Source organism: Triticum urartu, chromosome 1A, assembly GCF_056163025.1.
Source record: "Triticum urartu cultivar PI428250 chromosome 1A, HENAU_Tu73, whole genome shotgun sequence".
Classification (NCBI taxonomy): Eukaryota; Viridiplantae; Streptophyta; class Magnoliopsida; order Poales; family Poaceae; genus Triticum; species Triticum urartu.
The window spans coordinates 383,237,367-383,381,545 of NC_141873.1; the positions used below are offsets into that span (position 1 = coordinate 383,237,367).

Here is a 144,179-nt window from a genome sequence, read left to right on the forward strand (position 1 = left end):
CCATTCCTGAAGTATTTGCTATGCTGAAATCAGCAGAGGTAGAAGTCAGGAAGGAACATCAAGTGTTGATGATGAATAAAACCACTAAGTTCAAGAAGGGCAAGGGTAAAAAGAACTTCAAGAAGGACGGCAAGGAAGTTGCTGCGCCCGGCAAGCAAGCTGTCGGGAAGAAGTCAAAGAATGGACCCAAGCCTGAGACAGAGTGCTTTTATTGCAAAGGGAAGGGTCACTGGAAGCGGAACTGCCCCAAATACTTAGCGGACAAGAAGGCCGGCAACACCAAAGGTATATTTGATATACATGTAATTGATGTGTACCTTACCAGTACTCGTAGTAACTCCTGGGTATTTGATACCGGTGCCGTTGCTCATATTTGTAACTCACCACAGGAGCTGCGGAATAAACGGAAACTGGAAAGGGACGAGGTGACGATGCGTGTCGGGAATGGTTCCAAGGTCGATGTGATCGCCGTCGGCACGCTACCTCTACATTTACCTACGGGATTAGTTATAAACCTCAATAATTGTTATTTAGTGCCATGTCTGAGCATGAACATTGTATCAGGATCTCGTTTAATACGAGATGGCTACTCATTTAAATCCGAGAATAATGGTTGTTCTATTTATATGAGAGATATGTTTTATGGTCATGCTCCGATAGTCAATGGTTTATTCTTAATGAATCTCGAGCGTATTACTACACATGTTCATAGTGTGAGTACCAAAAGATGTAAGGTTGATAATGATAGTCCCACATACTTGTGGCACTGCTGCCTTGGTCACATAGGTGTCAAACGCATGAAGAAGCTTCATGCAGATGGACTTTTAGAGTCTCTTGATTATGAATCATTTGACACGTGCGAACCATGCCTCATGGGAAAAATGACCAAGACTCCGTTCTCAGGAACAATGGAGCGAGCAACCAACTTATTGGAAATCATACATACTGATGTGTGCGGTCCAATGAGTGTTGAGGCTCGCGGTGGCTATCATTATGTTCTCACCCTCACTGATGACTTGAGTAGATATGGGTATGTCTACTTAATGAAACACAAATCTGAAACCTTTGAAAAGTTCAAAGAATTTCAGAGTGAGGTTGAGAATCAACGTGACAGGAAAATCAAGTTTCTACGATCAGATCGTGGAGGAGAATACTTGAGTCACGAATTTGGCACACACTTAAGAAAATGTGGAATAGTTTCACAACTCACGCCGCCTGGAACACCTCAGCGTAACGGTGTGTCCGAACGTTGTAATCGCACTCTATTAGATATGGTGCGATCTATGATGTCTCTTACCGATTTACCGTTATCTTTTTGGGGCTATGCTTTAGAGACTGCCGCATTCACTTTAAATAGGGCTCCGTCGAAATCCGTTGAGACGACACCGTATGAATTATGGTTTGGGAAGAAACCTAAGCTGTCGTTTCTAAAAGTTTGGGGATGCGATGCTTATGTCAAGAAACTTCAACCTGAAAAGCTCGAACCCAAGTCGGAAAAATGCGTCTTCATAGGATACCCTAAAGAAACTTATGGGTATACCTTCTACCTCAGATCCGAAGGCAAGATCTTTGTTGCCAAGAATGGGTCCTTTCTAGAGAAAGAGTTTCTCTCGAAAGAAGTAAGTGGGAGGAAAGTAGAACTTGATGAAGTATTGCCTCTTGAACCGGTAAATGGCGCAACTCAAGAAAATGTTCCTGAGGTGCCTGCACCGACTAGAGAGGAAGTTATTGATGATGATCAAGATACTTCTGATCAAGCTCCTACTGAAATTCGAAGGTCCACAAGGACACGTTCCACACCAGAGTGGTACGGCAACCCTGTCTTGGAAATCATGTTGTTAGACAACAGTGAACCTACGAACTATGAAGAAGCAATGGCGGGTCCGGATTCCGACAAATGGCTAGAAGCCATGAAATCCGAGATAGGATCCATGTATGAAAACGAAGTATGGACTTTGACTGACTTGCCCGTTGAACGGCGAGCCATAGAAAATAAATGGATCTTCAAGAAGAAGACAGACGCGGATGGTAATGTGACCATCTATAAAGCTCGGCTTGTCGCTAAGGGTTATCGGCAAGTTCAAGGAATTGACTACGATGAGACTTTCTCACCGGTAGCGAAGCTAAAGTCCGTACGAATCATGTTAGCAATTGCCGCATTCTACGATTATGAGATATGGAAAATGGACGTCAAAACGGCATTCCTTAATGGCTTCCTTAAGGAAGAGTTGTATATGATGCAGCCGGAAGGTTTTGTCGATCCTAAGAATGCTGACGAGGTGTGCAAGCTCCAACGCTCGATTTATGGGCTGGTGCAAGCATCTCGGAGTTGGAACATTCGCTTTGATGAGATGATCAAAGTGTTTGGGTTTACGCAGACTTATGGAGAAGCCTGCGTTTACAAGAAAGTGAGTGGGAGCTCTGTAGCATTTCTCATATTATATGTAGATGACATACTATTGATGGGAAATGATATAGAACTCTTGGACAGCATCAAGGCCTACTTGAATAAGAGTTTTTCAATGAAGGACCTTGGAGAAGCTGCTTATATATTAGGCATCAAAATCTATAGGGATAGATCAAGACGCCTCATAGGTCTTTCACAAAGCACATACCTTGATAAGATTTTGAAGAAGTTCAAAATGGATCAGTCCAAGAAAGGGTTCTTGCCTGTTTTGCAAGGTGTGAGATTGAGTTCAGCTCAATGCCCGACCACGGCAGAAGAGATAGAAGAGATGAGTATCATCCCCTATGCCTCAGCCATAGGTTCTATTATGTATGCCATGCTGTGTACCAGACCTGATGTAAACCTTGCCGTAAGTTTGGTAGGAAGGTACCAAAGTAATCCCGGCAAGGAACACTGGACAGCGGTCAAGAATATCCTGAAGTACCTGAAAAGGACAAAGGACATGTTTCTCGTTTATGGAGGTGACGAAGAGCTCGTCGTAAAGGGTTACGTCGACGCTAGCTTCGACACAGATCTGGATGACTCTAAGTCACAAACCGGATACGTGTATATGTTGAATGGTGGAGCAGTGAGCTGGTGCAGCTGCAAACAGAGCGTCGTGGCGGGATCTACCTGTGAAGCGGAGTACATGGCAGCCTCGGAGGCAGCACATGAAGCTATATGGGTGAAGGAGTTCATCACCGACCTAGGAGTCATACCCAATGCGTCGGGGCCAATCAAACTCTTTTGTGACAACACTGGAGCTATTGCACTTGCCAAGGAGCCCAGGTTTCACAAGAAGACAAGGCACATCAAGCGTCGCTTCAACTCCATTCGTGAAAATGTTCAAGATGGAGACATAGAGATTTGTAAAGTACATACGGACCTGAATATAGCAGATCCGTTGACTAAACCTCTCCCTAGGGCAAAACATGATCAACACCAGAATTCCATGGGTGTTCGATTCATCACAATGTAACTAGATTATTGACTCTAGTGCAAGTGGGAGACTGTTGGAAATATGCCCTAGAGGCAATAATAAAAGTATTATTATTATATTTCTTTGTTCATGATAATTGTCTTTATTCATGCTATAATTGTATTATCCGGAAATCGTAATACACGTGTGAATACATAGACCATAATATGTCCCTAGTAAGCCTCTAGTTGACTAGCTCGTTGATCAACAGATAGTCATGATTTCCTGGCTATGGACATTGGATGTCATTGATAACGGGATCACATCATTAGGAGAATGATGTGATGGACAAGACCCAATCCTAAGCATAGCACAAAGATCGTGTAGTTCGTTTGCTAGAGCTTTTCCAATGTCAAGTATCTTTTCCTTTGACCATGAGATCGTGTAACTCCCGGATACCGTAGGAGTGCTTTGGGTGTATCAAACGTCACAACGTAACTGGGTGACTATAAAGGTGCATTACAGGTATTTCCGAAAGTGTCTGTTGGGTTGACACGGATCAAGACTGGGATTTGTCACTCCGGATAACGGAGAGGTATTACTGGGCCCACTCGGTAATACATCATCATTATGAGCTCAAGGTGACCAAGTGGTTGATCACGGGATCATGCATTACGGTACGAGTAAAGTGACTTGCCGGTAACGAGATTGAACAAGGTATTGGGATACCGACGATCGAGTCTCGGGCAAGTAACATACCGATTGACAAAGGGAATTGTATACGGGGTTGATTAATCCTCGACATCGTGGTTCATCCGATGAGATCATCGTGGAGCATGTGGGAGCCATCATGGGTATCCAGATCCCGCTGTTGGTTATTGACCGGAGAGTCGTCTCGGTCATGTCTGCTTGTCTCCCGAACCCGTAGGGTCTACACACTTAAGGTTCGGTGACGCTAGGGTTATGAAGATATGTATATGCAGTAATCCGAATGTTGTTCGGAGTCCCGGATAAGATCCCGGACGTCACGAGGAGTTCCGGAATGGTCCGGAGATAAAGAATTATATATAGGAAGTGCTGTTTCGGCCATCGGGACAAGTTTCGGGGTTATCGGTATTGTACCGGGACCACCGGAGGGGTCCCGGGGGCCCACCGGGTGGGGCCACCTGTCCCGGGGGGCCACATGGGCTGTAGGGGGTGCGCCTTGGCCTATATGGTCCAAGGGCACCAGCCCTACTAGGCCCATGCGCCTAGGGTTTCCACCACGGAGGAGTCCAAGTGGTGGAAGGCACCCCGAGGTGCCTTGGGGGGGAGGGAAACCCTCCCCTGGCCGCCGCACCTAGGAGATTGGATCTCCTAGGCTGCGCACCACCCCCCCTTGGCCCTCCTATATATAGTGGGGGAGAGGAGGGATTTCATACCTCAGCCTTTGGTGCTTCCTCTCTCCCCGTTACGTCTCTCTCTCGTAGTATAGGCGAAGCCCTGCTACTGTGACGCCCTGCATCCACCACCACGCCATCCGTTCCGTACGTGTGTTGAACGCGGAGGCACCGTCCGTTCGGTACTAAGATCATCGGTGATTTGAATCACGTCGTGTTCGACTACATCATCCCCGTTCTTTGAACGCTTCTGCTCGCGATCTACAAGGTACGTAGATGCATCTAATCACTCGTTGCTAGATGAACTCCTAGATGGATCTTGGTGAAACCGTAGGAAAATTTTTGTTTTCTGCAACGTTCCCCAACAACTTAGCTGCAGTCCGGTACTCGCCTAAGTTTAACAAATCCCACCAAGTGAAGAGCAATCCTCCCACTCAGAGGCTTAGCTGCAGTCCAGTACTCGCCTAAGTTCTCTCACTTGGAGACTTAGCTGCAGTCCGGTACTCACCTAAGTTCGAAAAAATCCCACCGAGTGGAGAGCAATCCTCCCACTCGGGGGCTTAGCTGCAGTCCAGTACTCGCCTAAGCTCTCTCACTTGGAGACTTAGCTGCAGTCCGGTACTCGCCTAAGTTTGAAAAAATCCCACCGAGTGGAGAGCAATCCTCCCACTCGGAGGCTTAGCTGGAGTCCAGTACTCGCCTAAGTTCTCTCACTTGGAGACTTAGCTGCAGCCCGGTACTCGCCTAAGTTTAAAAAATCCTACCGAGTGGAGAGCAACTCTCCCACTCGAGAGCTTAGCTGCAGTCCAGTACTCGCCTAAGTTTAAAAAATCCTACCGAGTGGAGAGCAACCCTCCCACTCGGAGGCTTAGCTGCAGTCCAGTACTCGCCTAAGTTCTCTCACTCGGGGACTTAGCTGCAGTCCGGTACTCGCCTAAGTTTGAAAAATCCTACCGAATGGAGAGCAATCCTCCCACTCGAAGGCTTAGCTGCAGTCCAGTACTCACCTAAGTTCTCTCACTCGGAGACTTAGCTGCAGTCCGGTACTCGCCTAAGTTTGAAAAATCCTACCGAGTGGAGAGCAATCCCCTCACTCGGGGGCTTAGCTGCAGTCCAGTACTCGCCTAAGTTCGAAATATATCCCTATCCGCAAGGACGACGAGGTGTAGGTCAACTGCAACCTTCTCCTTCGGAGCTACGACACAAGTACAACATGCGCTCCGTCCCTATCCGCAAGGACGACGAGGTGCAGGTCGACTGCAACCATCTCCTTCGGAGCTACGGCACAAGTACAACATGCGCTCCATCCCTATCCACAAGGACGACGAGGTGCAGGTCGACTGCAACCTTCTCCTTCGGAGCTACGGCACAAATACAACATGCGCTCCATCCCTATCCGCAAGGATGACGAGGTGCAGGTCGACTGCAACCTTCTCCTTCGGAGCTACGCCACAAGTACAACGTGCGCTCCATCCCTATCCACAAGGATGACGAAGCGCGGGTCGACTGGGGTCGCCACCTCAGAGTAGCATCTCCAGCACAAAGACTATTCCGACCAGAGAACAAAGTCCACTTGAAGGCAAAACGCAAGCATAGTCGGAAATAAACCAAATTCAGATAAATCCTAAGGTTCCAAGTAGCAAACCAAAAGTATTCGAGCATCAAGCCCGAAGGAGTTTAACGGATACAGCAACCACTCGGCATTCCGAGGCAAATTTAAAGCAGATTCAAGTCTCATAAGTTTGTTCACTCGGCAGGAGGAGGGCTGGCAGGCTCGACGAATTCGTCCAGGTCGATCCCATCCGCGATCCGAGTAGCAGCAGCGATGAAAGTTTCCATGAAGGACTGGAAGTCATGCTTTTTGGTGTTAGCGACCTTGATCGCAGCCAACTTGTCTTCACGAGCCTCCTTGTAGTGGACTCGCACCAAGGACAGCGCCACGTCAGCACCACACCGGGCGAGGGACTTCTTCCATTCTTGCACTCGGTCAGGGATCTCGTTCAGTCGAGCCATCAAGGATTCCAGGTCATTTTGAAGTGTCGCCCTTGGCCAAAGCGATGAGTCGATTCGGGAGACTACCTCCTTCAGGCGCACGAGGTAGCTTGTGGCGCTGGCGATACGGGACTCCAGTCGGAGCACATTCATTGCAGTTTCGTCGCAAACTGGAGAAGCAATAGGGTCCAGACCAGTCTCGACCTTTCCAGTTTCCTCATCAAAGTCTTGGCAGAATTCTGCAGCCCAAAAATTAGTGAGTCGACCGAGCAGGATCCGTTCGCAAGCATCAACACAGTCGGTTTAAAAGAAATACCTTCCAGCGCGAGATAGAGCTTCTTAGCAAGAGTCCTCAGATAAGCTTCTGTGTCATTCCTCTTGCGGATTGCGGACTCCAGCTTTTCATTCAGGGCAACCTTGTCCTTCTTCAGACTAGTCACTTCACGGTTAGATTCATTGAGGCAAGATTTCAGCCTGTTCACCTCCCCTTCCAGCGCTTCGACTGAAGCCAGCTTCTGGTCTGCGAGATCAGTTTTATCTTGGGCTGCTTTTTGCACGGCGGCGAGGTCCGAGGCCTTCTTCTCTAGAGCCAACTTCATTTTCTCTGCAAAATAAGCAATTGAATCAAACAAGAAATCGAAGAAATATATTGAAAGACGGTCGACAGGCAGTTACCTTCCATACCAGCAGCTTCGTCTTGAGCTTTCTTCAGATTCTGCTGGGCCAATTCCAAGTCGAGGTTGAGTTGCCTCTGCTTCTCCTCAAGTTCAGCAAACTTGGAAATAAGAGTACAAGACTTCTGCAGAAGGCAAAAGATGGGTCAGTCGACAAGATCAAAGGTTGATTACTTCCGAGTGAATAAAACCTAAAGAAGTCACTTGAGACCCCAGCCAACTGCACATAGTCGACTGTAGTCTCAGGGACTACACCCAGCGGGTGCACTTGGCGTGCCCCCGCTGATTAAAACCCAACTCGACTGGTCCGCCTGGATCAAGTCAAAAAAAATTGTTCAGACCCCAGTCGACTGCCAGTAGTCGACCACGGTCTCAGGGACTACACCCAGTGGGTGCACTTAGCGTGCCCCCACCGGTTCAGATCCTACTCGCCCAGACCGAGTGGAAGAACGCAACTACCAAAGACAACAAAACACCCACTGGGTGCTCTGATCCGACGCAAACAACAGGAGATTGTGTAGAAGAAAAATTTTCGGGTAACATATCCTGATAGAACAAGAGCAGTCAAAAAGTCTACTTACCCGGACATTGGCCCGGAGAGCAGCGCTGGCGTCGTAGGCAGCCTGGCTATTCTCATGCACCGTCTTCATCCGCTCCATCATCACGTCAGCCTGTCGGATGGCTTCCGCAGCCGCTTCCGACTGGTTGTCCGGGACGGGGTAGCTGGTGAAGAAGAGAGCAGACGACCCAGGTGTGGCAGCTTGGAGCTCCATGGCGTGGAGTTGGACGACTGAAGGAATCACGGGTGCAGTCGACGGTGCGGGGTGCTCACTCGACAAGGGTGCAGCGAAGGTTACAGAGGCCCTGCCTGCGTCTTCAGGTTGACGGACGGGTGATGTTGTTGTTGGCCCTTGCTGAGACATCTTGCCAGCTGCTACCTTCTTGCTCTTCCTGGGCTTAAGAGCCACATCTTCATTGTCATCTGGAAGATCGATGATGTTGGGTGGAGCTGCAAGACAGATCGTTCGACCCCAAGTGAACCACTAGAAGGCAATCGACCAAGGAATCAAGAACAAGATCATAAGAGTTTCTACCTGGGTTAGAGGTAACCGCGTCTTCCATATCCTCGTCTCGATACTGGAGGGAAGAGGTTCCCGATGTAGCAGCACTGCAAGTGTCCGTACTCAGTCGGTTACGTTCTGTTGCTCGAGTCGACGAAAAGAACAAGTCAGATGATTACCCGGAGATGGTAGGGATGGTCACTTTGATCCTGGGCAAAGCCTTGGGAAGTTTGGAGGAGGTGGCCTTCGGTGCTGTTGGAGTTGGAGGCGGCACAACCTTGGGCTGCTTTGGAGCCTTCTCAATCGGTGCTGGAGAAGACGTCCGGGGGCGCTTCGAAGACTGCCCAGTCGGCGCGGTCGCCAGGTCCAGGGTGCTCGCCGGGTCGTGTGCATGCTTGGATCTCCTCTCTCTGCGAGGAGGCGAGTCGACTTCTTCGTCATCGCTCGAGTCGTCGCTCTCCTCGTCCTCCTCTGCATTCGAGTGCCACTCGCTGCTCTCACCCCCGCTCGCTCCCTCCTCGACGTCTTGCTCCTGCACTCCGTTGGGCATCGAGTACATGTCAATGAGAGCCTGAAAGAACAACGAGCAAAAGGAGTACAATCGACCATCAACAAGGTGTCACACAGTGAATCGGAAAGATATTTGAGAAAAAAGAATCATACCTGCTCCGGCTGGCGTGAGTGGTCGAATGGAATCACCCTCCTAGACCCCCGGGGGTTGTCTTTGTTGCTGGTGATTCCCATCAGCCACTTCTCCAAGATGTCCTCACTGACGTCCTCCGGGTGAATTCGAGTGGAGTCCTCGAGTCCAGAGTACATCCACATCGGATGATCACGGGCCTAGAGCGGTTGGATGCGTCGACCGAGAAAGACCTCCAGCAGGTCCATCCCAGTCACCCCGTCACGAACGAGTTGGACGACCCGCTCGACCAACACCTTGACATGCGCCTTCTCTTCGGGAACCACCTTCAAGGAGGAGGGCTTCTCCACTTGAGCCAGTGAAAAGGGAGGAAATCCGGTCGACTGACCCGGGGTCGGCTGATCCTTGCAGTAAAACCAAGTCGACTGCCAGCCGCGGACCGAGTCAGGAAGGATCATCGCCGAGAAGGTGCTCTTGTTCCTCATCTGGATCCCCAAGGCCCCTCACATCTGGATCACGTGCATCCTCTCATCACTCGGATGGGCCTTTTTGACCAACTGGGAGCGACAGGTGAAGATATGTTTGAAAAGGCCCCAGTGCGGTCGACGGCCCAAGAAATTTTCACACATTGACACAAAAGCGGCCAGATAGACTATGGTGTTTGGAGTGAAGTGGTGGAGCTAAGCCCCAAAGAAGTTCAAAAAGCCCCGACAGAAAGGATGGGGAGGCAGAGAAAATCCGCGATCGACATGGGTGGCGAGGAGAACGCACTCAGCCTCCCTTGGCCGCGGCTCGATCTTGTTCCCCGGGAGCCGCGCCGGTTTGTGGGGGATCAGTCCCCCCTCCACCAGGTCGTCGAGGTCGTCCTGGCTGATCGTCGAGCGGATCCAGTCGCCCTGGATCCAGCCCGGCGGCAGGCCGGATCTCGACGAGGATCCGCCCCGGCTGGTTCGCTTGCCCTTCGCCTTCGCGGCCACCTTCTTCGCGCGCTCCAGCGCCACCGTCTTCTCTTTCCCCATGGCAACGGATCGGGTTCGAGCGAGGGTCCGGCGACGAGAGCAGAGGCGAGCGTGGCGGAGAGGTCGGAGGAAGAAAAAAAGAGAATGGGAGTGCACGGGGCAGAGGCCTGGTCCGGTGCCTTTTATAAGGTCGTCCCCCGAGTGACTGACTGGTGGACCCGGACGATCTAAACAAATCCCGCAACAGTCACGCGCACAGTACGTGGCGAAAAAGGTGTCGCGGAGATCGAGGAGACTTGCCTAATCCGTCCCGATTACCATGGTCTCTCCCGTCTGGCGCGCTTCCCGAAATTCGATCCCGCGAAATCTGCGGAGAGCAGAGCAACTTGCCAGACCGAAAACATCCTCCACATTATCATTCGGAATTCTACCGTGAAAGTTCACTCGACAAAAAACCAAGAAGGACCAAGGCGACTGAAAAAGGAGTTGACGTCGTCTCCTCAGTTCATTGTTCCAGAACAAGGTATACTCATAGCACAAAGAATGAGTCGGAAGTGTTCCCAACTCCTTCCCCACTCAAACCCTGATCCATTCAGGGGCTAATGAGGAAGTTATGTACCTACGGTAGGGTTATGGATCTGTCCAACATACCCTCCCCAAGGACATCTCTACAAAGAACCAGAAGCAGTCGAAGAAAAACCATCATCCACTCGACCATGAAGATGTGTTCACTCGACCACCTTGAAGACACTCGACCATGCTAACAACCACCCGACCACCAGAAGATGTGAAGTCCTTCACTCCGGAATGGTCGGGGTTTAAGTCATAGCTTTATGGACATTTATAGCACTTTACTTCGGACGTTACCAGTAACGCTACTCCTTTATGAACATCAAACCCTGTGTAACGGAGGGGAGCTGGGGTCCTGGCGCACTCTATATAAGCCACCCCCCTCCTCTAGGACAAGGGTTCGCACCTTCTGTAATTCACACGCATATATCCAGTCGACCGCCTCCGGGCTCCGAGACATAGGGTTGTTACTTCCTCCGAGAAGGGCCTGAACTCGTAAAACTCGCGTGTACAACTCCTCCATAGCTAGGATCCTGCCTCTACATTCCTACCCCCCTATTCTACTGTCAGTCCTAGAACCACGACAACCGGCTTGAACTATGTACATGCTTTTGGGTCCTTAGCCATTTTTGATGTGAGCACCCTTTCCTGCCTTTGGCTCCTGCCTATCGGACAGCCGCTCTGCGAGCTACGGCTTAAGCAGGAGAAGGCTTTAAGTGCCAACACATTACTTGTCCGGCTGCTGGAAGCATTACATAGTACAAGGCGGCGAGCCCCCGGGTCGATTGGTCGAACCCGGTGCCAGGCGGACTAACACATTCATAGGCATAATACTTATCATATAAATAAAGGAGGGCAGTCCCCGAGCTCTTGTCGGGGGACCCTGAGTCTTCATACTTAATACAAAAGTTGGCTAGGTACATACTGCATCAACTATAAAACCTTCGGAGGAGGTTTGCATTCCATGGTCGTTCTGTCTCCTTGTCGGAGTCGTCTCTTTTATATGCTCGAGACTTCTGAGCATCGATCAGGTAGTAGGAGTCATTTCCCAACACCTTGCTGATGATGAAGGGGCCTTTCCAAGGTGCGGAGAGCTTGTGCTGGCCGGCTGTTCGCTGGATCAGCCGGAGCACAAGGTCTCCCTCTTGGAAGGATCTTGACTTGACCTTTCGGTTGTAGTATCGGCGTAGACTTTGTTGGTAGATGGTGGACCGGCTGAGTGCCAACAGTCGACCCTCTTCCAGCAGATTGCCGCCGTCTTCTTGTGCTTCTTTTGCCTCCTCTTCGGTGTACATGGTGACTCGAGGGGAGTCTAATTCTATGTCGGTCGAGATGACGGCCTCGGCACCGTAGACGGGGAAAAAGGGCGTGAAGCCGGTTGACTTGTTCGGGGTTGTGCGCAGGCTCCAGAGGACGGCCGACAGCTCGTCGAGCCAACAGTCGGCCAAGCGCTCCAGAGGCTCGACCAGTCGGGGCTTGATGCCGGACAAAATGAGGCCGTTTGCTCGCTCCACTTGGTCGTTTGACCGCGGATGGGCAACGGACGCTAAGTCCAGTCGGATGCCCTGCGTCGCGCAGAAACGGGCCAAGGCGCCTTTGGCAAAGTTTGTGCGGTTGTCGGTGATGATGCTGTGTGGTATGCCATACCGGATGGTGATGTCGGCGATGAAAGTCACAGCAGTTGGACCATTCAACTTCTTGATTGGTTTGGCTTCTATCCATTTGGTGAACTTGTCCACCGTGACAAGCAGATGAGTCATGCCGCCGCGTGCTGTCTTGAATGGTCCCACCATATCCAGCCCCCAGACAGCGAAGGGCCAGGCAATGAGGATGGTCTTGAGTGCAGAAGTCGGCTGATGTGGCTTGGAGCGGAACTTCTGGCACCCTTTGCATTTCTGGACCAAGTCTTTGGCGTCTTCTAGAGCAGTCGGCCAGAAAAAACCCGTGGTGGAAAGCCTTGGCAACAAGTGCTCTTGAAGCCGCGTGGTGGCCACACTCGCCTTGGTGGATATCTTTGAGGATTGCCTGACCTTGCTCTGGCTCCACGCAGCGCTGGTACACACCAGTGGCACTGTGCCTCACAAGTTCTCTGTTGACAATGGTGTACGCTGCTGCCCGGCGTTGAACTTGCCGGGCCGAGATCTCATCAGTCGGCAGCTCTTTGTTTACCAAAAAGTTGAGGATGGGTTGTGCCCATGAAAGTGCTGCTATTTCTTCAACTGCCATAACTACAACTTGAACGAGGGCGGTTGGGCCAGGAGGTGGCGGGTTGGAGTCGGCTGCCGCTTGCTGAGTTGATGAAGTCCTAGGGCCGACTGCTGCAGTCCCCAGGCTGGGTTCTGAAGTCCCTGGGCCGGGTGCGGCTGCTGCAGTCCCTCGGCCGCCTGCCGAACTCCCCGCGCCGGCTGCTGAGGTCCTCAAGTCGGATTCGACTGCTTTAAGAGGAGCCGGCACGAAGATGGAATCTGACTCTGGCGATGGCTTGACATACGGCTTAAGGAGGCGCTGCAGGGCGACGCCGGCTGTATTGCTTGCTGGGTGGAGCCGGTTCGTGCCAAAGCATCTGCTTGCTCATTGTCATTTCTTGGCACATGTAGGAACTCGCACCCCTCAAAGTATCCGCTTCCGGCAAGACCCCACCATCACTAGCTCTACCAAAGAACCTCAAGCACATCGAACGAGAAGGACACAATTCTCCGAGCGAAGCTGAAAACTCCTCACAGCCTATCTAGAAGACTGTTGGAGTTAAACCGGTAGGTGATTTCTTTTGTCGGGAGCATTGTATAGATGAAAATGTCGGTGCCAGAATTAATTTTGTTCTTCAAGAAATTGTGAACGGTCTTATCAATACACAAATGTATAACTCCCTAGGAATTTCAATTGCGCTTATATCCATCACTGTAAGACTTGGGTTTAAGCTTTCCCCAGCCCCTTTTCATCAATGGCCGAATACACGACATGAGATTACTCTCGCAAAATAATGGACCCTAATTTGTTTGCACCGGCGATGATCCAAAGGTTGGCCTCGGTCTCAATGGAGGCAAGCAATATAGTCGGCGGTGCGCTCTTGTGCTTGAAGACTCTTGTGTTTCGCTCGTTCTAGATAGTCCACGAAAGCATAAGGAATGGAAGGAAGACGCGACGTTTTATTCCAGGGAATCCCCAACGAAAAATGCACACTATTCCCTCTTTTCTATCGAATCGGTCATAACCACTACCTACATTCCACAAAATAGTACACCACAAGTAGAAGCTAATGAATAGGCCTGCGATTCCGTAGAAAGACATCACGACCCCCTGCGGAAAAAAAAGAATTTCTTGAGATAGTAGTATAGATATAATATTCTTACCAAGATAACTGAAAATCCCAACCGATAAGAATCCTAGTGAATCTAGAGCGGTGGGATTTCTCTATGCAGTTCCCAAACCAGAAACTAAGTTTTCGGCAACTTTGGAGGGCACGACATGTTTCTTACCTTGAATTTTTGCACCGGATTCAAGGCGAATTGAATCAAATAAATCTGACTAAATCCAATGAAACTAATCTAGAATTGGTTTTGAAATTTCCAAACCCTAGGAGTACCTCTCACCTTGACCAGCACGGCATGCCGCATCGAGAGGAGGAACTCGCGACGGTGGCTGAAAAGGGAAAAAGGAAAATGGTAGTAGCAATACGTCTCTCCTCCTTTCGCGCATCTCGAGACGAGGCACCCCCTGTGCCACGGTCCCTTGCGTGCGCCGAGGCTACAGCGAACGCGGAGCGCACGGAGCGATGCTTTTGAGGCCGGTGCGGTGCCGTGCGTGCCCCCGAATCCAATACTCAACTCGCTGCCTGCCTACCCGCCTGCATTTTCCTGCTTGGGAGCCGGAACACCATCGATGCTGCCGCCTGGGCTTTCTTTTCATTTCCACCGCACCCCTGGCTGCTGCGTGCAGCGCAGAGGAGGAGAAGCCTCCGTCAAACCGACGTTTCTTTCTCCCTCCCCCTCTCTCCCTGTTGTCATGTGGGTGCAGTGCAACGTCTCTTTCCTCTCGGCCCGTACGCCGAAAGCCCACGGCTACAGATAGCTAGATTGATGCCCCCCGCTTGAGGCTTGACCAAACGAACAAATGAGCAGAATAAAAAAGACACGAGAGTCAAGAGAGGCCAGCATCCGATGCCTATAGTACCCGCCGTCGTGGTACTGTTGGGAGTCCTTGCAGTAGATTTACTGACTTGGGCAGAGGACCGAGGAACAGCGTCCAAATGTCCGATTAATACGGCGCGAGAACGACCGGGTTAGTGATTAATCTACGTGCAATGTGCCGATGGCCATCTGATGCGTGTAGATCCATCCAACAGCACAATAACGAAGGAAAGCGGTTAAAACATTTGGTTCGAGCTGGTGGGTTTTGGACGGGGGATCCTTCAAGGCGTGCATGCAGATGCAGCTGTGGGGTGGGGTGGGTGGTGCACGTAGGGAAAGCCGGGCACGACGGCGAGGCTGACGTTGCCATCACGGGAGAGAGCGAGAGAAAAGAGGAGCAAAAGCGGACAGCAGGCAGCCCACGCCCACGCCACCCTGATAAGACGAGAGGGACGGTGGAAGGAACAGTTGAGTCGCGTTGCGTTTGCGTTGCCCACCCCCCGCCGCAACTCTCTCATCCGTCGCATCCCCGCCCGCCCGCCCGCCCGCCTCCTACCGCCATCCCATCCAACTCCTCCTCCCCGCACACGCTCTTCGCGCCTCAAATAGCACGGGCAATGGCAGCGGCGCGGCCCTGTTGCAGCCGCAGCAGCCACCGGCAACCACGCCTCCTCGTCCTCGCCCTCACCGCCTTCGCGTCGCCGGCGCCGCTGCTGCTTTAGCCGTCCTCGACTTCCGCTCCGAGGTGATCGCCGCCCGGATGGGTGATCTGGGCGTCCGGGTTGTGGGCAGGGGCTGCGCCGCGCCCATGGAGCCGCGCAAGGAGATGGCGCCGCCGCCGCTGGAGCAGCAGCAGCATCCTCCCCTCTTCATGGATTTCTCCCGGCGAGATGGAGGTAATTGAAACATCGCGTGCTGCTTGATTACCTTCTCGTTCTCGATGGCGGTTGTGATTGAGGCGATTAACTAACGCACATCTTGGGTCGACGCAGTCGCAGACGGAGGCAACGGGCGGAAGCGGCCGCGCGAGGCCGTGGCGCCGCCGGCACGCCTCTTCTCCCTGCAGGCGCCGCAGGGTTCCCCGGGGCACAAGGTGATACACCTGGCGCAGCTGCACCGGCGGCCTGCGGCGACGGGCCTGCGGCTCGACTTCGACGAGGGAGTCTCGGAGCACGCGGCGTGCACGTCGTCGACGTCGTCCCTTCTCCCCGGCGAGCTCGCCGCTCAGTGCGGGCGGTACAACAACGAGATCGACCGGCTGCTCCAGGAACACGTGAGGATCCGCGCGCTTGCTTGATTGTTTCTGCCCTGCCATCGATCGTCGATCTGCATGCCAATTGTTGTGATTGATGGTGAGTTCGTTTTTTCTCTGTAGACGGAGAGACTCCGGCTTGCGCTGGCCGACACGAGGCGTCGGCAGAACCGGTCGCTGCTGGGCGCCGCAGAGGCGCTGGCCGCGCGGCGGGTCAGGGAGATGGAGGCGGAGGCCTTCAAGGCGGCGCGGCGCGGCGTCGAGCTGGAGGAGCGGCTGGCGCGGCTGAGGGCGGAGGCGGCGTCGTGGCAAGCCAAGGCAATGTCCGACCAGTCCACGGCGGCGGCGCTTCACGCGCAGCTGCAGCAGGCAGCGGCCACAGCGCAGGCGAGGAGCGGCAAGGCCGCCTTGGACGACGACGGCGCGGCAGGCGCGGCGGACGACGCCGAGTCCGGCTTCGTCGACCCGGACAGGGTGGTGGAGGTGGCGGCCCCGCCGCCGGCGGCCAGGCCGTGCCGCGCGTGCCGGCTCCGGCCGGCCACCACCGTGCTGCTCCCGTGCAGGCACCTCTGCGTGTGCGCCGCGTGCGATCCCGGCGCCTCGGCCTCCCTCGCCGCCGCCGCGGCCTGCCCCGCGTGCCGCTGCCCCGTCACCGGCACCGTGCAGGTCTTCTTCGCGTGAAACGGGTCCGCCGCCGGATCATGAAATCAGAGCCGCCATGGAAAAGCTGTAGTAGATCAGATCAGACAGGGTGAATAATTCCTTCCCTCTCTTTTCTCCCGTGCCAGTGGGCTGGACCGATCCCATCCCTCCATGATCGCTTCACCTCTTCTGCTGGTGATCTAGTAAATCTTTTACTACTAATTTGATGATTTGAATCTTGCGTGCGTGACAGTTTTTACTGCTGGCAACGCGTTGATTGGGCGAATTTTGTTACCGCGCACGGCACGGCTAGGCCTGCGGCGCAGTTGGGGCAGTTGCCGCCTCGGGAGCGAAGCGAGGCGGTTAATTGGTTGGAGCAGGGCGTGGGCGTGGGGACGAGGGGTGGGTGGGCGGGCGGGCAGGAGGAAGTGGCGGGAAACGCGGCGGGCGAACACGCGCGCCCGTGGCCGTACGCGCGATCCCGATCCGACGTACCGGAGCGGGGGTCACGGCAGGGCTGTCGGTTGCTCGCACGCCGTGTTCCGGCTTTGATCATCACGGTTCTGCTGCACTGGACACGGACAGGCTAGGTCCTCGCGCGGCCCCAGAGATGGAGGTGAACGCATGTTCACGGATAAAACTACTTGCAGTAAATTTTTATCTTTATTTGCGGGTACACTACTTGCAGTGAAATCTCACTCCAGCTGGACTCACCACACCGGAACGCTATCCGGTACACTTGGCCTTGTGGTGCTACCGGTGCACCAGCCATCCAGATTCACTATACGAGTGTTTAAAAATACACGTAAGATATATCTACCATGTCACAGGGAATTTTAAAAAATGAATTACAGCTTGAGAAAAAAAACTACAAAGTCAGCAGTTGCCATGCTAATGGGCCAAATTTATGGCCCAAATTAACAAAAGTTCTATTCATAAGAATATTTGAATTTTGCCAATGGGCCAAATTTATGGCCAATCTAAAAGGAGTACTATTCATAAGAATATTTGTTTTTTTTGTTTCTAGAGTTGTAGGTCTAATTTATTTTTGGTGAAATGGTAGACGTATGCCCCGCACGTTGTTGCGGGAATATTTTGCAATACATTTCTAAGATATTAATAATTTTATAGAAATAAGAATATCCAGAGAAATAATATGTGAGCTAAAACTAAAAATACATATTGTTCGTTGTGTTTGATTATTGTATTTTTGCAAAATATTTATTAAATATATCATGCATGTTTGCATGTTGAAGTTAATCTTTTCCTATGACTCATTGAATATTGAAGTGGGTCTTTTCTAATGCATGTTGCTTGATGAGGTGTCATGCTTACATGTTGAGAGAAATAGGTTAGTGGGGCTAGCTATTTAGATATAGAAGATATGTGCAAAATTGTTTTCAGATTTTTTAAATACTTAATGTGCGTTTTGTGCGATTGGTGCACCAGTAGCACCGCAAGGCTGGGTGCACCGGATACATTTCCTCACTAGTGCTCACATCCTCTCCATTTTCATCATTGGCACCATTGTCACCCATGCATTCATTGTCGCCATTGGCACCATTGTCACCCGGCATTCATGGTTGCCATTGGCACAATTGTGACCCATGGCTTCCATGCCTCCTCCCATGTCACCTATGCCTTCTCCCATGGCACTGATGAAGCCAACCATAGATCTCATCGGCAACACTTGATCGCGACAAAGCTTCAAGTATGCTCTTGCCTTCACATTAAGACCACTTGTGTCCGTGAACATGTTTTTTGTCATTTTCAATGCTCTTGATTCTTTTTTCCATGCCACCAACCTCTGCCTTCCCCCTTGGCCCCCGTGCTCCTCTCTCGACCACCGTCCTCCTTTCCTTGGCCTCGCTCCTCTCCTCCATTTCTTTGGCCTTCGATATTTTCTTTCTTCGACCATCTCCTTTCTTATAGTCATGATGGTGTCCAATAATTCCTCGTCATTATCTCATCCAGGGGCGGAGCCAGGATTTGGGTATGGGGGGGCCAATCCGGCAAAAAAAAATGTCGAGTGGTAAGCTAATGATGTGGCTCGATGAAATAAAAACCTACTTATATTTGCATTAGTTTTCATTTATATTCTACAACTGTCAGTAAGATCGAGAATGATTTAATCGCAAACTAAAAACAATATAAGAACTTGGCATCAAAGATATTTGTAATTCCGTCGGAAGAAAACTTGGCATCACAAATCTCACAATCAGAATAATTAAATTAAAATAAAAGGAACAATTTTAATAACATCTATAAGATGAGAACTGAGAGATTAATTTCAATAGCCATTGGTGCTAACCGTCGAGACACACATGAGCTGCCTACATGATTTCCCCTCGAGACACGGCTTTGCGTGATTTAATATGAATCGAATCCAATCGAGAGAGGATGCGTCACGCCGTCGCCACCATTAGAGCAGAGGCGAGCGAACGGCAATGGCATGGAACATCGGCGAATAATTTTCTGCGCACTAATCCCACGTATCCGCTAATTAGGGTAGAACGCAGCGCACAGGTCAGGGACTAGAGCCAACCGGCTGGGCCGTTCCTAGTGGGTTGTTCACATGGGCTTGTTCTTTGTTTTTCCCAATACTCATGTTGAGAGGTAGCCACATAAGGGGGGCAAATACATGTGTATGTTCGTTTTATCGCTAATTGCATGCTAGCTGTTCCATGTTCGCTCGATTGTTAGGGGGGGCCAGGCCCCTGCGCCCCCTTGGCTTCGCCACTGATCTCCTCCCTTCTTCAATTTCTCCTTACCGTCTTTTCTTTCACCTGACCTCTTCTTAGGAGCAACCGAGTTGGGAGTGAGCCTTCTTTCCCCATCCTCGCCACTTGATGCATCGCCGCCGTCGTCGTCATCATCATCATATTCACCTTGTGTTGCCTCTCCAACCAAACTCTTCTTCTTGGAAGGAACATCATTGTTCTCGCGGCTCTTCCACTTCTCATTTTGAATCTCCATGCAACAGTGGTGCAAAATGAATGCTTTGCCTTTCCCCCTCGATCCTTGAACAATTATTAAGCAATGTTGAGCTACATACCACAAGTGATAAAAGAAGTTAGCCACCAATCCGCAAAAGGCTATCATCTCCTACTAGATAAATCCCTAAGAGTTGAGGAAAATAATTGATGTATTTGAACAAATAATCACCCTATCTTTGGCATTTGTAGCACTTGGGTTCGTGTTGAATTGTGCCAAGCAAGACGACCACTTTTGACACTCCCACGATACAGTTGCCCGTCGATGTCGGTGGCGAAGCTTGCGATCGATAGATGGCACTAGTGTTGCACGCTCGAAGTACTCATAGATATTGTTCCAATTAGTTGGCATTGGTTGCTCAACACTGGTGACCGGATCAAGACCAATTTTCTTCCATGCTTCACATGACAACATGTCTTCTTCGCAAGTGTAGTTTGCACTTCTTCCCATGGAGTTGCATCAAGAAAACCCCCTCAGAGCATTGTTTAGTAATGGGCTGGTCCATGGCCCCCTTTAGATTCCAGACGTTTATTATTTTCTATTTACTGGTTTTCTTTTTCTGATCATTTTTAAGTTCATCCGACCTTTTTGAAATCTATTAACGTTTTTGTCAATTTGTGATCATTTTTATGTTTCATGAATATGTCTTAAATATGTAATTTTCTTCATAAATTTGTGAATGTTTTTTGCAAATTATTTACGTGTTTTGAAATTATTATTTTTAAAATTTGTAAACCTTTAAAAATTCATGTTTTTCTCAAAATTCACAATCATTTTTAGAATTGTAATATTTTAAGAAAATCATGAAAAAAATTAAAAATAACGAAAAAAATTCAACGCCATATTTAAAAATAAAAACCTACCAAAAATATAAAAACATGCAAAACTACAAAAAATAGTTGAAAGCCGAACACGAAAGGGAAAAATCGCATGAACACGAAGAAGCAATGCGCTAAATCAGCGCACATTTTAATAGGGCGAATCTTTATGTCACACTTACTACCTCAAACTGTGGGATGGTCTCCCAACCGGTCGACCGGTCGACCGAGAGATGGGCCGACCCATTAGCACTAGGCATAGGAAATTTTGGTTCCGGTTTTGTGAACTACAAGGTTCCTAGCCGGGTTGGGGAATCTTTTTGAAGGTCTAGATCCGTTATTTGTTGATTTATCGCTTTTTTCTTTGCTGGTTTATTTTGACTTTTCTAACCTTTTTATTAATTTTAAAACCTTTTGCTTCTTCTTCTACATTTTCAACAACTGTTTGAAATTATAGAAAATGTTCAAAATGTTCATGTTTAAAAAAAATCAGAAAATGCAAGTGTTGTAGGAAAATGTTAATTTTTGAAAATGAAACTTTTCTTGCTATTGTGAACATTTTATACATGTTTCACATTTCTGAAATACATGATTAACATTTTTTAAATATACTTTTGAATATTTTTTTAATTAAGTGTTAAACAATTTCAAATACACGTTCGGACATTTATATGAATGACACAAAATATTTTCTAAATATGTGCAAAATATTTTACGTTTTTTTTAATTTCACAATTTTTTTGAAACGCTGGAACATTCTAAAAAATGTAAAGTACATTTTTTGAATGGTACCAAACATAATAATGAAATAAATGAGCTTTTCTTTTTACATTACATAAATTTGTTCAAAAGAGTTAAGTACATTCTTTTTGCAATGCGTGAACATTTTCAAAACGCATGGACACTTTTTAAATTACGAGAACAAAACTTCTACACACTGTTAACCGTTTCTAAACTAACAGGAGAACATTTAAAAACCCGAAGATAATGAGTGCACATTGAGAGAGCATGATGGAGCTAGCATAAACTAAAAATCTGATTTGCCTCCATGCACGGTTCCACATATGTTGTTACTAATCATGGAACAAATCATATATTTCAGAGAGAGCATCAAGGTCAGTGTGAGATGGATGATTAATCAGCCTAGGTCAAGAAGGGTCCATCAACGCACTGCGAAACTGTCGACCATAAAAATATTTCAGAGTGGCGTCTTATGAAATCAAGTCGTGATAATATCGTCAAGTATTCGGTATTCCACATTGGCCTTTTAAAAATCAATATCTCTTCAGGGCATATGTTCACATAAGTTGCGACGTCGGTAGGAATTTTCATGAAAGCCAGACCGAGTTAAGGATCACATCGTCTAGGTGTGCAAGGCAATATGACGGTTTCGCGCTGGAAAACAGTCCAACGAACGACAACTCAAGAATTTTCCAAAGTTGTCTTTTATCACTTTATTTGAAATAGGCTTCTACCCCGCTTGATAGACAAAACACTGTTCTTTTATCACCAGATGTGCACAACCTGGTAATCATGCCCTGCATATTGGACTAGTATCAGGAGACATTTTATTTCCCCTATCGCAACGCATGGACATGTTTATAGTATAAACAAAAAAAAACTTAAAAAAACAAAAACAACGAACAAAACCTGCTGTGCGTGTACCTGCGTGATTATGGGCTGGCCCATGTAGGGCGTCCTCGAGGCAAGACGTGCTCGTGTCTCGCTGCAGCGAGACACAACCGCTCCCAAGTTACAGCGTGGGAGCTATATATCTCACTTATAGCAAATACTTCCTTTGTTCGAAAATATTTGTCATCAAAATGGACAAAAAAGAATGTATCTAAAACTAAAATACATCTAAATACATTTCCTTTTATCCATTTTGATGACAAGTATTTTCGGACGGAGGTACCTCTCGTCTCGCTTGAAGGTTTTTCTTTCCCCGTCGATTCTCAACCGATCTGTTTCAGTCTTTTTTTTTCCATTCGCTGGCTTTAGTTCCCTTGATCGATTGTGTGTTGTTCGTTGATTGGTCCAGTTTATTTTTCTTTTTTGTTTCTTTCTTTTTCTTTGTCCTTCCTTTTTGTTTCTTTTTTGTTTCGTTACGATTTCCTTTGATTTATTTGTTTTCTTTACTTTTCTAAATATACTTTTGAATATTTTTTTAATTAAGTGTTAAACAATTTCAAATACACGTTCGGACATTTATATGAATGACACAAAATATTTTCTAAATATGTGCAAAATATTTTACGTTTTTTTTAATGTCACAATTTTTTTGAAACGCTGGAACATTCTAAAAAATGTAAAGTACATTTTTTGAATGGTACCAAACATAATAATGAAATAAATGAGCTTTTCTTTTTACATTACATAAATTTGTTCAAAAGAGTTAAGTACATTCTTTTTGCAATGCGTGAACATTTTCAAAACGCATGGACACTTTTTAAATTACGAGAACAAAACTTCTACACACTGTTAACCGTTTCTAAACTAACAGGAGAACATTTAAAAACCCGAAGATAATGAGTGCACATTGAGAGAGCATGATGGAGCTAGCATAAACTAAAAATCTGATTTGCCTCCATGCACGGTTCCACATATGTTGTTACTAATCATGGAACAAATCATATATATATATATATATATATATATATATATATATATATATATATATATATATATATATATATATATAGCAAGGTCAGTGTGAGATGGATGATTAATCAGCCTAGGTCAAGAAGGGTCCATCAACGCACTACGAAACTGTCGACCATAAAAATATTTCAGAGTGGCGTCTTATGAAATCAAGTCGTGATAATATCGTCAAGTATTCGGTATTCCACATTGGCCTTTTAAAAATCAATATCTCTTCAGGGCATATGTTCACATAAGTTGCGACGTCGGTAGGAATTTTCATGAAAGCCAGACCGAGTTAAGGATCACATCGTCTAGGTGTGCAAGGCAATATGACGGTTTCGCGCTGGAAAACAGTCCAACGAACGACAACTCAAGAATTTTCCAAAGTTGTCTTTTATCACTTTATTTGAAATAGGCTTCTGCCCCGCTTGATAGACAAAACACTGTTCTTTTATCACCGGATGTGCACAACCTGGTAATCATGCCCTGCATATTGGACTAGTATCAGGAGACATTTTATTTCCCCTATCGCAACGCATGGACATGTTTATAGTATAAACAAAAAACAACTTAAAAAAACAAAAACAACGAACAAAACCTGCTGTGCGTGTACCTGCGTGATTATGGGCTGGCCCATGTAGGGCGTCCTCGAGGCAAGACGTGCTCGTGTCTCGCTGCAGCGAGACACAACCGCTCCCAAGTTACAGCGTGGGAGCTATATATCTCACTTATAGCAAGTACTTTTTTTGTTCGAAAATATTTGTCATCAAAATGGACAAAAAAGAATGTATCTAAAACTAAAATACATCTAAATACATTTTCTTTTATCTATTTTGATGACAAGTATTTTCGGATGGAGGTACCTCTCGTCTCGCTTGAAGGTTTTTCTTTCCCCGTCGATTCTCAACCGATCTGTTTCAGTCTTTTTTTTTCCATTCGCTGGCTTTAGTTCCCTTGATCGATTGTGTGTTGTTCGTTGATTGGTCCGGTTTATTTTTCTTTTTTGTTTCTTTCTTTTTCTTTGTCCTTCCTTTTTGTTTCTTTTTTGTTTCGTTACGATTTCCTTTGATTTTTTTGTTTTCTTTACTTTTTCACCACTTTCCTTGTTTCTTTCTCTGTTTTCATCATTTTCTGTATTTTTCCATGATTTCTTCATTTCCTCAATTTCTTTCTCGGTTTTCATTGTTCTTGAGTTTTTTTGTTTCTTTTTCGGTGTTCATTGCTTTTCTTCATATTGCTCTATTCTTTTGTAGGTTTTCATCAGTTACTTTTTTTTTATTAAACACATGTCACTTTTTTTAGTACACAATGTAACTTTTAAGTTACACGTGAAACATTTGTTTATACACATTACATTTTTTAAATACATGATGTGCATCTTTTTCTATGAAATACTTGTTTTTAACACTTTTTGAATAAATTGTCAATTTTTTCCAAATACATGGTGAACTTTTTTTAAGTAAACATTTTTCTTCACACACAATGTACACTTTTTTGTACATCAGAAAACATTTTTATACATATTTTTATTTTTTATAATATATTTTTGGTGTCAATTTTATTTAATGTACACTATACATTCTCCACGTACAGCAGGAATAATTTTCATAAATTTTTATCATTTTTAAAATACATGATTAACTTTTAAAAAATATGTTTAAATGTCTGCTCTTTTACATGTTATAGATCTTTTTATTCAGTAGGACCATTTTTTTATACTCGCCAGACATTTTTTAAATACAGGATTAACATTTTTTTCAGATATATGTTTTGCTGTCCACGTCTTTCATACAGATTGTACATTTTTCATAAACATAAGAACCATTTTTATTATACAGGTTTAATATTTTTTTAATATATGATTAACATTTTTTCAAATATATATTTTGATGTCTACTTTTTGGTACATATTGTAGTTTTTTGTGTACATAAGAAATATTTTTATTATATACATTTAACTTTTTGCAAGCACATTATTAACATTATTTATTTAGTTTAAATTTTAAATATATATTCTCTTAAAATAAAATTAAATTTAAAAATGGAAAAGAAGAAATAATTTTTTGAGGGGTAAAACCAAGTTTATTAATCAAAAACCACGTATAGTAGAATACATCTCGAATCATGGGGCTGACCAAGGCACGGGTGGCGCCCTTGACCTAAAGAATGTGCAAACTTGGCTAGACTATGAGCATATCTATTCGACTCTCTACTTTCAAAAATAAAATTACAATTAAACATGGTAGCTCTCTAAGTAATTTCACTAATAATTGTGCCATATCTCCCTTGATTGCCTCTACAATGTTATATAAAAGCAAGTCTTCTGCCAATGACAATGCCTCCATACAGGCGATCGCCCCCCTATCCAGCACGCGCCGGACAGGCTTGTGGCGCCCCTGTAAGGTGGTTGGGACTCCTCTTCTTCTGTTTCCGCGCCCAGCCGCCGTTCCTCGTCGGTTCCGGCCGCTGGTTCTGAGCATCCCAGATCGAGACGCCCGCTACTGACCTATTTTGGCCGCCGTGCCGCCTTCTGCTGTTTGCCGCCGGCTTCCACTTCCGTCCTCTGCCGGGATTTGGTTCGGGCCGCCGCCGCTGCCTCGTCTCTGACTGCCGCTCAAGGTCAAGCCGCCGCGCGCCGGCCTTCAGCTCTCCCTGGTCTGGCCGCTGCCGCCGGAGGCCGGCTCTCGCAAGTCCCGCTGCTCTCCATCGGCCGGCCCCGTCCGCCTGTCTCCGCCCTCGTCGTCGATCCGGCGGCTCCCTTGTCCTCCCGCCGCGACTCCTCCTGGCCGTGGCCCTCGTCTGGCCGCTGCCGCCCCGCCGTGGCCCCTTGTGTGGCGTTAGTCGCCCCGAGCCCCCGAGCGGTCTGCTTCCTCGCTAGGTCGATCCCATCGGGAGTTGACCGATCGGTTCCTTAGCTCGTGAGTAAAAAAATGAGAGAGATAAAAAAGGGAGAGATAAAGACATCATGTTGTCATCGGGCATAATCTCTCCTCACTCTCCGGTGATCGGTGTTCCCTACACTGATCCCATTTCGCGCATGTGCCATCCGTCGGTATTTGGTGCTTGTCCGCCTGCTTCATCGGTTTTCGCGCGCAGAGGTTACCGCTCTATGGTGACTCCTCACGCGGCTTCTGCGCGTGGCAATGATCGCTCTATGTCGACTCCCCAGTGGTTTCTATATGCGACTCTACGCCGACTTGTTCTTCATCGACCCCCTTTGCGGCTTTTATGCGTCGTGGTGGCTGCTCATCATCGACTCTTGTAGCTTCCGCGCGCCACGGTGATCGCTCTATGCTGACTCCTCTCGCAGCTTCCGCGGGCGGCGGCGGTCGCTCTACATCGACTCGCTACTCTCAGTCGACTCTACAAGCGGCTGGTGTTCCTACCTCGATCTCTTTCGCTGTGTCCCTGTCTGCGCGCGAAATTGTGCAGCTCCGAAGTCTGCTTGCTGCTTCAGAGTCTTCAACGACTGATTCTGTAGGTTCTGTGACTGACTCTTCTGGCATTGAGAAACTACCTTCTACTCATTCAGGTACATCCCCATGGATTCTTGATACTGGAGCATCTTTTCATATGACTTATGATTCTTCTACTTTGACCTTCGTTCGATCCGTCGAGTCTCCTATTCGTGTTCTTACAGCTGATGGCACTCCCCTCCCTGTAGCTAGTCGAGGCACTCTTAACACTTCTTCATTTCATGTTCCTTCTGTCGCTCATGTTCCTCGACTTACTATGCAGCTCATATCTGGTGGTCAGATAGTTGACTCTAGTTGTAGGGTCATTCTCGACTTTGATTCCTGTTCTGTTCAGGATCGTCACATGGGCGCTTTGCTTGGTGTTGGCCCTCGACGCTCTAATGGTCTATGGAAGCTTGACTGGCTTTGTCTTCCCTCCGATGCCACCGTCGCCAGTTTCACAGCCCCCGTTGCTGCATCTACCAGCTCTTTTCAGCAGTGGCATCATCGTCTCGGCCATTTATGTGGTTCTCGTCTCTCGTCTTTGGTTCATCGTGGTGTTCTAGGGCCTGTCTCCGGTAACGCTTCATTGGATTATCTGGGTTGTAGGCTTGGTAAGCAGATTCAGCTACCTTATCCTCATAGTGAGTCAGTGTCCGAGCGTCCTTTTGATCTCGTTCACTCTGATGTTTGGGGTCTGACTCCCTTCGCTTCGAAAGGGGGTCATCGCTACTATATTATCTTTATAGATGATTTTTCTCGGTACACTTGGATCTATTTCATGTCTTCTCGTAGTGAAGTCTTATCTATATACAAAAAATTTGCTGCCATGGTTCATACTCAGTTTTCTACTCCTATTCGTGTTTTTCACGCAGATTCGGCTGGTGAGTATATCTCCCATGCGCTGCGAGGATTCCTTGCTGAGCAGGGTACTCTTGCTCAGTTCTCTTGTCCTGGTGCTCATGCTCAAAATGGTGTGTTGAGCGCAAGCATCGTCACCTTCTTGAGACGACACGTGCGATGATGATCGTTGCCTCTCTCCCGCCTCACTTCTGGGCTGAGGCTATTACCACTTCGACTTATCTCATCAACATTCAACCATCTACTGCTCTACAGGGTGGTATTCCTCTTGAGCATCTTTCTGGTTGCTCTCCTGATTATTCGGCGCTTCGCTCGTTTGGTTGTGTTTATTATGTTTTGCTTGCCCCTCGTGAACGCACCAAACTGACCGCTCAATCTGTTGAGTGTGTTTTTCTCGGATACAGTGATGAGCATAAGGGCTATCGGTGTTGGGATCCTGTCGGTCGCCGGATGCGTATTTCCCGGGATGTCACCTTTGATGAGTCTCGTCCTTACTACCCTCGTCCATCCTCCTTGGCCTTTTCCACGGAGGACATCTATTTTCTTACCTTTCCGGATACACCTCCCTTTGTGCCCAGTAGTATTCCTACTCCTCGTCCCACTATTGCAGATCCGACGCAGTCCTCTCCCATGGTTTTTTCTCCTCCCTCATCGCATGACTCACCACCTTCATCACTGATACCTTCATCTTCTCCATCTTCATCACTGATACATTCCCGTCTCCACCTCTAGTGATTCCACCTCTCCCCTCCTTTCCATTCCATTATACTCGTCGTCGACGTTGTAACGCCCCATATGTAACATGCCATATTTGTATTCCAACTCTTGCCATTTTCAGCACTAAGTTATGATATTCCTCGTTGTTGGGTTTTTGTCTTCGTGTTGCTTTTGTCCATGTCATGCATCTCATATCATGCCATCATGTGCATCGCATTTGCATACGTGTTCGTTTCATGCATCCGAGCATTTTCCCCGTTGTCCGTTTTGCATTCCGGCACTCCTACGTCCTCCGGCGTCCCCTTTTGCCTCTTTTCGTGTGCAGGTGTTAAACATTCTCGGATTGGACTGAGACTTGCCAAGCGTCCTTGGTTCACTACCGGTAGACCGCCTGTCAAGTTTCGTACCATTTGGACTTCGTTTGTTACTCCAACGGTTAACCGAGGAACTGTAAAGGCCTCGTGTGTGTTGCAGCCCAACACCTCTCCAAAGTGGCTCAAAACCCACCTAGACCCCCTCCATCATCTCGGTCGTTCAATCACGATCGCGTGGCCGAAAACCACACCTCATTTGGAGCCTCCTAACTCCTTCTATGCATAAATAGGTGCAACCCCCCGAAATTTGCGGATGAAACCCCAACCTACTTCCCCTCTCCGCCGCCGGACTATTTTTCCCACCGACGGACATGTCCGCCGCCCTCGCCGCCGCCACGTGTCGCCTCCTGATTCGTTGAGACGCCGCACCCACTTCGCCGTCCGACCCGCGCGCCGGCTCGCCGGGGCCCAGGCGGGGCCCTCCCGCCCCGCGCGCAGCCGCCGCCCTCCCGGCTCGTCCACGCCGCTGCGCGCCTCGGCCGGCGCCTCTCCGTGCCGCTCGTCGGCCTCCGCCGACATTGCCGCGCCGCCGCGCCGCTCGGCCGCCGCCCCGCCGCCCCGCCATCGACACCGGCCGCCGCCATCGGATCCGACCTCGTCCGACCCCGCCTTGGCCTGCCCTCGTCGCCGGCGAGCCCCGGCGACCCCGCTCCTCCTCCGCCGCCCCTCACCGGATCCGGCAAGTCCCCACGCCGACGAGCTTCTTCCCCATCCCCTCCGGCCACCTCGAGCGACTCCGGCGAGCTACTGTTCCGACGAACCTCGTGAAGCGTGCCCCGATCCAGATCTGCTATAGTGAAACCCTAGGGTTGACCTCGTTTTCCCCCTAAGTCCCTAACATTTTTAGCTATCTTCGTCATGTCATATCTCATCACCCGTAACTCCGTTTTGGGCGTGTAGCATATCAAATTGTTCGTCTGGATGTGCACTTCATTTCATTCCATTGCACCATGTTCATTTGAGTTCATCCTGATGCCCTAAATGTTGTTGCAAGAGTGCTATGTAATGTTAGTTTATGTTTCTTAACAGATTATGGACATTTGTCATTTTTGCCATGATTAATGTGTGCCTCCTATGAACTTGAGCCCTACATGTGTTTTGGGCTATGCCATGCCATCTTTACAGGGGTGTATGCCATGTATTTTTGTGATCATTGTGGTGACTAGCACAAGCATGCAAAGTAGCTCTCGTGATGTTGCTGATTTCAGGGACTTAGAATTCTTCTAAGTCATTTTCCCTGATGATATTTTTATGCCATGTATTCATGTTGCTACAGAGTGATCCATGCCTCTGTTGAGCATGTTCAGTAAGGATGCTTTTGAGGTATTGTCATGCTCTATCCATCCATGTCTTTGTTTACAATTATGGAGTACCATAGCATGACTCAATCGTGCTCTACTTTTGCTATAAAATGTTCCTGCCAAATTGTTTACGTGTTAATCAATTTTGCCAAGGTTGTTGTAGCTGATTCATGCATGCTATGAGTTGGTTCTTGCCATGGTTAGCTACTTGATCATGTCTTCTTGATGGGTGTATGCTTAGTATGTCATGCAATGCCTTGTGGTGAGTGCATTGAGCTCGCAAACATGCCTACGTAACTCTGTTTTTGACATGCCCAGTTTTCTGCTAAGTCTGAATCTGTTAACGAAACTTGCTATGTTTATATGGTTGCCATTGTATTTTCTGATCCTTTTTGGCTTATGGTCAATAAGGGACTTTTGTTATATGCTTTGAGTAGTTTCATGTCGTGCCTTACTTTGCCATTATATGTTCCTGTAGCATGTTGTTATCTTGCTCTAAACATTGCTTCCTGATGTTAAATCCTGGCATGTTGTTATTTTCACTAAGTCTGAAAACCTGATATCTTTTGCATTTTTGCCATGCTTGTTTGAACCTGCTATTGTGTGATTTAGCCGTAGCTCAGTGTTCATTTTTGTCAAGCATCTTGAGTGGATCACTGCCATGTGCTTTGTTGCTATGTTAGAGTGCAGTAGCTTATTTTTCTTGATGCATTTAGATGGCATCGTGCTGTTAATCGCAGCTTTGTGCCATTATTGTTTTGCTTGCCATTTGCAAACCGTGCATCCGATTCCGGTGATCTTGTAACGCCCTTGATGCGGCTATATCTCCTACGTGTCGAAGCACGACTTAGAGGCATAACCGCATTGAAAGCAATGTCGCAAGTAAGGTAATCATCACAACAACCCATGTAAATAAGTAAAGGGCAAAGGTACATAGTTGGCTTACACTCGCCACGTCACACAAATACATAAATAAGTCATTACATCATCCAATACACTCATGGTCCGACTATGGTACCAACATAAAGATCAACCTCCAAATGCGACAAAGTCCCCGATCGCCCCAACTGGGCACCACTACTGATCGTCTGGGAAAGACACATAGTAACGATGAGAGTCCTCATCGAACTCCCACTTGAGCTCAAGCGCATCGTCTGGAGCGGTATCATCGGTCCCTACATCTGGTTTAGGAAGGAATCTGTGAGTCACGGGGACTCAACAATCTCACACCCTCGCGATCAAGACTATTTAAGCTTATAGGTAAGGCAAAGGTATGATGTGGAGCTGCAGCAAGCGACTAGCATATATGGTGGCTAACCTATTCGCAAAAGAGAGCGAGAAGAGAAGGCAAAAGCACGGTCGAACAACTATGATCAAGAAGTGATCCTAGCAACCTACGTCAAGCATTACTCCAACACCGTGTTCACTTTCCGGACTCCGCCGAGAAGAGACCATCACGGTTACACACGCAGTTGGTGCATTTTAATTAAGTTAAGTTTCATGTTATCTACAATCGGACATTAACAAATTCCCATCTGCCCATAACCGCGGGCACGGCTTTCGAAAGTTCAAATCCCTGTAGGAGAGTCCCAACTTAGCCCATCACAAGCTCTCACGGTCAACGAAGAATATTCCTTCTCCCAAGACAATCCGATCAGACTCGGCATCCCGGTTACAAGACATCCTTGACAATGGTAAAACAAGTCCAGCAACACCGCCCGAATGTGCCGACAAATCCCGATAGGAGCTGCACATATCTCGTTCTTAGGGCACACTCAGATAAGCAATCCGTACAACTAAACCCAGCCCTCGAGTTTCCCCGAGGTGGCGCTGCAAGGGGCTCTAGTTTGGACCAACACTCAGAGGAGCACTGGCCCAGGGGGGTTTTAATAAAGATGACCCTTGGGCTCCGGAAACCCAAGGGAAAAAGAGGTTAGGTGGCAAATGGTAAAACCAAGGTTGGGCATTGCTGGAGGAGTTTTATTCAAGGCAAACTGTCAAGGGGTTCCCATTATAACCCAACCGTATAAGGAACGCAAAATCTGAAGGAAATATGCCCTAGAGGCAATAATAAAGTTATTATTTATTTCCTTATAATCATGATAAATGTTTATTATTCATGCTAGAATTGTATTATCCGGAAACATAATACTTGTGTGAATACATAGACAAACTAAACATCACTAGTATGCCTCTACTTGACTAGCTCATTAATCAAAGATGGTTATGTTTCCTAACCATAGACATGTGTTGTCATTTGATTAACGGGATCACATTATTAGGAGAATGATGTGATTGACATGACCCATTCCATTAGCTTAGCACCCAATCGTTTAGTATGTTGCTATTGCTTTCTTCATGACTTATACATGTTCCTATGACTATGAGATTATGCAACTCCCATTTGCCGGAGGAACACTTTGTGTGCTACCAAATGTCACAATGTAACTAGGTGATTATAAAGGAGCTCTACAGGTGTCTCCAATGGTACATGTTGGGTTGGCGTATTTCGAGATTAGGTTTTGTCACTCCGATTGTCGGAGAGGTATCTCTGGGCCCTCTCGGTAATGCACATCACATAAGCCTTGCAAGCATTACAACTAATATGGTAGTTGTGAGATGATGTATTACGGAACGAGTAAAGAGACTTGCCAGTAACGAGATTGAACTAGGTATTGGATACCGACGATCGAATCTCGGGCAAGTAACATACCGATGACAAAGGGAACAACGTATGTTGTTATGCGGTCTGACCGATAAAGATCTTTGTAGAATATGTAGGAGCCAATATGGGCATCCAGGTCCCGCTATTGGTTATTGACCGGAGACGTGTCTCGGTCATGTCTACATTGTTCTCGAACCGTAGGGTCCGCACGCTTAACGTTACGATGACAGTTATTATGAGTTTATGCATTTTGATGTACCGAAGGTTGTTAGGAGTCCCAGATGTGATCACAGACATGACAAGGAGTCTCGAAATGGTTGAGACATAAAGATTGATATATTGGAAGCCTATGTTTGGACATCGGAAGTGTTCCGGGTGAAATCGGGATTTTACCGGAGTACCGGGAGGTTACCGGAACCCCCCGGGAATCATATGGGCCTTAGTGGGCCTTGGTGGAAAGGTGAAAGGGCTGCCCATAAGGGCTGCGCGCCTCCCCCCCTCCCTCTTTCCCCCTTGGGAATCCTAGTTGGAATAGGATTGGAGGGGGGAGTCCTACTCCCGGTAGGAGTAGGACTCCTCCTGCGCCTCCATAGGGCTGGCCGCACCCCTCCCCCTTGGCTCCTTTATATACGGAGGCAGGGGACACCTCTAGACACACAAGTTGATCATTGAGATCGTTCCTTAGCCGTGTGCGGTGCCCCCTGCCACCATATTCCACCTCGATCATATCGTTGTAGTGCTTAGGCGAAGCCCTGCGTCGGTAATACATCAAGATCGTCACCACGCCGTCGTGCTGACGGAACTCCTCCCCGAAGCTTTGCTGGATTGGAGCCCGGGGATCGTCATTGAGCTGTACGTGTGCTAAGAACTCGGAGGTGCCGGAGTAACGGTGCTTGGATCGGTCGGATCGGGAAGAAGACGTACGACTACTTCCTCTACGTTGTGTCAACGCTTCCGTTGCGATCTACAAAGGGTACGTAGATCATACTCTCCCCTCGTTGCTATGCATCACCATGATCTTGTGTGTGCGTAGGAAATTTTTTGAAATTACTACGTTCCCCAACAAAATCCGGGAACGTAACACCGATATGACGGAAACTAGGGCGGCAAGAGTGGAACAAAACACTAGGCATAAGGCCAAGCCTTCCACCCTTTATCAAGTATATAGATGCATTAAGATAAACAAGATAATATTGTGATATCCCAACAATAAGCAATGTTCCAATAAGGAACGAACTCCAATCTTCACCTACAACTAGCAACGCTATAAGAGGGGCTGAGTAAAGCGGCAGCATAGCCAAACAACGGTTTGCTAGGACATGGTGGGTTAGAGGTTTGACATGGCAATTTGGGAGGCATGATAAGCATGTGGTAGACATCGTAGCATAGGCATAGCAAAAGAGCGAGCATATAGCAAGCAAAGATAGAAGTGATTTCGAGGGTATGGTCATCTTGCCTTCAAAGTTCTCAGAGTTGCCTTGATCCTCGTAAGCGAACTCAACGGGCTCCTCATTCACGAACTCGTCTCCCGGATCTACCCAAACAAGAACAACAAGCAAAAGGAGCACAATCAACCACGTGCAATGCTCAAGCAACATGATGCAAACATGGTATGATATGCGGGATGCGATATATGATGCATAGGCATGATTTGGAAAGGAATGATTGAACCTGGCCTCAAATTGGAATTCCAAGAGTGCCACTGGAAAAGTGAGGTGATTTCGGTTGAAATCGATATAAAGATCACCGGAATCGGATGCACGGTTTGGAAATGGCAAGCGAAACAAATATGGCACCGGTCTACGATAAACAGCAAGTGACCAACTAAATGCATCAAGTTAAATATACTAAAACACTCAAACATGGCAACAAAATACATTGCAGGGATCCACTCATGATGCTTGACAAAAGATGAACACTGAGCTACGGCTAATTCATCTATTAACAGGTTCAAACAAGCATGGCAAAAGTGCAAATGATAACAGGTTTCAGACTTAGTGAAATTAACACAAGTCTGGAATTTATCATCAGGAAGCACACTTTAGAGCATGAAAACTACATGCTACAGGAACTTAACATGGCAAAGCAAGGCATGGCATGAAGCTACTGAAAGCACTTAACAAAAGTCCCTTAGTGACCTTGAGCCAAAAGGGATCAGAAAATACAATAGCAAGCATGTGAACATAGCAAAAACACAAACAGATTCAGACTTAGTGAAAAACTGGAGCATGCAAATCAGTCAACGAGTAGGCATGTTTACGAGCTCGATGCACTCACTACAGAGCATGGCATGACAAACTAAGCATACACCCATCAAGAAGACATAGCATAGAAGCTAGACATGGCAAGAACAATAACATAGCATCCATGGATCAATAACAACATCCTCGGCAAAATCGCTAAACATGTCAATAATCTGCCAGGATCATTTTATAGCAAAAGTAGAGCTCGATTAACTCAATCTAGGGTGCCCCATAAATGCAAACAAAGACATGGATGGATAGAGCACCACAATGTTAGCAAAACATCCTTAATGATCATCCTCAAAAGAGGCACGGATCACTAGGAAACAACATGAACATATGGCCTAAAAACAATATCAGGACAAGGACTTAGTGAAATTCTAAGTCCCTGAAATCAACATCAACGATTACGCTACTTTGCAAGCTTGTGCTAGTCGCCACAAATATAAAAAAAAATACATGGCATACACCCCTGTAAAGATAACATGGCATTCTACAAAACACATGTAGAGCTCAGGATCATAGCATGCACACATTAATCATGGCAAAAATGACACAAGACCATTTGCTGAAACAAATCTGACATATTCCTCACTTAGCCCTCTTCCAACAGCATTTCGGCATCAAGATGAGCTCAAATGAAAATAATGCAATGAGATGAAATGATGTACTCGTCGAGACGAACATTTTGATATGCTACACGCACGAATCGGAGCTACGGATGCAGAGTTATGGCATGTGGAAGAATGCAAAAAACTAGGGTTTTGGGAGGAAAAAGTCAACCCTCGCGGATCTGGATCTGGTTGCATGAGCACTGTAGCAGCGCGGATACCAACGTCGCCAGCGAGTGCAGTGGTCGCCGGAGGAGAGCAGTCCGGCGATGGGGCGGCAGATCCGGCGAGAGGAAAGCGGCGGCGCGGCTCTGCGGGGCGTCGGGATGTCACGGCGACGTCGGCGAGGCAGGGGCGGCGAGGTGGCGATGGAGGCCGCGGTGGCCGGTGATGGCGGACGCGATGGCGCAAGGCAAGTCCGGCGAGGGCAGGCGCCGGCTCGGGGGAAGGAGAGGCGGGCGCGGGCGGCGCTCAGCTCGGGCCGGGGAGGCTGTCCCTCGCGGGCTTCAGCGGGCCGCGGTGGGAGGCGCCGGCGGAGTGGGGACCGGCCCAGGGACAGGTGTCGCGCCTCTATTGGCCCGAGGCGGCGGTGGAGGCTGTCCGGCGGGAAATGGACATGTCCGGCGGCGGCGGGTGCTGATGGACTAGGGTTAGGGGGGAAATGAGATTTTGAGGGGGTGCCCTTTATATAGAGGTAGAGGGAGTTAGGAAGCTCCAAATGAGGTGCGGTTTGCGGCCACGCGATCGTGATCGAACGCTCTAGATGATGGAGATGGTCTAGGTGGGTTTTGGGCCAAATTGGAAGGGTGTTGGGCTGCAACACACGAGGCCTTTTCGGTCCCTCGATTAACCGTTGGAGTATCAAACGAAGTCCAAATGGTACGAAACTTGACAGGCGGTCTACCGGTAGTAAACCAAGGCCACATGACAAGTCTCGGTCCAATCCGAAAACGTTTAACCCGCACACACGGAAAGAGGTAGAAAGGACCACCAGAGGACATAGGAGTGCCGGAATGCAAAACGGACAACGGGGAAAATGCTCGAATGCATGAGACGAACACGTATGCAAATGCAATGCACATGATGACATTATATGAGATGCATGACAAAGACAAAACACACGGAGACAAAAACCCGACAACGGAGAAATAAAATAACTTAGTGCCGGAAACGGCAAGAGTTGGAGTACAGATAAGGTAAATTACATCCGGGGTGTTACAACACTCCACCACTACGAAAGGATCTCGTCCCGAGATCTAGGACTGGAAAAACTCCGGGTACTCAGAACGGAGGTGATCCTCGTGTTCCCAGGTGGATTCACGGTCGGAATGGTGTGACCACTTGACTTTTAGGAATTTGATTGACTTGTTGCGAGTCTTGCGCTCAGTTTCTTCAAGGATAGCAACTGGGTGCTCACGATAAGAAAGGTCTTCTTGGAGTTCAATGTCTTCGAAGTTGACGATGCGGTCAGGGGTCTTGAAGCACTTGTGGAGTTGAGACACGTGAAACACGTCGTGCACGTTTGCGAAGTTGGAGGGAAGCTCAAGTTGATAGGCGAGATCGCCTCTCTTGCTGACGATATTGAAAGGACCCACGTATCTAGGGACAAGCTTCCCTTTGATACCGAAGCGACGAGTACCTTTCATTGGAGAGACGCGGAGGTAAACATGGTCTCCGATCTCAAAAGCCAAATCACGATGCTTATTATCATAGTAGCTCTTCTGGCGTGATTGCGCTGCTTTGGGGTTATCACGAATGACTTTGCACATCTCTTCTGCCTCTGTGATCAAGTCATTGCCAAGAAGTTGACGTTCACCAGTCTCTGACCAGTTAAGAGGAGTACGACACTTCCTGCCATAGAGAATTTCAAATCGGGCCTTGCCCGAACTCGCTTGAAAGCTGTTGTTGTAGGAAAATTCGGCATATGGAAGACAATCCTCCCACTTCATACCGAAAGAGATAATGCAAGCTCTGAGCATATCTTCAAGAATCTGATTGACACGCTCGACTTGGCCACTAGTTTGAGGATGAAAAGCTGTGCTGAAATGGATGTTGGTGCCCATGGCCTTCTGAAAAGAATCCCAAAACTTCAAGGTGAAGATGCTGCCACGATCTGAAGAAATCAACTGCGGAATGCCGTGCAGAGAGACAATCCGAGAGGTATATAGCTCTGCCAATTGAGCTGCTGTGATGGATTCTTTGATAGGAGGGGAATGAGCCACTTTAGTGAGTTTGTCGATGACAACGAATATAGCATCATTGCCACGCTTGGACTTTGGAAATCCAGTTATGAAGTCCATCTCAATGTGGTCAAACTTCCATTCTGGAATGGCAAGAGGTTGGAGGAGACCAGCTGGTCGTTGGTGTTCTGCCTTCACTCTTCTGCAGACATCACATTCATTCATGAACTGAGCAATCTCACGCTTCATTCGAGTCCGCCAATACGACTGCTTGAGGTCCTGGTACATCTTTGTGCTTCGAGGGTGGATGGAGAGGAGTGAATTGTGAGCCTCGTTCATAATGACTTTATGAAGGTCACCTTTAGGCACAACAATGCGATCCTCGGAGAATAGAGTATCCTTGTCATCAAGACGATAGTACTTGTACTTGGGTTGACTCTTGGCAATCCCAATCTTCACCTTCTTCACCATAGCATCAAGAAGTTGAGCCTCGCGAATCTGATCTTCCAAAGTAGGAGAAACTTGGAGGTTGGCCAGAAATCCTTGAGGAACAACTTGTAGATTGAGTTTGCGGAAAGCTTCACAAAGCTCAGGTTGGTAAGGCTTGAGAATCAAACTGTTGCAGTAAGCCTTTCTGCTCAAAGCGTCAGCAATTACATTGGCCTTGCCTGGAGTATAGTCGATACTCGGATTATACTCTTGAATCATTTCGACCCAACGAGTCTGCCTGAGGTTGAGATTAGGCTAAGTGAAGATGTACTTGAGACTCTTGTGGTCAGTGAAGATGTCCACTTTTCTTCCCAATAAGAGATGTCTCCAAGTCAAAAGAGCATGCACAACTGCCGCCAACTCGAGGTCGTGAGTGGGGTAGTTCTTTTCATTGGGCTTCAACTGGCGAGAGGTATAAGACACAATTTTCTTCTCTTGCATCAACACTGCACCAAGACCTTGAAGAGAGGCATCACAGAAGACCTCAAACGGTTTGGATTCATCAGGAGGAGTCAGAACTGGAGCAGTGACTAATTTCTCTTTCAGGGTGTTGAAAGCGATGTCACATTCAGGAGACCAAACGTACTTCACGTGCTTCTGGAGAAGGTTGGAAAGAGGCTTCGCACTCTTTGAGAAGTTCTCAACGAACCTTCGACAATAACTTGCAAGACCAAGGAAGCTGTGGAGTTGCTTCACGTTCTGAGGTGGTTCCCAATTCACAATTGCAGACACCTTCTCAGGATTCACCACTATGCCCTTGGCAGAGATGATATGTCCAAGGTAGAGAACCTCATCGAGCCAAAACTCGCACTTTGAAAACTTGGCATAGAACTGATGTTCTCTGAGCTTATCCAGCACCAAACGCAAGTGCTTGGCATGATATTCCTTGTTCTTGGAAAAGACCAAAATTTCATCGAGGTAGACCAAGACGAAGTCATTTGTGTAGGGGTTGAAGATGAAGTTCCTCATGCGAGAGAAAGTTGGCGGAGCGTTGACGAGGCCAAAAGACATGACAGTATATTCATATGAACCATAGCTTGTTCTGAATGCTGTCTTGGGGATATCTTGCTCACGAATTCGAATCTGATGATAGCCCATACGGAGATCAAGCTTGGAGAATACTTGAGCACCTTTGAGTTGTTCAAACAGCTCGTTGATGTTGGGAAGTGGGTACTTGTTCTTTATAGTCTTCTTGTTCAATGGACGGTAGTCGACACAAAGCCGGTCTGTTCCATCCTTCTTCTTCACAAAAAGAACTCCACAACCCCACGGAGAAGAACTAGGTCGGATGAGACCCATACGCTCTTGAATATCGAGTTGCTTCTTCAGCTCCTTCAACTCTTTAGGTCCAAGCTTGTAAGGACGTTTGCAAACAGGTTCCGTGCCAGGCTCAAGATAGATGATGAATTCAACTGGCCGGTGCGGAGGCATTCCCGGAAGCTCTTCTGGAAAGACGTCTTGATATTCACAAATGACTGGAATTTGAGAGATGGCATCCAGCTCACCCTTCTCATTGAGAGAAAACAGACGAATGTTATCATCCCTTGCGGCAAAGACAATTACATCCTCAGACGAATGAGTCAATTGAATCTGCCTGGCAGCACAATCAAGCTGAGCCTTGTGCTTAGAAAGCCAGTCCATTCCAAGAATAAGATCGATATCCGAGTCACCAAGAACATTAGGAGAAGACAAGAACTTATAGTCACCCAATGTGATTGAAACATCCGGAACGCATACTCGAGAAGTCATTTGACGGGCCGGAGAGACAATAGCCAAAGGTTTCGGCAACACTTGAGTAACAAAATCATGCTTGGATGCAAAAGGTCTCGAGATGAAACAATGCGATGCACGAGTGTCAAAAAGAACTCTTGCAGGAATATCGTTAACAGGAAGGTTACCCATGATGACATCTGACGAGTCCTCTGCCTGAGCTGCATTTACCATGTTGACCTTGGCGTACTTAGGGTTATGCTTGACCACAGCTGTACTTGCAGATCTCACAGGAGGAGGAGGAAGACGCCTCTGATTGAAGCATTTGTTGGCATAGTGACCCTTCTGTTGGCACTTGTTGCATGTGACCTCTGAAAGCGGACGGTGATACGGAGCACTTGATCTTGGAGCTTGAGACGAAGTCTTGTTCTGAAAGCCAGGGTTGGGTGGGTGGGAAGATCCACTGCCACCTTTGCTCTTCTACTGATAAGGCTGACGGAACGGAGGAGGAGGAAGCTAATACTTTTGCTGCTTAGCCACTTGAGTAGAGGAAGAAGGAGTTGCATCTCTGACTCGCTTCTTGGAAGCATCGCACTTCAATTGGGCAGCCTCTTGCTTCATTGCCATGTTGTAAAACTCATCGTACTTCTTCGGCTCAAAGAGGACGAGAGTTAGCTGGAGTTCTTCTCTGAGACCACCCCTGAACTGGTATATCATGCTCTTCTCGTCAGGGACGTCTTGCTTAGCAAAACGGGCGAGCTTCTGGAACATGATGTTGTACTGGTAAACAGACATAGTGCCTTGCTTCAGGTTGCGGAATTCCTCACGCTTGCTCTCAACCACACTCTGAGGAATATGATGAGCTTTGAAGTCTTGACGGAATTCATCCCAGGTAATCGCACGGCCTCCTCTGAAATCTTTGTACTGCTAAAACCATTCTGCAGCTTGGTCTTTGAGTTGGAAGGAGGCAAACTTAACAAAGTCCTCAGGCCTGACGTTACTGCACTCGAAATGCTTGCATATGTCCACGAGCCAATCATCAGCGTCTGTTGCCTCAACACAATTGCTGAAGGTCTTTGGCTGATTAGCGAGGAACTGGTTGAGTGTAGCAAACTGATTCTGATTGTTGCCATGGCCATGATTCCCTTGGTTGCGCTCTTGAAGAATTTGCATGATCAGCTGCGTGTTTGCATTGGTAGCAGCCATCACAGCTTGCCATGCCTCCGGAGGTGGAGGTGGTGGTGGCGGATCCTGATTCTGATTGTTGCCCTTAGCAGGAGCCATCCTGAAGAGGGTGACATCCATTAGCATATTGACAGGTAAATATGAAGCTGAATCAAAAGGTTTGAAATTGCAACATGAAGCCTTCACATCCAAACAAAATGAACGAATGCATTCCAATTGAAATGGTCACATTTCCATAAATTGAGAAGCCACTTAGAATTGAGGTAGAAGAATAAAACCAACAAGGTACGGACAAGAACGAATACTTGGTGAGGATTACCCAATCCCAATCCAAATATCCACGGAAGAAGAACTAGAGCTACAAGAATTCCCACCTATGAAACTCCCGAACCTTCCCGGTTATGCAATCAGGTGTTGGGGATACAGGGGAAGCATAATATCTCACCCAAAGCTAGTAAATCCTACATCCAGCTGTATCCATCCTTCAACACATAACCAAGAAAACTTCAGAAATCATTTACCTCAACCTTCGAAAAGCATCCGTTATACAAGTTATGGCAATACTCCCGAACTCCCTCCCCAGTACTGGGTGGCGTCGAGGTTATCTCACCAACAACTGCATAAAAGAGATTTTCGATGTCAGCGAAACTCAGGTATTCCAGAATCTCAACGATAAAGTTGTGACGACAACACCTCGGAGCTCAACTCCCTGGGACACTGCCACAACCCCTAAATGACAGGAGGCACCAAGAACAATGTTCTCGTCACAAAACCATCAGAACGTTTCCAAGATACCCACGTGATCCTAAATTTTTTTAGTGAAATTTGAGAAGAGAAGAGTCAAAACTCTACGTCAGGATGCCTCACCAGAGCGATGAAGGGACTGAGGAGTAAAAAGAATTCCTAAATCTCCGATATATATAATTCCTAAATGACTCAAAACATTTTTCTAGACTCAACATCGCCAATGATTCGATCAGGCAGGGGGCTCCTAAGGTCGGGGAAGGCTCTGATACCAACTTGTAACGCCCTCGATGTGGCTATATCTCCTACGTGTCAAAGCACGACTTAGAGGCATAACCGCATTGAAAATAATGTCGCAAGTGAGGTAATCATCACAACAACCCATGTAAATAAGTAAAGGGGAAAGGTACATAGTTGGCTTACACTCGCCACGTCACACAAATACATAAATAAGTCATTACATCATCCAATACACTCATGGTCCAACTACGGTACCAAAATAAAGATCAACCCCCAAATGCGACAAAGTCCCCGATTGCCCCAACTGGGCACCACTACTGATCATCTGGGAAAGACACATAGTAACGAAGAGAGTCTTCATCGAACTCCCACTTGAGCTCAAGCGCATCGTCTGGAGCGGTATCATCGGTCCCTACATCTGGTTTAGGAAGGAATCTATGAGTCACGGGGACTCAGCAATCTCACACCCTTGCGATCAAGACTATTTAAGCTTATAGGTAAGGCAAAGGTATGATGTGGAGCTGCAGCAAGCGACTAGCATATATGGTGGCTAACCTATTCGCAAAAGAGAGCGAAAATAGAAGGCAAAAGCACGGCCGAACAACTATGATCAAGAAGTGATCCTAGCAACCTACGTCAAGCATTACTCCAACACCGTGTTCACTTCCCGGACTCCACCAAGAAGAGACCATCACGGTTACACACGCAGTTGGTGCATTTTAATTAAGTTAAGTTTCATGTTATCTACAATCGGACATTAACAAATTCCCATCTGCCCATAACCGCGGGCACGGCTTTCGAAAGTTCAAATCCCTGCAGGGGAGTCCCAACTTAGCCCATCACAAGCTCTCATGGTCAACGAAGGATATTCCTTCTCCCAAGACAATCCGATCAGACTCGGCATCCCGGTTACAATACATCCTCAACAATGGTAAAACATGTTGGGGAACGTAGTAATTTCAAAAAAATTCCTACGCACACGCAAGATCATGGTGATGCATAGCAGCGAGAGGGGAGAGTGTGATCTACGTACCCTTGTAGACCGACAGCGGAAGCGTTATGACAACGCGGTTGATGTAGTCGTACGTCTTCACGGCCCGACCGATCAAGCACCGAAACTACGACACCTCCGAGTTCTAGCACACGTTCAGCTCGATGACAATCCCCGGACTCCGATCCAGCAAAGTGTCGGGGAAGAGTTTCGTCAGCACGACGGCGTGGTGACGATCTTGATGTTCTACCGTCCCAGGGCTTCGCCTAAGCACCGCTACAATATTATCGAGGATTATGGTGGAAGGGGGCACCGCACACGGCTAAGCAAACGATCTTAGAGATCAACTTGTGTGTCTAGGGGTGCCCCTGCCCCCGTATATAAAGGAGCCAAGGGGGGTGCGGCCGGCCCTAGGAGGAGGCGCGCAGGAGGAGTCCTACTCCTACCGAGAGTAGGACTCCCTTCCCTTTCCCTAGTTGGATTATGACTTGGGGGGAAGGAGGAGAGGGAAGAAAGGAAAAGGGGGGGCGCCGCCCCCCTCCTTGTCCAATTCGGACTTGGGGGGGAGGGGCGCGCGGCAGCCCCTGGGCCTCCTCTCCTCTTTCTCCACTAGGCCCATTAAGGCCCATTAGGTTACCGGGGGGGTTCCGGTAACCTCCCGGTACTCCGGTAAAATGCCGATTTCACCCGGAACACTTCCGATGTCCAAACATAGGCTTCCAATATATCAATCTTTATGTCTCAGCCATTTCTAGACTCCTCGTCATGTCCGTGATCACATCCAGGACTCCGAACTAACTTCGGTACATCAAAACTCATAATATAACTGTCATCGAAACCTTAAGCGTGCGGACCCTACGGGTTCGAGAACAATGTAGACATGAACGAGACGCGTCTCCGGTCAATAACCAATAGCGGAACCTGGATGCTCATATTGGCTCCCACATATTCTACGAAGATCTTTATCGGTCAGACCGCATAACAACATACGTTGTTCCCTTTGTCATCGGTATGTTACTTGCCCGAGATTCGATCGTCGGTATCTCAATACCTAGTTCAATCTCGTTACCGGCAAGTCTCTTTACTCGTTTTGTAATACATCATCTCACAACTAACTTATTAGTTGCAATGCTTGCAAGGCTTATGTGATGTGCATTACCAAGAGGGCCCAGAGATACCTCTCCGACAATCGGAGTGACAAATCCTAATCTCGAAATACGCCAACCCAACATGTACCTTTGGAGACACCTGTAGAGCTCCTTTATAATCACCTAGTTACATTGTGACGTTTGGTAGCACACAAAGTGTTCCTCCGGCAAATGGGAGTTGCATAATCTCATAGTCATAGGAACATGTATAAGTCATGAAGAAAGCAATAGCAACATACTAAACGATTGGGTGCTAAGCTAATGGAATGGGTCATGTCAATCACATCATTCTCCTAATAATGTGATCCCGTTAATCAAATGACAACACATGTCTATGGTTAGGAAACATAACCATCTTTGATTAATGAGCTAGTCAAGTAGAGGCATACTAGTGATGTTTAGTTTGTCTATGTATTCACACAAGTATTATGTTTCCGGATAATACAATTCTAGCATGAATAATAAACATTTATCATGATATAAGGAAATAAAATAATAACATTATTATTGCCTCTAGGGCATATTTCCTTCAGTCTCCCACTTGCACTAGAGTCAATAATCTAGATTACGCAGTAATGATTCTAACACCCATGGAGCTTTGGTGTTGATCATGTTTTGCTCATGGAAGAGGCTTAGTCAACGGGCCTGCAACATTCAGATCCATATGTATCTTGCAAATCTCTATGTCCCCCACCTGGACTAGATCCCCGATGGAATTGAAGCGTCTCTTGATGTGCTTGGTTCTCTTGTGAAATCTGGATTCCTTTGCCAAGGCAATTGCACCAGTATTGTCACAAAAGATTTTCATTGGACCCGATGCACTAGGTATGACACCTAGATCGGTTATGAACTCCTTCATCCAGACTCCTTCGTTTGCTGCTTCCGAAGCAGCTATGTACTCCGCTTCACATGTAGATCCTGCCACAACGCTTTGTTTAGAACTGCACCAACTGACAGCTCCATCGTTTAATGTAAACACGCATCCGGTTTGCGATTTAGAATCGTCTGGATCAGTGTCAAAGCTTGCATCAACATAACCATTTACGATGAGCTCTTTGTCACCTCCATATATGAGAAACATATCCTTAGTCCTTTTCAGGTATTTCAGGATGTTCTTGACCGCCGTCCAGTGATCCACTCCTGGATTACTTTGGTACCTCCCTGCTAGACTTATAGCAAGACACACATCAGGTCTGGTACACAGCATTGCATACATGATAGAGCCTATGGCTGAAGCATAGGGAACATCTTTCATTTCCTCTCTATCTTATGCATTGGTCGGGCATTGAGTCTTACTCAATTTCACACCTTGTAACACAGGCAAGAATCCTTTCTTTGCTTGATCCATTTTGAACTTCTTCAAAACTTTGTTAAGGTATGTGCTTTGTGAAAGTCCAATTAAGCATCTTGATCTATCTCTATAGATCTTAATGTCCAATATGTAAGCAGCTTCACCGAGGTCTTTCATTGAAAAACTCTTATTCAAGTATCCCTTTATGCTATCCAGAAATTCTATATCATTTCCGATTAGTAATATGTCATCTACATATAATATCAGAAATGCTACAGAGCTCCCACTCACTTTCTTGTAAATACAGGCTTCTCCAAAAGTCTGTACAAAACCAAATGCTTTGATCACACTATCAAAGCGTTTATTCCAACTCCGAGAGGCTTGCACCAGTCCATAAATGGATCGCTGGAGCTTGCACACTTTGTTAGCTCCCTTTGGATCGACAAAACCTTCCGGCTGCATCATATACAACTCTTCTTCCAGAAATCCATTCAGGAATGCAGTTTTGACATCCATCTGCCAAATTTCATAATCATAAAATGTGGCAATTGCTAACATGATTCGGACAGACTTAAGCATCGCTACGGGTGAGAAGGTCTCATCGTAGTCAATCCCTTGAACTTGTCGAAAACCTTTTGCGACAAGTCAAGCTTTGTAGACAGTAACATTACCGTCAGTGTTAGTCTTCTTCTTGAAGATCCATTTATTCTCAATTGCTTGCCGATCTTTAGGCAAGTTAACCAAAGTCCACACTGTTCTCATACATGGATCCCATCTTAGATTTCATGGCTTCAAGCCATTTTGCGGAATCTGGGCTCACCATTGCTTCTCCATAGTTTGTAGGTTCATCATGATCTAGTAGCATGACTTCCAGAATAGGATTACCGTACCACTCTGGTGCGGATCTTACTCTGGTTGATCTACGAGGTTCAGTAGTATCTTGTTCTGAAGTTTCATGATCTTCACCATTAACTTCCTCACTAATTGGTGTAGGTGTCACAGAAACCGGTTTCTGTGATGTACTACTTTCCAATAAGGGAGCAGGTACAGTTACCTCATCAAGTTCTACTTTCTTCCCACTCACTTCTTTCGAGAGAAACTCCTTCTCTAGAAAGTTTCCGAATTTAGCAACAAAAGTCTTGCCTTCGGATCTGTGATAGAAGGTGTATCCAATAGTTTCCTTTGGATATCCTATGAAGACACATTTCTCCGATTTGGGTTCTAGCTTATCAGGTTGAAACTTTTTCACATAAGCATCGCAGCCCCAAACTTTGAGAAACGACAACTTTGGTTTCTTGCCAAACCACAGTTCATAAGGCGTCGTCTCAACGGATTTTGATGGTGCCCTATTTAACGTGAATGCGGCTGTCTCTAAAGCATAACCCCAAAACGATAGCGGTAAATCAGTAAGAGACATCATAGATCGCACCATATCTAGTAAAGTACGATTACGTCGTTCGGACACACCATTACGCTGTGGTGTTCCGGGTGGTGTGAGTTGCGAAACTATTCCGCATTGTTTCAAATGTACACCAAACTCGTAACTCAAATATTCTCCTCCACGATCAGATCGTAGGAATTTTATTTTCTTGTTACGATGATTTTCAACTTCACTCTGAAATTCTTTGAACTTTTCAAATGTTTCAGACTTTATGTTTCATTAAGTAGATATACCCATATCTGCTTAAGTCATCTGTGAAGGTGAGAAAATAACGATATCCGCCATGAGCCTCAACATTCATCAGACCACATACATCTGTATGTATGATTTCCAACAAATCTGTTGCTCTCTCCATAGTTCCGGAGAATGGTGTTTTTGTCATCTTACCCATAAGGCACGGTTCGCAAGTACCAAGTGATTCATAATCAAGTGGTTCCAAAAGTCCATCAGTATGGAGTTTCTTCATGCGCTTTACACCAATATGACCTAAAAGGCAGTGCCACAAATAAGTTGCACTATCATTATCAACTCTGCATCTTTTGGCTTCAACATTATGAATGTGTGTGTCACCACTATCGAGAATTAATAAGAATAGACCATTCTTCATGGGTGCATGACCATAAAAGATTTTACTCATATAAATAGAACAACCATTATTCTCTGATTTAAATGAATAACCGTCTCGCATCAAACAAGATCCAGATATAATGTTCATGCTCAACGCTGGCACCAAATAACAATTATTTAGGTCTAATACTAATCCCGAAGGTAGATGTAGAGGTAGCGTGCCGACCGCGATCACATCGACTTTGGAACCATTTCCCACGCGCATCGTCACCTTGTCCTTAGCCAATCTTCGCTTAATCCGTAGTCCCTGTTTCGAGTTGCAAATGTTAGCAACAGAACCAGTATCAAATACCCAGGTGCTACTGCGAGCATTAGTAAGGTACACATCAATAACATGTATATCGCATATACCTTTGTTCACCTTGCCATCCTTCTTATCCGCCAAATACTTGGGGCAGTTCCGCTTCCAGTGACCAGTCTGCTTGCAGTAGAACCACTCAGTTTCATGCTTAGGTCCAGATTTGGGTTTCTTCTCTTGAGCAGCAACTTGCTTGCTGTTCTTTTTGAAGTTCCCCTTCTTCTTCCCTTTGCCCTTTTTCTTGAAACTAGTGGTCTTGTTGACCATCAACACTTGATGCTCCTTCTTGATTTCTACCTCCGCAGCTTTCAGCATTGCGAAGAGCTCGGGAATAGTCTTTTTCATCCCTTGAATATTATAGTTCATCACGAAGCTCTTGTAGCTAGGTGGCAGTGATTGGAGAATTCTGTCAATGACGCAATCATCTGGAAGATTAACTCCCAATTGAATCAAGTGATTATTATACCCAGACATTTTGAGTATATGCTCACTGACAGAATTGTTCTCCTCTATCTTGCAGCTATAGAACTTATTGGAGACTTCATATCTCTCAATCCGGGCATTTGCTTGAAATATTAACTTCAACTCCTGGAACATCTCATATGCTCCATGACGTTCAAAACGTCTTTGAAGTCCCGATTCTAAGCCGTAAAGCATGGCACACTGAACTATCGAGTAGTCATCAGCTTTGCTCTGCCAGACGTTCATAACATCTGGTGTTGCTCCAGCAGCAGGCCTGGCACCCAGCGGTGCTTCCAGGACGTAATTCTTCTGTGCAGCAATGAGGATAATCCTCAAGTTATGGACCCAGACCGTGTAATTGCTACCATCATCTTTCAACTTTGCTTTCTCAAGGAACGCATTAAAATTCAACGAAACAACAGCACGGGCCATCTATCTACAATCAAACATAAACAAGCAAGACACTATCAGGTACTAAGTTCATGATAAATTTAAGTTCAATTAATCATATTACTAAAGAACTCCCACTTAGATAGACATCCCTCTAATCCTCTAAGTGATCACGTGATCCAAATCAACTAAACCATGTCCGATCATCACGTGAGATGGAGTAGTTTCATTGGTGAACATCACTATGTTGATCATATTTACTATATGATTCACGCTCGACCTTTCGGTCTCCGTGTTCCGAGGCCATATCTGTATATGCTTGGCTCGTCAAGTATAACCTGAGTATTCCGCGTGTGCAACTGTTTTGCACCTGTTGTATTTGAACGTAGAGCCTATCACACCCGATCATCATGTGGTGTCTCAGCTCGAAGAACTTTCGCAACGGTGCATACTCAGGGAGAACACTTCTTGATAATTAGTGAGAGATCATCTTAAAATGCTACCGTCAATCAAAGCAAGATAAGATGTATAAAAGATAAACATCACATGCAATCAATATAAGTGATATGATATGGCCATCATCATCTTGTGCTTGTCATCTCCATCTTCGAAGCACCGTCATGATCACCATCGTCACCGGCATGACACCTTGATCATCATCGTAGCATCATTGTCGTATCGCCAATCTTATGCTTCCACGACTATCACTACCGCTTAGTGATAAAGTAAAGCATTACAGTGCAATTGCATTGCATACAATAAAGCGACAACCATATGGCTCCTGCCAGTTGCCGATAACTCAGTTACAAAACATGATCATCTCATACAATAAAATTTAGCATCATGTCTTGACCATATCACATCACAACATGCCCTGCAAAAACAAGTTAGACATCCTCTACTTTGTTGTTGCAAGTTTTACGTGGCTGCTACGGGCTTAGCAAGAACCGTTCTTACCTACGCATCAAAACCACAACGATAGTTTGTCAAGTTGGTGCTGTTTTAACCTTCGCAAGGACCGGACGTAGCCACACTTGGTTCAACTAAAGTTGGAGAAACTGACACCCGCTAGCCACCTTTGTGCAAAGCACGTCGGGAGAACCGGTCTCGCATAAGCGTACGCATAATGTCGGTCCGGGCCGCTTCGTCCAACAATACCGCCGAACCAAAGTATGACATGCTGGTAAGCAATATGACTTATATCGCCCACAACTCACTTGTGTTCTCCTCGTGCACATAACATCAACGCATAAAACCTAGGCTCGGATGCCACTGTTGGGGAACGTAGTAATTTCAAAAAAATTCCTACGCACACGCAAGATCATGGTGATGCATAGCAACGAGAGGGGAGAGTGTGATCTACGTACCCTTGTAGACCGACAGCGGAAGCGTTATGACAACACGGTTGATGTAGTCATACGTCTTCACGGCCTGACCGATCAAGCACCGAAACTACGGCACCTTCGAGTTCTAGCACACATTCAGCTCGATGACGATCCCCGGACTCTGATCCAGCAAAGTGTCGGGGAAGAGTTCCATCAGCACGACGGCGTGGTGACGATCTTGATGTTCTACCGTCGCAGGGCTTCGCCTAAGCACCGCTACAATATTATCGAGGATTATGGTGGAAGGGGGCACCGCACACGGCTAAGAAAACGATCTTAGAGATCAACTTGTGTGTCTAGGGGTGCCCCCTGCCCCCGTATATAAAGGAGCCAAGGGGGGTGAGGCCGGCCCTAGGAGGAGGCGCGCAGGAGGAGTCCTACTCCTATCGGGAGTAGGACTCCCCTCCCTTTCCCTAGTTGGATTAGGACTTGGGGGGGAAGGAGGAGAGGGAAGAAAGGAAAAGGGGGGGGGGCTCCGCCCCCCTCCTTGTCCAATTCGGACTTGGGGGGGGGGGAGGGGCGCGGCGCAGCCCCTAGGCCTCCTCTCCTCTTTCTCCACTAGTTAAAATGCCGATTTCACCCGGAACACTTCCGATGTCCAAACATAGGCTTCCAATATATCAATCTTTATGTCTCGACCATTTCGAGACTCCTCGTCATGTCCGTGATCACATACGGGACTCCGAACTACATAATATAACTGTCATCGAAACCTTAAGCATGCAGACCCTACGGGTTCGAGAACAATGTAGACATGATCGAGACACGTCTCCGGTCAATAACCAGTAGCGGAACCTGGATGATCATATTGGCTCCCACATATTCTATGAAGATCTTTATCGGTCAGACCGCATAACAACATACGTTGTTCCCTTTGTCATCGGTATGTTACTTGCCCGAGATTCGATCGTTGGTATCTCAATACCTAGTTCAATCTCGTTACTAGCAAGTCTCTTTACTCGTTTCGTAATACATCATCTCACAACTAACTTATTAGTTGAAATTCTTGCAAGGCTTATGTGATATGCATTACCGAGAGGGCCCAGAGATACCTCTCCGACAATCGGAGTGACAAATCCTAATCTCGAAACACGCCAACCCAACATGTACCTTTGGAGACACCTGTAGAGCTCCTTTATAATCACCCAGTTACGTTGTGACGTTTGGTAGCACACAAAGTGTTCCTTCGGCAAACGGGAGTTGCATAATCTCATAGTCATAGGAACATGTATAAGTCATGAAGAAAGCAATAGCAACATACTAAACGATTGGGTGCTAAGCTAATGGAATGGGTCATGTCAATCACATCATTCTCCTAATAATGTGATCCCGTTAATCAAATGACAACACATGTCTATGGTTAGGAAACATAACCATCTTTGATTAACGAGCTAGTCAAGTAGAGGCATACTAGTGACGTTTAGTTTGTCTATGTATTCACACAAGTATTATGTTTCCGGATAATACAATTCTAGCATGAATAATAAACATTTATCATGATATAAGGAAATAAAACAATAACATTATTATTGCCTCTAGGGCATATTTCCTTCAGTAGTCCAGCAACACCGCCCGAATGTGCCGACAAATCCTGATAGGAGCTGCACATATCTCGTTCTCAGGGCACACTCAGATAAGCAATCCATACAACTAAAACCAGCCCTCTAGTTTCCCCGAGGTGGCGCTGCAAGGGGCTCTAGTTTGTACCAACACTCAGAGGAGCACTAGCCCAGGGGGGTTTAAATAAAGATGACCCTTGGGCTCCGGAAACCCAAGGGAAAAAGAGGCTAGGTGGCAAATGGTAAAACCAAGGTTGGGCATTGCTGGAGGAGTTTTATTCAAGGCGAACTGTCAAGGGGTTCCCATTATAACCCAACCGTGTAAGGAACGCCAAATCCGGGAACATAACACCGATATGATGGAAACTAGGGCGGCAAGAGTGGAACAAAACACTAGGCATAAGGCCGAGCCTTCCACCCTTTACCAAGTATATAGATGCATTAAGATAAACAAGATAATATTGTGATATCCCAACAATAAACAATGTTCCAACAAGGAACGAACTCCAATCTTTACCTGCAACTAGCAACGCTATAAGAGGGGCTGAGCAAAGCGGTAATATAGCCAAACAACGGTTTGCTAGGACATGGTGGGTTAGAGGTTTTAGATGGCAATTTGGGAGGCATGATAAGCATGTGGTAGGCATCGTAGCATAGGCATAGCAAAAGAACGAGCATCTAGCAAGCAAAGATAGAAGTGATTTCGAGGGTATGGTCATCTTGCCTTCAAAGTTCTCAGAGTTGCCTTGATCCTCGTAAGCGAACTCAACGGGCTCCTCGTTCACAAACTCGTCTCCCGGCTCTACCCAAATAAGAACAACAAGCAAAAGGAGCACAATCAACCACGTGCAATGCTCAAGCAACATGATGCAAACATGGTATGATATGCGGGATGCGATATGTGATGCATAGGCATGATTTGGAAAGGAATGGTTGAACCTGGACTCAAATTGGAATTCCAAGAGTGCCACTGGAAAAGTGAGGTGATTTCGGTTGAAATCGATATAAAGATCACCGGAATCGGATGCACGGTTTGGAAATGGCAAGCGAAACAAATATGGCACCGGTCTACGATAAACAGCAAGTGACCAACTAAATGCATCAAGTTAAATATGCTGCATCACTCAAACATGGCAACAAAATACATGGCGGGGATCCACTCATGATGCTTGACAAAAGATGAACACTGATCTACGGCTAATTCATCCATTAACAGGTTCAAACAAGCATGGCAAAAGTGCAAATGATAACAGGTTTCAGACTTAGTGAAATTAACACAAGTCTGGAATTTATCATCAGGAAGCACACTTTAGAGCATGAAAACTACATGCTAAAGGAACTTAACATGGCAAAGCAAGGCATGGCATGAAGCTACTGAAAGCACTTAACAAAAGTCCCTTAGTGACCTTGAGCCAAAAGGGATCAGAAAATACAATAGCAAGCATGTGAACATAGCAAAAACACAAACAGATTCAGACTTAGTGAAAAACTGGAGCATGCAAATCAGTCAACGAGTAGGCATGTTTACGAGCTCGATGCACTCACTACAGAGCATGGCATGACAAACTAAGCATACACCCATCAAGAAGACATAGCATAGAAGCTAGACATGACAAGAACAATAACATAGCATGCACGGATCAATAACAACATCCTCGGCAAAATCGCTAAACATGTCAACAATCTGCTAGAATCATTTTATAGCAAAAGTAGAGCTCGATTGACTCAAGCTAGGGTGCTCCATAAATGCAAAAAAAGACATGGATGGATAGAGCACCACAATGTTAACAAAACATCCTTACTGATCATCCTCAAAAGAGGCATGGATCACTAGGAAACAACATGAACATACGGCGTAAAAACAATATCAGGACAAGGACTTAGTGAAATTCTAAGTCCCTGAAATCAACATCAACGATTACGCTACTTTGCAAGCTTGTGCTAGTCATCACAAATATCAAAAAAATACATGGCATACACCCCTGTAAAGATAATATGACATTCTACAAAACACATGTAGAGCTTAGGATCATAGCATGCACAAATTAATCATGACAAAAATGACAGAAGGCCATTTGCTGAAACAGATCTGACATATTCCTCACATAGCCCTCTTCCAACAGCATTTAGGGCATCAATATGAGCTCAAATGAAAATCATGCAATGAGTTGAAATGATGTACTCGTCGAGACGAACATTTTGATATGCTACACGCACAAATTGGAGCTACGAATGCAGAGTTATGGCATGTGGAAGAATGCAAAAAACTAGGGTTTCGGGACGAAAAAGTCAACCCTCGCGGATCTGGATCTGGTTGCACGAGCACTGTAGCAGCACGGATACCGAGGTCGCCGGCGAGTGCGGTGGTCGCCGGAGGAGAGCAGTCCGACGATGGGGTGGCGGATCCGGCGAGAGGAAAGCGGCGGCGCGGCTCTGCGGGGCGTCGGGACGCCGTGGCGACGTCGGCGAGGCAGGGGCGGCGAGGTGGCGATGGAGGCCGCGGTGGCCGGCGATGGCGGACGCGGTGGCGCGAGGCAAGTCCGGCGAGGGCGGGCGCCGGCTCGGGGGAAGGAGAGGCGGGCGCGGGCGCCGCTCGGCTCGGGCCGGGGAGGCTGTCCCTCGCGGGCTTTGGCGGGCCGCGGTGGGAGGCGCTGGCGGAATGGGGACCGGCCCAGGGACAGGTGTCGTGCCTCTATTAGCCCGAGGCGGCGGTGGAGGCTGTCCGGCGGGAAATGGACATGTCCGGCGGCGGCGGGTGCTGATGGACTAGGGTTAGGGGGGAAATGATCCGCGAATTTTGAGGGGGTGCCCTTTATATAGAGGTAGAGGGAGTTAGGAAGCTCCAAATGAGGTGCGGTTTGCGGCCACGCGATCGTGATCGAACGCTCTAGATGATGGAGATGGTCTAGGTGGGTTTTGGGCCAAATTGGAAGGGTGTTGGGCTGCAACACACACGAGGCCTTTTATGTCCCTCGGTTAACCGTTGGAGTATCAAACGAAGTCCAAATGGTACGAAACTTGACAGGCGGTCTACCGGTAGTAAACCAAGGCCACATGACAAGTCTCGGTCCAATCCGAAAACGTTTAATCCCCACACACGGAAAGAGGTAGAAAGGACCACCGGAGGACATAGGAGCGCCGGAATGCAAAACGGATAACGGGGAAAATGCTCGAATGCATGAGACGAACACGTATGCAAATGCAATGCACATGATGACATGATATGAGATGCATGACAAAGACAAAACACACGGAGACAAAAACCCGACAACGGAGAAATAAAATAACTTAGTGCCGGAAATGGCAAGAGTTGGAGTACAGATAAAGTAAATTACATCCGGGGTGTTACAACACTCCACCACTACGAAAGGATCTCGTCCCGAGATCTAGGACTGGAAAAACTCCGGGTACTCAGAACGGAGGTGATCCTCGCGTTCCCAAGTGGCTTCATGGTCGGAATGGTGTGACCACTTGACTTTTAGGAATTTGATTGACTTGTTGCGAGTCTTGCGCTCAGTTTCTTCAAGGATAGCAACTGGGTGCTCACGATAAGAAAGGTCTTCTTGGAGTTCAATGTCTTCGAAGTTGACGGTGCGGTCAGGGGTCTTGAAGCACTTGCGGAGTTGAGACACGTGAAACACGTCGTGCACGTTTGCAAAGTTGGAGGGAAGCTCAAGTTGATAGGCGAGATCGCCTCTCTTGCTGACGATCTTGAAAGGACCCACGTATCTAGGGGCAAGCTTCTCTTTGATACCGAAGCGACGAGTACCTTTCATTGGAGAGACGCGGAGGTAAACATGGTCTCCGATCTCGAAAGCCAAATCACGATGCTTACTATCATAGTAGCTCTTCTGGCGCGATTGCGCTGCTTTGAGGTTATCACGAATGACTTTGCACATCTCTTTTGCCTCTGTGATCAAGTCATTGCCAAGAAGTTGACGTTCACTAGTCTCTGACTAGTTAAGAGGAGTACAACACTTCCTGCCATAGAGAATTTCAAATGGGGCCTTGCCCGAACTCGCTTGAAAGCTGTTGTTGTAGGAAAACACGGCATATGGAAGACAATCCTCCCACTTCATACCGAAAGAGATAACGCAAGCCCTCAGCATATCTTCAAGAATCTGATTGACACGCTCGACTTGGCCACTAGTTTGAGGATGAAAAGCTGTGCTGAAATGGATGTTGGTGCCCATGGCCTTCTGAAAAGAATCCCAAAACTTCAAGGTGAAGATGATGCCACGATCTGAAGAAATCAACTGCAGAATGCCGTGCAGAGAGACAATCCGAGAGGTATATAGCTCTGCCAATTGAGCTGCTATGATGGATTCTTTGATAGGAAGGGAATGAGCCACTTTAGTGAGTTTGTCGATGACAACGAATATAGCATCATTGCCACGCTTGGACTTTGGAAATCCAGTTATGAAGTCCATCTCAATGTGGTCAAACTTACATTCTGGAATGGCAAGAGGTTGGAGGAGACCAGCTGGTCGTTGGTGCTCTGCCTTTACTCTTCTGCAGACATCACATTCATTCACGAACTGAGCAATCTCACGCTTCATTCAAGTCCGCCAATACGACTGCTTGAGGTCCTGGTACATCTTTGTGCTTCCAGGATGGATGGAGAGGAGTGAATTGTGAGCCTCGTTCATAATGACTTTATGAAGTTCACCTTTAGGCACAACAATGCGATCCTCGAAGAATAGAGTATCCTTGTCATCAAGACGATAGCACTTGTACTTGGGTTGACTCTTGGCAATCCCAATATTCACCTTCTTCACCATAGCATCAAGAAGTTGAGCCTCGCGAATCTGATCTTCCAAAGTAGGAGAAACTTGGAGGTTGGCCAGAAATTCTTGAGGAACAACTTGTAGATTGAGTTTGCGGAAAGCTTCACAAAGCTCGGGTTGGTAAGGCTTGAGAATCAAACTGTTGCAGTAAGCCTTTCTGCTCAAAGCGTCAGCAATTACATTGGCCTTGCCTGGAGTATAGTCGATACTCGGATTATACTCTTGAATCATTTCGACCCAACGAGTCTGCCTGAGGTTGAGATTAGGCTGAGTGAAGATGTACTTGAGACTCTTGTGGTCAGTGAAGATGTCCACTTTTCTTCCCAATAAGAGATGTCTCCAAGTCAAAAGAGCATGCACAACCGCCGCCAACTCGAGGTCGTGAGTGGGGTAGTTCTTTTCATTGGGCTTCAACTGGCGAGAGGTATAAGACACAATTTTCTTCTCTTGCATCAACACTGCACCAAGACCTTGAAGAGAGGCACGAATCAGAGCTACAGATGCAGAGTTATGGCATGTGGAAGAATGCAAAAAACTAGGGTTTTAGGAGGAAAAAGTCAACCCTCGCGGATCTGGATCTGGTTGCACGAGCACTGTAGCAGCGCGGATACCGAGGTCGCCGGCGAGTGCGGTTGTCGCCGGAGGAGAGCAGTCCGGCGATGGGGCAGCGGATCCGGCGAGAGGAAAGCGGCAGCGTGGCTCTGCGGGGCGTCGGGACGCCGCGGCGACGTCGGCGAGGCAGGGGTGGCGAGGTGGCGATGGAGGCCGTGGTGGCCGGCGATGGCGGACGTGGTGGCGCGAGGCAAGTCCGGCGAGGGCGGGCGTCGGCTCAGGGGAAGGAGAGGCGGGCGCGGGCGGCGCTCAGCTCGGGCTGGGGAGGCTGTCCCTCGCGGGCTTCGGCGGGCTGCGGTGGGAGGTGCCGGCGGAGTGGGGACTGGCCCAGGGACAGGTGTCGCGCCTCTATTGGCCCGAGGCGGCGGTGGAGGCTGTCCGGCGGGAAATGGACATGTCCGGCGGCGGCGGGTGCTGATGGACTAGGGTTAGGGGGAAATGATTCACGAATTTTGAGGGGGTGCCCTTTATATAGAGGTAGAGGGAGTTAGGAAGCTTCAAATGAGGTGCGGTTTGCGGCCACGCGATCGTGATCGACTGCTCTAGATGATGGAGAGGGTCTAGGTGGGTTTTGGGCCAAATTGGAAGGGTGTTGGGCTGCAACACACGAGGCCTTTTCGGTCCCTCGGTTAACCGTTGGAGTATCAAACGAAGTCCAAATGGTACGAAACTTGACAGGCGGTCTACCGGTAGTAAACCAAGGCCGCATGACAAGTCTCGGTCCAATCCAAAAACGTTTAATCCCCACACACGGAAAGAGGTAGAAAGGACACCGGAGGACACAGGAGCGCCGGAATGCAAAACGGACAACGGGGAAAATGCTCGAATGCATGAGACGAACACGTATGCAAATGCAATGCACATGATGACATGATATGAGATGCATGACAAAGACAAAACACACGGAGACAAAAACCCGACAACGGAGAAATAAAATAACTTAGTGACGGAAACGACAAGAGTTGGAGTACAGATAAGGTAAATTACATCCGGGGTGTGACAGATCTTTATATCGATTTCGACCGAAATCAACTCATCTTTCCAGCGGCACTCTTGGTTTGCCAAGTTGAGGCTTGGTTCAATCTTTTCCTTCTGGAGCACGCATATGCATTGCATATTACATCCCGCATATCATGCCATGTTTCGCATCATGTTGCTTGCGCATTGCACTGTGGTTCCCTTTGCTTGTGTTCTTGCTTTGGGTAGAGCCGGGAGACGAGTACGTGATCGAGGAACCCGTTGAGTACGCTTACGAGGATCAAGCTTACGTCAACTCGGAGAACTTTTGTAACGCCCTCGATGCGGCTATATCTCCCACGTGTCGAAGCATGACTTAGAGGCATAACCGCATTGAAAGCAATGTCGCAAGTGAGGTAATCTTCGCAAACAACCCATGTAATACAATAAGGGAAAAGATACATAGTTGACTTACAATCGCCACTTCACACAAATACAAGAATAAAGCATTACATCATCCAGATACAATCTGGGCCCGACTACGGAGCCAAAATAAAAGAAGACTGCCCCAAATGCTACACAGATCCCCGATCGACCCCAACTGGGCTCCACTACTGATCAACTAGAACGAAACAACACAAAGGACAAGATCTTCATTGAGCTCCTCCTTGAGCTCGGTTGCGTCATCTGCACGGTTCAACGGCACCTGCAAGCTGGTTTTGGAAGTATCTGTGAGTCACGGGGACTCAGCAATCTCACATCCTCGCGATCAAGACTATTTAAGCTTATAGATAAGGTGAAAGGTATGAGGTGGAGCTGCAGCAAGCGACTAGCATATATGGTGGCTAACATACGCAAATGAGAGCGAGAAGAGAAGGCAAAAGCACGGTCGAACAACTATGATCAAGAAGTGATCCTAGAACAACCTACGTCAAACATAACTCCAACACCGTGTTCACTTCCCGGACTCCGCCGAGAAGAGACCATCATGGTTACACATGTGGTTGATGTATTTTAATTAAGGTCAACTTCAGGTTTTCTACAACCGGACATTAACAAATTCCCATCTGCCCATAACCGCGGGCATGGCTTTCGAAAGTTCAAATCCCTGCAGGGGTGTCCCAACTTAGCCCATCACAAGCTCTCATGGTCAACGAAGGATATTCCTTCTAGCGGGAAAACCCGATCAGACTCGGAATCCCGGCTACAAGACATTTCGACAATGGTAAAACAAGACCAGCAAAGCCACCCGAATGTGCCGACAAATCCCGATAGGAGCTGCACATATCTCGTTCTTAGGGCACACCGGATTGTCCAAACTTCCGGTAGGCCAGCCCAGAGTTGCCCCTGGTGGCCACCGGCGGCTGACAGGCTGGACCAACACTCAGAGGAGCACTGGCCCGGGGGGGGGGGGGGTTAAAATAATGATGACCCTTGAGTCTGCAGAACCTAAGGGAAAGAAAAGGCTAGGTGGCAAATGGTAAAACCAATGTTGGGCATTGCTGGAGGAGTTTTATTCAAGGCGAACTGTCAAGGGGTTCCCATTATAACCCAACCGCGTAAGGAACGCAAAATCCGGGAACATAACACCAATATGACGGAAACTAGGGCGGTAAGAGTGGAACAAAACACCAGGCATAAGGCCGAGCCTTCCACCCTTTACCTAGTATATAGATGCATTAATTAAATAAGAGATATTGTGATATCCCAACAAGTAAACATGTTCCAACAAGGAACAACATCTCCATGTCCCAACAAGGAACAAACTTCATCTTCACCTGCAACTAACAACGCTATAAGAGGGGCTGAGCAAAACGGTAACATAGCCAAACAACGGTTTGCTAGGACAAGATGGGTTAGAGGCTTGGTTCAACAATATATGAGGCATGATAAGCAAGTGGTAGGTATCATAGCATAGGCATAGCAAAAGAGCGAGCAACTAGCAAGCAAAGATAGAAGTGATTTCGAGGGTATGGTCATCTTGCCTGAAATCCCGCAAGGAAGAAGAACGAGTCCATGAAGAAGATAAACGGACGTAGTCGAACGGGTCCTCACAATCACGACGTCACCGGAACCAACCCAAAAAAGCAAACACCGGAAAGAAGCACACAATATAGTAAACAACCAACACATGAACATGGCATGATGCACAACCAAGTATGATGCATGTCCGGTTTAATGAGGCATGGCATGGCAAAGTGCACAAGCAATCCTACAAATTAAGTGAAGCTCAATATGCAACTCCGTTGCATATTGACGAAACACCACGTGACTTATTTAGTTCGAACTTATTTATATACCCAACAATATTAAATGTTGTTAACCATGGCAAGGGGTGAAGCATGACAAAACTACGTATCTAGGCAAGTTTAAATGAGGCCGGAATAGTCAAACAACAAGTCCGGAAAATCCTCATGTGCAATTTATGGATTTGGTACTGTTCAGCCCTAGACCATATTTTATAGTTGTTAAACATGCAAAGCAATGTCACCATGTTAAACTAGGCATTTTTCCACCCCATTTGCATATAAAGTTTATTAAATTTGGAGCTATGGTTATTTTGTTATGAATTAAAGCATTTTAACATGGCATTTAAGCAAATTTAAACAAACAGCATTTTAAACATTTCAAACATGCATGAAAGTTGGATATTGTGAAACTAGATGAAATCCTAGTCATTTTACATATTAAGTTTGTTTAATTCCGATGCATGGTTATTTAATTGTTCACAATTTAAAATGATGGCATTTCTGTAAATAAGAAGGCACTGGAAAATGCTAAAATACACAGACTGGAAAAGAAAATACACGGGCCGGATTGCAGCGACCTACAGCGGCCTTGGCCCGAGTGTGCGCTGAGTGTGCAAAATGATAGGAAAATGGTGCAAAATAATACGGGCGACTGGGACTCGAACCCAGGATCACCTTGTACTGTGCCTGAGTGACTGACCACTGGGGTGCTTCTGTATTTGTGTTTAGAAAGGAGTACAGCTACTAATAGAGAAAAGCAAAGGCGTAGCCTTGCTCTGCCATGAAGGCACGGTGACAGCAGGTCTCCGACGAGCCTTAACGGCCGGATGCAGCGGCGGCTTAGGCTGGAGTTCGACGGCGGGGGTGCGGAAAAAGGAGGGGAGTGCAGCTATAGGATGCGTGCGTGCATGTGGGGAGCAGAAGAAAGAGGCCAGAGCTCGAGCGTCGAGCTGCAGCTCGTCTGGGCTGCGGTGCACAGCGATGCATGGACGAGCATGGCGTGGCGAGCGGGCGGCAAGCAGACAGGGTGTGCATGCGGGGGCTATGGGCACGTGTGGTGGAGCAACGTTGCGAGGGTGTGCGTGTGCAAGGGGCCGAGCAGAGGAGCTAATGAAGCTGCTACCATGGCGCTCATGGAGATCGAACTCCTGCTCGCGTGGATCAAGACCTAGAGGACGAAAACGAGCGCTAGGTAAGGCCAGGAGGGTGAAGAGCTCACGGTGGGTAGGATGGTGTAGCCGATCGTGCTCGGGGACGAACTGAGGCGATGAGGGAAGGCGATGAAGGAGCTCGCTAAACTTGGCGTTCCTCTGATCCGTGAAGAAGACGAAGCAGAGGAAGAAGGGGACGTCGTGGAAGAAGAAAATCGGGTCTCGGGGAGCCGCTTGGAGACGTTTCGGGGGTCGAGGTACTTGCCGCGGAGGAAGACGACGACCGGGCGATGCTGGCTACGCCAGACTCGAGCTCAGCTCGGCTAGTCATGGCGATGGCGACGGTAGGGGCGTGGGGAGCTTACCTCGGCGGCGGGAGGAGGCAGAAGAGGGGAAAACGGAGCGAGGAGGAAACCCTAGGGTTGGGGCAGGATTATATAGGAGGAAGGGAGCGGCTGAGGCCGTCAAATCGACCGGACTGTCGACGTGGAGGCTCTGGATGTCCTGCCATACAGGGAGAAGACGATGAACAGAGGAGCGGTGCTGGTGGGCTGGATTTGAAGGGGTAAGTGAGGTGGTTTGCTGTAGGTGGGCTGGGGAGATGGGTTGTTGCTGGAGCTGGGCTCTCTCTCTTGCTACATTTCTTTTCCTTCCTTTTTCTTCAGACAGAAATCTTAGAAGAAAAGAAAGGCAAGGGAAGATACGGAATTTGGCAGGGGTGAAGATATTAATGGAGTCCTGAAAAAATATGCACAATTTGAATAAACTAGTTTGGACATTTTTAAGGATATAAAAATAATTCAAGTTTGAATTAAATTCAAACTAGAGTCATTTTTGAACCCAACCAAAACAAGTTCAAAGGAGCTGAATTTTTGGCAGAGAGGTTGAAGGCATGGTTGAGAATTTATAGGAAAAGAATGAACATTAAATTGGTGCAGGAAATAGAATACCACAATTTAAATGGATTAACGAAGGAGGAGAAGAAGATGATCAAGCAAGGTTGTGGGTGTAGAAGAAGATGAAGTTGAGAAAGAGACAAAACAGGGGTTGATCACACACTCAAGCACACAACCAAAACCACCAACAGTATGCCTATGCATTATGATCCATGATAAGACTGGCAATGCAATAATAACAATGATGCACATGAAGCAAGAAGCAAAATAAGACAATGACACTAATCAAGATCATGGCAACAAACACAATAACAACTAAAATAAAGGAAGGCATCTGGAGTATCGGTCTCGGGGCGCTACAACTTTGCAGGCAAGATGACCATACCCTCGAAATCACTTCTATCTTTGCTTGCTAGTTGCTCGCTCTATTGCTATGCCTATGCTACGATACCTACCACTTGCTTTATCATGCCTCCCATATTGCCATGTCAAACCTCTAACCCACCTTGTCCTAACAAACCGTTGTTTGGCTATGTTACTGCTTTGCTCAGCTCCTCTTATAGCATTGCTAGTTGCAGGTGAAGATTGGAGTTTGTTTCTTGTTAGAACATGTTTATTGTTGGGATATCATTATTATATCTTGTTTACTTTAATGCATCTATATACTTGGTAAAGGGTGGAAGGCTCGGCCTTATGCCTGGTGTTTTGTTCCACTCTTGCCGCCCTAGTTTCCGCCATACCGGTGTTATGTTCCTTGATTTTGCGTTCCTTACGCGGTTGGGTTATAATTGGAACTCCTTGACAGTTCGTGTTGAATAAAACTCCTCCAGCAAGGCCCAACCTTGGTTTTACCATTTGCCACCTAGCCTTTTTCCCTTGGGTTCCGCGGACTCAATGGTCATCTTTATTTTAACCCCCCCCCCCCCCGGGGCCAGTGCTTCTGTAAGTGTTGGTCCAACCTAAGCGATGTCCGGTGCCCCCTGGGCAACCAGGGTCTATGCCAACCCGACGTCTGGCTCATCCGGTGTGCCCTGAGAACGAGATATGTGCAGCTCCTATCGGGATTTGTCGGCACATTCGGGTGGCTTTGCTGGTTTAGTTTTACCATTGTCGAGATGTCTTGTAACCGGGATTCCGAGTCTGATCGGGCCGTCCTGGGAGAAGGAATATCCTTCGTTGACCGTGAGACCTTGTGATGGGCTAAGTTGGGACACCCCTGCAGGGATTTGAACTTTCGAAAGTCGTGCCCACGGTTATGTGCAGATGGGAATTTGTTAATGTCCGGTTGTAGAAAACCTGAAACTTAACTTAATTAAAATGGATCAACAGCGTGTGTAGCCGTGATGGTCTCTTTTCGGCGGAGTCCGGGAAGAGAACACGGTCTGGTGTTATGCTTGAACGTAAGTAGTCTTGGATCACTTCTTGATCATAGATTCTCGAACGTGCTTTGCCTTCTCTTCTCGCTCTCTTTTGCGTAAGTTAGCCACCATATATGCTAGTGCTTACTGCAGCTCTACCTCATACCTTTTACCTACCCATAAGCTTAATAGTCTTGATCGCAAGGGTGTGAGATTGCTGAGTCCCCGTGACTCACAGATTACTTCCAAAACCAGATGCAGGTGCCGATGATACCATTCCAGGAGATACGACTGAACTCAAGTGGGAGTTCGATGAGGACTCAGGACGATACTACGTTTCCTTTTCAGACGATCAGTAGTGGAGCCCAGTTGGGGCGATCGGGGATCTTATGCATTTGGGGTTGTCTTTATTTTGGTTTCGTAGTCGGACTTTGATTGTATCTGGATGATTGTAATGTTATAATTATGAATTGTGTGAAATGGCGATTGTAAGCCAACTATGTACCTCTTTCTTATTCAGTACATGGGATGTGTAAAGATTACCCCTCTTGCGACATTGCCTACAATGCGGTTATGCCTCTAAGTCATGCTCCGACACATGGGAGATATAGCCGCATCGTGGGTGTTACAGACGTGTTGTGGATGAATCTACTGATGTGCCCTCTACTTTTGATGTGTCATCTTCCTCCTCTCAGCCGACTTATGGTCTTCATTTCGGCCTTGTCCACCCCCTGATCCATATTGTCCTTCTCGCTATGGTCTTTCGACCGTTGTTGAGCCGACTTCTTATCGAGATGCTATTGTTCATCCTGAATGGCAGTTTGCCATGGCAGAGGAGATTGCTGCCCTTGAACGCACCGGCACGTGGGATCTGGTTTCTCTTCCTCCCCGTGTTCGCCCCATCACTTGTAAGTGGGTCTATAAGATTAAGAGTCGCTCTGATGGTTCTCTTGAGCGTTATAAAGCTCGTCTTATGGCTCGTGGCTTTCAGCAAGAGCATGGTCGTGATTACGATGAGACCTTTGCTCCTTTGGCCCATATGACCACAGTTCGCACACTTCTCGCCGTGGCCTCTGTTCGCCACTGGTTCGTGTCTCAGCTTGACGTTAAGAATGCTTTTCTTAATGGTGAGTTGCGTGAGAAGTTTATATGCAGCCATCACCTGGGTATTCAGTTCCTGATGGCATGGTTTGTCGTCTTCGTCGCTCTCTCTATGGCCTTAAGCAAGCCCCTCGCGCCTGGTTTGAGCGTTTTGCCTCGGTTGTCACTGCAGCTGGTTTTTCACCCAGTGTTCATGATCCAACGCTTTTTGTCCACCTTTCTGCTCGTGGTCGCACTCTTCTTCTTCTATATGTTGATGACATGATCGTCACCGGCGATGATCTTGAGTACATTGCCTTTGTCAAGGCTCGTCTCAATCAGCAGTTTTCTATGTCTGATCTTGGTCCACTTCGTTACTTTCTTGGGATTGAGATTACCTCCATCTCTGATGCCTTTTTTATTTCCCAAGAAAAGTATATCCAGGATCTTCTTGCTCGTGTGGCTCTTAGTGATGAGCGCACTGTTGAGACTCCTATGAAGCTTAATGTTCACCTTCGTGCTACTGATGGTGAGCCCTTGTCCGATCCGACTCGTTATCGTCATCTTGTTGGGAGTCTTGTCTATCTCGCTGTCACTCGTCCGGATATCTCCTATCCTGTCCATATCCTAAGTCAATTTGTTTCTTCTCCCACTTCGGTTCACTATAGTCACCTTCTTCGTGTTCGCCGACATCTTCGTGGCACGATCTCTCACCATCTCTTCTTTCCTCGTTCTAACTCGTTACAGCTCCAGTCCTATTCGGATGCTACCTGGGCTAGTGATCTTCAGATCGCCGTTCACTTTCTGCTTACCGTGTCTTTTTTGGTGGTTCTCTCATTGCCTGGAAAACGAAGAAACAGACTGCAGTTTCCTGTTCGAGTGCAGAGGCTGAGTTGCGAGCTATGGCTCTTCTCGCAGCAGATGTGACTTGGTTACGCTGGTTACTTGAGGATTTTGGTGTTATTGTTACTGCACCTACTACACTCTTGTCAGACAGTACATGTGCTATCAGTATTGCGCGAGACCCAGTGAAGCATGAGCTTACCAAGCATATTGGTGTTGATGCTTTCTTTATGGGCGCTGGTGTGCAGGACCATGTTATTGCTCTTCAGTATGTGCCTTCCGAGTTACAGCTAGCGGACTTCTTCATGAAGGCTCAGACTAGAGCGCAACATGGATTTTATCTCTCTAAACTCAGTGTTGTGGATCCATCATGAGTTTGAGGGGGGTGTTAGAGTTATATTTATGGTGGCCTTTGGCCTTTTGCATTCTGGCCTTTGGCCTTCCCTGTACATGTATATATGATGGTGTTTGACTTCTGATAATACTAAGTTGCATATTTCCCTAACAAAGGAGACGCCCAAGGCTGACTGAGAGTGCGCCAAGGATACACTCTTAGTCCACCCGCAAATGAGTTGTGAGACTGTCAGAAGCTCCCACTCGCCTGTAGTAGCGGTGAAGTGGTAGCAAAAGGTTGCTTAATGGGCCGGGCAGGTTGGCTCGCCTGTGCGAACGAGGGTAATTTGACGCAAAGAGCTCTCTTGCACCTCTCGGGTCCATCACCGTCAATCGGCTATCACCGCTTTAAAATTCAGGGGCGGCAAAGAAAGTCGCTAAAAGTGAACATGAATGGCCCAATAGAGCTGTGGCCAACGAAAGCTTGCATCGCCTTCTTGCCGACATGCGATATCCATCCGTGGTGGTGGTAGAGCCACCTGCCAGCCTGAGACTGAAAGCGTAGTTCTCCATTCCATCCATCGTTTGCTACCACTTCACCGCTACTACTACAGTACCATTTTTCTATCTGTTAGTAGCATCTGACAGTCGGCACTCGGCACGTGCTCAATCGGCGCCACTTTGATCTGTGAACCTCGTATTTTTGAACGAGGTGACCAGTGAACTGTGATGTAAAAAAAAAACTGTGATTCTGCCAGGAAGGCACCGCATCTGGATCTCTCGCAAAGGGAAAAAAAGTCCGCAACCGCAAGCATCATCCAAAGGGCAACCCTGCGCAGCATATACCCATCCTGTAGCTACAAAACGAACCTTCGATGCAAATCCGCAGAGTGCACTCCTGGAAAGCGGTCCTGCTCTTCGGTCGAGCGGCTCACCGAACTCCGCCGACTGATCGCATCGCCTAGATGCCTCCGTGGCACCGAACGCGACGCCATCAAGACACAGGTGGCATCGGGCACGGGAGCGGAGGTCAAGGAAGGGCAACACGTGACGAGCCCTTTCCAACGCGCAGGCGGGCGTCGTGGCCACACGCAGCAGCGCGCGGCCTTTGCGTGTCCCTGGACAAAGCGCGCGTCCACCGTCCCGGCGCCGGACCCGAACGCTGACGGACGACGCCGCCAAAGAAAGAAAGTTGCAGCCGGACTCGGACGACTCTCCCTGAATCAGGCGTACGCCGAGTTTGATTCCAAACTACTGTATTTTCTTCCCGTACATGACGACGATCTATTCATCCGCATACGTGGCCTGTCGAACCGTGTTTAATTATCTGTACCATCGGTATTTTGCGGACAAATCGTCGCAATCTTTTTATGCCAGTTGAACAGCTGTTTGAGATGAAGAATACGTATTGCAGTGTCAAGTTTTTTTTTTGAAGCTAGTGTCAAGTTAAACAAGTACTATATTTGTCAATGCGCTGGGCATCCATGAGTGCCACTAGAGGCCTGATCACGCTTCTCCTTGCTCGGCGTGGTTATTCTCGAGCCTACCAACAGAGTGGTTAACAAATCAGCATGTGCCACGCGAAACTCTACCGTGCCGCGTGTCCGGGCGGTTTCCGAATGCTCTTTTTTTTCTTGATTAAATAAAGAATGCGTGCTTTTTCTCTATATCGTGTTTCTCATTTTTTTTGCTATAAGCGGTACTACTGCAAGTAAGAATTATTTTTTTGCGGGGGAATTAGTTTCCCCTTTATTACAAAAAAGTTAAGCATTGATTATTTGTAAATAAATCAGGTTTGAAGTAAATAAATCCGACATTTTCCTATGAAAATTAAAATAAATCTTACTAACCAATGCTGTGATCTCACAGTTCCAATTATGCCCTCCGAAATAATTTCCCTTTCCACCACAAAAAAAAGGTCATTTGCAAGCTGATAAAACATACTAGTACGCAAACAGCTAGACAAAAAAGAGAATCATAATTCGCATCAATGGCAACAGACCCCACTTAAGATATTTTATTTTCGCAGTGAGGTATCATCCGTTAATAAGCTCAAAATCGAGGGCACAACCGTCATATCCGGCACCACCTTCTTTCTTCTAGCGATCTCCTCCGTGCCTCTTCTTCCCCTCGAGGACAAAAAGAGCCCCGAGAAGAGAAAAAAAAAAGCAGGACTCCACACACCTGTGGGCTTCTACTGCGAGTCCGGCAGTTTCTTCTCCTCCACGCGAAGGCGGAATCGCTCCCACGTCTCGAGAGAGCCCCGAGCCGGACAACTCTCCCACCGCGGTGGCGGCGCCGTCGGCAGTCGCCGACGATCGGCGGCGGCGGCGGAGATGTTGGAGGACCAGGTCGCCTTCCTGCTGCAGAAGTACCTCGGCAACTACGTCCGGGGGCTCAGCAAGGAGGCCCTCAAGATCAGCGTCTGGAGAGGTGAGGAGCCCCCGCCCCCGCCCGCTCCCCTTCCCTCCCTCGCCCCCGCACTCGCTTCAGTCCGCTCTGCTGGTTAGCTGGTTCAGTCCGATTGGTTCCTCGCGGGTGATCAGGGAAGCGCTCGCGGCTGATTTTGGCTCGTTTCTCAGTTCCTCTGCGCGGCTTTGCTTGTTGCTGTGAGTAGTAATGTTTCTAGTAACAGTGGTGGATTGCTGTGGAACGGCTGTTGGGAGGTCGAACCCGAGCTTAGTTTGGTGCGCATACTTCGTTTTGGTAGGCGGCGTCTGGGCACTGTCTGTTGGTGTTGCGTCGTGTTTGTTGTGAATGGTGGCAATGGGGATGGCATTGTAGCGAGCTTGAGCTGGTTACTGTAGGTGGAAGTTGATTTTGGATGCTCCGAAGCAGTCACTCTGTTCCCCCTCATCACAGAACTCTTTATTCTTCATTTATTTCCGCACATCATATTTTGATTGCCGAGAGAATATTCATGCAACAAATACATTCATGTTGCGGTATGCCCAGCTAATTGGGTGTTAGGATTTGATGGGCGTAATGGGTGGGCATTGGTTATATATGTTCGGAGAGGATCCAACATTTTTTTTCATATTCCAAGTGCTTGTACTTGCAGTTGTAGTGTTGAGACATTGGGCGGTGTTGTGATGGCTTACTGTATTTTGTAGAGCTTACTTGGTGGTAATTCACTGGTTGCATCAGCTAGAGCCTAGAGGGCTAGTGTGAGCCTTTACCTGTTGGTAGATAGTGTAAATATGCCACTGATGTTCCTGAGCATATATACTCATCTCACTTGGTCAAATATCTCCATTTAGCCACTCAAGGATACCCCTTGAATTTACATGTTTGCAATAACAATGCATATGGCTGAACCCTGAAACTCTGGATAACATATATCCCTGAGATGCTGCTGTGCAACCAAATATGCTTAGCGTTGTAATCTTAGTACCAAATGTGTCTGTACCACATGGAACAAACTGCGTATGTAAGATGTATTTCATTTTGAAGCCAGGCACTGTATTTTGACCATGCCTGTCCTATTCTGCTGATCCTCAAATCTGATTGTCTGGAACACGGTGATGGGATACACTCATCTGGACTCTGGCCAAAAGAAGAGAAATATGATTTTATGGTGGGTCATCCTATCAATGGCAGAGCTACGGGGTGGGTACGAGAGCTGGCTGCTGACACTGAGCCATGCCATGCCGTCTACAGACATCGGCGAGGCCCTGGATCCCATCCTTCAGCACATCGCGTCCCCTTTTACATGCCCATGTCAGATGATTTTTGGGAGGAGAATGTGATATATGCATTTCCTGGTCCCCACTAGTGGAACTTGCTTTCTCAACCAACAATAGAGAGTCAGGAAGACAAAATATGAGTCAGGGTATGGTTCACTTAACTGATGTAGGTTGTGTGCATAAAGTCAATGGAATTGATCCTCTATTATCAGTTTTGTTAAAAGTAGCAAAGTTTGTGAAACGGAGTGTACACAGTCAAGTCATACAAAGGACTTACTTATCGCCAATTCATGGAAGAAAATCTTGTGATATTTGGAAGCTGTAGAATTAACTGGTGCTGTAGTGGAATTGGGCAATGGGTGTGTCTGCTGGGCCAAACATTTGCTTCAGTGGTTGCCATGTTGAGATGATTGTGAGCCAATACACATTCTACGCACACACGCGTGCACATGTGTTCTCCTTCTGCTGGCTATAGTTCATTTCTGTTAATGATATTGGCCATCTTCTACTTCATGTGTTCTCTGCAATACTATTTCAGGTGATGTGGAACTCACAAACATGCAGTTGAAGCCTGAGGCGCTCAATTCATTGAAGTTACCTGTGAAAGTCAAAGCTGGTTTCCTTGGTTCAGTTAAGCTCAAGGTCTGTAGTAGTTACTTAGGTTAGCCGCATCATTTTGCCTTAATTGTTGATGTCTTTTTTTGTGTGATATGATCGAGTATGCTAAAGGATGATTGCATAAATTATTATTAGGTCCCTTGGAGCAGACTTGGCCAAGAGCCAGTTTTGGTTTATCTTGATCGTATTTTTATATTAGCTGAACCAGCAACAGATGTTGAAGGTTGCAGTGAGGATGCTGTCCAAGAGGTCAAACGAACTAGAGTTAGGGTGAGCAATTTGTGACACTAGTTGAGTTATTCTGGCAGTTGTTGCCTGAACTGTGTATTAGTGATCTACTGTTTATTGAAACAGGAGATGGAAATGAAATTATTGGAGAGCCAGCAACAACTGAACTCCGAACTGGTACGTGTTGGTACTTGGCCTTTTTGTAGTTGTGTGTATATTTGTGTACTGTGATGATGAACTACCTACATGGCTTGGATATTCAATCTAACCATGTTTTGCCTGCTGTTGTATGGGTTGGGACTTGGGAACCGACCATGTTAACATGATTATGCTTTATTAAATTTTTGACTCAAAACTTTTCATCATCCCTGAAGAACTCGTCATGGCTTGGGTCTTTCATTAGCACTGTGATCGGAAACATCAAGTTATCCATTGGCAATATTCACATCAGATACGAAGACATAGAGAGGTACTTCAATTTCTGTTTAGTGGATGTATCTTTCAGGGTGCATATAAGAATACCATGAATTTTTTCTGTAGCAATCCAGGCCACCCTTTCGCAGCAGGTTTGGTACTTTCGAAGCTGTCAGCAGTTACTGTGGATGACCATGGGAAGGAAACTTTTGCCACTGGTGGAGATTTGGACCGAGTGAAGAAGGTATATATTCTCCTAACTTCACAACATTTTGGTTCAGTCATTAATACTGGTATACAAAGTAATACACAAGGTCTACTGGTTGCTTCTGCGAATCCAGACTTCCATTTACCCATGGATTATTCTTTCCTAAAGGGAGGTGAGGACTGGAAACCACTTTCTATGGCTTCTGAATCGCAGAATAGACAGCTATTGTGGACAATACTAGGTGTTAAAGACGAGCAATTCAAACTACTTATTTTCTCATACTGCGTTGATTCTTTACACACATTATTCTGCACGTCTAGAAGGGATAATGTGTTGATGTTAACAGAGAATGCATCCTTCAAGTTACAGAAAGATTGCATATTCCTCCCTCAGATTCATTTACTGGGCCTTCTGTTTTGCTTCTGATAGTCGTATTTATGATTCTTGCATTTTGATAGCTTATATATGATGGTTTTACAGTCTGTTGAACTTGAGAGTCTGGCGCTGTATTTTGATTCTGATAGCAGTCCTTGGAGCGTGGATAAACCCTGGGAAGATTTACTGCCTTCAGAATGGAGTCAGGTAGCTTACAATTGTATTTGCTAATAAATAAATGTAGGGCTTGAGGGTAAAATTCTGCATGTAGGCAGTTGTCTATTTTACAATATCTAACTGGAAAGCTACATGGTGAACCTTGAGGGCCAGATACTGTGCTGTACTGAGGCATTGGAGGACTTGTGCAATCTCATTGTTTTGTCTAATATAATTTTATTTTCGCTTGATGAATATTTACTGGTTCACAAAATGTGTTTCAGGTTTTTGAGTTCAGAAAGCAAGATAGTTCTAGTACTGCTTCAAAAACTCACACTTACATATTAAGACCTATATCTGGCAAAGCAAAATATACAAAGGTACACATTGATGAAGCGAAGAGAAGCGGACAGGCATTGCAAAATGCTGCTGTTGATTTGGATGATGTTACTTTGTCTTTGTCGAAGGTTTCTACTCTTGGCCAACCACCCCCGTCTTCTTTTAAGTGACAAAGCAGCAATGCTAATGGTAGACTGGTTTCTTCAATTCAGGATGGCTACAGGGACATCTTGAAGATGGCTGATAACTTTTCTTCTTTTAATCAACGGCTGAGATATGCTCATTATCGGCCATCTTTACCAGTGAAATCTGATCCGAAGGCTTGGTGGAAGTACGCATACAAAGTAGTGACTCATGAAATGAAGAAGGCAAGGTATATGGGCTCTACACACCTTCTGCGTGGCTTCCACTTTGTGTATGGATTATGTGTTATTGTTTATCATGTATAGGTATTTTGTTTATCAGTTTATAGTTATGATATTCTCCTACATAACAAAGGATTGTGTCTGCATTGTGGAGGAATGGTCATTTATGTTTGGGTTGACTTAACAGGAATCCCTACATGCCTACTGAAATTTTGTTTTAATCGTGATGAGACTAGCATTCAGTGTGAGCCGATCAACGTACTGATAAAACTGCACTTCCGTGCACACAGTGAAACATATATGTGGAAATAAATTGAGCATTAACAAAGGAACCAAGCCACATCAGTTGCCAAATTTCCAATCGAACCTTATAATATTTTTAGAAAATCAGGGATCCTTCCCTGCCTTCGTTCTATTTAAGTGAAAAGTCCCAGTATTACAATTGATTTTAGGTATTACGACATTATAGTATTATCCTTTAGAATACTCATTGGATAATTCTGTTTCGTGAAGCACCCTTCATAATTAATTATATATATTCGATGTTGAGTTCGGCCTATTGACTATATGGTGTAATGTTACATGGTGTACTTTTTTTGTGCCTGATTTTCTCATTGGGTTTGTGTTGATATATCTCGTTAATGCAGTGGAAGTCTATCTTGGGAGCAACTACTGAGAAACGCAAGACTTCGAAAGACATATGTATCTTTATATGCGTCCCTTCTGAAGTCTGACATGAGCCGTCCGGTTGTTGAAGATAATGAGGAGATTAATAGTCTGGATCGTGAACTAGATATGGAAGTTATTCTGCAATGGAGGTAGTATGTTTGTTCTTTGAGACATGCTCTATGAAGATTATCTTGTAGATATTCACCGTTAAGGATTTGTTTCAGAAGTTCATAATAATGTGGAAGGAGGTCTATCTGAATACTGATATGTTCCATTGGTCCTTCTTAAAATTACTTCATGTCTGACATGTAAACCTCATGTCACATGATATTGCTACTATCTTGCATGCAACTGTTGCATAATATCTCTTTTCGAATGCGCTGTTCATTCCTTCCGAAGTTGTTCTTTCTTTAAAGACATATCTGAACCGTTGAACAATGCATGCACGGTTCTGATGTACAATGAATAAGTTTCGAACCACTGAGGAGAACGAACCATAGAATCATCTAATGAACATTGCGCAATATGGCTTTTTTTTTTCATTGAATTTGAGCCAATGTAGTTTCACTCCAATTGTTTCAACTGCATGATCCTCTATGACTTGCTCATTGGTTAATATTTATCTTTTTTTCCTTTGTGAAGGATGCTGGCCCACAAGTTTGTAGAACAGTCAGCAGAAAGACAGCATGCTCAACAAAACAAGAAGCAGTCCTGGTGGTCATTTGGATGGTCTGTCTGATCTATACAAACTCACATTCGCTGTATTGTACAATTGTGTACTAATTACTTCTTCTGCATATAGGACTGGCTCTTCGAAGGATGATGGAGACTCGAAGAGTTTTAGTGATGAAGATTGGGAAAGGTTAAATAGGATAATCGGGTACAAAGAAAATACGGAGTATATTCCTGCTCAACAAGATATGAAATTGATGCAGTTTTATTTTGAAATACGCATGAAACATAATGCATCAAGGCTTATCATTGATGGTTCAGAGTGCCTTGCTGATCTTTCATGTGAAGATTTCCGCTGTAACTTGAAAATGTATCCAGAGGCAAAAGTTTTTGACCTGAAGCTTGGTTCCTACAAACTTTTATCTCCATATGGCCTGCTTGCTGAGGTTTTACCACTTTGTTCTTCTAATTTTACCTTTTAGATATTATTCAAATCATTTATGACTGAACGATATCATTATATGTCTTACCAGAGTGCAAGTGTTGTTGATTCTCTTGTTGGTGTCTTCTCCTACAAACCTTTCGATGAGCAACTGGACTGGAGTTTTACAGCCAGGGCTTCTCCTTGTTATATAACTGTGAGTTATAGTTATCCTTTAAAAACCTCTGGTGTGCACATGCTTGTTTTACCCTTTGATGATCATTGTTGTTGTTCCGGCAGTATTTGAAAGATTCCATTGACCAAATCGTTGCCTTCTTCAAGAGTAGCCCTACAGTTAGCCAGACCCTTGCACTGGAGACTGCTGCTGCTGTACAGGTATATACTCATAATTCACTTGAAGCACGATTTGTTTATATGATAATATGATTGATTCTTCTGCATCTCTTCTATTGAGTAACCATATCTTTTGATTTGTGAAGATGACATTAGATGAAGTGAAACGCACCGCTCAACAGCAAATGACACGTGTTCTAAAAGATCAGTCCAGGTTGGTATGAATTATTTTACTACTGAAAGAACTATTCTTTGGTGGGCACCAGAACGATACTATAGGATACCAATTTTTAAGGGATTGTGGGCTAAACAAGATCTTAGCGGTCTTCTCGGTAGGTGTCTATTACATGGATCCTGCATAGGAGGGTATGCATATTGAAAGTAGGGTGAGCAAGCGACGCTAGGACCAAAAGTCTTATGTCCTGGCTTCTTCTCTTTATTCTCTCGAGGGATTTTAATGGTAGGTGGAAGATCCAAATCTAGATGGGATTTAAACTAGTAATGACGATGATGCTCCTCGAGTTCGATGTATCAGTCGTGCGTCTTGAGCGGTAGGGTTGGTTGTTGTGGCTTCAGCATAGCTAGTGTTTCACAGCGCTCTCTGGGTCTTTAAATATGCGCCTTGTCTTGGACGTTAAGGCAAGATCTCCAAGTGCAGCTCATAGACGACTCTGACCTAGGGATTGAGATCCTTAGTTGGTTGAACTTTGGATTCCTCGCGGTGCCTTCCTCATCCAATATGAGTCCTAGCCCTGTAAAATGGGGTACTGTTGTTCTAGAAGATCCCCTTGTACTCGTATACAGATATGTTATCATATCTTATACAGAAACGTTTTTTTAGATGTATTCTTGTATATTCGTGGACTGGTCTCTCAGAATCCTATTTTTCATAGAGATATCTCTTTATTTGCTCTGCCGGTAATCGTTGTTGTGAGTAATGACAAATGCTTATTAGTAGCCATAACCTAGCAATTAAATTTGGAGTTGTCTCTTTATTTGGCCCATACAGCTAACCATTTTCATAGAGATGTCTCTTTATTCAGCCTATGAAGCATATTCAATTGCAACAAGGGGAGAGTGTCTTAACTACCTTACTTCAGCCTGAAAGACAAGAATACCCAAAACGAGATTATATTATATTTTTCAATACTATCAACTAAGCCGATTTAGGTTATCAAGGCATTGTTGATATACATTTCAATTACTTCTCACATTTATATCTTTTTTTACCATGCTAAGTACTCCTTCCGTCCCAAAATGTAAGATCATTTTTGACACTATGATAGTGTAAAAAATGGTCTTACATTTTGGTACGGATGGAGTATTATTCTAAAATGGTTAGCTGTATGTTCTTTGTATTGGTTTTTCTGAATGGCTATTGAATCCACATATAATCTCCGCTAGGTTTTCACTGAATCTGGATATCGCTGCTCCTAAAATTACTGTTCCTACCAAGTTCCGCCCGGATGATGTACATGAGACTAAGCTTTTGCTTGATCTTGGAAACTTAATTCTTCGGACAGAGGTCATGTTTACTCTTTGAAGTAAGACTTTCATATCTACAAGTGGTTGAATTTATCTGATGCTGATGTTTCTTGTCACTTCAGGAGATATGGGATTCATATTCTTCAGAAGAGCAGGATATGTATTTGAATTTCAATTTGGTGCTCAATGATGTATCTGCATTTCTGGTGGATGGTGATTACCACTGGAATGACACATCTAAAGAAGTCAATTTATTGCCAGTCATCGACAAGTGTGGAATTGCTTTAAAGCTTCAGCAGGTGCGCACTAGTCCACCACCCGCCCCCCCTCCCCCCAAAAGAAAGAATAAATAACAGTGGGTATAACTCATCCTTCTGTTACGCAGATCCAGGTAGAAAGTTCACTATATCCTTCCACAAGACTGGCAGTACGGGTGCCTTCCTTGGGGTTTCATTTCTCTCCGGCACGCTATCATCGATTGATGGAGATTTTAAAGATTTTTCAAGACACCAATAGTGAGAATAACAGTTCAGACCTTGCACATTTGTGGGATCAGGCTGACTTTGAGGGATGGTCTTCTCTTCTTACATGGAAGGTTTGCCTTCTATTCTACAGAATTGTATACTCCCTCTATCGCTAAGAGATTAAAATAGAGTCCATCTGTCACCAATTGGTAGCTTTCTATATCTAATTGATAATTGCCACCACCCCTTCGGCGTACTGTGCACCCTACCGCCAGTGACCTGTGTTTAATGTTCAAAATTTTCCCTAACATAATAACTAAAGCTGCAAACCCTCGTTGTGCACATTATCTTTGCTCAGAATTTTAATCCTGTGTAATCCCAAATTTTAAATAATGGCGCCCACAGGGCAATTTTAAAGTAGACCTCTTAATGAATTTGATATTACTATTTCTAACAGTTCTCTATGACCTGTTATTAGGGTGTTGGAAACCGAGAAGCTGTTTGGCAACGAAGATACTTGCGGCTAGTGGGGCCATTTCTCTATGTATTTGAAAATCCAGAGTCTACAACATATAAGCAATGGTCCAGGTTGTGCACTTTCCCACACTTACTTTTTATGCAAATTGTGATTTAGAGCTACTGTTAAAGTTGAGTTTTCTAGCTCGTAAGTGATTTTTGTTTTTGTTGAGATTTTTATGTCAGTAATAGGTGCCTTGATTCTTAGATATTTTTATTTCAATGTTGGTTGCTTCAAGACTTCGTGGTGATTCAGCCTTGTGATATCACATGGCTTAGTTTCTTCAATGTTTCCATGAAGGAGCTCAATCCATTTTTGTCTATGCCTATGATAGTGATAGTGATGTAATCATGTAATTGACTTGCGATATTTTTTATTTGTGTTATGTGCCTGGATATTTGTCTCGAGTTTAACTTTTCATCTATTTGTGTTGCGGTGCAGTTTAAGTGGGAAGCAAGTTCATCAGGTTCCTACTGAGCTTACAAATGGTGTGCAGAATATTGTGGCACTGCACGACTCTGGTCAAGTCAATCCCAAGGAACGGTGTAGTAGCTGAGCTTATTATATTCAGTTCATTAGCTTCTAAAAGATTGTAATCGGGCATGTTACGAATGGTTTTCTGCATTAGCAATGGCATGTCAGAATTAATACAACGAACATCTATAGCAATGAAGAGTCGTAGGCTCTCCTTGCAATCCCTTTGACATAATTGATGATTTCAATTGATTTTCTTGTACAGATTCTGGAAGATACTGGTGCTTTGATACTGTTGTTTGACAGCGAGGAAACAAGAAAAATATGGCAGAACCGCTTGCAGGGTGCTATATATCGTGCATCGGTACTCCCATTCCCTTTACCTTTTTTTGCGTAGGTTTCCATTTTGTCTTCTATTGTTATCCAGATAATAACTAGCATACTTGCAGGGCTCTGCCACAGTTTCCAATTTTCCTGAAGCTGCTTTCACATCAGAAGCTCGCTCTTTCAAAGGCAGTCTTCCTGATGTTGTCAACATAGAAAAATTGTTTCTTGCTGGTATTCTTGATGAACTAAAGATCTGTTTTTCGTGTGGCTATGAGGTATTTCTTTCTTACCCAATGTTCTTTGTAATCTTGAATCTATTGTTAATGATGTAACGTTACTGTTTGTAGAGTAACCACAGGCTAAAAAAAGTACTACTGGCTAAGGAGAGCAGCTTGTTTGAATTTCGAGCAGTTGGTGGTCAGGTATACCTGTCTCTTATGTACATACAGTCCTTGATACGTGGTTCATTTTACTTACCCAATTTTTTGTGTGCAAACAAATAGGTTGAACTCTCAATGAAAGGTGGCAACCTACTGATTGGAACTATTTTGCGGTCACTGGAAATTGAAGATCAGTATTTTTACCCAGGGAGTCCTGTACCAAGGTACTTGGCAAGGTCCTTCATCAACAGTATGCAAACCAAAGAAATCCCCACTCCAGCTCGAAAGAGTAGTTCAGAAACTAAAGGCGCCCCGCTAAAGAAAAGTGACAGTGAGGAAAGGTTTTTTGAAGCATCAGATGATTTTGACGAATTTGGAACACCTATGCTAAAAGAGAGGAGTATATCAGATTATTTTAGTTCCCAAGATGTTTTACCTACTGGCCTCCCTTCCTTGCAACCACCTGCATTTAGTCGAATTCCTGGTTTGTTACCAGACAGTGAAATTAAAATGGTTGGATTCACTTCCGCAGGAAGTGGTACTTCCGATAGTTTTGTGAAAGCTCAGATTGTTATATATGATCAGCAGTCTCTCCAGTACAACAACTTGGACACCAGGGTAATTATCTCAATATCTAAAAATTATTCAGTACTTAAGGCTTCAAGTGTGTATATAAACTTGCGGGTTCCCAATGGCAGTTGTGATATCTGACTTTTCCTTTTGTTACCAGGTGGTTGTAAGTGTTGCTACTCTAACCTTCTTTTGTCATCGGCCAACTGTCCTTGCAATCATGGAATTTATGAATGCTATCAATCTTGCAAACGACCCTGATAGCGATAAAGATAGAAACACAGATGATATTAAGTCTGATAATGTGGTTGAGGAGCCTAAATCTGATCTGGAGTCAGAACCTGTCATAAAAAGGTTGCTGTCTAAAGGTAAAAGCAGAGTAGTTTTTCATCTTACATCAAGCATGGCAGAGGCACAAGTATTACTGATGAATGAAAATGGTGATCTACTTGCTACTTTGTCACAAAATAACCTCTCAACTGATATCAAGGTATGAGCATGTCTAGCTTATATGATTGATTTTGGTTTAGTTGACCTTGCATAACTGACTATCTTTGGTGTTATTTAAGGTGTTCACATCCTCATTCAGTATAAAGGCTGCACTTGGAAACCTCAAAATAAGTGATGATAGTCTTCGTAGCAACCATCCTTACTTTTGGGTCTGTGATATGCGAAATCCAGGAGGATCTTTTGTGGAGGTACTACCATGTTACTTGTTGTATTATTTGAGTCACTACTTGACTAGATGTAGCTCTTAACTTCTATAAGTCTTCCTATTCTTGAATAAGCATTTTTTCTGACTTGAGAAAGTAAGGTAATTCTTTAAAACTTTGTGCAGATCGACTTCTGTTCATACAGTGTTGGTGATGAAGACTACTGTGGGTATGACTACAGTCTTGTAGGGAAGCTCTCCGAAGTTAGAATTGTTTATCTTAACCGTTTTGTTCAAGAGGTATGCTATTTAAAGCTCATCTATGTTCTCCTTTTTGTCAATGACCTAAGGGTTCTCTCTTCTTTTCTTATGTGTGCAGCTTACTGGTTATTTCATGGGTCTTGTCCCTAAAAGTTCTGATGGTGTCGTAAAGCTAAAAGACAACGTAACTAACTCAGAGAAGTGGGTTAGCAAAACTGATATGGAAGGATCGCCTGCCCTCAAGCTGGATGTTTCTTTCAGTAGACCTATAATTGTTATGCCTCATGATACTAATAGTAATGAGTAAGTATATGAATGTTTTATATTCACCTATCTTTGTTGCATTTAATAAATGGTCATTTATGGTTGCAGCTTCTTGGAGCTTGATGTCCTGTACATAACAATCCAAAATGAGTTCCAATGGATAGGTGGTGACAAGAATGAGATGGGTGCTGTCCACTTGGAAATTTTAACAGTTACAGTAAGTCCACTGCACCTACATGTTTTTATTTGGACGGCCACCATAGGGGACCAACCTACTAAAACATTTTATAATATCAGAAAAAAAGCATATACAAACAGGGATTAGCCTAGCCATTGCCCATCGAGAATCTTGGATCAGAAACTTTTACATGTATGCTAATTTGGGGTTGCTCCATCAAATACAACTGTTCAGCAATGTTTCATACTTGTTCCTTCAAGTTTAAAGTAACGGACAAAGAATAAAATGGAAGGGTGAAAATGAGACCACACGTTAAAGGTTATGCTGTCTTCTCTTTAGATCTGATGAGAACAAATTGTTTTCAAGCAAAACCCCTGTTTTGGGAGTTTCCGCTCACAATTTGGAAGGTGTTTACAATAAAGTAAATGTGGAATGGAAGGAATACTTTAGGGAATAGAGTACGATTTCCATCAGACTATTTGTTTATATTTCTGAGGTCTAGATTAAAGTGGAGGAAGCTATGTTGTGGTATATATTGTGTTTGGGTGATCATCTTATAAAAATAAGATTTGTATAAGTTGAGGACAATCCTGTAAATCTCATTGAAGCTGTCTTCTTCACTACCAAAATTCGACAACCTTTTGACGATTGCCATTAAACCACAATTGATCGTGCCTATTATGATTTATCTCGGAGGCATGATGATACCCTGCGCCTATACCTTGTAGTAACCTTCACTGATTCTATACTATATTCTTCTGTTTTGATGTATTGATGAATTATATGTATAATATCTTTCATGTTGCACTTCTCGTTCAGCAGTGTCAGTTAGACAGTTGAACACTGCTATTGCAAGTCTGATTACTGTTCTTGTTACTGTTGATTTTATAATTATTCTTATAGCTGTCGTTGCACACTTTGTAGGTAAAAGACATAAATTTAACCATTGGTATGGATATGGTGCGGGGTGAAACTATAATACAGGATGTGAAAGGTCTCTCCGTTGAGATTCATCGATCATTGCGTGATCTGATGCACCAGTTGCCAGTGGTGGAGGCAGCAATTAAGGTAGCATACTTTCTCAGAATGAATCTTTACTTAAAATTCCATGGTTAGATTCCTTGATCATAAGAAAAGTTACTATTTGCTTCTTCTTTTAATTGGAATGCCATTGTGATAGTCATTTTTCATCCATGATGTGTCAGGTGGATGTCCTGAAAGCAGCATTATCCAATCGGGAATATGAAGTTATATCTGAATGTGCGGCGTCAAACTTTGCTGAGGCACCACATATTGTGCCTGCTCTGGATGGCCCTCGAGATGGAACTTCCACATCGGAATCTCATGTTTCTGCATCTTCTGTTTCTTCTGAAAGTATTCAGGACCTGTCCCAAGATACAGAAACATGGATAGCAAATAAATTTTCTGTTTCAATAAATCTGGTCGAGCTTTCTCTGCATTCAGGATCAACAAGGGATTCCCCTCTGGCTAGCGTTCAGGTACACATATTTAGCACTTCATTTCCATGTGCAGTCCCTCACTTTAAATTGTCTCATAAGTCATAACCATATTGAGTCCTGGTTTGAACAAACTTGTATAATATAGTACCACCTGTAATATTATCACTGAAACTGCAGTGCCCATTCTTGCATTTTTTACTTAATTGAACTAGTATACATGATAATATAATATTCTGTTCTCAGGCAAGTGGTGCTTGGCTTCTCTATAAATCAAATACACGGGAGGAGACTTTCCTTTTCGCGACACTCAAAGGCTTTTCTGTTTTTGATGACCGTGAAGGAACAAAAGATGAGTTAAGGCTTGCCATTGGGAAATCAGCAACAGTCAGAGACACATCATCTGCTGATGGGTATGATAACCCTAATGAACTTGATTCAGGTGAACGAAGGATACAAAAGGATCTAGGCCTCGAGCCAATCCCCTCAATGCTCATTTTTGATGCTATCTTGCGAAAATCCTCGTCTTCTGTCTCCGTATGCGTTCAGCGACCCAAGTTTCTTGTGGCTCTTGACTTCTTACTAGCAATAGTCGAGTTCTTTGTGCCATCTGCTCGCAGCCTGTTATCCAATGACGAAGACAAGGACCTTCTACACATGATATCTCCAGTGGTGTTCACTGATAAAGTTTATTACCAGGAGGATTCAATTTTTAGTCTTTCACCTCAGAAACCTCTGATTGTTGATAATGAAAAGTTTGAGCACTTTATCTATGACGGAAATGGTGGTAAATTATATTTGCGGGATAGAGAGGGGGAGATTCTTTCAAGCCCTAGTGCTGAAAGTTTCATCCATGTGCTCGGTGGTAAGACATTGCAATTTCGAAATGTCAAGATAGTGGTAACGTTCTATGCTTCAATCTTTTTTGTTTCTACTTTCTTCTTTGCAATATACTTTTTGTCTCATTTTAAAATGCAATATGTTGCTGCAGAATGGTGAGTATCTGGACTCCTGTGTATCTCTTGGCAGTGATTGCTGGTACTCAGCATCAGAAGATGACCATGTCTACCTAGTAAGAGAAAATGCGCCCGAAAAGGAGGGCCTCCAGTCAATTCTTAATGAGGAAATTCTGGAAGGCATTGCTGAAAATGAAAGTTCTGACAGATCAACAGAATTCATAATTGAACTACAGGTATTGTTTTTCATATCTAGCCATGGCTGAGATAAACTTGGATTTTATGTTGTAGGCTTGAATCAGGGATTCCTCGAATCAGATGCTTTGATTCTTCAAAATCGTTTGTGAATGGTTTTGCTATTTTGTACTCCCTCTGTAAACTAATATAAGAGTGTTTAGATTACTATATTAGTGATCTAAATGCTCTTATATTAGTTTACAGAGGGAGTACATATCATCATCAAGATCCTGGATCTTGTTACAACAGTGCTTCCTTCTGGTAGTTCAGTAGCGGTTCCAGGTGGTTACTGGTGATAATAAAAAAAAATGTTGTCCAAACAGGATATTTGGAGTTTTGAATTGGTATCTTGCTTCATTTTTGTTTAAGGTCGAACTTCTATGCCCCACTAGGCACATATTTTTCCACTTGTTTTGCAATGGATTGCCAGGTGTTTAATGAGGCCTACCAAAGCCGTTTGTGCCTTATTGTGGCAGTTCCACATTCTTTGCATGGAAATTTCTCTAAGCTATTAATCCTGCAGTCCGTCAACATGTTAATGTAACTGGATAGCTCAAATACCTAATTTTAAACAAATATAGCCATTGCTGAATCTGCAATCTTTTAACCTTGTGTGGCTAGGCCAGTAACTGGTGTCGAGTGGTACTCAGTTGGTTATAATTGGGTGTGAATTTTGAAGCATTCATACATGATTCCGTTTATTGATTGTAAGCTCACTTGAGCTCCATCTTCTCAGGCTATTGGACCAGAGCTTACATTCTACAGCACATCAAGGAATGCTGGTGAAAATGTGGCGCTATCGACAAAGGTTATTCATGCCCGTACAGATGCATTTTGCAGGTTAAGTTTTTAATGCCCCTAGGATAAATGTAGATCTTTTTTTTTAATCTTAGAACTGACCTAAACCACTCAGTAAAAATAGACTGAGATTAAGACCATGTTATGTCATTTTAGTGGCCATTGGGAATGCATGTCTTTGCTTCCAGAGAGTGCATAATGCATTTCCAAATGCATGAAAGAAATAGCCATGAACACTGCATACAATACTATGCACAGCTGCAGAATTTCAATATCAAAATTTTCCATGATGTCGAGGACCGATGAAATTAATACATGGTTTTAATGTAGATGCACTGTTCTTTTTTGGGCACTGCACAATATGGACTTCTTTTATACTGAAATCTTGTCAATAAAATAACAGTTGTCACAAATTAGCAATGGATGTCCGTTCTCAACAGCTGCACATTGCCTCCTTTCTTTTATAAATGAGAAATTTGAATATACAACTGCAAATTGGATGGAATGGATTATGCTGTTGCTCATAGCCAGATTGTGCACTTTATATAGATATCATATTTTCATCCTAGCAGAAAATAAATTGATAGTCAATTTCCAGAAAATTACTATATCACACCTTTTTATGGAGATTTCCCCCCGCAATCCGGCATATGCCAAGGATTGTTACCTAACTCCTCAGCATCTTAATGGCGCAATTTGAACTGCAACACATATTTATTCTAACTATTTGTTATGCTGCAGGCTTGTAATGAAGGGCGACAGTATGGATATGAGTGGACACATACTTGGTTTAAAGATGGAGAGTAATGGCATCAGAGTTATAGAACCCTTTGACATGTCCATGAAATACTCAAATGCATCTGGAAAAACAAATTTGCATCTGCTGGTTTCTGAAATATATATGAATTTTTCCTTCAGTATTCTGAGACTATTTTTAGCTGTTCAGGAAGAAATTTCAGCATTTCTCAGGATGTCATCAAAGAAAATGTCAATGATGTGTTCTCAGTTCGATAAAGTTACAACTATGCAGGGTAAGACAGGAGCTGATAGTCTTGTTATTGGATACTCCTAGTGTTTAGTCCACAGGCATCAAGTCTTATGGAATTTGACTTCGTTTTTAGGCAATGTGAAGGATGAAGTTTACTCTTTTTGGCGACCACGTGCTCCATCTGGATATGCCATTTTTGGCGATTTCCTCACCCCAATGTCTGTGATTACGTTTAGTACTTCTGTTTCTCTTATATTTCTCATTTGATGGGACGACTTTATTGAAATTGATCATTTGTTTCATCTTAGGAATGACCCCCCAACTAAAGGAGTCCTTGCTTTGAACACAAACGTTGCAAGAGTGAAAAGGCCTTTATCATATAAGCTAATCTGGCAATCTGGTTCTGCAACAAATGAACTTCATCATGACAATAAAGATACAAAAAGTAGTCTCTCTATGATTGACCAGCTATGCTCTGTTTGGTTACCTGTAGCGCCTGCTGGCTATGTTGCCTTGGGTTGTGTAGTTTCAGCTGGAACTGCTGAACCACCTTTGTCTGCAGTTTTTTGTTTAACTGCTTCCTTGATTTCTTCATGTGGTCTAAGGGATTGTATTGCACTGAGGTAAGATGAACAATACCTTATTTTTATATTTGTTGTGCGTCTATAGAAGATGCTAATCACAAATTATATTTTTGTAGGGGTAATACTAATACGTCATTTTGGCGCGTTGATAATGCTTTTGGTACCTTTTTACCGGGGGATCCTGCTAATGTCAGTGTGCATCCAAATGCTTACGATCTTCGCCACATGCTATTCAATAGTGCGGATTCATCTTCGAAGAATAGCTCTAAAGGGAAAGATAGTCGGAATGACGATGCCTCTCAGATAGAGAGATCAGCGTTGACTTCAGGTCGGCTGTTTGAAGCAGTAGCAAGCTTCAAACTTGTTTGGTCAAACGATGGAATGTCTGCGCCAAAAAAACTCTCAGTATGGCGTCCAATGATGTCGGAAGGAATGTTTTACTTTGGGGACATCGCTCTTAACGGGTATAATTGATATGATACACTTTTCATCTTCCAATGTTCTTTTTTGTGATATGCAATTTAAACATAACTCTTAATTTAGGTATGAACCTCCGAATTCAGCTGTTGTCCTTCGTGATACTGGTGAAGATACCTTCCTAAGAGCCCCAGAAAGTTATAAGATTGTTGGTCAAATTAAGAAGCACAGGGGTAGAGATGGTATATCATTTTATTATCCTCAAGCTCCACCTGGTTTTGTTGCTTTAGGATGTGTTGCATCTAAAGGTCCACCAACAAAAGAGGATTTCAGTATGCTAAGATGTATTAGAAGTGATATGGTGACGGGAGGTCAATTTTCTGAGGAAAGTGTATGGGACTCACGTGGCTCTAAAACATCTGAAAATTTTAGTTTATGGACTGTGGATGAGGATTCTGGTACATTTCTTGTTAGAAGTGAATTTCGTAAACCTCCAAGAAGACTCGCTGTGAAGCTTGCTGGCCCCCCTATATCTAGCAGTTCAGATAACATCATTATTGATGCTGTAATAAAAACGTTCTCTGCTGTTTCCTTTGATGATTATGGAGGAATGGTGAGTCTTGTCCAAGTTCACTTCAGCAACAACTGGTATCAAATTTTGAGATGTTTAACTGTATGCAACGATCAGTGGCTTGTTCCTTTGTCTAAAGTTTTAGCTAGCTGTTTGTCTGGCGCTGATTTCACACCAGTTGTTGGTTACTCTTTGTTCTCATATCAATTAACCTTTTCTTTTCAGATGGTGCCATTATTTGGCATATCTTTTGATGGTGTTGGATTTAGTTATCATGGGGGTCCTCACCATCTAAATGCAACTGTGAGTTTGTCGTTTGTGGCCAGATCTTATAATGACAAGTGTAATTCGTGGGAGCCCTTCATTGAACCAACAGATGGATTTCTTAGGTAACTCCTCCAGGAATTAAATCTTGCAAGATACACATAATCCTTGTCGGTATCTTTCTTCTTTGCAACATACTTGTTTTCTGTAGTATATTCTCAGCGTTTCAAGCTCAAGGCAAACTGTAGACCTTTTCTTTGTTGTGAAGTTTTATTACTCCCTCTGTAAACTGCAAAAACGTCTTATATTAGTGTACAGAGGTAGTATTAGGTAACTGTTTGAGCCTGGGCAAGAACAGGTTTGGTCTGGTTTACCTTCCATCAGGCCATAGCACATGTACCGTATTAGAAAGTAGACACAGAAATCACAGACTAAATGCAGAACTGTTATGCTGCTAGCTGGCCCACGCCAACAGCAGGTAAGATGCACAGTAGGATCGGTGCATGGAAAGGATAAATGGTATTTGTTTCTTTTTGGTTCCATGAGTCAAATTTGATAAGATTATACTGATTGCGTTATATCTTCAGTTCAAGTTGTTACGGTCTCTGTCGCCTATAGAAGGGGAGGCCAAACATTAGACTAGATTGTTCTAGCTGCCTTGCCCTACCTAATAACAAGAGCGGATTGCTTCCGTTATGGTGTTTTTGATTTTGTAATTGGTATTCATTTTTCTCGCGTTTTTAGGTACCAGTATGATGTGAATACACCAGGTTCTCCTGCGCAACTCCGTATTACCTCGACACGGGATCTGAATTTGAATGTGTCAGCTTCAAATACAAACATGTTATCACAAGCTTATCTTAGCTGGAGCAATATTACCCTTGGTGATGAATTATACAGGAAGGTAAATCGTTTCTGTTTTCTTCTGATTATGTAGCCGTTTCTCTTTTTTGTGCTATCTTAGGCTAAGGCTATAATATTCTGCTATTTTGCCATCTGTTATGTTATAAGAACTTTTCTCACTTCTCTTATCTGTCCATCTGTCCACTCATTAAGTGTTGTTTAATTCCATGACCAGGAAACATCTTCCCCTACCCAGGGATCAATTCTTGATGTGCATCAGCGAAGGAACTATTATGTTATTCCACAAAACAAGCTTGGTCAAGACATATACGTAAGAACAACTGAATATAGGAGCTCAGATATTACTCTGTTGCCATCTGGGGATGATAGATCTATAAAAGTTCCAGCATCAAGGGATCTACTGGATTCTCATTTGAAAGGGAAATCTGCTAGGTTATATCGTCTGATGATAACTGCTATTATCGCAGATGCTGAGGCAAGTCTTTTCTTTTGCATCCCATTATGTACTATTTGATGTTGTAGCTGAACATTCAAGCATTCCTGTTACATTTGCATGTTTGTGTGATGCCTGTCTGTTGGCAAAATGGTACTTTAGATGTAAACTCTTCATCTACTTAAATTTTTTTCTCATTACATTTGGCCGTTAGCACCTGAATATATTATGCTAGTATCTCACACTTAGAGAACAGTATGGCAGGACATACTTGCTAACAAAATGTTGTGTAAACTTTACAAGGTTCTGCAGGAACCAAAGCACATCCGAAAATCCTAAACATCACAAGTAAATTGAAAGATGAAGGAAATACAATCAAAGTATGTAAGTAACGTGCAACTAAAGCTGCAAGCAAAATGAGAATTTGGTATATTAGGTACGGAGGGAGAATATCTATTAACAACACCTCCTCCCATTAGCAATATAGTGTTACTGTTACACAAGAGTTATGACTTATGACCCTCATGGGCCAACACTTGGCCAGATGGGCCACATTGATCAATTCATCCTATGCACATGTCATGCTCAATTCATATGCTAGACCTGTCCAAACACCGGGCTGTGCCAGAAAAACTCGGTCTTGTATGGCAAGAATCAAGTCTGCCCTCCCTGAAAAAGGTCAATCTTAAATGCTGAAAAGTTATTATTCTTTGAATAGATAGCATTGTATTACCATTTCCTGAATTGAATATCAGTTGTAATTTTTTCTGTATATGAAATCGTTGTTTTATTTGGGTTCATGGGTGAACATCTAGCCTGAGTTGAAAATTTGGCCAGGCAGGGTTCCTTGAACAGCTCTAACATATGCTCATGTGGTGCAATGTTAGTGCCAACCCAGTTACACTAAGTGGTTCCACCAGTCCCGACTGGTTACTGACCGTAAACTAAGTGGGCATAACTTGAAACTGATATCGGTTGTACTTAGCAATGTGACTGGCGATGACCAGTTTGCAGGAAAAAATGTCGGAAGCTGTACCATTTCATACATGTTCTAGCCCACATTGTCTGGCAAAAAAGTGAAGTCGAGTCTCCAGGTGCTGATAGCCAACTTGGGGAAACCTGAAAAGTCAGCTAGAAGCACTCACAACCTGGAGACACTATGTAGAGATTTGGATTGCATTCAGTGTCCAGACTTTCAGAAGACCAGCCAGCTACGGAGTTGCATGCGTTTATCAGCCAGTGATTGCAGGTTTAGATATGCTGATGATGGTTCCGTAGCATCTTATATTACCATATGAAGATTGAACGGAAAATTCCCAGCATCACATTAGATCGTAGCGTCTTATATTACCATATGAAGATTGATTGGAAATTGCCCAGCATCACATTAGATGAGGAGATGCAGCCAACAAACATTATATAGGCTTAATTTCAGTACGTTAGCATTTCAGGGCTCATCTGAAACGCCAGGATTTGGTTGAAATTTAGCTTGGCTAATGTGTTCACTTATTGTTCTGTTGGTGAAACTCATCTGAATGAGTACCATGTTTGTGGAGCATCGCATAAGATTTCTCTTCCTATATTGAATACCTCTTATGCTTCTCTTCTTTCAGTATATACTTATTTTATGCTTAAAAGTGTCTAAACTTTCTTAATGGAATCATTTATTTCTTCTGTCAAATGATGAAATTTGAATTAACTATCTGCTAAATAAAATTTAGCAAACAGGCAAATTTCTACTCATTCTAGACATGTTTTTCCTTCACAGATCAATGCTGGTAAAGGGTTAGCAACTGGTGAGTATATGACAGCAGTGCGGCTCTATTCAGAAGGTAGTTCTATATCTGGTGTTCAGCAACAGAGTGCCCGTACTTGTGCTGCTGCTGGAGAAAGTTCTTCGCAAATCACAAGAAAAGTGACTTGGAATGAAATGTTTTTCTTCAAAGTCGATTCTGAGGTATGTGAACTGGGCACTCTTTCTTTGAGTATCCATGTCATTTATTCTCTTACTGTGGTCATTGCTTTAACATCCATATCTTCTGTTGATTACATACCAGGAGAATTATGTTCTGGAACTTGTTGTCCTTGATGCTGGTAGAGGTTTGTGGCTTTATTAACTGCTATCTTTTTTCGTGTTGCCTGCACTTGTTTATATTTTATCATGTCTTACCGACAGGTCAACCCGTTGGTATTTACTCCGCTCCACTGAAGCAAGTAGTGCAAAAACTCCCTTCTGCCTCAAGTTCTGACTATGCAAAATTTGAACTGACTTTAGGAGATCTTATGACAACCAAGGTAGTGGTGAGAACTGATATTCAAGGCTGTAGATTAGTCATTTGTTTTTTTTTGGAATAGAGTGCACAAATAATATGCTTCTTTTTGTATTTAAATAAGGTTGATTAGCGTTAATATAATTATGCAGGAACATGAAATTCTTAAACCAAGTGGAAAAATAAGATTTGCGGTGCTTGTTTCTGGTAGGGCTACTGCTAAACAAGGAAGCAGAGCCAGTCCTAACAGAAGCAGGAGTGGGTATATACAAATTAGTCCTTCCAAAGATGGCCCTTGGACAAACATGAAGTTGAACTATGCTGTGCCAGCAGCATGTTGGAGGTTTGGGGATTGTGTGATTGCTAGTGAAGCAACAGTCAAGGAGGGAAACAGATACGTTGGCATACGTTCCCTTGTGTCAATCACCAATACAACGGATTTTGCTATTGATTTGCGTCTAAAAGGAAGAGATTCTCAAAGTGCGGGGTCAGACGGCCAGTTAGAGAATTCTGATAAAGATGATCAAATAGAAGTTGGTGTGTTGGAGCCTGGTTCCACTATTCCAGTTCCATTGTCAGGTCTCTCACATCCTGGTGTGCTTTATACATTGCAACTAAGACCGACCATTCATCATGAACTTGTGCAGCATTCCTGGAGTGATGTCCAGGAGAGGCGCAGTCAAACTGAGTTCCGGAATGAGCAGGTCCTAGATATATGTGTATCAGATCTGTATGAATCTGAAAACTTACTGTTCTGCTCACAGATAGATGGGTCTTCTAGTACTTGTCAAGGATTATGGTTTTGCTTGAGTATAGAAGCCAAGGAGATAGGCAAAGATGTCCGAACTGACCCAATATACGATTGGAGTATAATTATCAAATCCCCATTATCGTTGACATATTATCTTCCCATTCCTGCACATTACACTGTTAGTGCCAGCCACCTTGACGAGGAAGAGACGAGTTGCTCCCGGGGCGAGCTAAACCCTGGTGAGGTTGTGAAGGTTCAAAATGTTGATCCAAGAAATCCTTTGTACCTGTCCCTTGTTCCACATGGGGGATGGGAATCAGTACATGTATGTATAATTTTGTTTTTGTTCCTAGCTGATATCTTAGCTTTTTATAAGTGTAGTGTTGACATGTTTTTTCTCCAACCCCAAGGAGCCTGTTCCAATATCACATCCCACCGAAGTTCCTTCAAAATTCATTAATCTAAGAAGTTCTTTGTCAGGAAGGTGAGGATTCAAACATGGAAATATTTTGTGGATAATTTCATAGAACACTTTACATCTTTCTTTCTCTTGTAGAGTTGTGCAGATTATGCTTGAACAAAGCAGTGATAAGGACTATCTGATGGCAAGGGTTATCAGAATATATGTTCCGTATTGGATATCATTTGCAAGATTGCCTCCACTCACCTTGCAATTCGTTGATATCACTGGAAGAAGAGACAAGAGACGCTACCTTGCGCGCCCACGTGCAGAAAAAAGTGATAAACTGCTCTATGGTATAGGACATGAAGAATTGGTCGACGGATACACCATAGCATCTGGGTTGAATTTTAAGGGTTTAGGTCTCTCAGCATGTGTCTCCAGAAATGGACAACAGTTAGGAGCTCTCAAAGAACTATCACCTCTTGCTGACATGGTTAGCTTGGATGCATTCATATTCATATATATTCTTTTTTACATCTTCGGTTCCTAAGATGATCTGTTTGTTTTTTAGGATGGTACAGTTGATGTTTCTGCCCATGATAATGATGGAAAGTGCACACATGTATTTCTTTGCTCAAAGCTATGCTCGTACCAAGCTGTTCCAACAAAGGTAACTGAATGTGAGCCTTTAACTTCATATGAAAATTGTTAATCAGTTAACCTCATGTCATAGTACAACAGGTTATCTATGTACGACCATACACAACTTTTACAAACAGGGTTGGCCAAGATATGTTCATAAAACTTAGTGCTGGAGATGATCCGAAGGTCCTACATGCGTACGACAGGAGAGTCTCCTTTTTGTACTCTGAAGTGGGACCTGACAAACTGCAGGTACTACTTATCGATCGTAATGCTAGCTCTAGATAGAGTAATTTTAACATGAATTGCTCACGAAGCTTTATTCAGAACTAAACAAATCTTTTGTGGCAGTTCTCTATATGCTCTCTGGCTGTTCACGCAACATTTGAATTAACAGATGCTTACAACTTCCATTGGTCATTTTCATTTGCATCTCAGCGTCGTTTATATTGTTATGAAGAAAATACTTGCATTAAAAGTATTATGAAAGGTGGAGAGTATCTCGTACAATAATAACTAGAAAATATTTACATTAAAAGTTTTATGAAAGGTGGAGAGCATCTCGTACAATAATAACTAGCACAACAGACTGTGCATATCTTATTCAAGGTGTTGCTCATCTAAGGGGACTAAGGAAAGTACAGTGGACCTGCTGGCCTTGTGCATCCTATTCTCCTTAGTCTTAGAATCCCATTTTATGGATCTTTCTTACTTCACTTGTGTAAACATTAGTTGTACTAAAAATGCAAATAGTATTATATATACACCTGCATTACCTTCAGAAAGAAAGTAACTGTAAAAAGCTCTGGATGTTCTCATTAGCTCTACTTTCCTCCAGATATGACAATTTCCTTTCATTTTATAATTTCCTGGTAGAATTGTTATAAGGTGTATTTACAGTCATGAGCTATCTTATCTGAAGGTCCGATTGGAAGATACTGACTGGTGTCAGCCTCTGGATATAGTAAAAGAAGATACTATCGTAATAGCAATGAGAAAGCAGGACCGTACTCAGAAATTTGTGAAAGCTGAGATACGTGGTTATGAGGAGGGTTCAAGATTCTTGGTCGTATTCCGTTTGGAGCCCACAGATGGGCCGATCAGGTATGAAGTGATTTTACAGTAGTTTGCAGGTATGAAACCACCATCTCTCTAACTATGACAATGATATGACTGGTTTCAGGATCGAGAACAGGACAAGTAATGCAACTATTGGTACTCGCCAGTCTGGTTTAGGTGAAGATACTTGGATCCAAGTGAAACCACTTTCGACCAGAAAATATTCTTGGGATGATCCATATGGACAGAAAGCCGTTGATGTTAGCATACAGAAAGGAGATGTTACTAGTTTCCAGTATGTTGACCTTGAAAACCCTGTTGCAAGTTCCACCAGTTTTGGGGAGCACGGCGTCAAGTTCAATATAGTTGAGACTGCCGATGTCACAATATTGAAGTTCACCGATTACCATAGAAGACAGGAGGGATCACCTGAATCTGAACTGGTTGCATCTACGTTGACACAAAATGAGACAGAGACAGGAGCTGGACCCTTGGAGCTTATTATTGAACTGGGAGTTGTTGGAGTCTCTTTGATTGATCATAAGCCAAGAGAGCTTTTATACCTAAATCTGCAGAAGGTTTTCATCTCATACATGACTGGTTATGACTCTGGGACCACTAGCAGGTATACCTTCACATGCATATACTATTCGATCAAATTTTTGTTCATACACACATTTTTGCTGAAAATCTACATTGTTTTCTGAGCAAGAGTAACCATTTCCGTTTTGTGGGGATCCTGAGATACATTTCTTTCTTCCTTGTCTTGTATGTTATATAAGTCTGTTAGTTGAAGCTGCTCTTTTGTCTTTTGACAAAAAGAAATGACAAACACAGTTACACTATGTTGAGCCTGAAGTAGCATGTTTGAAATCTTGTTAAAAAGGTGCATATATTGCTTCATACTCCCTCCGTCCCAAAATAAGTGTCTTAATTTTGTACTAACTCTAATACAAAGTTATACTAAGATTGAGACACTTATTTGGGACGGAGGGAGTAGAAAATTAGAAATGTTGGGCATCTAGGAGGTTTATTTGGTTTGTTGCCAATTTCTTATTTGTACTAGACCAGCTGCTTGATTTAGGCAAATCACAGCCCCTTTCAGCATTTGCAATGGTGAGTGGTTAGAGATAATGTTGCTTTGAAGCTAGCTCTACATATGCCTTCTTTTATCCTAGCATTGCTTGTGCCACTGTTTTTTTCTGCTGATGAATAACATTTCTTTCAGATTTAAGTTGATCATAGGCCAGTTGCAACTCGATAATCAATTGCCATTGTCCATAATGCCTGTTGTTTTGGCAACTGAGAGCATGCCTGATTCAAATCATCCTGTTTTCAAAGCGAACATTGCTGTAAGCAATGTAACTTCGAATGGTATTCAAGTCTACCCGCATGTCTATATACGGGTAATATTTGTTGCTGCGCAGTTTTCGACAAACAAATCTATAAAGTACCAGCAATGCTAAAAGTGGACAATTTTCTCTCTTCTAGGTAACTGACCAAACATGGAGGTTGAATATTCATGAACCTATTGTTTGGGCACTGGTTGATTTCTACAACAATCTTCGCTTTACCGGCACCTCCAGCAGCTCAACTGTCACTGAAGTGGATCCTGAGATACGAATAGAGTAAGCACCTATGTTGAAACTCAATTTGCCACATAATTACGGCAGTAGCTGTCAAGAATATTTCACTTATTTCTGAGATGGATACATCTGTATTTGAGTTGTTTCTGTTACTAATGTTTTACGGTTTTACGTACCGAGTTGTTCACCAGTATAATCGCTGAAACTTCAAAGTTGTGGACTAGCACTACATTTGTTATCTTGCCCAATTTCTAATTGCGGGATTGGTTTCCGCGTATCATGTAGTTGTTAGGAAAGCAACTTATCTTTATTGAAGGCTCAAGGGGCATATATATATATTACACATGACTTGAGGTGTAAGGAAACTAAACATAGACTAATAAGGACTCCTAGACCTATACTAATACTCCCTCCGTCCCAAAATTCTTGTCTTAAATTTGTCTAAATACGGATGTATGAAGTCATGTTTTAGTATTAGATACATCCGTATCTAGATAAATCTAAGACAAGAATTTTGGGACGGAGGGAGTACCTCCTAACACCCCTGCTCAAATGCGAAGCGTATGCAATAGCATTACATTTGAAGTGTAATACTAGAAAAAAAATGATAATCCAATTCCGCGTCTTGAGAGTGTCATCGTAGCATGAAGAGTCTTCAAAACCCGTCGAGTCGCCAAAGGGGATAACGAAGAGATGGCACATCAGAGGAAGACACCGCATCGATAGAAGATACTCCCTCCGTTCCTAAATATTTGTCTTTTTGAGATTTCAAATGGATTACCACATACAGATGTATGTAGACATATTTTAGAGTGTAGATTCACTCATTTTGCTCCGTATGTAGTCACTTGTTGAAATCTCTAAAAAGACAAATATTTAGGAACGGAGGAAGTACAAGAGAATAGGAAGAGATGGCACATCAGAAAAAGAATGAAACACTGCTTAAAGAATCATGGCCCATGAAAACCGACGGCGAAAGAAGCTCGGCGGCAAGAGGATAGGCTTAGATCAACAATGCAAAGAGAGGCCACATAAATCCTATAGAGAGGACAATGACCAGAAAAAAGGCTGACGGACAAAAGTTTGGTGGACTCGCATGACATGAGAAACACAAAATATCAACGGATTTGGTGGACGCAGCGGAAATTATAGAAAACGAGAAAGCACACACGAGACAAAGATGTAAGAGACATTGGACTTCTTTTTAGAAGGAACAAACTTGCAATGACGTAGCACGCATCACCAAAACACACCAAAAACTAGGCTGCACGCAGGGCGTAACAGCAAGCAGTAGCACCTAGCATCAGCAATGAGAGAGCAGCGTCAACGCAGGCAAGCATGCAGCAGCCAGTGTAGCAAGAGATAGCAGCAGCCACGCACACGGAAGCAAAAGCAGGAGAGGAACACGCCTGCACAGCTGCATGAGCGGACGCACGCGAGTGAGAAGCGGCCGCACACGGGAACACGCGTGCAGAAAGCAGCTGCTGATGAATCGGGACGGTGGTCGTCACGCGGTGGCGACGGTCTTCGCGGAAGGGCCGATCGTCCCAGCGGCAGACTTGGAGAGCAGCCAGTGGGAAGCGCAGCGGGCGTGGGAGACCTGCACGAGCGGCGCGGAAGACCTGCACGGGGGCGCCGTTGACCGGGGCGGTGGCGATCTTCAGGGCGATGGGATCCAGACTCCAGAATGACGGCATTGACCGAGCTCTAATACCATGTTAGGAAAGCAACTTATCTCTATTGAAGGCCCAAGGGGCATATATATATTGCACATGACTTGAGGTGTAAGCAAACTAAACATAGACTAATAAGGACTCCTAGACCTATACTAATACTTCCTAACAGTAGTTATAGCAGGCAATACATTACATATTACATTATTAGGACTCTAAAACTTTATTATTTTGAGTATAACTAGTTAAATAGTGACCATGGAAGTTAAATGCTCATGCATTGCTATAGGAACTGTTCTTATTGCATAATTTGTTTAAACTATTGTGTTATCATAGTTCCTAACTTTGTGCAAATAAAAAAAATCTCAAATTATATGTCAATCAAATTGACTAATCAGAATGGCGTGATACATCTATCTACTACATAGAATGTATGATAATTGTGGTAATTAGTTGCTTGGCAACTTAAGTACTCCCTCCGTCCGGAAAAGCTTGTCCCAGGCTTGTCTTTCAAATGGACACGTTTTTTCGGACGGAGGGAGTAGTTGTTTGGATATAAAGAATTAGAGGTGAGATTTTGGCAAACCAGTTTTTGGAGGATTTTTGGGAAAAACCAGTTTTTGTTAGTTTTTCTGTTAAGGTAGGTTTATACTATTCATTGTTTGGATGTGAAAATAAGAGGGCCACCGTCTATAACTTCTGCTGGACACACACACTAATTTGATGGCTCGAATTCTATTCTATCAACCTTCTTCTGTTCATCATCCTCAGCCATGGGACTAGCCCTAAAATCCAGTATGATGCTGCGTTATGATTGGGGTCCTGGAAGCCAGAGGTCAAAGTGAACATATAGATGATGATAAGCCGCAGGTACAGGTGGTGACCCTGTGGGAGGTAATCTGCATGGTCCCGGTGGCACAAGGAGTCAACTGCAACAAGGTGGTGGCCCAGTTCGGCTCTCAGCGCAGACGCAACGCTTGTGGACCGCATTGCACGGCTCACCTCCCGCCCGCCACATCGCTTCCTCCGCCGCGACATCTTCGTCAAGCTCTGTCACTCCAGCTGAGGTGCCCATGGTGGTCTTGTTTTTGCCGCCGGCAGAGATCTGTACCAAGAGGTGCCCGTGGTGGCCTTGTCGAGCTCTTGTGGCTGCCGGCAGAGCTCACCATGTAGTAATCGTCGCCATGCGCGCCCTGCCTGCCATGGTCACTCCCACCTCTCCATCCCATACGGCGACGGTCATGTCCGAGCACCAGCAGCGAGCTTGTGCATGGAGAGGATGTCACGGCGCGACGGGCTCAACACGTCTCTCTCCAACGACTTCGTGGCAGCCGTACGTAGAAAACCAGATTATGCAAAAACGCCAATTAGTCATTTTTTTAAAAGCTGGGTTGTTAGGCTTCTGTAAAACTTGGTTTGCTATATCCATGAAGCGGCTAGACAATTCAGACAGGATTTTAGGTTGTTACACCAGAATCGAGGTTAACGAGAACTAGTTTCCTACAGTCCTGGTATCCAAACAAACCCTAAGAGTTAATCTCTGAGGGTGAACGGACCGCCACCAACCCAGATATGTACAAGAGCAAAGATAAAGAACCATGTGAACATCATCATGTTCTAGTATCAAACTAATGCAGAATAAACATCATGAGCATAATATGTGCATACATTTTGAGTTTCTAATAAATTTATAACAACTTTTTAGATGGCAAATTAATTTGAATTCGCAAAATAGAAATAATGCATGTATGCTAAACTGGTTCAAATTAGATCACATGTTTGGCATTGCTGAAGCAATCAAAGTATCACTCATATGGTGGCCTGTCAAGTGCTATAGAGCCCACTTTGTTCTAATGTGCTATTATTACCCTGCTACTGCTATTGCATCCGCTACAAGTGATATTTTAGCACTTCCATCCAGATAGATGCAGCCCCTTTTTTTAAGTACTAGAGCACAATTTAGATGGTATTTCAAAGAATGATTGTACATTAGCTTTTTTCAGCTTAATATACTATATCCGCTTTTCAGATATTGTTGGTCATGTGATACTTGGAAATGTATGATATGGGGTATTTAAGATGAGCAAATAATCCAGTGTCCTGCAAAAAAGTTGCTTAGCTTCCATATATGATTTTTTTGTAGGAATCTCCATACATGGTATTAAACATTCCATGTGTTGCGACCTATATTTAAGCTATTTTATTTTATGTATTTCTGATGGGATATCATTGTATAGGCAAAAAAAAGAATATAAGACGTTTTTTGGTCTAGAAACGTCTTATATTGTGATAGAGGGAGTATGACGTATTTTGCGCATCCTACAAAGATTTGCAGGAATTTTCATGTAACCATGTTGGATTCTTTCACATCTCATTTGGCTTAACAGTGTATTGTTGTCCTATTGATTTCCGTTTCTCTTGTTCGTTTTTATTCTAGCCTTGTTATTTTGGTTTCTCTCAGTAGAAAGTGTTCTGAAATTCGGTAATTTTGTTGTTGTGCTAAGTAAACACTGCTGTATTATGTGTGTTCGTTCAAGTTTCCACTAGTACCACAAAAGTCAAAACATATATGATAACAATTTGTGTTTAGATAAGTTACACGGGTTAAGTTGAGCATGTTTCATTTTTTGTGTTAAATTTATGAAAGCGTTGACTTTTGCTACTAACATTTTTGAACAGAAGTTAGCTGGGTATGACATAATATTTTATAATTTCAGGCTTGTTGATATTTCAGAGATAAGGCTTAAAATATCTCTAGAAACTGCACCTACTCAAAGGCCACGTGGTGTCCTTGGTATTTGGAGTCCTGTCCTATCGGCTGTGGGCAATGCACTCAAGATTCAGGTAGCTGAACATTATTTATTGGCAAATCATGTCGGGACCAGATCAAAATTAACTTATATACTCAAGTTCATGTTTCTTGTCCAATGCTCACCTAACTTAGTTGATATGTACGGTGGTCCACATCAGGGTGACTACTGTTCAGATGAAAGCTAGACATACTTCAGTACTACTATTTTAATTTTATTCGAACTCTTCCCTAACTAATAAATCTCTAGGTGCATGGAAAAGAGCTCAAACCAATAAGCGATCATTTCTATCTTGAATTGATTCATAACTTAATCAGACTACTGGAGTAGTTCTATGCACATTACTATTGGAAACTGTTGAGCATGTTTTGTTTCTGAATTATGAACTGTGAGATATATTTCGGTCTTATTAACAGTAATTTTATACTGTGTTGTTTGCTTTAGGTGCATCTTAGGAAGGTAATGCACAAAAGCCGGTTTATGCGGAAGAGCGCAATTGTCCCTGCTATCGTTAACCGTATCAAAAGAGACCTCATCCACAATCCTCTGCACCTTATATTTTCTGTGGATTTTCTTGGAGTGACAAAATCAACTTTGTCATCACTCAGTAAAGGATTTGCGGAGCTCTCTACCGATGGGCAATTTCTTCAACTGAGATCAAAGCAGGTAAAATTGCGTGTTTTAGTATATTCTTGCTTATGAACTCCACCAGGCATTTCAAGTTGAGTATGATTCAGGGTTGGTCAAGGAGAATCACTGGCGTTGGTGATGGACTAGTTCAAGGGACTGAAGCATTTGCTCAGGGTTTGGCTTTTGGGGTTTCGGGTGTTTTAAGAAAGCCAGTTGAGAGTGCCAGGCAGTATGGTGTTATTGGCATTGCACATGGTCTTGGTCGTGCCTTTGTGGGATGCATTGTTCAACCTTTGAGTGGTGCCCTGGATTTTTTCTCCTTGACAGTTGATGGAATTAGTGCCAGCTTTATAAAATGTGTGAATATTCTGAATAACAAGTTTGTTCCTCAGCGGATTAGAGATCCTCGTGCTATTCATCGAGATGGTGTGATAAGAGAGTATGACAGTTTAGAAGCTTCTGGCCAGGTGCATTGCTTTTTCATATTTGTTCGTCATTTTTACTTTGGTGATTTGTTTTAATAGAAGAGAGCTTGAGTTATGTAAAGAGCGAAATATAATCAATGGACTACAATTTTGTCATAACATACTACTATCTCCAGTAAAAAGGTGATGTCCTTTAATCCAAGCAATCAAAGTACGTTAACTCAAACCATAAAGTATTTTCATAATATTAAAAATGGATGGTCAAAGTTGTGTTTGGTGGTATGTGTCAATTAAAAACAAGACATGAATTTAATATAACAGTGTCAATCATTATAGATCTGGTTTCACTGAGATAAAAGGCCCCCTTTCTTTGATTTTTGCACTCACATTAAGTTCCTAACCAAGCCAGCATGCATGGCTTTGTGACGATGCTATTAATATGTTGTACGCTAATGTTTTATTACTCCATTCTTCAGATGGCCCTTTACCTGGCAGAAGCTAGCAGATATTTTGCATGCACAGACTTATTTCGAGAACCTTCTAAGTATGCATGGTCTGATTACTACGAAGATCATTTTATTGTGCCAAACCAGAGGATTGCTTTAGTAACCAACAAGAGGGTGATACTCCTTCAGGTAATGCTTCTTTTTATCTGATTCTCTTAGTACATTCCTCTAAATTTTGACTAAACTTGTCCTTTTATTAGTGCTTGGATCTAGATAAAATGGACAGGAAACCTTCCAAAATACTTTGGGATGTCCCTTGGGAAGAAGTACTTGCATTGGAACTTGCAAAAGCTGGGTATCAGAGGCCTTCACATGTAATCGTACATCTGAAGAATTTTAGGAGGTCTGAGAACTTTGTAAGGCTTATAAAGTGCAGTGTTGATGAAGAACGGGAAGCTCAGGCTGTTTTACTTTGTTCTTCAATACGAAAAATGTGGAGATCTCACCAGACAGGCACGAAAGTTGTACCCTTGAAGGTTCCTTCTGGCCAGCGCCCTGTATATTTTGCATCAGATGATGATAGAAGGGAATCTCAGAGTCCTGCTAGGCCTTTGCTAAGCTCAAGAGGAGCGTCCAGTAATGTTGAGCATCGACTTATAAACCACACAGTTAACTTCCAGAAAATGTGGAGTAGTGAACAAGAAGTTCGGAGCCGGTGTAAACTTCTTGGGAAGCAGGTAAGTTGGCTGAATTCTTCATAGAGATCAAAAGAAGTTCGGAGCCGGTGTACTAAGGTAACCACAATCATGAGTTTGTATTCCAGGTTGCAGACGATGGAAGAATTTTTAGCATCTGGAGACCCCTATGCCCTAGTGGGTATGAAACTATACTGTATCCATCTAATATACCTATTTTCTGCTCTGATGCTCAAAGTATAGTACCGCTTATTTGTAGGTATGTCTCAATTGGAGATGTCGCTCATGTTGGCATCCATCCACCACATTTTGCTGCTATCTACAAGAATGTTAATGACAATTTTGTGCTACCTCTTGGCTATGACCTGGTAAGTGTTCAGTGAAACATTTTCTATTACATTCTGTAAGGTTGACAGGACATCAATTAAATGCCCTAGACCTGTCTCCTTGATACTTTTAGTCAGCTTTGCGTTTGCACTGTAGTATATAATGTTTTGGCTATGCAAAACTGATTTCAGTTTCTGTTTTATCGTGCACGCAGGTTTGGAGAAATTGCGCCGAGGATTACAGGAGCCATGTATCATTATGGCAACCAAGGCCACCTGAGGGATACGTGGCTCTGGGATGTGTGGCTGTTTCTGCTTTCGAAGAGCCCCCTCTTGATTGCGCCTTTTGCGTGAATGAGAGATTTGCGGAGGATGCAGTGTTTGAGGATCAGATAGTATGGGCTTCCTCAGATGCTTACCCATGGGGATGCTACATTTACCAAGTTCAGAGCAGTTCGCTGCAATTCATGGCACTCCGTCTTCCAAAAGAGCAGTCTGAGCAGAAGCCTAAGAAGATCTTGGAGGCGTATCTCCAGCGAGCATCAGATTAATGATCCTATGAGGCGAAGCAGACATGCCATGCATCAGAGACATCAGGAGCGGTATAATACTCCCTCCATCCCGACACTATGATAGTGTAAAAAATGATCTCACATTTTGGGACGGAGGGAGTATGATATAGGGAAATGAGAAACTTTGCTATGCAAAAGAGGAGACTCAGCAATCTTGCGCAAGATAGTTTGTCTTTGATATGAAATATTTTTGTACAGTTTTGGGCGGCATTATGTTATTGAGCATGGCATTTTTGCGGGGAGAGATAATGTGCTAGCCTGGCTTTGTTTTTCGGCTGTTGCTGGGATTTGTATCTCTGCTTGATGCTTGTCAATAGTGTAAACTAGTAGGTGGGAATGGCTGTAAGTGTACATTTTGTAACGCGTTGTTATAGTGCTCTTTCTGCTGTGGTGCTGTTGCTAAGATTTGAAGTTTTTCTTGATGCTGTCAAAATTAGCCAACTGAACACCGTTCAAACACAAATCGGAAGGTCACAGGCTTACGGCCCATTTTGTCGCTCGAGTCGTGACACAAAGTCTTAACGAATGCAGAGGACCAACCCATATCACGCAGCCAAGTAAGTGCAAAAACGCATAGACAAGTATGCCGAGCTCCAAAGGGGATCTTGTTCCTAAAGACCATCCAGCACGCGAATTGATTGGCCGAACAAGGGCATTCTCCAAGCGGATATAACGACGTCGAACGACACAGCAATGCCAAGTCAATTTAAAAACAACCAATAAGGGCACTACGAAACAGTAATACATCATAATCTTACATACAAACTGTACTCTGCAGGACTGTCGGGCTTGGGCGCCTCTACCTCCTCCAGGAATTGTTGCGGATTAGGACTCCCCGACGAAGGCCTCACCATCGCATTATAAAGTGGGTGGTCCTCATCTTCTTAGCCACCGCCGCGACGTCTTGGCGCCAGCCCTCTGCATCATCGTTCTAGATCTTTGGCAGCGGAGCTGTAAAAGGCAAAGAGAGAGTATACTTAGCAGCAACCTCCAAGTTGCAACAGTTTTGCTGTGTTTCAGCAAGCTGCTTAGGCGTAGCCGTCTCCTCGCTTTCTGATGTAGGATGGAAACTCTAAGGCCGATCTTTCACGAAATGAAGAGAATTCTACGAAGAACACAAAGAACACAAGGGGAAACACTCAAATCAGCGGAAACGATCACACATGTGCTAGATCCACGAACATAGAGTGATACAAGATCCAAACGCAACAAAGGACGATACAAGAGGCGATAGTCTTCTCCGTGAGGAGGTCTTGAGGGGTCTTCCCGTGAGGGGTCTTGAATCCACTTGGGGGATCTTCTCCGTAGAGGTTGCGGTCTCCGAAGGAGAAAGTATCAAGTGGATGAGCAAAGCACTGTCTCCAAAATGAGCTATCACATTGCTAACCCTAAAACGTAGGTGGGGGTGTAGTATATAGTCTAGGGTGCCAAGGGATACATGGGCTTCGGCCCTTTACATTGTGCGTAGACAGGGGGAGCTGGATGTCCAGGCGTCGGGCCGGATGTTCGGGCCTTCCCGAGGTGCCGGATGTCCCGACTGGCAGGGTCCGGTTCCTGAGCTCTCTGGATAGGCGTGGTCTGGATTTCTGGGGTGGGGTCCACATGTCCGGTGGCTCACGTCGGGCCGGATGTCCGGTGCCTGAGCCGGATGTCCGGGATGGTGGGGGCCGGCTTCGGTGAGTTTCTGTGAAGAACACCGGATTTCCGGGCTGAGGCCGGATGTCCGGGCTCGTGTCGGGCCGGATGTCCGGGTCCTGGGCTGGATGTCCGGGCCCTGTAGCTTCGGCTGTTCAGCAGCGACTGCGGTTGATGCTCCAGGGGCCGGATGTCCGGGTCCTGGGGACTTCTTCGGTTCCTTCCGTCTTTCCTCTTCATCCTTGTACTTATGGACTTGTCCGTCTTCACATGCATCTTCAAGAGGGTCTTCTTGATACCTGATCATGCACAACATTTCGGACTTAGGTAGTAGCCATGTCTCGAGCAGGTCATATGGAATATCATTGAGGAGATATGTCACCTCGGTCTCGAGAACTCTAGCTCGTGCTCGTGTCATTGGTCCTCTTGGCACTTGATGAGACAACGGTAGGTCCATGGGGATGACCATAGGATGCTCCGCATCATCTCCCCCCCTTGGGAAAGATCCGACCTCGGATCAAAAGCCTCATCACCATGGTAGGGAGAGAGATCTTTGACGTTGAAGATGTCGCTAACGGAGTACTTGTCGCGTGGTATGTCGATCTTGTAAGCGTTGTTGTTGTACCGTTCAAGCACCTTGAAGGGTCCATCGACTCGTGGTAGAAGCTTGGATTTGCGTTCGTTGGGGAAACAATAACCTTGAAGGGTCCATCGACTCGTGGTAGAAGCTTGGATTTGCGTTCGTTGGGGAAACAATCACCTTGAAGGGTCCATCGACTTGTGGTAGAAGCTTGGATTTGCGTTCGTTGGGGAAACAATCCTTGCGAAGGTGTATCCATACAAGATCTCCAATGTCGAATATCATGGGGTGCTTGTTGAAGTTGATCTTGGTCACGAGGCGTTGTACTTGGCGCTCGATGGTGTGCCTTGTATCTTCATGCATCTTCTTGAGGTAGCTCACTCTAGCGCTCACGTCCATGTTGATGCGCTCTTGTAGTGGTAGGGGTAGAATGTCCAATGGGGACAACGGGTTGAAGCCGTAGATGACCTCGAAGAGGGACTTGCCGGTAGTCGAATGTCTTGCACGATTGTAGGCGTACTCGACGATGGGTAGACACTCCTCCCACTCCTTGATGTTCTTTTTGATCAACACGCGTAGGAGAGTAGATAGCGTCCGGTTTGTGATCTCCATTTGGCCGTCGGTTTGTGGGTGGTATGCCGAAGAGAACAAGAGCTTGATTCCGAGCTTGGCCCATAGTGTCTTCCAAAAGTAACTAAGGAACTTGACATCACGGTCCGATACGATAGTCTTGGGCACTCCATGTAGGCGCAAGATTTCCCTACAAAAAAGATTTGCAACATGTGAAGCATCGTCTATCTTGTTACATGGGATGAAATGAGCGATTTTAGAGAATCGGTCCACAACAACAAACACAGAATCTTTGCCATTCCTAGTTCTAGGCAAATCAAGCACAAAGTCCATACTAATATCTTCCCATGGGTGATACGGTATAGGAAGTGGCATATAGAGACTTAGCTTTGCAACATGTAGAGCATCGGTTGGTGAAGCGTGGGACGTCGTGAAACATCTTTGGCCAAAAGTAGTTCTTTGAGAGCGTAGCGAATGTCTTGTCGCGTCCAAAGTGTCCCATAAGTCCTTCACGAGCTTCTTGCAAAAGTAACACATGAAGAGAAGACTCGGGAATACATAGTTTGTTAGCTCTCATAAGATAATCATCCTTGATGTAATAGCGTTCCCAAGATGTATGCGTCAAACATTTGGCATAAGGGATAACAAAAGTAGGATCATGCCCATATAAGTCTTTTATGTGCTCAAAGCCAATACCATTCAATTCAAGTTTAGTTACAAGCATGCATCGGGAAAGCGCATCCGCCACAACATTCTCTTTGCCTTTGAATGCCTTAATGAATTCACTCCACTTAGCATGAAGCTTGTTCAACTTAGTTTGACCCTTAAGATACTTAAGTGTTTCATGATCCGTGTGAAGAATGAACTCATGAGGGCGGAGATAATGATCCCAAACATGCAAGACTCTCACTAAAGCACAAAGCTCTTTGTCATAGATGGGGTAGTTAAGTTGCGCTCCGGAAAGTTTTTCACTAAATAAGCTATTGGGCGCTTCTCTTGCATCAATACACCTCCTATGCCATAACCACTAGTGTCACAGTGGATCTCAAATGGTTTATAAAAGTTGGGTAATGCAAGCAAAGGGGCATGCGTAAGCATATTCTTAAGCTCATTGAATGCGGTATCTTGAGATGGTCCCCAAACAAATGGTGCATTTTTCTTACTCAAGGCATGTAAAAGTAAAGTGATGGTGCTAAAATCCTTCACAAATCTATGATAGAAACCAGCTAAGCCAAGAAAACTACGCACTTGTTGCAAGTTGGTTGGTTGTGGACAAGTTTTAATAGCATCTATTTTAGCTTCATCTACATGCACACCCTTAGAAGAGAAAATGAAACCCAAGAAAACAAGCTTATAAACACCAAAAAGGAATTTGTCCATATTAGCATAAAAGCGCTCTTTTCTAAGAGTTTGTAAAATGGTTCTAAGATGGGTGACATGATCATTGAGAGATTTGCTAAATACAAGAATATCGTCAAAGTAGACCACAACAAATACGCCAATGTAGGGACGGAGAACAAAATGCATCACACGCATAAAGGTGTCGGGTGCTTCAGATAAGCCCATAGGCATGACCAAGCATTCATATAAGCCAAACTTGGTTTTGAAAGCGGTTTTCCATTCATCACCCTCTTGGATGCGAATTTGGTAATAGCAACTCTTAAGGTCAATCTTAGAGAAAATGGTGGCTCCGCTAAGCTCATCTAGCATATCATCAAGGCGTGGAATGGGCTAATGATAATGAATGTGGATAGCATTGATAGGATGACAATCGGAACACATGCGATATGTACCGTCTCTTTTGGGGACAAGGGTTACCAGGATGGCACATGGGCTCAAGCTTTCTCGTACGTGGCCGTTGTTGATGAGTTGTTGTACTTGCCATTGGATCTCCTTGGTTTCCTCGGGGTTGACGCGATATGGTGCCTTGTTAGGAAGAGGTGCTCCAGGGATGAGGTCAACACGGTGTTCGATGCCTCGAAGGGGAGGTAGACCCGGAGGTAGCTCGTCGGGGAATACATCTTGGAATTCCTGCAATAGAGAAGACAACACTAAAGGTAGATTGTGAGTGGTGTTAGTCCTTGTCACTTCATCCTTGCACAAAAGGGCATAGTGCATAACACTTGATGGGTTCTCACACACTTCTCTCATCTCACTTTTGGTGGCGAATAACACTAAGTTTTCTTGTCGCTCATCGTGGAGGCACTCAATTTTGGCTTGTGGCACTCACTCTCCTTTTGGTGGTTCACTCTCTCACTTTTCTCTCCATGATGGTTGATTGCTTGCTTGTCAGCGATCACTTGGTTTGGTGACATAGGTCATAACACGTACTCCTTTCCTTTCATCTTGAAGCTATAGTGATTGGTTCGCTCGTTGTGGATGATGCCACAGTCAAATTGCCAAGGTCGTCCAAGTAGGAGGTGGCAAACAGACATAGGAACGACATCATACTCCAAAGTGTCTCCATATGCTCCGATCTTGAAGGAAACTTGAACCATGTGCTCCACTTGAATAGTGCCATAGTCGCTAAGCCATTGGACCTTGTAGGGGCGAGGGTGCTTCATCTTGACCAATTGTAGCTTGGAACATAGCTCTCACTTGCCAAGTTGTGGCAACTTCCTCCATCGATGATGACCTTCACGAACCTTCCATTGATGCCCGCCTTGGTGTGGAAGATATGGCATCTTTGGTCTTCGTCTTGTTGATGTTGAAGGGTCAAGACCTTGGAGACAATGAGAGGGGGCTCGAATCATTGTCACAAAAGACTTGGTCATCTTCATCCTCATTCACTTGCCGGTGCATAGCCACATGCTCAAGGGCTTCCATTTTGTCTTCACTCATGGAGTCATAGGTGCTGTCATCATTGAGGATCATGGTACGCTTATTGGTACACTCGAACGACTTGTGGCCTCGGCCACCGCATGTGAAGCATATGATGGAACTTGTCTTGATGGTCTCATCCGGTGGAGTTGTAGATGATGAAACTCTCGGCTTGAAGTTGCTTGTAGTAGGAGGACGACTTGAAGATGTCAAAGTTTTCTTGTAACTTGACTTGTCGCCGTTGCTTGGAGAAGGTTTGCTTGAGGTAGAATGTGGTTGAGTCATTGAAGCTTGGTTGGAGGAGTCGTAGTTCTTGGAAGAGTATTTGGCATATTTGAAGTCATCTTGCACTTGTCGCTCTGCCTTGGTGGCTTGATGCACTAGCTCGATGAGGTTGGAGTAAGGTTGGAAGTCAGCGATCTTCTTGATAGGGTGATTGAGGCCATTCAAAAACGTGCCATAGTTTGCTCATCATCTCCTGTGACATTTTCTCGAATCATGGCCATCTCCATTTCCTTGTAGTATTCTTCAACGCTCTTTGTTCCTTGCTTGAGGAGTTGTAGTCGCTTGAAAAGGTCGCGGTTATAGTATGTTGGCACAAAATGCGCTCTCATGACATCCTTCATTTGATCCCAAGTGGTGATGGGTGGTTCACCTCTTGCCTCTTGGCGCTCAATTATTTGCTCCCACCAAATGAGGACATAGTCTTGGAACTCAAGGGATGCCATGGCGATCTTCTTCTCTTCCTCATAGTTGTGCAAACAAAAGATCATGTCGACCTTCAATGCCCATGAAAGATACTCTTCCGGGTCGTTTCTTCCGAAGAACTTGGGCATGGTGAACTTGAGCTTGCCGTAGAGTTGTTCTTCATTGTGTTGGGGTCGAGGGTGATGACGACCTTGTCGTGGAGAATTGTCGCCCTCAAGTTGCTCTTGGCGTGGACGATCCCGATTGTCTTTTTGCTCTTGGCTAACTTGTGGTTCTTGTCGGGATTGTTGTGCTTGTCTATCTTGTGGAGGAGCTTGTGGAACTTGTTGGTGCAATCGTGCTTGATGGTTCCTCTCTTGAACTTCTTCACGAAGTGCTTCTTCTTGCTCACGCGTATGTTGGTTGCGTGCAGCGACAGCGTAACTTGTGCCTCGGAGGGAACGTTGCGCCTCAAGTGCTTAAGCTTCACGCCGTTGTTGTTCTTGACGTTGTGCCTCGGCATCTTGTTCGTCTTGGTGTTGGCGCGCTCGCTCTTCCTCTTGTTGACGTAGGCGTTGCCTTTCTTGTGCTTACGCAAGGGTATCTTGATTTTGACGATGTCAATTTTCTTGCTCATCAAATTGCTCTTGTCATCTATCATTGCCATGTAGTGGATTGCGGTTTGCTTGACAGTCTTGGTGCGTGGCTCGTCGAAGAGTGTTTGATGTCGGTGTACTTGAGCCGGAGATGGTGTCGGAAGAATGTCGACTCAAGTGACTCCGCCTTGAATAGGACGAAGTGGTAGAAGAGCGGTTGACCAACAAGGCACGAATCTCATCCATTTTTGCATTGCTCTCTAGTTTTTGTTCGTCGAGCTTGTTGTCGAAGTAGTCTCTTGTACGTTGCTTGGTTATCGCAATTCGGTGGCGAGATTGTCGATGCGGTCGCTCAATGCTTGTTGTTCTTGATGCAATGCTCGTTGTGCGCCGAAGAGGTGGTTCTTGATGACGATGTTCGGGTCCTCATCTTGCTCGATGAAGAGTGGGTTGGTAGAAGTAGTTGGCCTATCCATCATTCCAAGTAAATATGTGAGTGGGAGAAAGAGAAGAACTATACCAAATGTACCTTGACCGATGTTGAGAAAGGATCAACGATCACTCAATGATGTAACAAGGAAATAGCACAATTGGTACCGGTTCCCGTCAATTTCTCACACCTACACAAATAAGCCTTTAGTGGAGCTTGGTTAGGATGGTGGACAAAAATTTATGAAATTGGTAGTGAGACTCAATAATGTTGGAAAAGATTCACAAATTTGCAAATGCAACGAGTAGACCAATAGCAAAAGGAGGTACACTGAAACACACACGGGAAGATAAATGGGGTCGTGCAACCAAGGAATGAGCCAAAATGTGGAATCAATGAAAATGCTCTTGTTGCACAACACTGGAGAGATGCTAGTTCGATTGCACAATAAGCGGATACGAGACTTGTGCACAACCTACTAAGCAGAATGCAACAACTTCTATCCCAAGTATGCTATATGTATGGTGTTCCAAAGATATGATCCAAGATGACCGAGTATGACAATCTTAATGTAGTATGATGCTATGGTTCTTGCTTAAAAGCTATTTGCTTATCTTTTCCATTTGCTTAAAAGCTTGTTTGGCTCTTTCTCTTTTGAGCTCTTTCTCATGCAAAACTTCATGAACCAAGATAGCAATGGTGTATATGCGATGACAACCTTGTGACAGTACCAAGATATGTATACCAATATGATGGGATATATGCAATGACGACTAATGTGCACAAGTAACATTGCTGGCAATACTCAATGGCTAGTCTCGATAGGAAGGGTATGTAAAATGGGCTATGGTGGTTATCAATGCAATGGCAAGGAAGTACACAAATGTGTTGTCGAAATTACCGTCCTTGCTTATGGTTGGGGGTGTCAAAATGGTGGAGTGGTCGGTGTCGATGACGAGTCCATGGCGAAGATGATCGGCGGTGATGTCGATGTCGAACCGTCCCTAAGTTGCCGAAACGCATTAGGAAACGGAAACCGCAACTCAAATTCTCAAAACAAAGCGTGTCAAAAATGTCGGAGTTGGACACCGATTAGGCTGTGGTGGTTGTGGAAAGCGGTGGTGGTATGCGGGAAGTAATGGTGTAGGCCCAGTCAAAATTGGCGAGATTTAGGTGGGAAACAGAGCGGTGGATGGAGCGGTGTTGCGGGAGGCCGGATGTCCGGGCTATTGGGACGGATGTCCGGGGGCACGGGGCGGATGTCCAGGCCTCCAAATCTGAGATGAACTCGATGAACTCGTGGGGAAAAAAAGGAAATTTCGGGGCAAAATTCGAGAGATTTCGAGGATGGAAATAGGGGAAATGATGGGGGAAAGCTAGATCTACCTGTTACACACGAAATCCACGGATCAAATCCAACAAAACATCATCACACCAATAAGTCACAAAAAAATTTGGGAGGGCTATTTTTATGGGGATTTTCAAAACTGGGACAAGAATCAACAAAACAAGGGTAGGGGCTCCAAATTCGTGATCAACCAAGGCTCATGATACCAAGATGATGTAGGGTGGAAACCCTAAGGCCGATCTTTCACGAAATGGAGGGAATCCTACGAAGAACACGAAGAACACGGTGGGAACACGAGGGGAAACACTCAAATCAATGGAAACAATCACACATGTGCTAGATCCACGAACATAAAGAGTGATACAAGATCCAAACGCAACAAAGGACGATACAAGAGGCGATAGTTCTTCTCCGTGAGGAGGTCTTGAGGAGTCTTCCCGTGAGGGGTCTTGAATCCACTTGGGAGATCTACTCCGTAGAGGCCGCGACCTCCGAAGGAGAAAGTATCAATTGGATGAGCAAAGCTCTATCTCCAAAATGAGCTATCACATTGCTAAACCTAAAACGTAGGTGGGGGTGGAGTATATATAGTCTAGGGGCAAAGGGATACATGGGCTTCGGCCCTTTACACTATGCGTAGATAGGGGGGCCGGATGTCCGGGCCTTCCCGAGGTGTCGGATGTCCGGGCGCGGGGGCCGGATGTCCGGGCTGGCAGGGTCCAGTTCTTGAGCTCTCTAGATAAGCGTGGTCCGGATTTCCGGGCTAGGGTCCAGATGTCCGGTGGCTCACGTCGGGCTAGATGTCCGGGATGGCGGGGGCGGCTTCGGGTGAGGTTCTGTGAAGAACGCCGGATTTCCTGGCTGAGGCCAGATGTCCGGACTCGTGTCGGGCCAGATGTCCGGGTCCTAGGCCGAATGTCCGGGCCCTGTAGCTTCGGCTGTTGGGAAACGACTGTGGTTGATGCTCTAGGGGCCAGATGTCCGGGGCTTGGGGCCGGATGTTCGGGTCCTGGGGGCTTCTTTGATTCCTTCCATCATCCCGCTTCATCCTTGTACTTGTCGACTTGTCCATCTTCACATGCATCTTCGAGAGGGTCTTCTTGATACCTGATCATGCACAACATTCCGGACTTAGGTAGTATCCATGTCTCGAGCGAGTCATATGGAATGTCACTAAGGAGAGATGTCACCTCGGTCTCAAGAACTCTAGCTCATGCTCCTGTCATTGGTCCTCTTGGCACTTGATGAGAAGACGGTAGGTCCATGGGGATGACCATAGGATGCTTCGCATCACCTTCCCTCCTAAGTTGGGCAACCTTTTGTTTGGCCTCCAGGGCCACGCAAGCCTGCTGCATTAGTTTCTTCTCCACTGCCTCCAAATCACGCTAAATCAAACCCCGGTGATCCTTGTTCTCCTCCGAGTCATTACGAAGGGTGCGACAGACATCCTGCTCTCGCTGAAGGGCGGTCTCCAAATCATGTTTGGAGGACAATGTTATCTCCATCTCCTTCGTGGCGTTTTGCTCCGCCTGCTTACGGGCCTAGGAGGCCTCATCCAATTCCTAGCGGAGGGCTGCAACATCCCCGGGGGCTGCACAAGGAAGCTATTACAAGCAGGACCACGCTGGGTACAATTCATTCAAAGTGGTCACTTACAGAAGGCACCATCCCTGGCACATTGCAAGACACCGGTCTTCATCAGGCTACGATTCTCCCGAACGAGCACGTAAACAAAAACACAAGGTAAGACAATCATCCAGGTTGTCTACTAAAGACATATGTGGAACCAAGCATGACTATCGGACTAGTGGACATTCACTCCATTATCTCTATCCATTTTTACACTTTTTGCGTAGGCCATTGAGTTGATCAGTTGTTGTCTTAACTTCAAGATTTATTTGTAAAAAGTATGTTAGGGGCAAAGGTTGTTGCGTTGCAGTAAAATAACACCTCAAGCTAAGAGCTCCCTCCCCCCTCCCGCGAGCCAACGGGGGGAGGTAGGAACCCTAGCCGCTTCCCCTTGGCCCCCTCTGTTGGGGATCGTAGCAGAAATTTAAAATTTTCTACGCATCACCAAGATCAATCTATGGAGTAATCTAGCAACGAGGGGAAGGGGAGTGCATCTACATACCCTTGTAGATCACTAAACGGAAGAGTTGCAAGAACGCGGATGAAGGAGTCGTACTCGTAGCCATTCAGATCGCGGTTGATTCCGATCTAAGCGCCGAACAACGGCGCCTCCGCGTTCAACACACGTGCAGCCCAGTGACATCTCCTACGCCTTGATCCAGCAAGGGGAGAAGGAGAGGTTGGGGAAGACTCCATCCAGCAGCAGCACGACGGCGTGGTGGTGAAGGAGGAGCGTGGTAATCCTACAGGGCTTCGCCAAGCACCGCGGGAGAAGAGGAGGACTTGGGAGAGGGGGAGGGCTGCGCCAGAACTTGGGTACGGCTGCCCTCCCACCCCCCACATATATATAGGGGCAAGGGAGAGGGGGGCCAGCCCCCTCAGATCCAATCTGAGTAGGGGGCGGCGGCCAGGGGGGGTTGCCTTGCCCCCCAAGGCAAGGGGGGCGCCCCCTTTAGGGTTCCCCCAAACCCTAGGTGCATGGGCCCTAGGGGGGAGGCGCCCAGCCCACTAAGGGGCTGGTCCCTCTCCACACACAGCCCATAGGGCCCTCCGGGGCAGGTGGACCCTCCCGGTGGACCCCCGGAACCCCTTCGGTGGTCCCGGTACAATACCGGTAACCCCCCCGAATTATTCCAGTGACCGTATGATGACTTCCCATATATAAATCTTTACCTCCGGACCATTCCGGAACTCCTCGTGACGTCCGGGATCTCATCCGGGACTCCGAACAACATTCGGTGGCCACGTACATCTATTCCCTATAACCCTAGCGTCACCGAACCTTAAGTGTGTAGACCCTACGGGCTCGGGAGTCATGCAGACATGGCCGAGACAACTCTCCGGTCAATAACCAACAGCGGGATCTGGATACCCATGTTGGCTCCCACATGCTCCACGATGATCTCATCGGATGAACCACGATGTCAAGGATTCAATCAATCCCGTATACAATTCCCTTTGTCTATCGGTACGATACTTGCCCGAGATTCGATCGTCGGTATCCCGATACCTTGTTCAATCTCGTTACCGGAAAGTCTCTTTACTCGTTCCGTAACACATCATCCCGTGATCAACTCCTTGATCACATTGTGCACATTATGATGATGTCCTACCGAGTGGGCCCACAGATACCTCTCCGTTACACGGAGTGACAAATCCCAGTCTCGATTCGTGCCAACCCAACAGACACTTTCGGAGATACCCGTAGTGTACCTTTATAGCCACCCAGTTACGTTGTGACGTTTGGCACACCCAAAGCACTCCTACGGTATCCGGGAGTTGCACAATCTCATGGTCTAAGGAAATGATACTTGACATTAGAAAAGCTTTAGCATACGAACTACATGATCTTGTGCTAGGCTTAGGATTGGGTCTTGTCCATCACATCATTCTCCTAATGATGTGATCCCGTTATCAACGACATCCAATGTCCATGGTCAGGAAACCGTAACCATCTATTGATCAACAAGCTAGTCAACTAGAGGCTTACTAGTGACATGGTGTTGTCTATGTATCCACACATGTATCTGAGTTTCCTATCAATACAATTCTAGCATGGATAATAAACGATTGTCATGAACAATGAAATATAATATAATAATAACAACTAATTTATTATTGCCTCTAGGGCATATTTCCAACAGTCTCCCACTTGCACTAGAGTCAATAATCTAGTTCACATCGCCATGTGATTAACACTCACAGGTCACATCGCCATGTGACCAACATCCAAAGAGTTTACTAGACTCAATAATCTAGTTCACATCACTATGTGATTAACACTCAATGAGTTCTGGGTTTGATCATGTTATGCTTGTGAGAGAGGTTGTAGTCAACGGGTCTGCCATATTCAGATCCCTATGTATTTCGCAAAACTTTATGTCATATCGTAGATGCTGCTACCACGTTCCACTTGGAGCTATTCCAAATTGTTGCTCCATTATACGTATCCAGTATCTCTACTCAGAGCTATCCAGATAGGTGTTAAGATTGCATCGACGTAACTCTTTACGTCGAACTCTTTATCACCTCCATAACCGAGAAACATTTCCTTATTCCTCTAAGGATAATTTTGACCGCTATCTGGTGATCCACTCCGAGATCACGTTTGTACCCTCTTGCCAGACATGTGGCAAGGCACACATCTGGTGCGGTACTCAGCATGGCATACCGTATAGAGCCTATGACAAAAGCATAGGGGACGACCTTCGTCCTTCCTCTTTCTTCTGCCGTGGTCAAGCTTTGAGTCTTACTCAACTTCACACCTTACAACACAGGTAAGAACCCCTTCTTTGACTGATCTATTTTGAACTCCTTCAAAAACATGTCAAGGTGTGCGTTCTTTGAAAGTATCATCGGGCGTCTTGATCTATTTCTATAGATCTTGATGCCCAATATGGAAGCAGCTTTATCTAGGTCTTCCTTTGAAAATCACTCTTCAAACAACCGTTTATGCTTTATAGAAATTCTACATTATTTCGAATCAGCAATATGTCATCCACATATACTTATCAGAAATGTTGTAGTGCTCCCACTCACTTTCTTGTAAATACAAGTTTCTAGCAAACATTGTATAAACCTAAAAGCTTTGATCACTCCATCAAAGCATATATTCCGACTCCAAGATGCTTGCTCTAGTCCATAGAAGGATTGCTAGAGCCAGCATACCTTTTAGCATCCTTAGGATCGACAAAACCTTTTATTGTATCACATACAACTTTTTCTTACGAAAACTGGTAAGAAAACTTGTTTTGACATCCATCTGTCAGATTTCATAATCGAAAAATACAGCTAATGCTAACATGATTCTGACGGACTTAAGCATCGCTACGGGTGAGAAATTCTCATCGTAGTCAACTCCTTGAACTTGTGAAAAGACTCTTTCCCAAAAGTCGAGTTTCATAGACGGTAACATTACCGCCCACGTCCGTCTTCTTCTTAAAGATCCATTTATCTCAATGGCTTGCCGATCATCGGGCAAGTCCACCAAAGTCCATACTTTGTTCTGATACATGGATCCTCTCTCGGATTTCATGGCTTCTAACCATTTGTCGGAATACGGGCCCACCATCGCTTCTCCATAGCTCGCAGGTTCATTGTTGTCTAACAACATGATATCTAAGACAGGATTACCGTACCACTTAGGAGTAGTACATATCCTTGTCGACCTACGAGGTTCGATAGCAACTTGATCCAAAGCTTCATGATCACTATCATTAACTTCCTATTCAACAGATGTAGGCGCCACAGAAAAATCCTTCTGTGTTGCATCACTCTCTGGTTGAAGTAAAGGTTCGACAACCTCATCAAGTTCTATCTTCCTCCCACTCAATTCTTTTGAGAGAAACTCCTTCTCGAGAAAGGACCCGTTCTTAGCGACAAACAATTTGCCCTCGGATCTGAGATAGAAGGTGTACCCAACTATCACCTTTGGGTATCCTATGAAGATGTGTTTGTCCGCTTTGGGTTCGAGCTTCTCCGGCTGAAGCCTTAAGCATCACAGCCCCAAACATTAAGAAACGACAGCTTTGGTTTCTTGCCAAACCAATGTTCACACGACGTCGTCTCAACGGACTTAGATGGTGTCCTATCTAAAGTGAATGCAGATGTCTCTAACGCATAACCTCAAAATGAAAACGGTAGATCGGTAAGAGACATCATAGTTCGCACCATATCTCATAAGGTTTGATTACGATGTCCGGACACACCATTACCCTGTGGTGTTCTAGGTGGCTTCAATTGTGTAACAATTCCACAATGTCTTAAGTGATTGCCAAACTCATAACTCAAAAATTCTCATCGATCAGATCATAGGAATTTGATCCTCTTGTTATGATGATTCTTAACTTCACTCAGAAATCGCTTGAACTTTTCAAACGTTTCAGACTTGTGCTTCATTAAGTAAATATACCTATATCTACCCAAATCGTCAGTGAAGATGAGAAAATAGCGATATCCACCGCACGCTTCAATTCTCATTGGATCGCACGCATCAGCATGTATGATTTCCAACAAGTCACTTGCCCGTTTCATTGTACCTGAAAACGGGGTCTTAGTCATCCTGCCCATGAGGCATGGCTCGCATGTGTCAAGCGATTCAGAATCAAGTGACTCCAAACATCCATCGACATGGAGTTTCTTCATTCATCTTACGCCAATATGACCTAAGCGGCAGTGCCACAAGAAAGTGGTACTATCATTATTAACTCTACATCTTTTGGCGTGAACATGTGTATTACCACGACCGAGATTCACTGAACCATTCACATAGGGTGCATGACCATGAAAGGTATTATTCATGTAAACAGAATAACCATTATTCTCTAACTTAAATGAATAACCGTATTGCAATGAACATGATCTAATCATATTCATGCTCAACGTAGACACCTGATAACATTTATCTAGGTTCAATACTAATCCCGAAGGCAGATGTGCGATGGTGATCTCATCAACTTTGGAAACACTTCCAACACACATTGTCACCTCGCCCTTAGCCAGTCTCCATTTAGTTCGTAGCTTTTGCTTCAAGTCACCAATAATAGCAACTAAACCGGTATCCAATACCCAGGTGCTACCAGGAGTACTAGTGAGGTACACATTGATAACACGTATATACTTTGTTGAAGTTGCCAGCCTTCTTATGTACCATGCATTTGGGGTAATTCCGCTACCAGTGACCGTTCCCCTTACAATAGAAGCACTTAGTCTCGGGTTTGGGTTCAACCTTGGGTTCCTTCACTGGAGCAGCAACTGGCTTGCCATCCATGAAGTTTCCCTTCTAGCCCTTGCCCTTCTTGAAACCAGTGGTCTTGTTAAACCATCAACACTTGATGCTCCTTCTTGATTTCTACCTTTTGCGGTCTTAAGCACCGCGAACAGCTCCGGGATCAACTCCATCCCTTGCATGTCATAGTTCATCACGAAGATCTAGTAGCTTAGTGATAGTGACTAGAGAACTCTATCAATCACTATCTTATCTGGAAGTTTAACTCCCACTTGATTTAAGTGATTGTAGCACCCAGACATTCTGAGCACATGCTCACTAGCTGAGCTATTCTCCTCCATCTTGTTGGCAAAAGAACTTGTCAGAGGTCTCATACCTCTCAACACGGGCATGAGCCTGAAATCCCAATTTCAGCTCTTGGAACATCTCATATGTCTTATGGCGTTCAAAACGTCATTGGATTCCCGATTCTAAGCCGTAAAGTATGGTGCACCAAACTATCAAGTAGTCATCAGGATGTGTCTGTCAGGTGTTCACAACTTCCACAGACGACATTGTAGGGGTTTGCACATCGAGCAGTGCATCAAAGATGCAAGCCTTCTGTGTAGCAGTGAGGACACTCCTCGGACTACGGACCCAGTCCGCATCATTGCTTACAATATCTTTCAACTTGATCTTTCTCTAGGAACGTATTGAAACAGGGAGCTACAACGTGAGCCATTTATCTACAACATATTTGCAAATACAATTTAGACCATGTTCATGATAACTAAGTTCATCTAATCAAATTATTCAATGAACTCCCACTCAGATAGACATCCCTCTAGTCATCTAAGTGAAACATGATCCAAGTCAACTAGGCCGTGTCCATCATCACGTGAGACGGACTAGTCAACATCGGTGAACATCTTCATGTTGATCGTATCTTCTATACGACTCATGCTCGACCTTTCGGTCTTCCGTGTTTCGAGGCCATGTCTGTACATGCTAGGCTCGTCAAGTCAACCTAAGTGTATTGCGTGTGTAAATCTGGCTTACACCCGTTGTATTCGAAGTTTCGAACGTTAGAATCTATCACACCCGATCATCACGTGGTGCTTCGAAACAACGAACCTTCGCAACGGTGAACAGTTAGGGGGAACACTTTCTTGAAATTATTGCGAGAGATCATCTTATTTAAGCTACCGTTGTTCTAAGCAAATAAGATGTAAAACATGATAAACATCACATGCAATCAAATAGTGACATGATATGGCCAATATCATTTGCTCCTTTTGATCTCCATCTTCGGGGCTCCATGATCATTGTTGTCACCGGCATGACACCATGATCTCCATCATCATGATCTCCATCATCGTGTCTTCTTGAAGTTGTCTCGTCATCTATTACTTCTACTACTATGGCTAACACTTTAGCAATAAAGTAAATTAATTACATGACGTTTATGTTGACACGCAGGTCATAAATAAATTAAGACAACTCCTATGGCTCCTGCCGGTTGTCATACTCATCGACATGCAAGTCGTGATTCCTATTACAAGAACATGATCAATCTCATACATCACATATATCATTCATCACATCCTTTTGGCCATATCACATCACAAGGCATATGCTGCAAAAACAAGTTAGACGTCCTCTAATTGTTGCTGCAAGTTTTTACGTGGCTGCTATAGGTTTCTAGCAAGAATGTTTCTTACCTACGCCAAAACCACAACGTGATATGCCAATTTCTATTTACCCTTCATAAGGACCCTTTTCATCGAATCCGATCTGACTAAAGTGGGAGAGACAGACACCCGCTAGCCACCTTATGCAACTAGTGCATGTCAGTCGGTGGAACCAGTCTCAAGTAAGAGTACGTGTAAGGTCGGTCCGGGCCGCTTCATCCCACGATGCCGCCGAATCAAGATAAGACTAGTAACGGCAAGTAAATTGACAAAATCGACGCCCACAACAACTTGTGTTCTACTCGTGCATAGAAACTGCGCATAGACCTAGCTCATGATGCCACTGTTGGGGATCGTAGCAGAAATTTAAGATTTTCTACGCATCACCAAGATCAATCTATGGAGTAATCTAGCAACGAGGGGAAGGGGAGTGCATCTACATACCCTTGTAGATCGCCAAGCAGAAGCGTTGCAAGAACGCGGATGAAGGAGTCGTACTCGTAGCGATTCAGATCGCGGTTGATTCCGATCTAAGCGCCGAACAACGGCGCCTCCGCGTTCAACACACGTGTAGCCCGGTGACGTCTACTACGCCTTGATCCAGCAAGGGGAGAAGGAGAGGTTGGGGAAGACTCCATCCAGCAGCAGCACGATGGCGTGGTGGTGAAGGAGGAGCGTGGTAATCCTGCAGGGCTTCGCCAAGCACCGCGGGAGAAGAGGAGGACTTGGGAGAGGGGGAGGGCTGTGCCAGAACTTGGGTACGGCTGCCCTCCCACCCCCACATATATATAGGGGCAAGGGAGATGGGGGCCGGCCTCCTCAGATCCAATCTGAGGAGGGGGCGGCGGCCAGGGGGGTTGCCTTGCCCCCCAAGGCAAGGGGGGGCCCTTTAGGGTTCCCCCAAACCCTAGGCGCAAGGGCCCTAGGGGGGAGGCGCCCAGCCCACTAAGGGGCTGGTCCCTCTCCACACACAGCCCATAGGGCCCTCCGGGGCAGGTGGACCCTCCCGGTGGACCCCCGGAACCCCTTCGATGGTCCCGGTACAATACCGGTAACCCCTCGAATTATTCCGGTGACCGTATGATGACTTCCCATATGTAAATCTTTACCTCCGGACCATTTCGGAACTCCTCGTGACGTCCGGGATCTCATCCGGGACTTTGAACAACATTCGGTGACCACGTACATCTATTCCCTATAACCCTAGCGTCATCGAACCTTAAGTGTGTAGACCATACGGGCTCGGGAGTCATGCAGACATGGCCGAGACAACTCTCCGGTCAATAACCAACATCGGGATCTGGATACCCATGTTGGCTCCCACATGCTCCACGATGATCTCATCGGATGAACCACGATGTCAAGGATTCAATCAATCCCGTATACAATTCCCTTTGTCTATCGGTACGATACTTGCCCGAGATTCGATCATCGGTATCCCGATACCTTGTTCAATCTCGTTACCGGCAAGTCTCTTTACTCGTTCCGTAACACATCATCCCGCGATCAACTCCTTGATCACATTGTGCACATTATGATGATGTCCTACCGAGTGGGCCCAGAGATACCTCTCCGTTACACGGAGTGACAAATCCCAGTCTTGATTCATGCCAACCCAACAGACACTTTCGGAGATACCCGTAGTGTACCTTTATAGCCACCCAGTTACGTTGTGACGTTTGGCACACCCAAAGCACTCCCACGGTATCCGGGAGTTGCACAATCTCATGGTCTAAGGAAATGATACTTGACATTAGAAAAGCTTTAGCATACGAACTACACGATCTTGTGCTAGGCTTAGGATTGGGTCTTGTCCATCACATCATTCTCCTAATGATGTGACCCCGTTATCAACGACATCCAATGTCCATGGTCAGGAAACCATAACCATCTATTGATCAACGAGCTAGTCAACTAGAGGCTTACTAGGGACATGGTGTTGTCTATGTATCCACACATGTATCTGAGTTTCCTATCAATACAATTCTAGCATGGATAATAAACGATTATCATGAACAATGAAATATAATATAATAATAATAACTAATTTATTATTGCCTCTAGGGCATATTTCCAACACCCTCCTCACCGTCGCCAGGGCGCGATGGCGCGCAAAGCCCGCTGGCATTGGCGGCGGCGGAACCCCTTCATCCTTTTGTCCGGCGGCGATGGGCGTTGCATCACGTTGGCGAGGGGCGTGACGACGTAGCAACGGCATGGTGGATTTTGTGGGCGTGCGAGCGTCTTGGGCAGGGACGGCGACTAGGCCTGGCTCGGCCAGATCCGTGGCTTGGTGGCCTCGGACGGCGTGGGTTGTCTCGCCGATGGGGTGCGGGTGCATCTGATGCGGCTTGCGCAGCTGTTGGTGGCCGGTGTGCAAGGCCCGGCGTGGCATCTCATGTGGTCGTCTCAAAGATGGATCTAACCGTCTGGGCATCCTCGTCGTTGGTCGGGTGTCTGACGTGCTCCTCACTGTTCTGTCCTAGAGGTCATGGTGGTGCGTTGCAGGGGGCAACGCGAGGAGGCTGGCTGGAGGGATGGGTGGTATGCCCACCTGTCATAGGCGCGGGGGTGTGCCGGTCGAGGTCTCGCACCGCTCCGCCCCCTCCTCTTTCCCCTGGCCTGGTTGCCTACTGCTCCATCTATTGAGGCGATGGCGACTCCAATGATGGTAGGGATTTGCTGGTGGTGGAGATTCGTTCCTTTGGGAAGTTGATGGGGGTGTAAGGTGGAAGGGTGGTGGCTCTGTGGTGAGAGTTGCGGTGTTCGTGAGCGGAGCTCACAGCTCGGGCGTGGTCTGGCGACCTGGGTCATGTGGGCGGTGGGGTGGCTCGGGCTCAGCGAGCCATGGTGGTGGTGCGGCAGGTCTCTTCGACCGGACGCACCCTGATCGGAGATGGAGAGGTATATCGGGGTAAAATCCCTGTCTGACCATCAGACTGATGGTGGCGGTGTCCGTGGGAGTCGTCCCCATCTTGTAGGCTCCGTCGCAGTCTCTCTTCATTCTCTGTGTTGCTCCGGATGAAAATCTTAATCTTGGATCAGGTGGTGGCGGCGCTTCGGTGTTGTGTCCTTCCAGAAGGCACTAACTTGGAGCTCACGGTTCGTCGGTGGTCAGCTATGTTCTTCATGGTGGCTTGTTCTCAGTGGAGGGCTTCGTCATCTTCATAGAGATGCTTCTTGTACGTTCGTTGCCCGCTTCAAGTTGGCTTAGTTGATCTCCGACACCTTTGTATCTTGCTTTGTGTGTGTGTGTGTATGTTAGTGGCAAAGCCATTAAAAGATGAAACCATGTACTATTAAGATTTTGAGTTTTCCTGCAGATTATTCAAAGAAAGAACAACATTTTATTATCTTTGGATCTGTCTGTTTGCAAAAACATGCATATAAATAAGAATATGTGCTTATATATATTTTGAAATGTCATATTGTATAGTAACAACAATGTTTCATTTTTGCTTTGTAGGTTTCCTAAAGATAGACAATAAAAATGTTCAAAGAAGTTGATGGTGGAAGTCTCAGTAGAGTAACTATTTCAACATCAAAACAATTTGCTATGGATCTGTCACATATGAGCAATTTTAATGCAACTAAATGCTTATTCTTGCTGGATTACTAACCATAGTTAGTATTTAAAAAAACATGATTAGCACACCAAATTTATCCTCAGTAGTGTTTTGTAATTTTCTCGACTCGACTGTATAACCTATGGTTAGCGTCTAATTGGATTGAAGTGTTATTTTGCTGATTATGTGTGTATTTCTTCATTTTTTCGAAAAAGTCCAGAATTATTCTCTTATCTTCCTAAGTACTTGTGTCCTTGCTGAATTTCCTGGACCTTTCAAGGAAATATGCAGAAATTTTAATTACCTCCGAGTTGATATGATGTTTTTGTAAAGAAACAGGAGTATATTTTTATGACTTTTGAATATGAGATTTTTTCCAAAGAATTTTGACAATTTTTTGGACGTGATCTCCTCCCCTCTACCCTATCGTCCAAACTGGAGAGGTTTTCTCCCCGTGGTGGGAGGGGATCCGTGATCAGCATGGGAATTCCCTTGAGGGTGATTAGAGCCCAGGGGTACTTTCCCATTGTGACCAAATAAGGCCTAATGGTGTCCCGACCTCCCAGGGGACCTCCGACACGAAGCCCCCATGCAGAACTGAAGGGACCTCCGGCGCAATTAGCGGAGAACGAACTCCCTCTCCTCCGGATAGGCTGTTGGAGACCCCAGCGATGTGTCGGCCAAGGGTGTGGCCGATTGGTCAATGCCACCAGCTACGGCCTTCGCAACCGTAGGTGTGGTTGTCACGGTTGCCAAAGGAAAGACAAACACTCTAGAGAGTGTGATCCTTCCGCACGGACATGTGATGGACACCTGGTCCTCGCGGCCGAAGACAAGTCCACATCCCCACCGTCCTTGGTGGTGCTGTGCGTGTCTGTGGTCCTCATAGGCTCCACGGAGGGCCCTCCTACAAACATGTGGATTCATTAAGGGCTCTACCGCACCTATTAAAGGCATATGGAGTCCGGGTAAAATACTTACCTGTGGACTGGTGTCCGGCCTCCGGAGAAGGGGGCTCCGAAGATAAGGGCGTGCCGGGCAAACTCGCCAGCGATGTGGCCGCAGTCTCAGTATCCATAGAGGACCTCACAACATAGGAGGTCCCTGCTCCAAGAGAGGCGGCCCTGAGAAAAGCGAATCAAAGATCAAAAACCCTGGAAATTGGCAGAGGTCAGACCAAGATATGGTAAGACACGACTTATGGGATGGTCGCTGGAGTATGCCGCCTCCATGGCGTCATCAGGGCATGCAAGGGGATCTGCAAGCCTCGGGATTTTGGGGAGATCCCTCGAAGCTCGCGACCACTGCTGCGGGCTGGGGACTCCTAAATTAGACCTTAGCGGAGTTTCTTGAGGGGCTGACGCGGCGTCTCAACCCCAACCTTTCCTAGTTCATCTTCACCGACCTCGTCCTCCTTGCTTTCCTTGTCACCATCGGCCTCATCTCCATCGTCACCTTCCACGTCATCGTCATCATCATCATCATCTTCATCACCTTCGTCGTTGCCGTTACTGCTATCGCGGGCCTCGGGTGAAGATGTTGCAGCTTCGCTACCCTCCTGCTTGACAAGGTCTTCCCTATCCACATCATTTGAGGCCTCAATGTCGGAGGCCTCTTCTTCCTCCTCATCAGAAGCCTCCTTGGAAGCCCTCTTCCACCTCTTCGCGGACTCACCCTTCCCCAGGGGAGGGCAGTTATCATCAAGGCGGTCAAGTTGGGGCTCATATTTTGCCCTGGCAGCGGGGGCTCAGAATGATACGTCGCGAAGACGGCGAACCCTGTGGAACAACAACATAGGGAATTAGAAGAAGAGGCCCCGACCTCCAACAAAGATGGGACAGCAAAAAACACTTACGGTGCTCGTCGGGAGGTTAGCCTAAGACTTTCCTCTAGGAACTTGTGATCACTACAAAAAAACCACTTCTGTGATGATACGTGTTTGTCAAAGTAGGTCACGTTTTCTGTCATGCATGTACATCCATGACGATTTTATGACAGAATCAAGATAGTCATACATGTGCTATCATAGAAGTGTTCCATGACATTAACAAAACCATCATCAAGGAAGTGTCCACTTCCATGAAGATAAATGGCGCTTCATGTAAGTGCTTTCGTCAAGGGTAACTGACACGTGGCATCCACCATAACGGGTTGCCGTTAAGCTATCGGATCCAGTTTTGGATCCGATAACCCGTTAACAGCCCGGACCAATGGGGATTTTCCACGTGTAAAATTCTCAATGGCCAGAGGAACCACGTGTCGGCTCACCGTTGGGACAGATGTCATCCACTCATTGGACCGGAGGCGCCTACAATACATCGACACGTGGCATGGCCCAACAGAGGCCCATTCCGGTGAAAAGGCCGGCCCGTTTGACTTGGTCAAAAGGTAGTAGGGCGGCCCACAGAAAGCCTATTAACGGCTTGTTCGCATATAACCCATTTACAGCCCGCTAACTCACGACCCGTTACAGCCTATCCGAATTAGGCCCAGTAGCGTCATCTGGGCCGTCCAATATGATTCCAACCCGTTGTAACTTCCGGCCCATGACGTCTTTCGGCCCATATGAGGCCCTTCGTAACTCTTCGCCCATTATCGGCCCGTGGTGAAACTGACCCGTAATGAATAGTGTATCTCTTTATACCCATTAACGGCCCATTATTCCATTGGGCCGTTTCCAGCCCGTGTTATCTTCCGGCCTTCTCAGGGCCCATTTATTCTTGGGCTCATTTCCAGCATTCGATTACTTACGGCCCATTACTGGCCTTTTCTGCTTGTGGGCCAAATTCAGCCCGTGGTTACAGTCGTCCCGTTTGTGGCCCATTAATCCGTTGGGCCGTTTTCATAGTGTCATCAAATACGACCGATTAATGACGGCCCGTTATGGTCGGCCCATGAACGGACGATTCCAACTCTAGCTTGTTTACGGCCCATAATGCGGTCCGTTATTGGCCCATGTTTGGCCAATCTATCATACGACCTATAGAAGGCCCTAGAAGGCCCATTGTTTCTATGGCCCGTAGAAGGCCCATTGTTTCTAAGCCTCGTAGGAGGCCCATGGTCACTATAGTAAATATGTAGCTCGTGGTTATTGTGGCCTAGTTTTAAAAAATAGGTTTATTGTGGCCACTAGCAAACCGCGGAAAAAGAACTGCACTGACTACAAGCAAACAAATAAACAAGACAACAAGGAAATAAATAAGCAAGCAACTTACGCTAGGCTATCACGACTATTACATATATTACATCCACTGGGCATCAAATTTCGCCACCAGTGCAAATATAGGGAACAAAGCAGCAAATCACATACACTAATTATCAAAGTTGGCGACCAGTGCAAATAAACGCCGCAACAAAACAAGTCTAGAACTGAAACCACTTCAGAAGAGCTAAAGAAAAAATATCCTGGGTAACCATAATGCTGGGACGATACTTAGCAAGCTTATTAACTTTCTCTTGTTTCGCTCTTAAATCCTCAAGCGCTTGCTGTTGCACTAGAAAGTATGCATCTGAATTCTGCAAGGACTTCCTCAGTCGTTCGGGTTCCTGTCACAGAACATCTGATCGATGTCTTTCAACTTAAAGTTGAGACTCAAGAACCCGAACTGATTCAAGCAGCGAGTTCGAAGAGCTGGTGCCAGCAGTAGTGGTCAGTAACTTGAACACTACATCAAGACATGACTTTAGGGTTGTCTCAGTGTCTTAAATATAGTTTTTATCAGCTTTCTTGGAGACCAACAGAGATGTCTCACTATCTTGAACCTTATCTACATTACTTCCTTTACCATTGCATAACGGGGTACTCCTCTCCAATATTTTATCCGCATTCTAAAAGAGAAACAAATAGACACATCACAGGTTTACCATGTTGTATATGAAACTCATTTTGGTAAACCAGTTCAGTAGTAAGGTGGACAGGATAACAACATGAAACAAACATATATCTATGTAGTATGGTCACTGTATGGTCTATATCATTCTAATTTATGTTGCCAAATCAAGATAGAGACAGTTCAAATCATATCTATTTAAGACAAAGCAGCATAGACAGAATATAAGTGTGGGAAACTACACAACAGTAACAACACGTGTAATGTGCATGGCATGAGAACATATTTGTTTATTCAATTGAAACTAAAATCAACATAGAGCAAGTTACAACAGCAAACACGTTGAAGAAACCGATTAAAAACATACCTGTTGCGCCATTGGAGTTTCAGTTGCATCCTTCAAATTTGAAATTAGTTGGTATGAGTAAATATAGTGATGCAAGAGCAAAGGAGTATGAACCATAGCTATGGAACCTGACCTGAGAACAATTCTTCTTTTGCTTTAAGCATTGACTTGGGGTTCGGCGTGGCGGTCCTCGTGCTTTGGGCACTGCAGTTGCCTTACTAACTGCTCGTGTTTGGGTGCTCTGTGATGGAGACGGTGTTGTGTCAACTTGAACTAGGTTACTATCTGCTGGGGTTGGGGTTAGAAGGGGAGTAGCTGGTTCTCTGTCCAACTGAGTAGGGGGACAATCTGCGTGAGTCTGGGTTATGTGTGGTAGGGTTGGTTCTTGGGCAAGTACAACCGTGGTACTATCTGCATCGACAGTTAGCACGATCTTTTCTGAAGACCATGTTTTTACTCCCATAGATACTGCCATCACCCCCTCCAATTCAAATGGCTGATAAACAAGAAAAGTAACTGAATGTACAAACATTGTAAGATAGACAGGTGCAATGGATAGTAGGGAAGAAAACATGGCATGAAATAATTCACATTTATGTTGTCTAACCAGACAGAATAGCATGACATAATTTCACATATATGATGGCTAATTAAACAGGATAGCATGACACAATTTCACATGTATGATGGCTAACTAAACATGATAGAATGACATACTTCAAAATATGATGACTATGTAAACATGATGACATGATATAACTATACAATGTGTCTATTAAAGTGGTCGGCATGCCATAATTCACAAACATGCCGTCGATGGAAACATGATGGCATGATATAATTCACGGATAGAATGACATAATTCAAAATATGATGACTATATAAACAGGATGAGATGATATAACTATATTATGTCTTTAGAAAATGGGTTGGCATGCCATAATTCAGATACATGCTATCTATGTAAACATCAAGGCATGATATAATTCAAATATATGATTTATATACTAAGCAAGTGAGCAGAGGGCAATCGCATATATGATGTGTCAAGTAAGGAGATGGCATTCAATATTTTGTATATGATGTAAAAACTAAGCATTGCAAGACAACATATGCATGATATGAGTAATATAACCCTGCCAAGTTTGAGCATAAACCTTAGGGGGATAATAGGACTGGTCATCTACCTCTAAATCCTCCTTTGAGGACCTATCTGTAACCAGCAAGATATCTGCTTCAGCAGGTAGCATTCTCTGCTCTGAAGACCTTGTTTTCACTCCATATTTCTCCATCACTAATTCAAATGGCTGATGCATAGGAAGAGCAGTTGAATATACAAATATTGTCGACAAATGCAATGATTAATACAAAAAATGGACGACATGATATAATTCACATATATGACGCTTGGCTAAATAGCATGGCATTGCATAATTCACATACATAATTCCTTGCAACAAGATAACATTGCATAATTCACATATATAATGTCTTGCAACAAGATGGCATTGCAAAATTCACATACATGGTAATTGGACACTAAATAGGTGGCACTCACACAAAGCATGTATAAACCAAGCAAATGACGTGCCAATGCAAGACACCATATGCACGATATGAGCAATATAACCCTGCCAAGTTAGAGCATGCACCTCGGGGGGGGGGGGAGGGGGGATAGGACTGGTCATTTGTCTCTAAATCCTCCTCTAGGAGCTATCCGTAACCAGTAAGACATGCGCTTCGTCAGATAGCATTGTCTGCTCTGAAGACCTTGTTTCCATTCCATATTTTTCCATGACCGTGTCGAATGGATGATGCACAGGAAGAGTAATTGAATGTAATAAAATTGTTGACAAATTTAATACGTAATAAAAAATGATGGCATGATATAATTCGCATATAAGATGACTGGCTAACCAGGGTGGCATTGCAAAATTCACATATATGATGCCTGGCTAAACAAGATGGCATTGCAGGATTCACATATATGATATAGAAACTAAACAGATGGCATTCACACAATGCATGTCTAAACTAAGCAGATGACATATTTTATGTATAAAGTAAGCAATGCAAGGCACCGTATGCATGATATGACCAACATCAACATGCCAAGTTAGAGCAAAAGACCTCAGGGGGTAAATAGGAGTGGTCTGCTCCCTCTGGACCCCCCTCTGAACTGTATCTTCCTCTTGATTATAGTATGGAATGGGGGGAGGGGTTGCTTTTGCGCCGACCATGGAGCGACATCTGCATGAAATTTTATTGCCACGCAAGGCTCACCTCTTTTTCTCTACGTGTTTAGTACCATTGTGTACAATAACTGACATGCACAGGAATAAAACATAGTGAGATTATGTAAGGAGTGCGTGCACAAATCTAGAGTGATGGTAGAAAACTGTGGATAGACCCAAAACAATGATAGCAGGCAGATAATTGAAGGAAATATGCCCTAGAGGCAATAATAAAGTTATTATTTATTTCCTTATATCATGATAAATGTTTATTATTCATGCTAGAATTGTATTAACCGGAAACATAATACATGTGTGAATACATAGACAAACAGAGTGTCACTAGTATGCCTCTACTTGACTAGCTCATTAATCAAAGATGGTTATGTTTCCTAACCATGGACAAAGAGTTGTTATTTGATTAACGGGATCACATCATTAGTTGAATGATCTGATTGACATGACCCATTCCATTAGCTTAGCACCCGATCGTTTAGTATGTTGCTATTGCTTTCTTCATGACTTATACATGTTCCTATGACTATGAGATTATGCAACTCCCGTTTGTCGGAGGAACACTTTGTGTGCTACCAAACGTCACAACGTAACTGGGTGATTATAAAGGAGCTCTACAGGTGTCTCCAAAGGTACATGTTGGGTTGGCGTATTTCGAGATTAGGATTTGTCACTCCGAATGTCGGAGAGGTATATCTTTGCCCTCTCGGTAATGCACATCACTTAAGCCTTGCAAGCATTGCAACTAATGAGCTAGTTGCGGGATGATGTATTACGGAACGAGTAAAGAGACTTGCCGGTAACAAGATTGAACTAGGTATTGGATACCGACGATCGAATCTCAGGCAAGTAACATACCGATGACAAAGGGAACAACGTATGTTGTTATGCGGTCTGACCGATAAAGATCTTCGTAGAATATGTAGGAGCCAATATGGGCATCCAGGTCCCGCTATTGGTTATTGACCGGAGACGTGTCTCAGTCATGTCTACATTGTTCTCGAACCGTAGGGTCCGCACGCTTAAGATTTCGATGACAGTTATATTATGAGTTTATGAGTTTTGATGTACCGAAGGAGTTCGGAGTCCCGGATGAGATCGGGGACATGACGAGGAGTCTCGAAATGGTCGAGACGTAAAGATCGATATATTGTACGACTATATTCGGACTTCGGAAAGGTTCCGAGTGATTCGGGTATTTTTCGGAGTACCGGAGAGTTACGGGAATTCGCTGGGAGAAGTATTGGGCCTTATTGGGCCATACGAGAAAGAGAGAGGGGCTGCCTAGGGCAGGCTGCACGCCCCCCCAAGGCCTAGTCCGAATTGGACTAGGGGGAGGGGCTGCGCCCCTTCCTTGTTTCCTACTCCTACTACATGGAAGGACTCCTAGTTGGACTAGGAAAGGGGGAATCCTACTCCCGGTGGGAGTAGGACTCCCCTAGGGCGCGCCATAGAGAGGGCCGGCCCTCCCCTCCTCCACTCCTTTATATACGGGGGCAGGGGGCACCCCATAGACACACAAGTTGATCTTCGTGATCGTTCCTTAGCCGTGTGCGGTGCCCCCTCCACCATATTCCACCTCGGTCATATTGTAGCAGTGCTTAGGCGAAGCCCTGCGACGGTAGAACATCAAGATCGTCACCACGCCGTCGTGCTGACGGAACTCCTCCCCGATGCTTTGCAGGATCGGAGCCCAGGGATCGTCATCGAGCTGAACGTGTGCCAAGAACTCGGAGGTGCCGGAGTAACGGTGCTTGGATCGGTCGGATCGGGAAGACGTACGACTACTTCCTCTATGTTGCGTCAACGCTTCCGCTTTGGTCTACGAGGGTACGTAGACAACACTCTCCCCTCTTGTTGCTATGCATCACCATGATCTTGCGTGTGCGTAGGAAAATTTTGAAATTACTACGTTCCCCAACAGTGGCATCCGAGCCTAGGTTTTTATGGTTTGATGTTATATGCACGAGTAGAACACAAGTGAGTTGTGGGCGATATAAGTCATACTGCTTACCGGCATGTCATACTTTGGTTCGGCGGTATTGTTGGATGAAGCGGCCCGGACCGACATTACGCGTACGCTTACGCGAGACTGGTTCTACCGACATGCTTTGCACACAGGTGGCTGGCAGGTGTCAGTTTCTCCAACTTTAGTTGAACCGAGTGTGGCTACGCCAGGTCCTTGCGAAGGTTAAAACAGCACCAACTTGACAAACTATCGTTGTGGTTTTGATGCGTAGGTAAGATTGGTTCTTGCTTAAGCCCGTAGCAGCCACGTAAAACTTGCAACAACAAAGTAGAGGACGTCTAACTTGTTTTTGCAGGGCATGTTGTGATGTGATATGGTCAAAACGTGATGAGATATAAGTTGTTGTATGAGATGATCATGTTTTGTTAAAGTTATCGGCAACTGGCAAAAGCCTTATGGTTGTCTCTTTATTGCATAAGATGCAAGCGCCAAATAATTGCTTTACTTTATCGCTATGCGATAGCAATAGTTGCAAGAGCAATAGTTGGCGAGACGACCGTGTGACGACACATTGATATAGATCAAGATGATGGAGATCATGGTGTCATGCCGGTGACGATAGAGATCATGACAGTACTTTGGAGATGGAGATCAAAGGCGCAAGATGATGATGGCCATATCATGTCACATATTTTGATTGCATATGATGTTTATCTTTTATACATCTTATTTTGCTTAGTTTGACGGTAGCATTTTAAGATGATATCTCACTAATTATCAAGAAGTGTTCTCCCTGAGTATGCACCGTTGCGAAAGTTCTTCGTGCTGAGACACCACGTGATGATCGGGTGTGATAGGCTCTACGTTCAAATACAACGGGTGCAAAACAGTTGCACACGCGGAATACTCAGGTTATACTTGACGAGCCAAGCATAGACAGATATGACCTCGGAACACGGAGACCGAAAGGTCGAGCGTGAATCATATAGTAGATATGATCAACATAGTGATGTTCACCAATGAAACTACTCCATCTCACGTGATGATCGGACATGGTTTAGTTGATTTGGATCACGTGATCACTTAGAGGATTAGAGGGATGTCTATCTAAGTGGGAGTTCTTAAGTAATATGATTAAATTGAACTTAAATTTATCATGAACTTAGTCCTGGTAGTATTTTGCAAATCATGTTGTAGATCAATAGCTTGCGTTGTTGCTTCCCTGTGTTTATTTTGATATGTTCCTAGAGAAAATTGTGTTGAAAGATGTTAGTAGCAAAGATGCGGATTGGATCCGTGATCTGAGGTTTATCCTCATTGCTGCACAGAAGAATTATGTCCTTGATGCACCGCTAGGTGATAGACCTATTGCAGGAGCAGATGCAGACATTATGAATGTTTGGCTAGCTCAATATGATGACTACTTGATAGTTTAGTGCACCATGCTTAATGGCTTAGAATCGGGACTTCAAAGACGTTTTGAATGTCATGGACCATATGAGATGTTCCAGGAGTTGAAGTTAATATTTCAAGCAAATACCCGAGTTGAGAAATATGAAGTCTCCAACAAGTTCTATAGCTAAAAGATGGAGGAGAATCGCTCAACTAGTGAGCATGTGCCCAGATTGTCTGAGTACTACAATCGCTTGAATCAAGTGGGAGTTAATCTTCCAGATAAGATAGTGATTGACAGAATTCTCTAGTCACCATCACCAAGTTAGTAGAACTTCGTGATGAACTATGATATGCAAGGGATAACGGAAATGATTCCCAAGCTCTTCGTAATGCGGAAATTGATGAAGGTAGAAATCGAGAAAAACATCAAGTGTTGATGGTAGACAAGACCACTAGTTTCAAGAAAAGAGCAGAGGGAAGAAGGGGAACTTCAAAAAGAACAGCAAGCAAGTTGCTGCTCAAGTGAAGAAGCCCAAGTCTGATCCTAAGCCTGAGACTAAGTGCTTCTACTACAAAGGGACTGGTCACTGGAAGCGGAACTACCCCAAGTGATTGGCAGATAAGAAGGATGGCAAAGTGAACGTAAGTATATTTGATATACATGTTATTGATGTGTACTTTACTAGTGTTTATAGCAACCCCTCAGTATTTGATACTAGTTCAGTTGCTAAGATTAGTAACTCGAAACGGGAGTTGCAGAATAAACAGAGACTAGTTAAGGGTTAAGTGACGATGTGTGTTGGAAGTGGTTCCAAGATTGATATGATCATCATCGCACACTCCCTATAAATTCGGGATTAGTGTTGAACCTAAATAAGTGTTATTTGGTGTTTACGTTGAGCATGAATATGATTTGATCATGTTTATTGTAATACGGTTATTCATTTAAGTAAGAGAATAAATTGTTGTTCTGTTTACATGAATAAAACCTTATATGGTTACACACCCAATGAAAATAGTTCGTTGGATCTCAATCGTAGTGATACACATAATCATAATATTGAAACCAAAAGATGCAAAGTTAATAATGATAGTGCAACTTATTTGTAGCACTGCCGTTTAGGTCATATTGGTGTAAAGCGCATGAAGAAACTCCATGCTGATGGGCTTTTGGAATCACTTGATTATGAATCAGTTGATGCTTGCGAACCATGCCTCATGGGCAAGATGACTAAGACTCTGTTCTTCGGAACAATGGAGCGAGCAACAGATTTGTTGGAAATCATACATACTGATGTATGTGGTCCGATGAATATTGAGGCTCGCGATAGGTATCATTATTTTCTGATCTTCACAGATGATTTGAGCAGATATGAGTATATCTACTTGATGAAACAAAGGTCTGAAACATTTGAAAAGTTCAAAGAATTTCAGAGTGAAGTGGAGAATCATCGTAACAAAAATGAAAGTTTCTACGATATGATCGCAGAAGTAAAATATTTGAGTTATGAGTTTGGTCTTCAATTAAAACAATGTGGAATAGTTTCACAAACTCATGCCACCTGGAACACCACAGCATAATGGTGTGTCCGAATGTCATAACCATACTTTATTAGATATGGTGCGATCTATGATGTCTCTTACCGATCTACCACTATCGTTTTGGGGTTATGCATTAGAGACAGCTGCATTCACGTTAAATAGGGCACCATCTAAGTCCGTTGAGACGACACAATCTGAATTGTGGTTTGGCAAGAAACCAAAGTTGTCGTTTCTTAAAGTTTGGGGTTGTGATGCTTATATGAAAAAGTTTCATCCTAATAAGCTCAAACCCAAATCGGAGAAATATGTCTTCATAGGATACCCAAAGGAGACTGTTGGGTACACCTTCTATCACAAATCCGAAGGCAAGACTTTTGTTGCTAAATTTGGAGTTTTTCTAGAGAAGGAGTTTCTCTCGAAAGAAGTGAGTGGGAGGAAAGTAGAACTTGATGAGGTAACTGTACCTGCTCCCTTATTGGAAAGTAGTTCATCACAGAAATCTGTTCCTGTGACTACTACACCAATTAGTGAGGAAGCTAATGATGATCATCTAACTTCAGATCAAGTTACTACCAAATCTCGTAGGTAAACCAGAGTGAGATCCGCACCAGAGTGGTACGGTAATCCTGTTCTGGAAGTCATGTTACTAGACCATGACGAACTTGCGAACTATGAGGAAGCGATGATGAGCCCAGATTCCGCTAAATGGTTTGAGGCCATGAAATCTAAGATATGATCCATGTATGAGAACAAAGTATGGACTTTGATGGATTTGCCCGATGATCGGCAAGCCATAGAAAATAAATGGATCTTCAAGAGGAAGACGAACGCTGATAGTAGTGTTACTATCTACAAAGCTAGAATTGTCGCAAAAGGTTTTCGACAAGTTCAAGGTGTTGACTACGATGAGATTTTCTCACTCGTATCTATGCTTAAGTCTGTCCGAATCATGTTAGCGAGTGCCGCATTTTATGAAATCTGGCAAATGGATAAACAAAACTGCATTCCTTAATGGATTTACTAAAGAAGAGTTGTATACGATGCAACTAGAAGGTTTTGTCGATCCTAAAGGTGTTAACTAAATATGCAAGCTCCAGCGATCCATCTATGGACTGGTGCAAGAATCTCGGAGTTGGAATATACGCTTTGATAAATTGATCAAAGCATATAGTTTTATACAGACTTGCGGTGAAGCCTGTATTTACAAGAAAGTGAGTGGGAGCACTACATCATTTCTAATAAGTATATGTGTATGACATATTGTTGATCGGAAATAATGTAGAATTATTCTGCAAAGCATAAAGGAGTGTTTGAAAGGAGTTTTTCAATGAAATACCTCGGTAAAGCTGCTTACATATTGAGTATCAAGATCTATAGAGATAGATCAAGACGCTTGATAAGTTTTTCAATGAGTACATACCTTGACAAGATTTTGAAGTAGTTCAAAATGGAACAGTCAAAGAAAAAGTTTCTTGCCTGTGTTACAAGGTGTGAAGTTGAGTAAGACTCAAAGCCCGACCACGGCAAAAGATAGAAAGAGAATGAAAGTCATTCCCTATGCCTCAGTCATAGGTTCTATAAAGTATGCCATGCTGTGTACCAGATCTATTGTATACCATACACTGTGTTAAGAGAGGGAGTACAATAGTGATCTAAGAGTAGATCAATGGACAGCGGTCAAAATTATCCTTACTAGAATAAGGATATGTTTCTCGATTACGGAGGTGACAAAAGGTTCGTCGTAAAGGGTTACGTTGATGCAAGCTTTGACACTGATCCAGATGACTCTAAGTCTCAATCTGGATACATATTGAAAGTGGGAGCAATTAGCTAGAGTAGATCCATGCAGAGCATTGTTGACATAGAAATTTGCAAAATACATGCGGATCTGAATGTGGCAGACCCGTTGACTAAACTTCTCTCACAAGTAAAACATGATCACTTTTTGGGTCTTAATCACATAGCGATGTGAACTAGATTATTGAATCTAGTAAACCCTTTGGGTGTTAGTCACATGGAGATGTGAACCAATCACATAAAGATGTGAACTATTAATGTTAAATCACATGGCGATGTGATCTAGATTATTGACTCTAGTGCAAGTGGGAGATTGAAGGAAATATGCCCTAGAGGCAATAATAAAGTTATTATTTATTTCCTTATATCATGATAAATGTTTATTATTCATGCTAGAATTGTATTAACTGGAAACATAATACATGTGTGAATACATAGACAAACAGAGTGTCACTAGTATGCCTCTACTTGAATAGCTCGTTAATCAAAGATGGTTATGTTTCCTAACCATGGACAAAGAGTTGTTATTTGATTAACGGGATCACATCATTAGTTGAATGATCTGATTGACATGACCCATTCCATTAGCTTAGCACCCGATCGTTTAGTATGTTGCTATTGCTTTCTTCATGACTTATACATGTTCCTATGACTATGAGATTATGCAACTCCCGTTTGTCGGAGGAACACTTTGTGTGCTACCAAACATCACAACATAACTGGGTGATTATAAAGGAGCTCTACAGGTGTCTCCAAAGGTACATGTTGGGTTGGCGTATTTCGAGATTAGGATTTGTCACTCCGAATGTCGGAGAGGTATCTCTGGGCCCTCTCGGTAATGCACATCACTTAAGCCTTGCAAGCATTGCAACTAATGAGTTAGTTGCGGGATGATGTATTACGGAATGAGTAAAGAGACTTGCCGGTAACAAGATTGAACTAGGTATTGGATACCGACGATCGAATCTCAGGCAAGTAACATACCGATGACAAAGGGAACAACGTATGTTGTTATGCGGTCTGACCGATAAAGATCTTCGTAGAATATGTAGGAGCCAATATGGCCATCCAGGTCTCGCTATTGGTTATTGACCGGAGACGTGTCTCGGTCATGTCTACATTGTTCTCGAACCGTAGGGTCCGCACACTTAAGGTTTCGATGACAGTTATATTATGAGTTTATGAGTTTTGATGTACCGAAGGAGTTCGGAGTCCCGGATGAGATCGGGGACATGACGAGGAGTCTCGAAATGGTCGAGATGTAAAGATCGATATATTGTACGACTATATTCGGACTTCGGAAAGGTTCCGAGTGATTCGGGTATTTTTCGGAGTACCGGAGAGTTACGGGAATTCGCTGGGAGAAGTATTGGGCCTTATTGGGCCATACGAGAAAGAGAGAGGGGCTGCCTAGGGCAGGCTGCGTGCCCCCCAAGGCCTAGTCCGAATTGGACTAGGGGGAGGGGCTGCGCCCCTTCCTTGTTTCCTACTCCTACTACATGGAAGGACTCCTGGTTGGACTAGGAAAGGGAGAATCCTACTCCCGGTGGGAGTAGGACTCCCCTAGGGCGCGCCATAGAGAGGGCCGGCCCTCCCCTCCTCCACCCCTTTATATACGGGGGCAGGGGCACCCCATAGACACACAAGTTGATCTTCGTGATCGTTCCTTAGCCATGTGCGGTGCCCCCCTCCACCATATTCCACCTCGGTCATATTGTAGTAGTGCTTAGGCGAAGCCCTGCGACGGTAGAACATCAAGATCGTCACCACGCCGTCGCGCTGACGGAACTCCTCCCCGATGCTTTGCTGGATCGGAGCCCAGGGATCGTCATCGAGCTGAACGTGTGCCAAGAACTCGGAGGTGCCGGAGTAACGGTGCTTGGATCGGTCGGATCGGGAAGACGTACAACTACTTCCTCTACGTTGCGTCAACGCTTCCGCTTCGGTCTACGAGGGTACGTAGACAACACTCTCCCCTCTCGTTGCTATGCATCACCATGATCTTGCGTGTGCGTAGGAAAATTTTGAAATTACTACGTTCCCCAACAATAATAGCTTTAGTTAAAAAAATATAGATAATGGCTCCTTTAATGTTTGTTTCACCCAACATGAAACTCATAGTAGACACCCGAGATTAACCAGATAGTATTGGTTTCTGCCCCAATATGTACCCCACAACCATTTAAAACTAAAGTTTGAGCATTAGTATGGTCCTTACTCAGAGTCTAATGAATAGGAATTTGAAAAGGAGGACAAGTGGATATTAAAATTCCTATGGTTTTTCTTTCAAGGAGACACTAAAGGAACAAATCCTACAGTTTTCCTTTGCTCCATTCCTCTGAACCAAATGAATGAATAGTAGTACATAGGAAACTTTCCAATTCCTATGTTTTTCCTTCACTTTTCCTTTCAAGCACTGGCGATTCTAGTAGGCAAGCTTGAGCAGGGAAAAGCCTACACTCAAAAAATGTTTTTGTACTACTTCTACTACTTTGGACCCAGGCCACTGCCCTACTAGCTCAACTCCTAGGCCCATCTACAAATGCACAACTCAAATGCGCAGAGAGAAATAATGATGGCGTTCAAGAGAGTCGATCACGGATAGCTAAGTTGCCTGGTACCTCACTGCTTGTCATATAGTAGGAGAAACTAATCGTATTTCACGTTACTACGTGTGCTCAGTGGACAATATATATAACATGTAGAGTAAAGAAGCTATGCAACAAGTGTACAACCTCTTTGGCGAAGTCATGTCGGTCTCAGCGTGATTGGGTTGGTTGGTGAGGATGCTTCGGCTGATTTGGCTGTCGGAAGAGAGGAAGAAGATCTTAGGCATCTGGAGATGGAGCCGGGGTTACTGCTCCGCTGTGATGGAGGGTTTCGTCGTTGGAGCAGCTATGGTGAGTTGTACGACGAGGAGGCTGAAGTAGGACAAGAGAGACAATGTTAAACTGAGTGGAATTCTAATAGCATCTCCAATAGATGACATAAAAATACATAACCGCAAAGTGCTAGATGTAAAATACATCAACCTCTCATCTTTGAACTTAACTGTTGGAACTGAATTTAACTATCGAAACTCAATTTAACTGTCGAGACTGAATTTTGTTGCCGAAACGAATGCACTAGTAGCAGAAAAGCAGCAGCAGCACGTGCGAGAGCTGGGGCAGCTAGTCATGTAGCAGCATCTCGGGTAGCAGCTGCAGGGGCTCGAGCGAGAGCAACAGCGCGAGCAAGAGCAAGAGCAGACCAGGAAGGGGACCGAGAGCAAGAGCAGAGCAACAACATGAGTGAGAGCCAAAGCAGCAACGGCTCCTACTGATGTGGACGTCACTGTCGAGGGAGCGACGCCGTGGAGGAAGTGGCCGCCGACGCCGCCGTGGATGGAGCCGCGTCATGTCGGCTCGGGACCGAGCGTCGGCAGCATCATGAGATCGAATGAAGAAGAAAATGCGGTGCTTAGTGTAGAACCTCTTAGGTGGTGCCGATTAGGCCTCAGTTTCATCCGAGGAATCGGTGATGATGCTGCTCTTCCGGTGGTGCAGGTGAAGACGGCGGTGTGGGAATGGAGGTGGCACGAAAGACGAGGGGAGCATCGGGGCAGCTCCTTGGTGGTGGAGGAGAGGGTGGCTGAACCGGCGGGACGACAAGATCGACGACGGATCCTCATCTGGTGTGGTGGATGAGGGACGTCGAGGTGTTGCAGTGGACGATGTCGTCAGGGAAGAGGCTCCGGCTGGGTGGCGGATGAAGGAGGGTGTAGGGCTTCACGGGTTTTTGCGGCCTCGGTGTACGAATGGGTGGGCGGATGGGATGGGAGGGGGAACCATGGCTTAGGGACGCGCTTGTTCAAAATGTGGGGTAAGTTATGAAAGTACCCCCACCGATTTGAGCTTGGCGGTTCTTTCGGTTCAGGGGTATCACGGGCATTTTGCGTGTCGGGATTTCGCGGGAGGTGGGAGTTTTTGCGTGCATTGTAATTTTGGGATAGCAAGGCGCAGTTGAGATGGAGGGAGTTTTCGGAGCACAACAAGACAAAGATATATCTTAAAATTTTAGGGTAATAAGGCGCGGGTTGAAGAGGCGGGAGTTTTGCAGCATGATAGGCAGAGATGCTAGCTTGAAATTTTGGCATAACAAGGCTCGACTTGAAATTTTGGGAGAACAAGCTTAACGTATACAAAAAAAGACAATTCGCACCTCATCACTAGAGAGAGCCATGTTCCGTTTTACTATAATACTAGAAATGCATTCAAATGCAACAACAACAAAACTAAAAAAAATAGGGACAACAAACATAACGTGTACAATACCAAATCAATTTGCACTTCCCTCAACAATAAAAAACAATTTGTGTTGTCTAGCATATGGACTAAATTTGAGTACATTTTCCCTGTTTGAATGGGACTGTACTCGGGTTAGTTATATAACCATCTAAATATTATATTCACAACACATGACATGAATATAGGAGTAGTAAATTCCTATATAAATACGAACTACATGTACATACGATCTCAAATTCAAATATATGTATCCATTTTATGTTGAATTCAAATCATAGTACATGTATGCTCTAGCTAGATGTTTGGAATCTAAACCATGTATGATACTACGTACAATGTGTTTAACACACACAACACACACACAAACACCATTTAGACTAGTAAGGTACACGTGCATTGCACACATGAGATTTGGCAACCAAATTATGATCTCAAATTCAAATCAGTCTGACCTTGTTCAATGTGTATACAATATAGCATGCTCGTCTCCAAACCACACCGCGCATATCTCAGTTATATCCATGCATGCATGGGTTTCAAACATCATGATCTCTTATTCAAATATTTGAATTCAACTTTACATTTGATTATAACCTCACCTAGTCTTTTACACCCACACAGTCGTCTTTTCTTTATAATTGTACCACTAACATTCTCTCGTGCATGCATGCATGCACATACACTACCACTCGGAATTATCCATCGCACACATGCAATCTTTTTCTTCAGGCCGGTCTCCCATGCATGCACACACACACCTGCCCCTCTTCATCACTTCGGGCATTCTTTACCTCTCACATGCATGCGCAATGATTGATGTTCCTCTATGTGTGTGTGTGTGTGTGTATATAGCCAGGTCTTTCCTAGTTTTCCACACAGACCGATCGATCTATATATCTAGTCAGGTCTCACCCTCTTTCCCACGTACACATCGATCAATCTATACCTCTCTATATAGGATTACATAGCTAATACACCCACATTATATATCCATCATCCCCCTCTCATCATCCATGCCTTCTGCTTCATCTCTCAGACGCGCACACAGTGGCAAAGACAGGGGCAGTAAGGGCCCTGCCCCCCATAACATCACTATATACTGAGGGTAATATGAATGTGATCAGTAGATCAATTGCTGGTAAAATGGTTTAAGTTGATGAATTGGCCCTCCCCGTAAAGGTAGCAATGCTTGGCCCCCTAGCTCATTTATTTTTCATGGCTCCGCCAGTGTGCGCAACTGCGCACTCGCCCCCTCTCTTTAAATACCAATCTCACACTTGTGCAGTCCTTCATAGTCTCCCTCCACTTGGCCCCTCGCACCATCTTCTAGCCCCCACCCCCATATCCCAGTGCTTGTACGCTCGTAGAGCTCTTCCCTCTATCTGTCTCTATCGATATCTCACGCGGTTGACCCCTCCCCTCCCTTCTCGTATATCACCTTAAGCCAAAAGGCATACATCTATAAGCAAAGGTACCAAAAGGGCAAGTACAAGTGGTTTTCTCTTGATCATCTTTTGACATAGGTATTTGAGAGAAACTAGAATAACCATCTAGAAAGTAAAAATGTGTATTCTTGAATAGTCTTTCTAGCACTTGACCAATAAAAGGTAGAGGGTAATGATCTTTTCTAGTAGCTTTATTTAATTTTCAAAAATCAATTACCATTCTATAACATGTAAAATTCTTTGTGGAATCAATTCATTCTTATCATTAGGAACAACAGTAATACCTCCCTTCTTAGGGACACAATGAACTGGGCTTACCCATTGACAATCAGCAATATGCTAAACTATACCTGCCTCCAGAAGCTTTAGTATTTCATTTCTTACCACTTCTTTCATCTTAGGATTTAACCGTCGTTGCTGATCAACAACTGGTTTAGCATCTTTCTCCAATTTAATTTTGTGCTGACATAGAGTGGGACTAATGCCCTTAAGTTCATCAAGAGTATATCCAATAGCGGCACGGTGTTTTTTCAGAGTTTTCAATAATTTCTTTTCTTCACACTCTGAAAGGTTAGCACTAATAATAATATGATATATCTTCTTTTCATCAAGATAAACATATTTCAGAGTATCAGGTAATTTTTTAAGATCAAACACGGGATCACCCTTGGGTGGAGATGGATCCCCAAGGATTTCAATAGGCAAATTGTGTTTCAAGATAGGTCCTTGATTAAAGAATACTTCATCTATTTCCCTTCTTTCATTCATAAACATATCATTTTCATGGTCTAGCAAATATTGTTCTAAAGGATTATTAGGAGGCACGGCAATAGAAGCAAGACCAATAATTTCATCCTTACTAGGCAATTCTTTATCATGGGGTTGTCTACAAAATTTAGAGAAATGAAAATCATGAGACATATCCCCAAACCAATAGTAACAATATCTTTCTCGCAGTCTATCTTAGCATTAACAGTATTCAAGAAGGGTCTGACAAATATAATGGGACAAAAATTATCTTGTGGGGAAGCAAGAACAAGAAAATCGGTAGGATATTTTATATTCCCACACAAGACTTCAACATCTCTAACAATCGCAATTGGTGATATAATATCTCTATCAGCAAGTTTAATAGTAACATCAATATCTTCTATCTTAGCAGGTGCAATATCATTCATAATTTCTTTATGTAAGGTATAAGGAATTGCACTCACACTAGCACCCACATCACATAAGCCATGATAACAATTATCTCCAATTTTAACAGAAACAATAGGCATGCCAACAACAGGTCTATATTTATCTTTCATATCGGTTTAGCAATTCTAGCAGCTTCATCACAGAAATAAATAACATGTCCATCAATATTACCAACCAAGATATCTTTAACCATAGCAATACTAGGTTCAACTTTAATTTCCTTAGAGGGTTTGGGTGTTCTAATATTACTTTTGTTGACCATAGTTGAAGGTTTAGCATTGTCCGTTATTCTAACAGGGAATGGTGGTTTCTCAATATAAGCAGTAGGAACAATATGATCAACATTATAAGTAATAGTTTCTTCTTCAACTTTAACAGTTTCAACTACTTTAACTTCAATGGGAGGATGATATTTAAACCACTTCTTCTTAGGGAGATCAACATGAGTTGCAAAAGATTCACAGAAAGAAGCTACTATCTTAGAGTCAAGTCCATATTTAGTGCTAAAATCACGAAAATCATCGGTATCCATAAAAGATTTAACACAATCAAACTTAAGGTTTATACCTGACTCTTTACCTTCGTCGAGTTCCCAATATTCAGAGTTGCATTTAATTATTTCCAATAAATCCCATTTGAATTCAATATCCTTCTTCATATAGGAATCAGTACAAGAAGTATCGAGCATGGATCGATCATTATGAGAAAGCCGAGCATAAAAATTTTGTTTCTCTTGAGAGCTCATGATTGGGGCATGAATATAACATTGACTTAAGCCTCCCCAAGATTGAGCGATACTTTCTCCTTCATGAGGACAAAAATTATATATATAATTCCAATCACGATTAACCAGATGCATAGGATAAAACTTCTGATGAAAGTCCAATTTCAATCGGTTGTAGTTCCATGATCCAATATCATCCAATAGCCTATACCATGTCAATGCCTTTCCCTTCAAATATAAAGGGAAAACCTTCTTATTGACAACATCCTCGGGCATACCTGCAAGCTTAAATAATCCACAAACTTCATCCACATAGATTAGGTGCATATCGGGATGTAATGTTCCATCTCCTGCATAAGGATTAGTTAGTAGTTTCTCTATCATACCCGAAGGAATTTCATAATAAATATTTTCAGTAGGTGCAGTAGGTTTAGGAGAAACTCTTTGTTCTTCCGGTCGAGGTGAAGATACCACGAACAAGCCCCTCAAAGGATTATTTTCCATTGTAACAAGTGACAGTAAATTTCAGCACACTATATAAATGTTTCCTTACCAAATTCCACTTACCAAAGGTGCTTCACTCCCCGACAATGGCACCAGAAAAGAGTCTTGATGACCCATGAGTATAGGGAATCTATCATAGTCCTTTCGATAAGTAAGAGTGTCGAACCCAACGAGGAGCAGAAGGAGATGACAAGTGGTTTTCAGCAAGGTATTCTCTGCAAGCACTGAAATTATCGGTAACAGATAGTTTTATGATAAGATAAATCGTAACGGGTAACAAGTAAATAAAGTAACTAAGGTGCAAAAAGTGCAGCAAGGTGGCCCAATCCTGCTTTATTTATCTTATCACTAAAGTAACTAAGGTACTTGTTACCGGTTACAATTTATCTTATCACAAAACTATCTGTTGCCGATAATTTCAGTGCTTGCAGAGAATACCTTGCTTAAAATC

The 144,179-nt window shown here is 44.8% G+C and overlaps 2 protein-coding genes across 5 annotated transcripts; both read left to right on the forward strand.

Annotated features, from left to right (window-relative positions):
• The first annotated feature begins 15,281 nt into the window (after positions 1-15,281).
• On the forward strand, positions 15,282-17,685 carry LOC125513697 (BOI-related E3 ubiquitin-protein ligase 1). 2 transcript variants are annotated; one of them, XR_007286095.2, is made up of 4 exons: positions 15,282-15,663; positions 15,760-16,040; positions 16,143-16,770; positions 16,915-17,685. XR_007286095.2 is itself a non-coding variant. In XM_048678862.2 (3 exons), the coding sequence occupies exons 1-3, from the start codon at positions 15,528-15,530 to the stop codon at positions 16,698-16,700; spliced, it is 975 nt and encodes a 324-aa protein (XP_048534819.1). In that variant the 5' UTR covers positions 15,290-15,527; the 3' UTR covers positions 16,701-16,897. The 2 variants fall into 2 exon arrangements, 1 of the variants encoding a protein (XP_048534819.1); XM_048678862.2 differs by lacking the exon at positions 16,915-17,685 and having other exon boundaries at positions 15,290-15,663; positions 16,143-16,897.
• Positions 17,686-67,864: 50,179 nt separating this feature from the next.
• LOC125527811 (pleckstrin homology (PH) domain-containing protein) lies at positions 67,865-102,086 on the forward strand. 3 transcript variants are annotated; one of them, XM_087522170.1, is made up of 62 exons: positions 67,865-68,182; positions 69,974-70,077; positions 70,189-70,323; positions 70,408-70,458; positions 70,656-70,750; positions 70,822-70,939; positions 71,384-71,485; positions 71,719-71,901; positions 71,986-72,146; positions 72,786-72,956; positions 73,450-73,536; positions 73,610-73,925; positions 74,013-74,117; positions 74,201-74,296; positions 74,401-74,468; positions 75,659-75,779; positions 75,862-76,038; positions 76,125-76,334; positions 76,682-76,791; positions 77,162-77,256; positions 77,458-77,558; positions 77,644-77,796; positions 77,869-77,943; positions 78,025-78,519; positions 78,632-78,961; positions 79,041-79,169; positions 79,310-79,423; positions 79,503-79,687; positions 79,757-79,865; positions 80,751-80,894; positions 81,032-81,325; positions 81,530-82,183; positions 82,275-82,475; positions 83,213-83,316; positions 84,016-84,305; positions 84,396-84,480; positions 84,571-84,885; positions 84,963-85,310; positions 85,390-85,876; positions 86,060-86,223; positions 86,843-87,002; positions 87,177-87,437; positions 89,164-89,352; positions 89,453-89,495; positions 89,572-89,696; positions 89,818-90,741; positions 90,827-90,900; positions 90,973-91,312; positions 91,391-91,489; positions 91,561-91,713; positions 92,384-92,565; positions 92,645-93,145; positions 93,749-93,926; positions 94,012-94,148; positions 98,497-98,623; positions 99,034-99,255; positions 99,327-99,686; positions 100,121-100,279; positions 100,351-100,827; positions 100,914-100,966; positions 101,045-101,153; positions 101,327-102,086. In XM_087522170.1, the coding sequence occupies exons 1-62, from the start codon at positions 68,086-68,088 to the stop codon at positions 101,660-101,662; spliced, it is 12,588 nt and encodes a 4,195-aa protein (XP_087378296.1). In that variant the 5' UTR covers positions 67,865-68,085; the 3' UTR covers positions 101,663-102,086. The 3 variants fall into 3 exon arrangements, with proteins under 3 accessions (XP_087378296.1, XP_087378295.1, XP_087378298.1); XM_087522172.1 differs by having other exon boundaries at positions 67,866-68,182; positions 89,572-89,690; XM_087522169.1 differs by having other exon boundaries at positions 100,914-101,153.
• Positions 102,087-144,179: the final 42,093 nt, after the last annotated feature.

Excerpts from the sequence above, each read along its gene's own strand:
- LOC125513697 (XM_048678862.2), top strand. The coding sequence starts at position 15,528 with ATGGGTGATCTGGGCGTCCGGGTTGTGGGCAGGGGCTGCGCCGCGCCC. Across the intron at positions 15,664-15,759 it reads TTTCTCCCGGCGAGATGGAG|TCGCAGACGGAGGCAACGGG; the intron begins GTAATTGAAACA and ends GGGTCGACGCAG. Across the intron at positions 16,041-16,142 it reads ACCGGCTGCTCCAGGAACAC|ACGGAGAGACTCCGGCTTGC; the intron begins GTGAGGATCCGC and ends TTTTCTCTGTAG.
- LOC125527811 (XM_087522169.1), top strand. The coding sequence starts at position 68,086 with ATGTTGGAGGACCAGGTCGCCTTCCTGCTGCAGAAGTACCTCGGCAAC. Across the intron at positions 79,688-79,756 it reads CATGATACTAATAGTAATGA|CTTCTTGGAGCTTGATGTCC; the intron begins GTAAGTATATGA and ends TTATGGTTGCAG. Across the intron at positions 91,714-92,383 it reads TGGGACCTGACAAACTGCAG|GTCCGATTGGAAGATACTGA; the intron begins GTACTACTTATC and ends TCTTATCTGAAG.